At 39.6% G+C, this 144,179-nt stretch overlaps 1 protein-coding gene across 8 annotated transcripts; it reads left to right on the forward strand.

Moving 5' to 3' along the window:
- The first annotated feature begins 5,170 nt into the window (after positions 1 to 5,170).
- Positions 5,171 to 67,322, forward strand: CYLD (CYLD lysine 63 deubiquitinase). 8 transcript variants are annotated; one of them, XM_037001452.2, is made up of 18 exons: positions 5,245 to 5,307; positions 5,940 to 6,013; positions 12,106 to 12,757; positions 13,928 to 14,230; positions 16,435 to 16,540; positions 40,499 to 40,597; positions 42,169 to 42,285; positions 46,904 to 47,283; positions 48,195 to 48,360; positions 49,252 to 49,393; positions 52,098 to 52,220; positions 54,351 to 54,442; positions 55,274 to 55,340; positions 57,877 to 58,009; positions 58,939 to 59,047; positions 59,928 to 60,046; positions 60,322 to 60,538; positions 62,145 to 67,322. In XM_037001452.2, exons 3-18 carry the CDS (start codon positions 12,254 to 12,256, stop codon positions 62,327 to 62,329), a joined length of 2,862 nt encoding a protein of 953 aa, XP_036857347.2. In that variant the 5' UTR covers positions 5,245 to 5,307; positions 5,940 to 6,013; positions 12,106 to 12,253; the 3' UTR covers positions 62,330 to 67,322. The 8 variants fall into 8 exon arrangements, with proteins under 8 accessions (XP_073082723.1, XP_073082724.1, XP_073082726.1 ...); XM_073226621.1 differs by lacking the exon at positions 5,245 to 5,307 and adding an exon at positions 5,360 to 5,399; XM_073226622.1 differs by lacking the exon at positions 5,940 to 6,013 and having other exon boundaries at positions 5,171 to 5,307.
- The last annotated feature ends 76,857 nt before the right edge of the window (positions 67,323 to 144,179 follow it).

Consider the following 144,179-nt stretch of genomic DNA (forward strand, 5'->3'; position numbering starts at 1 on the left):
ATAGGTGAATACTCCCAGAGCTCAGAGCAGAAGCTTCCTAACTTTCCAAAGTCCAGCAGATCCACCAAAAACATTTTAGGCCTGTGCAGGTAACTTGTGAGCTAGGACTCTTAAACGTTCTCCAACAGGTCAGAGGTTACCTGAAAGGTGTGTGCTTGTTGTGGCCAGTGGCTTATCCAAGTGCAGACAGATTCTGGATTTGTGGCTAAGAATACATAATTCTTACGTGCAGGAGAAAAAGGTATCAGAGCAGGAGAATTCTGTAACAAGGCTCAGACTTTACTTCTTTCACCATCATTCTAGAAGAAAAAAAAAGTCCACCTGTTTTTCACCCTCTAGAGCCAAAACCGGATACTGAAATGAACACACCCCACAGAAACGTGGGAGGTGGAATCACATTCCAAGCAGGCTGAGTTGAGACTACATACAGCATCATCTCATTATTGCACCAACACATCTTCACGCCTCCTTCCGCACTCCAGAGACTGGTGCAGCCCAGTGGGTGGAACACACAGTACCTGGCACACACCCTAGCAATGCCTGTGCACAGGAAGGCATAGCCTCCAGCCCTGCATGGCTGGTTACAGGTCAACAGCAAGGTCATGAATGACATTAGGGACCAGCCCAGGTCATTTCCCTTGGAGAATTACACAGAGAGAGACCGCAGTTGTGCAGTCTGGCAATCCAAGATCTTTGGATTCTCCAAGGTTCCCCTTTTTGCTCTAAATTTAATCTTACTTATTATCATTTCCTGAACAATCTACCAATCCAAGACCTTAAATATCACTCCTCCTATTATTAATCACCCTAAAGGTATTTCCTCTCAGGAGCACTCTGTCCCTTTTTTACTTGGAATAATTTCTTTCTTGACATCAGTTCCACATTCCCCTCATTTCCATCTACTCTCCACCTTTAGGAAACAAGGGTCTCCTTTGGGGCCCACCCTCACCTGGATTACTGACTGTGTCAGTCTCCTCACTGGGCTTCCTGCTTCTGCCTTTGACCCAGAGAGTGAGCCCATTAAAACACAAGACAGATCAGTCACTGTGCTCCAGCCTACTCTCCAGGATTTCATCTGTTTCAGGGTGAAAGTCAAGGTCTCATACAGGCCTGGTCCACCCCTGTATTTTCACTGGCCTCCCCTTTCCCACTCATGCCCCTATTCTCTACCTGCCAGTCCCACCACTTCTTGGCTGTTCCTGGACCATGCCAAGCACACTGCTGCTTCCAGACCCTTGTACATGGCTATTTCTTTTTAAGGGAATGCTCTTCCTGAGAGAGTGGTGTGGTTGGTTTCCTCATTTAGTTTAGGTCTTTGTTCAAATGTCAGCGTATCAAGGATATCCTTCCCTGAACTATCTACCTAAAATAGCAGTCCCCAACCATTCTCTTCTCCCTGCCCTGCTTAATATTGCCTTCTCGGCAAGTACTGCTTCGTGTGCATTTGTTTCTTCCTGGCCCTAGAGTGTCAGCTCCATGAGAACAGGAGCCATACTCACTGCAGTGTCCTCAGAGTCTGGAACTGAGCCTAGCACATAGGAGGTTGCCCAAATATTTGTTGAATGAATTGAGAATCCACCTACTTAAAGGGGGCAGAAGTTGGGCAGATTATAATAATGAATCACCTTTTTCCTCACACCATTAGTGTCCCCTTCCTAAGGAAGGAAGGTTTCCTGGGACATGGGATCATTCCTAATGTACCTACTGCTCAAAATGGGTTTCCAGATACAGCCCACAGGTCCCAGTGAGGAGCATTAGACTCCATTTCTCTGTATGTGTCTTTCAAATCACACAGAAATCATTTGTCATTGATAACAGCAAGTAGCTCAAACAGGAGAGCATGGATTACTAGTTCAGTTGGATTAGTTTAAAGATGATTAAAGTAATCTCTTCTATCTTTTCAAAAAGAGCTTTTAGCTGACCAGAGTAAAAGCCCTCAACAGAACATTCGGTTGCACCTGGAGCTTTCTCTCACTAAGAGAGAAGCACATCCCTGAGAAGGAGGACTCTCAGCTCATGCACTCACTGAAACCTGCCCTGGACTATTATGGAGAAAGTGCCCATCATTATCCTTGCCTGTGGGGACACCTGGTCCAGCTAGCTGCGTGGTTTGGAGCTTATTCAGAATGCACCTAGTCACAGGAGTGAGGGACAATAGCTGGAACCTTGGGAGGCTAGATGAACAACTGCAAGTTGCCATTTCCTGAAACAGGGAGGACTACAGTGGGAGTAGGGAAAATCAGGAGTTTGCTTTGGTCTGTGTGGAGTGAAGAAGCCAAGTAGACAGTGGGATATGAAATGAATAGTGCATTTGGTGAGGTTAGAAGTAGGAGGTAGCCAGTGGTAGCCATTTGGGAAGCTTGCCGCAAGGTCTGATGAATAACCATGACCAGTGCTACTGAGAAGGTTTTGCGGAGTCCTGCCAGGTGTCACAGTGAACCACAGGCCACTACCAGGCTACCAGGAGGATCCCAGCTCCTGGGAAGAGAACTCATTCAATTCAGTGGCTTTGTGTTAGGTTCCCACTGTGTGCAATAAGAGAATTATGCAAGACAGTTTAGAAGCTCAGTTAATCTCATGGTGCTTAAGCCCTTCAGAGGGCTCCCACTTCCCCCGAAATAAAGACCAAAAATTGGCCCTGGCTCACTAGGCCTTGCCCTTGTGTGCCCACATTTGTGCTCTACCTCTTTCAGTTCCCCCAATCTGTCACACACATTCTTGTTCCTTTTGCCTGGAGTGCTCCCCCTCACCCCTGACTGACTTCCAGTCACCTTTTCCACTTGATCTTAAAGGTGATTTCCTCCTCCAGGCCTTCCCTGAACACTCAACCACTTTTTATGCGTGCTTAGAGCAGTTCCCCTTCTGAGGCTTATTCTAACCTCAGTAATGAAGTAAGTGATGGTGTAATTAGTCATTTAAGGTCTGCCTTCCTTGCTAGAGGGCAAGGATGGCATCTCGTACACTGCTCTGTTCCCTGGTACTTGCTCAGCAGCCCAACCACTGTTTGCATGAACCCAGGCTAGGCTGAGTGGAAGAGCTGTGGGTGGTGGATAGACAGAGTGATCAGCGGGGCCTGGGGCCATCTGCAGTGACCCTTGGAAGAAAGGGGACTTTGGCCCTTAAATGAAGGGATGATTTGGAAGGCAGGACAGAAGGAGCCCTGGCTTAACATCAGGAGGACAGGATCTCAGTTCATCTCCTGGGTGATTGGGGGCAAGTTACTTTCCCTCTCTGGACCTTGATCTTCCATCTGTAAAATGAGAGGCTAGCTTATGAAGGATTGCCAATAATAGCACCATGACACTATTACCCTAACACTCCTTGGCAGACATCTCTCTTCCCCGTGAGCCTGAATACAGCTTTAGAATTGTTTTCAACATAACGTTCTAGGCAGTCATTACCAATTGATAAAAGATGGTAATTGAAATAAGCCCTGTTTATCAGGACTGGCTTGGAAGAATATCTCTTGGACACTGATTCAGGGAAGGTGTGACATGAGGACTGAGAGAGGTATGTGAGCACTGCTGGTAGGGAAGCAAACCTTGCTGAGGCAGAGGGCTTGGTAGCATCAAATGCCATCATCAGAGAGGACAGGAAGATGTTCTTGTCCAGGGGTAGCAAATTCAAATGCTGTCAGGGGCCAACAGATATGTAAATGAGACAAGTGTGCCTCAGGATAAAATAGGAACTATTGTGTGGCAAACTGGAAAATAGGGAGAGGGCTTGCCCAGCCTAAAGGGTTTCAAAATCAATCTTTCCCACTCTATGTCCTCTTCACTATATGGGTCAAGCAAAAACAGTCTTCAGGCTGAAATTTTTTCTTCCAGACAGTCAGACTGTGACGTCTGAGTCCTACCGACCTTATTGGAGAACCTGGATCTAGAGGGAAACAGTGTTGCCTAAGGCCACACTGTGAACCAGGGCTGGTGGTTCTCATTTTATTCCTTTCCACTGCAGTGTGGTCATAAAGCATGGTAACAGGATAAGGGGGGACAAGAGTGGACCGAGGCTCAGGTGTTCAAAAGATGTCCTTCATTCTGGGTGCTTGTGGCAAGGAAGATGGATGGCCTGTTTACTAATACTGTTAATCACTCATGTGACTTCCTTCATGTACTCACTGGCTTAAATTCCCCAGATCTTCAGAAATGTTATCTTCCACTGGGGAAATTTTTCCTTTCATGATTAAAACACACACACACACACACACACACACACCCTCTTCCTTCTTCAGTATTAATCACCTTCTTCTATAATTGGTACTTAAAATGTCAAAGGAGAAGGATTTAATTAACAAGAGTATCCAGTGCAGTAAGGCATGCTGTAGGGCTCTGGGACTGATTATAAAAAGCACTTTCTTAAATATTTTGAGCACTTTTGGGAATCAGAAACCTCCCTTCTAATTGAAAGATCCTTAACTACGTCCCAAGTCCTGGCTGGTGGCCAAGGGTGCAGATCTGAGTGAGGCGGCGGGTGGAAATTCCTTCTTCACTACCCTAGGGACACCTCCCTCCAAATGGGGATAGGTGGCAATAGAAGGTCGGAAACAGCAGAGGTCTTCGGCCAAATCTTAGGGAGAAGAAGAGGGAGAAGGAATCTGAGGGAGACAGAAGACTGAGCTTCTTGCTGTGTGTCATATATTATTTCACCACAATCCTGAGAAACAGGTGATAGGATTATCTCCATTTTACAGAGGAGGAAATTGAGACTCAGCATAGTTTTTGAGTTACCTATGTTATTAAACTACTAACTGAAAGCGCAAAGGATTCAAATTTAGGTCTGATTCTAAGGCTTTGCATTTTCATGAAATTCTGAAACCCCATTCCCTGCTAGCGTCTGAACCGCTCCCCACCCCAGCCACAAACTGTCTAGTGGAGTTTTGACAGGTAAGCCAAAGCAGGGACCCGGCATGGGAGGTGGAGCCGGGAGCAGCACAGCGCCCTGCCCCGGCTCCGATGTCAGCCAATGGTGATGCAGCAGCAACAGTTTTTCGTCCAATCAACCAGAGCTCCCCGCACTCCATACTCGCATCTCCTCTCCTCCCCTCTGCTTTCCCTTTGGCTCGACCGAGCTTGACAGAGCGGAAAGTCCCTTCAGCTCGCTCCAGGCCGGCAGCCATTGGAGGAAGATCTGTCACAGGGATGCCCAATCAGAGCGCACTCAGGAACGCAGAGCAGGCTGCGATTGGTTAGCGCAGCGGTTGTCCGCTCGCCCCCGCTCCTCCCTCAGCGCACTGGGCGTTTCGGAGGCGGGGCAGGTGGGGGCGGGCCCAGGTAGCAGGTTCGGCTGCGCCGGGGCAGCGCGTCGGAGGTAAATATTAGGGCGGTGGGTGTGGGGCGCTGGGGCTGGTCCAGGACGCCTGCTAGAGAGGCTGGGGAGAGGGTGACGCCCCGCCGCCGGAGGTGAGTGCGGAGCTGGCGGCCGAGTTGGAGAGCGGCGGGCGGCCCGGTCCCCTCGGGGCCCCCTCCCTGGCCTCAGGGCGCCTCCAGTCACCGCGGCCATCGGGCCCTCTGCGCCGGCCCGTTAGATACCCCGGCCCGGAGCCGGCCAGGCCGGCGGGGTGCTGAGCCTGCTGACGTCAGCCCGGGCTTCCCCATCCCCGGGACTTCCCCACCCCCCGGGCTTCCTGAGAGAGCTCCCGAGTCGTGCAACCGTGGTGGCCGCCGCCGGGACCTCTGGAGAAGAAAGGACCTGGGGTGGGAGCAGCGCAGGAAACCCTCTTTCCCTGTTACCCGCCAATTACAGATGGGGAAACCGAGGCAAGGGCTCTTGGCCGGCTCCCGACGGCCCCTGTTGGAATGGAGAGCTCCGGGCTGTGACATTTCACTTCTGTACTGTGGGGGCATATTGATTGATGGGTTTTGGGGGACTTGTGGCTCCCATCCAGGAAAAGCAGTCAAGGTTCTGGCCTCGTTAATTGCGTGTTCTGCTTTTTCTTTCAGTTTCCCCCTTTCCAGGGGATGGTTTTACACAACCGGGAGTTCTTTAGTTGAAAGGCGCGTTCTGTTGAAGCAAGGTATTCTTTCTGTTTTTCTTTATTCTCACATTAACGTCAGTAGGGAAATCACGAAGTCTTGACGAAGGTCGTGTTCTTGAATTTGGTTCTCAGCTGGGTCAGCTGCCCATTATTCATGTATTTGGCATCTTTTCTGTTCTAGCCCATGACATTTGCATGTTGTCATCTTTCAGTCACCAAGTCTTTTGATCTTTCAGCCCCCATAACCCTGCCTCCTTCCTCTCCCCATTCTGCCTGGAAGTTTTATCCTTAGCTCAGCTAAAGAGCATTCGCTGCCTTGCTTTTGAATTCACTGGTAATAGGGACCTTAATAAGATTGTTCCTTTTGCAGTCTTTGGTTCCTGGAGAAAAACCCAGGCCCTGAGGGAGGATGTTCATTCAAGTGTTGGTTTTCTGCACACCCCCGCATGCCCCAAGTAGACTGAAAGGACCTAAGAATTTAGCTTGTCAGTTCCCCAGTGGGTAGTAGGTGGAAATGAACTAGAACAGTATTAGGAGAAAATTATTTGTTGGAAATTCTTGTGGAAGTTCATGTACTGTGAATGTTGCTAACATGCAGAACATTCTCTAATAAAATTCTGCATAATTTTATAGTATTTGATGAAAGCTTCCCTTGGATGGTTAACTTTTGCAAAAAGCTGGTAACACCCGGGCATTTGTTACATAAAACAATAAACATTCAGCAGCAATGATTATTATGGTCTGGCATGCCTAAGTTGTGATTTTGTTTGATTTACAGAAAAGAAGAGAGGAGTAATTATATTAGTAGTTGATTTATTAGTCTTTTGTTCCTGATTTTCACACTATAATCTTAAATTTGTTGAGGTATTTCATTGGTTATACAGAATGTATAGGCATCAGACATGTTGGGAAGATCTAGGAAGCGGGTTTGAAATGAACCTCAAAGCAACTTGTTTTTGTAACTGAAAATTTTCTTGTTTCTTGTTACATGTATAACAGTGAAGTGTGAAAATTGCCCTTGACTTCATTTACTAAGAGAATTAGTATAGTTTTAAATAAAAATCACTATACATTCCCAACTCCTGAGTCTTTTTCTTTTCTTTTTTCCTTCTTTTAATCTGGAAGACTATTTTAATCATACAAACAATTAGGAGGAGGAAATGGAATTTTGACTTTCACCGTCACCACCTGAGTTAACTGTCATTCATTAAATTGTCTTGTACTGAATGCCTACCATACATTGGCACTGGTTTGGCACTGAAAATAAAAAGATGAAGGACTTGGGGAATTCACAGTTTGGAAGTGTAGTGGCCAGGCTTAACTGGTGAAACTACGGTGATCTTGTTCTTCTGACATGAATACGCACATGGGGGAGCCAGACTTTTTTTTGACCTTACAAATCCTTCAGGTTTTAGGATCTAAATACTTGTGTACTTGGGTAACAAATTAATCTATGAGGAAAATTAAAACTGTCTTTTTTTCTAGTCATTGAATCTCTGCATTTCTATTCTTTAGCTGTTTAGGAATATAGCAACTTGTTTTTTTAGTGAGAGAGAGTCTTTCTTAAAATGGTAATTATTCTAGTTTTCTAGAAGCGACTAGAAAAAGTCCAGTGTGTTTTCTTTCTTTGGTATTAACTTTCACCTCCTACCTGTTTGCTGTTTGTAATTAGGGGCAGTATTTTAGCATTGTAACTTTTTTTTCTGATTTAGATAGCCTCCTTTGGTTTTGGGAACATCTCAGGGGATGCAAAACGTTTGTGAATTAGAAGTCTGTTTTCTTTAGTGAGGTTCCGTAACTAGTATAACCTGATATCTTGAGAATCAAAATGACTTTGTATCTTCTAGAGAGGTTAACCATTGTCAATTTTATGTAGCTAATGCTGTTCATTTTTACTCCGTATTATCTTTCAGAACATGGTAATTCTGATTTTTAATGTTTTCATACAAAACTTATTTTTTGATCATTTTTTCATTGCATTGATAGGGAAACCAATAGATCTTTGTGTCTTCCAACTCTCCTCTTGGTTACATGACTTTAATACAATTAAATTATCTTTTACTCAGAATCCAGATCATCAAAAAGCTCAATAGCTAGCTATATTTTCATATCTTTGTGACCCTGAACAGTTCCCTTATCTCGAGTGTTGTTAAAAGAGAAGCCTTTTGTTCAGTATAGTTTTAGGGTTAAATATATTATTATATCCAACACTTTGGTAATCTTTATTTAGTATTTACAGTAATTATTAGGATATTCATAGTCATTCAGTTTTCCAGCCTGAAATAAGTACCGTGGTGTTTAGATGAATCATTTGTGATATATTCACACAAAGTGAAGTACACTTATTAGAGGCAATTTTTAACAATTAGACCTGAAGTTGTTAAGAGAACACAAATGAGGGCAGTCATCATATCTTAAATCTTCTATATTTTTTGGTGTCTAACACTGCTGACTTCATAAATCTACGAAACAGTAAAAAACTTTGATTGATGAAGTGTTGTGCCCCATTTCCTTGAGTCCCCCATGTGGAGTCGCAGTCACCAGGCTCAGTCGCGAGATGCAAGAGCAAAACAGGTCTTTACTGCTAGTTCGAACTAGGGTCTCAGTGGCCCGTCAGAACACAGGACTGGGTCTGAGACCCTGAATAAAGTTCCCTTTTTGCTTTTATACTGTAGCAAGAAACAGGTAGGGGCTTTCCAAGGGGGGTGGTTTATTGTGACCTTTGCTGATTGGCTGAGGAGGGTCAGGGTCTTGTTGCACAGGTTGCTGGGCATGGTTTTTGCGGGAATGGGCGTGGCTTGAGTGGGAAACTTCTTACTCAAGATGGAGGACACAGAACAAAATGGAGGCGGTCCCGTTGGCTAGGGGTCATGTAGGGGACATAGTTATTCAAGATGAAAGACACAAAATGGAGGCAGGGTTCATGTAGGGGTCATAGTTATTCAAGATGGAGGACACAAAATGGAGGCAGAGTTCATGTGGAGGACATAGTTATTCAAGATGGAGGACACAAAATGGAGGCAGTTAGGCTTACAAAATGGAGTAAGTTAGGTCAAGCTAACCTTCCAGGGGTCCCACAGAAGAACTCATTGACAATGTGATTAAAATTTTTCCCATGTAGTCTGCAGTTAGTTTTTATTGCTTGAGGTTCTTAACACTTAATCTAACTGTTGTGCATCTCTGAGTGAAAGAGGAATGTTGGTATTATATTCACTTCTACAGTGGAAGGAAAGTCTTTTTTAACATATTTCTGCTCTAATGCCAGTATATTGGGGTGTTAATGATCATTACATTTGTTGTCTTGTATACTTCTAGACTAGAGCCATGAAATTCCCCATTCAACTTTCTCTAAGTATCAGTTGCAATGAAGAGAATCAATTTTTAATGTGATAGTTCCAAGCCTTTCTTTCTTAATGTGTTCTTTCTAAAAGAGGACAGACCATATCCTTTTTATTTTTGGATAATGCTTTTTACATATTTTATAACTTTTGCTTTGTCCATTCTGGTTGTCTGACATGACCCATCCTGTTGTTGAGTTCAGCTCATGCCCACTTGGGCTAATACAAATTAGAGAAAGGTTACTGTTCCTTGTGAAGTTCACTGTAAAGTGTGGTTCTTGATACCACTGTTGTTAAATTGCCCTCAACCTTTTCATAAACTGAAGTAGTTACATTGAATTTGTCTGTAGACTATGTCTTCAATGATGCTCAAAGAACACTTTTGTAATCAAATTCATTTAAAATATAGTGTCCTAATACATTATATATAGTAACTTAGTTTTGTTCTGGTAATATTTCATTAGTACTGGTAGTTTTTATTTTAAAGTGTGACATTAATTGTCAAGCTACAAAACCAATATAATAGAAGTCATTAGCATATAATATCATTAAGATTCAAGAAGTTCTTAATTTTAATATTTGAAGGTATAACTTTAGGAATAAAAACAATTTCTTTTCAAAATAGAATTGCTACACTTTAAAATAACTTTTGGCCAAAGGTATTTAAATACACTTTAAAGAGAAGAAAACTCACCTTTTTAAAAGTTGTTTCTTCACCTTTTTTCACAAAAAGTTGTCTCAACCTCCTGGGAGTAACCAAATAATGCAGTAAAGGTGTGCACTTTACTCCTAAAAGCCTCATTCAGAATTTATGTATTCTTCTTTTTGTTATTGTGTTTTTGTTTGTTTCTTTAAACACACAAATATATTTCATCACCTGGCTTCTCAGAACCGATTAGAAGCAGTAAGTTGGAAAGTAACAGGCCGTAAAAGGAGTTAAATGCATGCTGTAGGAAACCATAGAAAATGGCTGATGTGCAAAGGAGAACTATAGACTGTAAATCTATAGAAAGCAGATACAATGTAAAGCCTTTTAACAAGGCAACAAACACCTTTGCATATTGGGAGTCAGATAATTTATATTCATATTGATAGCTCAATGATCAAGAAAAAGAATAAGGCTATTTCCTTGTTGACATTAAAAAAAGAATTTTAGTCAGAAATAACAGATACTTCTTTTTGGTACTTAAAAGGAATACAGCCAAATGTTTGGGTTGCTGTTTAGGGAGCCCCCATAAGGGGTTTTGTATATCGTGCCAAGATAGGGGTTTCCACAGATATCTTATATAAGTGGCAAATACTAATTGATCCTATTGCTGCTGAAGTAGATAGTGCCCTCAAGTGGAATTAAGACAAACACATTATAAAAAAAAGAAAAAAGAGAGGGAACCACTTTATGCTAGCTCTGCCCCTGCTTTCAGTAGATGTTGCACAGATATTTCAATAATGTTTATTTAAAGGGATGCCAAACTCTTTACCCTTTTTTGGGTAGTTTATGTGTGTCATTCAGGCTTTGTAGAAGGACAAACACTTTATCATTAGAGTGTATCTCATTATCTAACAATGCATTTTAAAGGAAATGTTATTCTATATGTGATTTGCCAGATTATTTAATCATTAGGTGATTAAACTTAAAAATTGGGTTTTTTAGTTTTAGGAGTATTTATGTTTTAATTCCAAGAATAAAATAAGTATGATAGTGCTATCAACTGCTGCATTTACCCAGAATAATGCAAATAGATACCTCTACTGCACAGAAAGATGGAAGAAATACTGTATTTTGAAACTGACTAACCACAGTCATATGACAGAGCATACATAGGAACTATTATCAGCAAGATAATTAATTAAAACAATGAATTAAAGTCTTAATTTGAATTAATGAATTTATATAGTTTTTAGCCATCAGTTAAAGTAGGATTGATAAGGCTATTTAAACGGTGAAAGATTAGTATTCTTGTAAATATTTTAAATGAAAATTTGAAACCGAGAAAGAAACCTTTGTGTATTCCTTTCTAGTATACATAGTTAAAATTGGGGTATAAAAACATTATATATTTGATACTATCCTGCAATTATATTTCCTTGTAACGTAGTCTTGTGTTTTAAAAATATCTTTAATCATATTTAAATGTCTGATATTTGAGATTGTGAGAAATTAAATGACAGCTATGATGAATATGATTAATATTTCCCTATCTAAGGACATAATGTAGAAGATTAGGGAGATGAAACTGAGTCAGGTAAAATTTCCATCATCAAAATATGGCACACTGATAAATGAATTGTGGTTAAAGTTTCAGAATGTGATTTTATATTTTTATTGACAAAAGATGTTTAATATAATTATAATGGATAATTTTTTAAACTGTGTGTACAGAAATAATAGCCTTTTTGATTTATGTGTGTTTGCCTAAGTATAGCATCTTACCCATTTAAGTTAGGCAGGATTTATTAAAAGTGATACTTTTTAAAGTTTAAAAATGTCAGAATGTATATATAAAGTTATCTGTTACAGAATTTGATTTTATAAATTTTCAGTGCATCTAAGGCAGGAACATACATCATTGTATTGTCTTTTAGGATACATTAGAGTTGTTTCTCCTTAATTAAATATGCAAAGTTACAGTAGGTATAAGTATTATATATCTTTTAACCTTTCTAGATATTTGTGGAAATACTTCATTTGTGTGCATGTTTTTACTAATTGAATGAGATTTTGAAAAATCTTTATAACCTTAATTTTAGCTCTTGTAGAATAAAGTGTAAAGTTTCTTTCTGCTTGTCCTCCAGGCATTTTGACTTGCTGTCTTTTTACAGCATGGACAGCAAATTGCTAAGAACATGCTTGGGGACTTCCAGTGTATTTGTCTTCCGCAGTTTTTCTACAAATTTAGTAGTTCCCATTTCTTTGAGTTAATATTTTGGAGTTAATATCACAATGAGTTCAGGCTTATGGAGCCAAGAAAAAGCTACTTCACCTTACTGGGAAGAGCGGATTTTTTATTTGCTTCTTCAAGAATGCAGCGTCACAGACAAACAAACACAAAAACTCCTTAAAGTACCAAAGGGAAGTATAGGACAGTATATCCAAGATCGTGCTGTGGGGCATTCGAGGATTCCTTCGGCAAAAGGCAAGAAAAATCAGATTGGATTAAAGATCCTAGAGCAACCACATGCAGTGCTCTTTGTTGATGACAAGGATGTTGTAGAAATAAATGAAAAATTCACGGAGTTACTTTTGGCAATTACCAATTGTGAAGAGAGGTTCAGCCTTTTTAAAAACAGAAACAGACTAAGTAAAGGCCTCCAAATAGACGTGGGCTGCCCTGTGAAAGTGCAGCTGAGATCTGGGGAAGAAAAGTTTCCTGGAGTTGTACGCTTCAGAGGGCCCTTATTAGCAGAGAGGACAGTGTCGGGAATATTCTTTGGAGTAGAATTACTGGTAAGTTTGGTAAACCGTTCTAGTTGGCTGTGTGTGTGTGTGTGTGTGTGTGTGTGTATGTATATTTATTTCTCTATGTGTATTTGTAAGCACATGTGTTTTTCCCCTTTAAAATGCAAAATAAGTTTTTCCAGAAGTCTTCCATAATTTTTAATATTCATAATCCTTAGGATTTAGTTTATAATGATAAGCTGAGATGATGCATCAAAAACTTTTTAAATACTACCTGCTAGGAAATACAAACAGATTATGTAATTATTGAAGGCTTCTATATCTTAGCAATTTTAACATTGCCTAGGTTAAAAAAGAACTCTACTAACTGTAAACTAGTCACTTCACAAAATTATTAATTATCTTGTGACATCATTTGTAGGTGCCTCAGTTTTTCTTAATGTGTGCTATTAAGTAATGAAATTAAGCTGTAAGATTTTAAAAATAAGTTGCAGCAATTTAAACTTGCTTATAGTCTTCCCTGACAATATGTGAAAATCATCTTGAAATTTGAAAAGAGAGCCAAGAACTCTGTGATACATTTCCAAAATTAATATAAATTCTCAAGAATTGAAATGTCAGTTACATTTTGACATTCTTGCAAGTAGAATTTCATGCCTCATTTGCTTCCTGATTTAATTTTTTAGAGCAGTGATTGTGAAACAAGTGGAGATTTGAATCTCAGCTATGCCATTTGCTAGCTGGGTTACCAGGTTACTTAAGCTACTTCTCTAAGTCTGCTTCTTCATCTGTAAAATAGTGATACTAGTACACACCTTGCAGTGTGTTTGTGATATATTGATTCAGGATTTAGCTCCTTGTCTGGCACATAGTAAGTGCTGAATAAATGAAGCTAATGTTACTGTTATTTCAGGTAAATTTTTCTCTGTGATAAAACTGTTGCTAAAATCACAATATAAAATCTAGCCCAGGTCTCTTACAGGGGAATTACAATTTGAAATTATCAAGTAATTCTATTTCTGGATCCAGTACAGTTTCTTCCTTATTTTTTTTAAAACATCCTAAATCCAATAGCAACTATTCATAATTATATTTCTTATATGTGTTATTTAGAATTTTTCCAGTGATTTCCCCAAAATCCCCAGAGTGGATCTTTTTTCTTATGGATCATCTTTCTCTGTCAATCAATAATTTTCTTTTCTCTTGTTTAAAAACTAGGAAGAAGGTCGTGGCCAAGGTTTCACTGATGGAATATATCAAGGGAAACAACTTTTCCAGTGTGATGAAGATTGTGGAGTATTTGTTGCGTTGGACAAGCTAGAAATCATAGAAGATGATGACAATGGACTGGAAAGTGATTATGCAGGTCCAGGGGACACAATGCAGGCTGAACTTCCACCTCTGGAAATAAACTCCAGAGTTTCTTTGAAGCTTGGAGAAACTATAGAATCTGGAACAGTCATATTCTGTGATGTTTTGCCAGGAAAAGAAAGCTTAGGATATTTTGTTGGTGTGGACATGGTAAGAAACTTTTGGAATATATTATTTTTGTGAATGTAGACCAATTTAGGTACAAATTAAATACTTTGAATATTTAAAATGGACTAGTTGGGAGTAATTTAAGACCATGTTTTAATTTATCTCTGGTAAAGGAGCATTGATACGGGACAGGAGTCTAGATACAGAATTACATTTACTTGTTTTTCTAGTTTGAGTAAAATGGAATAGTGTTTTCAATCTTTAAATTTGCCATATGATAGCAGACCAACAGAAAATAAAAATACTCAAATATATTACATGATGTCTTATTTTTCTTTATTTTGAAAAGGTTTTTGTTTTCTTGTAATCTGTTTCTCTTTTTGTAGTATTTTGCTATTTGATTTTAATGAGTAGTATAAAAATCACTTATGAGAAATACCTGAATAGAGGAAAAGCCATTGCTTTAGAGGAAAAGAGAATATTTTTGTAGGATGTAACTCACTCAAAATTTTATTTTATTTTTATTTATATTACATATAAAATATATGTAATAAAATTTACCACCTTAACCACTTTTAAGTTTACAGTTCTGTGGCATTAAGTACATTCAGTGTGTACAATCTTTACCCCTTACCCAGAACTTCTTCATCATCCCAAACTGAAACTCTGTACCTATTAAACACTAACTCCCTGTTCCTCACGCCCCTCAGCCAGTGTTCTACTGGTAATCTGTATTCTACTTGCTGTCTCTGTGAATTTGTATTTTCTAGGTACCTCATATAAGTGGAATATTTGTTCTTATTTATTCTTTTGTTTGTGTCACTCATTTTTATGTTACCTTACAATCATATTTATTAATAATGGGTATATCCCAATATGGAAAGTTGAATGATACCTGTGGTTTTAAAAGGAGGAGAAGAAAAAGGCTGGTAACATTTTTTATTGTAGAGCGAAAATATGGACAAGAATTTGTTGGATATAAAGAAGCTATTAATACAGAACTATTAAACACTAAAATGAATTAGGAGAGTGTGTGAGTAATAGACTCCTGTACTCACAATGTTTTTAGTGATTATTTTTATCTATTTGGGTATACTTTTCAGTAGGATGTTGAATGTTCTAGCATAAATTTCTCTTATCTTTGCTTGGAAATTCTATTTGATACGCATTAGTTAGACAAACACTACTATGTTAAGACATTTACTGAATATTTGCCATGTGAATAGTTAGAGCTGGATTAAAACATACGGGTTCTTCAGGATAGCTAATATTAAAGCTTACCTTTAAAACATTATTCTTTAAATATTCAGTATTTACATAGAGGAGAGATTATGCGCTGAGTGGAGGAAGGTTGGAGAACAAGGGTCACTGATTATTAGGTTAGTTTCCCTTTGCTTAAGATTATTGGTTTAAGCCATTAGGCCTTCCCCTCCAACTTGGCAGTCTGGAGATCATCTTGTTTACTGGGACAGACTTCCTAGAGGTTTGCACCCCCAGTTTCTCTCCCTGACCTTGTCTATCTCCAGCTGGCTGTGCACGCATTCATTCAAAACCCCTTCAGTGCATTCTATGAAGGGAAAGTTCTGGCAAATGCAGTATTCTTCATCTTCTATTTCCAGTGACATTCGGCACTTTGTATGCATGGTGCTCAGGGCAGTCATCTGACTGCCTATTTCTTATCCAGCTTCATGAACAGCATTGTATTCGTTGGTGCTATATGGAAATATATGATAATTAAATATAAAAATCTCCATTTTGGAGAGAATTCTTGCATACTTGTAAAATGACAAAGAACAAGCAAGGGAAAAGAATTTATGTGGACCGAAAGTTCAAGTTGAGGATTTAACTGCTTAGGGAGTGCAGAAGTGAGGAGAACAAGCTAGGGTTAGGGGCAGATTTCTGGGTGAAACATATTGTGTATCAGGTGGTTATTTATATATAGACTAGTGTTTATTGTCCAGTAAAGTACAACAAATACTTTTGATTCCTTGCTCATTTATGGGTTTACTATGGCTTGATTATTCTTAGACCTCATTTTTCCAAAAACAAAACAAAACAAAAATAGACAAAAACAAAAAGGCTTATTACTGTGGTAATTATTCCTGATATGTTCTCTCTTTTTTTAGGAAAAATAGTTAAAATTTACCAACGTAAAATGTTTTGGAAGACCCTTTTATGGTACAGACTTTCATATTTATGTTTTATTGAGGAGGGTTTTAAAGTTTATTTTATTACTTAATTTCTAGGATAATGCTATTGGCAACTGGGATGGAAGATTTGATGGGGTACAGCTTTGTAGTTTTGCAAGTGTTGAAAGTACAATTCTCTTGCATATCAATGATATCATCCCAGGTATGTTTTCCTTGTGTTTCATATATTAATAAGGCAGAGTTTCTTGGATGTATTTTGTTATGAGAATTAAATATAAGCCTCAAGATGCATTTTTGGAATTTTTATATTATGGGATGTTAAAGATATTATGGAACATGCTTTCTTACCCCCAAATGAAAACCATTTTTATTTCCCGAAGTGTGTGAGCATGGAGTGGCATTTATAAATTAGCATTCACTTTTTTCATCACCTGTTTATTCTAAGTGGGGGGAAAAATCCTTTCTTCTAATTAGAAGGTCAGAAAATGTAATAAAATACCATCTGTTTGAGTGAGAGCCTGGTTTAAATTAGAAGCCTTTACATAGAAGTTAGACATTTAATGTAACCTACTATGTTACCGAGAGGATTCTTGCTGGATGCCCTGCATAATTTTTGAGACGGCCTAATTGATTAGGTTTCATGACCCTGCAGTCAGAAGCAGATCACTCAACTTTCCATCTTCAAAAAAACCTTAAGCAACCTTTTATTTTACCTCAGACAAGCAGCACCTAATGTCTCTTGTCAACTAATTGATAGCCTCCTATTGATAGCGATACCAACAGCACCTTTTCCTGCTCTTACTAGAATTCCAGTTGGAGGCTAGTCAATTGATAACATGTTAATCATGAAACTGACAGAAGCAATCAGAGGTGGTGATTTTTATTGAGCACTAATTACACAGCTATGAATGAAGTGTTGGAAAGCCTGTATTCGATAGTCAAAAATGCACACATCCCTGAATTAGATGACTTGTCCTTTTTTAGTTTCTTGAAAAACCTATAAGGTAGGTCTTAATTATCCCCATTTTGCTGATAAAAGAAATCTGGGGCTTAGATAAGGCTAAGATTGACTAGGATCAAGTAAGTGATAGAGCCAGATTTCAAATCCAGACCTAATGTACAAAGCCCTGCTCATTTCAGTGCCTCCTTACCCCAGATCTTGTGTGTATACTTAGAATGCGAAGACCTGCATAGAAAAATATAATTCTCAGCCTCACATGTATGCTTGGGAATATTGTTTCCATGGAGATGTGCTTTGTCTTGAATTCTATAAAAGCTGAATTTTGCTGTAGCAAGGATCACAACTAAACAAATGTATTATTAATTATTTATTAAATTTTTTGCTTCTAGTGTTTTCCTTTATTGCTAATTCTGACACACACCAGTTTTGAGTTCTCTGCAGGTCATTTTGAGTCCTCAGTTTCTTCTTTTGTTAAACTGAAGGGCCTAATACTGGATGATTCTTAAGATTCCTTTTAGCCTGCAGTGTTTGCCCTTCATGTTTCCCTGTTGACTTGGCAAGTAATTAAAGGCTTGTTTTGCTGAGTTAGGAAATGTTTTCTACTTTAGCTTTTAGCTTTACTGAAGAGTACATTAATTTAGTTGGAGGTATGGGATTCAAATAATAGCTTTATTTCAGTTTTGTTTGTAAAAGTCTGACATACTTTGCTTTTCTTGACTTCTTTAAAATTAACTTTTAATTTTTTGCAAATCAGATTCCTAGCTATTTCTTTGCTTCCTTTTAGAAACAAACAGTTCACATTCAGGGAAAAGCAGACATGCTTGATATTTTATCTAGTAATATTTAATTTACCTTTTTATCCCAGTTTATGGAAATAACACCATTTATGAATTTAAAAATCAAAATACTTTTAATATTTTAATAAATGCATATTAAAAAAGTAATTTTGTGAAAATTCATTCCTTCATTCAAATATTATTAAGCCCTTACTTAGGCTTCTTTTTGGTAGTGAGGATACAGTAGGAAGCAAAACATAAAAAAACTCTTCCCACATGGGCCTTTTATTCTAGTGAATGGACACAGACAGTAAATAAGTAGAATATATGGTCAATTAGATGGTCATTAGATGGAGAATGATAAGGTAAGGGGGAAAGGGGGCTCTAGGTTGAGGGTTGGGATTTTTAATTTTATATAGAGTAGTCCTAGTGAGCCTTTCTAATGCAGTGACATATGAGCTCTTGACAGGAAGGAGCCATGTGGATTCTGAGGGAGAGCCTGAGGCTGCAGCTAATTTGGCCAGTTTGAGAAATAGGAACATTCACTGTGGCTGGAGCAGGTTGAGTGAGAGTGATAGGACAGAAAGTAGGAGCTGGAATAGGCAGGGCCAAGTGGGCTGGTGTGTGGATTCTTGGCTTTATTCTGGGGGTGAAGGGAGCTAAGGACAACTTACCCTAACTTATGTTTTCACTGATCACTCTGACCGCATGTTAGGGGCAGAAACAAGGAAACCAGGAATAAGACTGTTGAAATTATCCATGTGAGAGGTGATAGTGGCTTGGATTGGGGTAGTGTATAACACACTGTTTAATTTAGTCGGTTTTAAAACTTAATATAATTATAATCCTACTGACTGTGCTCTATAATTACTTGCATCTTTTACTTAAAATATATTTTGAGATTCTGCCCTGTGGATAAGGGTATTAATAATTTATTTACCCCCACTACTTCTTAGTATATTTCACTATATAAATGCCCCATGATTTAATAACCCATGCTAATGTTAATGGACATTTGGGGTTGAGGTTATCCCCATATCCTCTTTAACATTGGTAGTGATTAACATTTTTGCCACTCTGATGCCTGTGAAATGAATGGTATATCAAGGTAGTTTTAATTTGTAGTTTCCTAACAGGCTTGAACAACTTTTCATATGTTTCTGGAACATTGTATCTAATATTGAACACCTGTTTGTGTCTTTGCCCATTTATCTGTTGAGTTGCTTATTTATTGATTCATGAGTTCTCCATTTTTAAATTTTAAGTAAAATAGTTTTGATATTTCTTAATAAAATTTTCAAACACAGAAAAGTCTAAAAAACTTTATACTTGAACATCCCCATACCTACCACCTAGATTCTACAGTGAACGTGGTATGGTACTTGTTTTATTGTAGGTTTGGCCCTCTGTTCACATACTAATCCATCTTATTTTTGTGTGCATTTCAAAGTAAGTTATAGTCATTGGTACATTTCCTCATAAATACTTCTGCATGCATACAATTAATGAGAGATAAAGATAGCTGACCCTTGAATAGCATGGGTTTGAACTGCATGGGTCCACTTATACACAGATTTTTTTTCAATAAATATAGTACAGTATTGTAAATGTATTTTCCTTATGATTTTCTTAACATTTTCTTTTCTCTAGCTTAATTTATAGTAAGAATACAGAATATAATACATATATAAAATATGTGTTAATTGTTTATGCTATTAGAAGGTATCTGGTCAAAAGTAGGCTATTAGTAGTTAAGTTTTGGGGAGTTAAAACTTATACATGGATTTTTGACTGTACTGGAGGTTGGTATCCCTTACCCCAGTGTTGTTCAAGGGTCAGATGCATTTAGGATTTTTTTCCTTTTGAAATAAAAAGCATACATATGCAATTTAGTGTAATGTCTTTTGATTTTGCTTTAGGTATTTTTGGCCACATAGGATTTTAAAATTTTTATGTAGTTGAATTTATCAGATTTGTTTAATGGCATCTGAATTTTGAGTTACTCCAAGGTTATAAAAGAATTTTCCCATGTTTATCATTTGAGTTTCGACTAATACATGTACCATTGAATTAGAAACTGCTATCAAGATACTAAAATAATTAATAAGAAATACACTTGCATATCTAAATAAATAGTAATTTAAAAATATACAGTAAAATACCTTGTTTCCATACCATTTCAACCATTTTTTAGTGCACAATTCAGTGACATTAAGTACATTTACAGTGATTGCAACCATTACTACTACCTATTTCTAGACTTTTTAAAATCACTTCAAACAGAAATTCTATACCCATTAAGAAATAACTCTCTATTCCTCTCTCCCCTTAGTCCTTGGTAACTTCTATTCTCTACTTTCTGTCTTTGTGAAGTTGCCTCTTCTAGGTACCTCATGTTAGTGGAATCATGCAATATTTGTCCTTTGTATATGGCTTATTTCATTTAGTGTAATGTCTTTTGATTTTGCTTTAGGTATTTTTGGCCATGTAGGATTTAAAAATTTTTATATAGTTGAATTTATCAGATTTGTTTAATGGCATCTGAATTTTGAGTCACTCCAAGGTTATAAAGGAATTTTCCCATGTTTTATTACTCTCATGGTTTTAGTTTTTAGGTATGTATCTTTGACCTATTTTTATTTTATGCAATATTTGATGTGAAATGTGGATCCAATTTTGATTCTATCCTTGCCTCCCCAGATAGCTGCCCAGTTGTCCCAACATCGCTTATTAAAAAGTCCATCTTTTTCCTACTCCTTTGAGATGCCACTTTCATCGTATTAAATACCCGTATGTTCTTCAGTGTATTTCTGGACTTTCTATTCTGTCTACTCATGCTTCAGTACCACATTGGTTTTAACGATTCTTTGTTTTAATATGAGCACCAGTCCCATCATGTTGCTCTTCTGAACCTCCTTGCTGTTCTGCATGGTCTGCTAAAGTTGCCTTGTTTTTGCCTTTCATGTGTAAGTCTATAATCCACCTCAGTTTGATTTTGTGTAGGATGTGAAGTATCCATGCCCATTTAATGCACCGTGCCTGCTTTATATAAGTTGAGTTTCAACATAGGTTTGTAGTGTTTCTGGGCTCTGTTCTTTCCCTGCACTAAGACCCTAGGCCTTCATTTCATAGTTTTAGAAGAAGTCTTCTAGCTGTAAGAGTACATTTCCCTTGTTCTTTTTCGTAATGTTCTTTTTTTGTAATGATTGTTGCGTGTCTTGGCCATTGGCCCTTGATTTCTTCACTGTAAATTTTATAATCAGCTTCTCAAATATTACAAGAGTTCTAATTGAGATTTTGAATGGATTGCAGTTAATCTTTAGAACCATTTGTGGAGAATCGACATTTCTATAATATTGAAACTTCTAATACATGAACATTCTGTAGCCTTTCATTTATTTAATCTCTTTAATAAAATTTTGTAATTGTCTCTGTTTCTTTCATGCATTCTGATACATTATAAAGTAAAACATTTTCTAAGCTTTTTGGGGATATATAGAAATACAATTGACTTGAAGAATTCTGTTGAGATCTAGTTCACATTTTGTATAATTCACTCATCTAAGCTGTACAATTCAGTGTATTTTAGTATCTTTACAGATACGTGCAGTCATCAATACAGTCAATTGTAGAACATTTCATCACCTCAAAAAGAAACTGTACCTTTTAGCTATCCTTCCTCCTCCTTAGTCTTAAGCAGCTACCGATCTACTTTTGTCTCTGTATGCTTGTCTATTCTGGACATTTCATATGAATAGAATCATATAATATATAGTCTTTGTGATTGGCTTCTTTCACTTAGCATAATGTTTTCAAGGTTCATCCATTTTGTAGCATGGCTTAGTACTTCTTTCCTTTATTATGCCTGAATTTTATTGTGTAGCTATACCACATTTTGTTTATTCATTCATCTGTTGATAGACATTTGAATTCTTTCCATCTTTTTTATAACTTCAAACATTAGCATAAAAGGTTTGTGTAAATGTATGCTATCAGTTTTCCCTGGCATATATCTAGGAGTGGAATTGCTGGGTCATATGGTAACTTTGTTTAATCATTTGTGGAACTACCAGACTGTTTTCCAAAGTGGCTACATCATTTTACGTTCCTACCAGCTGTGTATAAATGTCCAGATTTCTTCACATCCTTGTCAACATTTGTTATTGTCTGAATTTTTGATTCTAGTTATCCTAGTGGGTGTGAAGTGGTATCTCGGTTGACTTTTATATGCTGTTTTGTTGTAAACTACTTTATTAAAATATTTTATTCTCAATCTATCTGTAGATCACTTTTTTAGTAAACAATTATCATCTGCAAATACTGATAGTTTTCCATCTTTCTTCTAATCCTTATATCTTTTATTATTAAGATTTGGTTTATTATCTTATTTTCTAGCTAGAACATTGAATAAATATAACATTAAATAAAAGCAGTGATAGCAGGCATCTTGGTCTTGCTCCTGATCTTAATGGAAATGCTTTCAGCATTTCATTGTTGAGTAGGATGTTCATGAATTTTATTGTTGAAGCTGTTATTTTTCCCATTAGAGAAGTTACCTACGTTCCGTGTTTTCTAAGAGTTTATCATGAATGGATATTGAATTTTACTAACCTCTTTTTCCTAATATGTTGAGATAATCCTCTGTTTCTTTTAATCTGTTAATTTTCTAATATTAAATCAGCCTTACATTCCTGATATAAATCCAGCATCATCATGATTCAACATTGCTTGGTCCAGTTTGCTAATTTCTTTATGCTTTAAAAATTTATTTGAAAGTTTTTCACTCCATGTTTAAAATTAAAAAAATTAAAAATTGCCTGTATTTCAATTTAAATGTTTTATAGTAAAATACACATAACATAAAATTTACTATCTTAACCATTTTTAAGTGTACAGTTCAGTGGTATTAAGTGCATCCATAATGTGCAACTATCACCGCCATCCACCTCTATAACTATTTTAATCTTGTAAAACTGAAACTGTTTCAGTTAAACAGTAGCCCCTGTTTCTCCAACCCCTTCCACCCCCAGCCTCTGGCAACCCCTCATCTATTTCTGTCTCTGTAATTTTGACTATTCTGAGTACCTCATGTAAGTGGAATCATACAGTATTTGTTGTTTTTCGACTGGCTTATTTCACTTAGCATAATGTCCTTAAGGTTCATCCATATTGTAGCATATATCAGGATTTCCTTCCTATATAAGACTGTATAACATTCCATTGTATGCATATACCACATTTTGTTTATTTATCTCTTAATGAACACTTGGGTTGCTTCCATGGTTTAGTTATTGTGAATAATGCTGCTATGGACATGGGAAAAATATCTTAGACCCTGCATTCAGTTTCTTTTGGGTGTGTATCTAGAAGTGAAATTGCTGGATCATATGGTAATTTTATTTTTAATTTTTTTAGGAATCACCCTAGTGTTTTCCACAATGGCTTTACCATTTTACATTCTCACCAATAATGTACAAGGTTCCAATTTTTCCACATCCTCGCCAACATTTATTTTCCATTTTTTTGGTTGTAGCCATCTTAATAGATGTGAGGATGTATCTCATTGTAGTTTGATTTACATTTCTCTAATGACTAGTGATGTTGAGCATCTTTTATGTGTTTATTGGCTGTTTGTATATCTTTGGAGATGTGTCTGTTCAAGTCTTTGCTAGCTTTTAAATTTTTCTGTGATTGTTGTTATTGTTGAGTTTTAGGATTTCTTTATATATTTGGATATTAATCCCTTATCGGACCTATACAATTTTCAAATATTTTCTCCTGTTTTGTTCACAGTACTCTCTTATAATCTTTTTTATTTTTGTGGAATCAGTAGTAATATCTCCACTTTCATTTCTGATTTTAGTAATTTGATTCTTTTTTCTTAGTACATCTAGCTAAAATTTTCTCAATTTTGTTGATCATTTAAAAGATCCAACTTTTGGTTTCTTTGATTTTCTCTATTGTTAATCTGTTCTGTATTTCATTTATCTCTGCTGTAATCTTGATTATTTCCTTCCTTTTGCTAACTTTAGATTTAGTTTGTTCTCCTTTTTCCAGTTCCTAAAGTTGTAAAGTTGGGCTGTTGATTTGAGATCTTTCTTGTTTTTTAACATAAACATTGTAGATTTAATTTCCCTCTTAATCATGTTTTTGCTGCATCCCCTAAGTTTTGGCATGATGTTTTCATTTTCATTCATCTTGTATTGTCTAATTTCCCCTGTGATTCTTTCTTGATCCATTGGTAGTTGAAGAGTGTGTTGTCTAATTCCCATAAATTTGTAAATTTTCCAGTTTTACTTTTGTTGTTGATTTATAATTTCATCCCATTGTGGTTTGAGAAGATACTTATATAATATTTGTCTTTAAAATTTTTGGGGACATAATTTGTGGCCTAAAATATGGGCTATGCTAGAAAATGTCTCATGTGAACTTGAGAAGAATATGTATACTGTTGTCAGGTTGAGTTTTTATATATGTCTTTTATATCTAGCTGGTTTACTGTGTTAAGTCCTCTATTTCTTATCTTTTCATTGGTTCTATTTATTATTGAGAGTGGAGTATTAAAGTTTCCAATTATTATTGTAGGTTATTTCTTTCTCCCTTCATTTCTTTCAGTTTTTGCTTCATGTATTTTAATCTGTTATTAGGTATTAAATGTTTATAATTGTTTTATCTTCCTGTTACATTGAACCTTTTATTAAAATAGAGTGTCCTTCTTTGTCTCTTGTAAACTTTTTGATTTTTTAAAGTCTGTTTTGCCTGATTTTAGTATAGGTACCCCATTCTTTTTTGCTTATTATTGCATAGAATATCTATTTCCATCCTTTCACTTTGAATCTCTTCATGGTTTTGGATCTAAAGTGAGTCTCTTAAAGACCTCACATAGTTGGATCATATATTTTTATCCATTCTGCCAATTTCTGTCTTTTGATTGGGTAGTTTAATCCATTTACATTTAAATTATTACTGATAAGGAGGAGCTTATTTCCATCATTTTGCTATTTATTTTCTATCTGCCTTATAGTTTTTTATATATAGTCTATATCCTTTATTCCCTGCATTACTGTCTTCTATTGTTTAGTTGATTTTTTGTAGTGAAATGTTTACTTTTTCATTTTCTCTTGTGTATATTCTATAGCTATTTTCTTTGTGTTTATCATGAGGATTACATTTAGCATCATAAATTATTATACTCTAATTTGAATTTATACAAGTTTAATTTCAACAACATGTATAAACCCTGCTCCTTTAACAGCTCCATCCCAAATCCTTAGTTTTTGTCACACAATTACATCTTTATACATTGTATGTCCCAAAACATAAACTAGAAAGTATTATAAATGCATTAGTCTCTTAAATCATGTAAAAAAACAAAAACTAGAGATACACACTACTTTAGAGTTACAGTAATACTAACTTTATAATTGCCAGAGTATTTACCTTTACTGAGATCTTTATTTCTTCATATGCCTTCATGTTCCTGTCTTAGTGTCCTTTCATTTCACTCTGCAGGGCAGATCTAGTGGGAGCAAACTCCCTCAGTTTTTATCTAGGAATATTTTAATAGCTCCCTCACTTTTGATGAATAGTTTGTCAGATGTAGGATTTTTGGTTAACAGTTTTTTTTTTTAAAGCACTTTGACTATTTGGCCCTTCTGGCTTCCAAAGTTTCTGATGAGGAATCTGGTTGTGGTCCTTCTTGAAGATCCCTCGTGTGTGACAAGTTGCTTCTCTCTTGCTGCTTTCAAGATTCTCTCTTTGTCTTTTGGAAGTTTGATTATAATGTTTGTGGGTGGGAGTCTCTTTAATCCATCTTACTTGGAGTTTGTTGAAATTAATAGATGTTTATAGTTCATGTATTTCTATCAAATTTGGGAAGTTCTCAGCCATTATTCAAATATTCTCTCTCCTCCTTTTCTCTTGCCTCCTCTGGTACACCAACAGTGTGTATATTCGTCCAGTTCATGGTGTCTCACAAGTCTCTTAGGCTCTGTTCACTTCACTTCATTCTGTTTTTTTCTTTTCGTCAGACTTGGTAATTTCCATTGTTCTATCTTCAGGTTCACTGATTTCTTTCTTCTGCCTGTTCAGATCTATCTTTGAATCCCTCTTGAATTTTTTTCATTTCAGTTATTGTACTTTTTAGCTGCAGAGTTTTTTTTTTCAGTTTCTTTGTAGGTTTTTCTCTCTTTATTATAATTCCATTTATCAATAATTTTTTTAACTTTCTTCATATAATCTTGTAGTTCTTTGAGCATCTTTATTAAGTTGTTTTAAAGTCTTTGTTTAGTAGATCTGCCATCAGGTTGTTCTCATGACAATTTCTGATGATTTATTTATTTATCTTGCATGGGCCATACTTTCCTGTTTCTTTGTATGTCTTCTGATTTTTTTGTTATTGTTGTTCAAAACTGGAATTATTGTAGTCTGTCTCTGTGTGAAAGAAGAATTTAAGGTCTTCTCAGGTCTTTTCTGAGCCTGTATCTCCCCCAGAGCATGTGCAGTCATACTCTAATTATCCCCATATATACTCTTATTTTTGGATGTCTTAGTCTTTAATTTTTTGTTTTTGGATGTCTACCTTCCACAAAGAGAAAAAGAAAAATGAAAATCGGGACTAAAAGGGCATCAGCCCTTTAAGTCCCCTAAAAGTCAATTCAGCCAGAGAGGCTTGCAGCAATGGAGGGAGTTACAATATCAGCTGCTGCCTCTATGTCAGCACCTCTGTGATCAGAAGCAACAGTCAGTGATTAGAACACCCTGATAGTTGGAGGGCAGGGTCCACCCTGGTTTCTATAAGCTGCACATAAACTGCTGCAGGAACATGTGTATGGCTACCTGCATTGGGGCTGAGGGTGGGGGACAGGTAGCTGCTACTGTGCTAAGACCTGAAATTGATAAAAATTAACCACAATTTACCATTCACCCCTTCCCTTGGAAGTGGCAAGTCTTCAAAGACTCCAGAGTTGCAAAGTAATTATACCAAACAGATTCTGCCACTGCCATTGTTGTCTAGACAGGAAGATAGATTCCTGGTGCTTCCTACTCTGCCATCTCAGAATCCTCTCTTTATCTCTTTTTCAGTGCATTCTAAAAATTTTATTAATTTCTTTTATTTTTTCCAGCTTTATTGAGGTATGATTGGTACATAACATATTTAAAGTGTGCAACATGTTGATTTGATACATTTATAAATTGCAAGTTAACTACCACCATAGAATTAGCTACGACTTGCATTCTGTTATATAGTTACCATTTGTGTTTTTGTGGTGAGAACATTTAAAGTCTTCTCTCTTAGAAACATTCAAATACCAGATACAGTGTTATTAGCTGCAGTTATCATGGTGTACATGAGATCCCCAGACTTGCTAATTTTATAACTGTCAGTTTGTACCCTTTGAGCAAATATCTCGCCACTTCTCCCACTGCCTCAAATTGGTGACCACCACTCTACTCTCTGACTCTCTGAGTTTGTCCTTTTTAGATTGCACATGTAAGTTATACCATATAGTATTTTTCTTCTTTTTACAACATTTCTTTTAGCATAATGCCTTCAAGGTTCATCCATGTTGTAGAAATGGCAGGCTTTCCTTCCTTCTCATGGCTAACTAATATTCCATTGTGTGTGTGTGTGTGTGTGTGTGTGCGTGTACACACACATATCTTTACTTATCTGTTGATGGACACCTAGGTTGTTTCTGTATCTTGGCTATTGTGGATAATGGTGCAATAAACATGGGAATGCAGATATCTTTCAATATCTGGTTTTCATATCCTTTAGATGTAGACCCAGAAGTGGGTAGTGACCATCTCCATCACCAGTAATTCTTTCTGCCTTAAATTCTGTCTTATATGATATAGATAAATTTTCTTTTGGTTAGTATTTTCCAGGTATTTCTCTTTTTTCATTATTTATGTTTCAGGTATGTCTCATAACAGCATATAGTTGGCAATCTTTTTTCCTTAATTTGACAATTTTTGAATTTTAACTGAAGATTTTAATCTCTTAATAATTATAATTACTGAAAATAAGATTTATTTCTACCATTTCATGTATTTTCTATGTCCTGCTTTTTCTGCCCTACCCGCAATGTGTTTTTTGGATTGAAGTGTTTTCCCTCCCTTTCTTCATTCCATTTTTCCACTCTATCCTACTTGGTATTTTTTAGACAGCATATATAGTCTGTCTTTTCATGTGGTATCTGTTTTTTCATTGTTGTGTTTAATCTATTAGCATAATTAATACAGTATAAATATATAATTATAAATATTAGTATATTGGGCTTAGAACTATTATTTTATCTATTTTCTATTTATCCCTATTTTTCCTTCCTCTTATATTCCATTTCCTCCTTTTTTGTAGATTACTTGAAAAATCTTAAGAATTATATGGTAATTAACGTATTTGCTTTTTAGCTATATTTCATTGTAGTTTGCTTTTATTGGTTTCTCCAAGGATTACATTTTTCAGTCGATTACCACTTATCATTTTATGTAAAATGTAGATGGTTTGCTACCATGTAAGTCTAATTACCTCTTCTTCATTCTTTGATATTATCATGTATATTACATCTATATGTATTAAAAATCCACAAGAAAATGTTATAATTTTTGCTTAATGGTCATATATATTGTAGAGAAGTTAAAAGATCTGAGTATCCGCTTAACATTTCCCTTTATCCTGAATAACTTCTTTTGTTGTTTATAGAATGTAGGTCTTTTAGAAATCTATTTCTCCTCCTGTCTTTTATCTGAGAATGTATTTTGCCTTCATATTTGAAGGATATTTTGGGTGTATATAGAATTCTGAATTGGTGTTTTTTCTTTCCTTTCTGCTTGAAAGTTGGCTTTCTGCTATTTTCAGATGAAGGTCAGCAATCATTTGAATCACTGTTCCCCTGTGTGTAATTCTGTTCCCTTTATGTTTTTCTCTGGATATGTTGACAGTTTCCCCTTGTATTTGATTACAACAGTTTAACTGTGATGTCCCTGAAATGGTTTTCTTCATATTTATCTTGCTTGGAGTTTGCTAAGCTTCTTGGGTTTGCAAATTTTATCTTTCAACAAAGAAACGTTCTAGCCATTATTTCATCCAGTGCATTTTCTGTCCCCTTCAGTCTTCTCTTTCTCTCTCTGTCTTCAGTTAGGTATCTGTCTGAATTTTTGATATTGTCCCTTAAGTCTTTGAGGCTATGTTAACTTTTTCAAACTTTTATATCTCTGTTTTTTAGATACTTTCTATTGTTCTATCTTGAGATTAACTTATTTCTCCCTCTTTTATACCCACTTCGTTTAGTCTATCCAATGAATCATTTTTTTCAGATACTGTCTTTTTAAGTTTTTGAAAGTGTTTCCATCTGTTTCTTTTTGCTGTTTCTTTAAATAGCTTTTATTTCTCTGGTGAGATGTTGCTGTTTTCTCTTTTACTATGAACATGTTTTCTTTTACCTCATTAAGCATAGTTATAATAATCGCTTTAAAATTCCCCTCTGCCAATTCCAACACCAGAATCATGTGTGGATTGGTATCTATTGTGATTTTTTTCTTTTGGAGATGGGTCGCAGTTTCTGTTTTTTTGTATGTTGAGTAATTTTGCATTATATTATTGTATTGACATCTTCCTCCAAATTATGAGTCTCCTCTATTAATTGCTTGCTTTTTTCACTCTCCAGCATTTCTAGGTAGTTGGTTTTCATATTTTGTTAAAATTAAATCTATATTTAATGAGAAATAGTTTTGTATGAGTTTACTTCATCGTAACAGCAATACCTTTAAGTATGTATTTTGAAATATGGAGAACATTTATTCAAGAAAAAGGATTTTTCTGGTGGGTATAATGGCTTTCATGATTAGATCTTCTTTTTATAGTTTTTGATTGTTTGAAATATGGTATTGTTTCACACAGTAGTTATTGAATTAAAAAAATGTTTTTAAGCATTACTGAAAACCTTTATAAGAAGGTCATCTCAGTTCTAAGCCAGTGTAGCTCCCCACCTGGGGTAATTTTGCCTCCAGGGAACATGTGGCAACGTGCAGAGACATTCTTGATCATCACACCAAGGGTGGGAGTACTGCTTGAACTGAGTGGGTAGAGGAGGGGCTCCTGCTAAGAACCCTACAAGGCGCAGTGGCTCCTCATGACAGAAAGTGATTTGGCCAGAAATATCATTGTTGTTGAGGTTGAGAAACCTTGTCCTGTGTAAATTCTATGAATTATGCTAATTTTATAATGTCAATTTATTGGATGACTATGCAGGATCACTTGTAAAATTAAATTTCTTTCATTATTTATGTATTCTTATGGGGCATAACTGTTCTGTGCTAATATCGTTTCTCCAAAATCGCATGGATAAATGTAATTTAACTTGTCTTATCAAAAAAAATGTGTTTACCAATGTCCTTTTTCTTTTTTTTTTTAATTTCCAAAGGGTACTTTTGAAAATTCAAAACCGTATTAGTGTAAATTTTTTTTTTACCTACCTTAATTGAATTTCTTTGAATTTTACACCTCACTACTGAATATAATTCATTATGCTGAGTAAGTTGGGAGACTAAGGAAATCATTAGCTCACTGTTATAATTTAAGAAAAAGATATACCTGAAATATGAAATTGGTTTGTGTATAATTCATTGTGTTCTTTTCAGTCTCCTGAAGAATAAAGGTTTGAAATGCCTTCCCCTCCTCCCCCCAAACTCTGGAACTGTATTTCTTTCTGTATATTTTTTCTACATTTCAGTTTGGTTTGAAATATAAATGATCTTAGGTTCTATAGTAGCACTTAAAAAGAAAAGAAAAGAAAAAGCTACCCTTTCTATTTTTTCTGTGATGGAATTATATATGACCTGACAAGGAATTCTTTATGGGTATTGATCTTCAAAAACATTTACATTGTATTTTATTTAAATAGTGATGTGTGATTATGATAATAAAAATTAGTTACATGAATCTCTTGAGCATCACTTGTCAGGCATACTTTGATCTTACAGTTCAGTGGCTCTCATTGTCATTATTGGCTCTCAGAGCAGTGACAAGAAAGGAAAAGAATGCTTTTTTTCTTTTTCTTTTAAAGTTTAATTTTCAGAAACCTGGAAGAGAATAAATGCCAGCTTTTGTAACATAATATACAAATCATACCTTTTTGCCAATAGGGTAAAGCTTGCAAATAGACTTTTAAAAGTAAAGTTGTCTAAATTAACTTAACTTATTTGAATGGGTATTCATTTATATTTCATGTCATCATTAACCCCCTTTCTTGAGAGAGAAAGAGAGTCATAGTATCTCCTTAGTTCCTTAGGTTCTTTTTCTTTCCCAATTGCCTTCATTTGTAGGACAAAATTAGTATTTCCAGCATAGAAATCATCTTTTGAAGCAGTTGAACAGCTGGATCAACTTAGTAAAGAATTCATCCTGGTTAATTGCATGTTACAGTGGGTTTCTGAAGGATATCTTTGACTGCAAGATGCAGGAATCTCAACCTGTTATAAACATTTTCCTCTTTTCATTTCTGTTTCAAATGTTAAAACTCTAACATACCTAATTTGACATTATGTTCAGTTCTCAAAGCTAAATCGTACGTTTCAGCCTAAATTACACATTTCCACTTTTTCTAGTCCAGTCTGTGACTTCTTTTTTCATTTTGGGTTGGGAATGTAATGATAATTTTATTTTTTAGATTATGCAGTGTATTTACATTTTCACAGAATTTTAAAAGGGTATATGAGAACTTGCCATCCTAACACTGATCCCTACCTACTTTCCTCTTTTATCTTTCTTGATATAATGTTTTTGGTATTATTCAATGCTTGCATATTTTATATACATTTTGCACATTCTTTAAAAAATTTTAGCACTTTTAGTGAGATATAACTGGCACACAATAAATTGCACATACTTAAATTATGTAATTGGATATGTTTTAACACTCAGGAAACCATCCCCACAATCAAGATAGCGAACATATCCATTACCAAACTGTGGTCTTTGAGATACTCTCTCCCACTTCTGCCTGCTCCCCAAATCCAGGCAACCAGTGATGATCTTTGTGTCAGTATACATTTGTTCACATTTGCTGGAATCTTATATATATATATATGGAGTAACTCAGGATGTATTCTTTTTTTGTCTGACTTATTTCACTCAACATAACTATTTTTTGAGTCATCCATATGTCTTTTTTATTGCTGAGAAGAATTCCCTTCTGTGGTATGGAATTATATTTATATGTCTCTGTTCCTGATTCTTACTAATATTTGGTCTTTGGCCAAGATTCCTGTCACAGAGCTCCTAAATCCCTTGGAATTTTCTGGTTAGTAGGAGTGGCCTTTTGTTCTAATGAGGTGACTCTTGGTGGGCTTGTGGATGGGGGCTGGTCAATAGAAAGATCAAGCCATGATTAGAAGCTTGTACTTTCAGCCCCAAACCCCATCCTCTGGAGAGGGGAGGGGGACTGGAAATGGAGTTAATAATCTGTCATGACTGTGTGGTGGTCTCTGTAAAGGTCTCCAATGTATGGAGCTTGGAGAACTTCCAGGTTGCTGAACACATGGAGATACATCCCCCTAAATATTTCTTCGTCTGGGTGTTCATCTGTGTCATTTATTATATCCTTTAATAAACTAGTACATGTGTTTCCCTGAATTCTGTGAGCCATTTTAACGAATTATTGAACTCAAGGAGGGGGTTGTGGGAACCCTGATACATAGCTGGTCAGTCAGAAATACTGGGACAACCTGGGATTTGTGACGGGAGTCTGAAGTCGGGGCAGTCCTGTTGGACTGAGCCCTTAACTTGTGGGAATTACTGCTAACTCCAAATAGATGGTGTCAGATTGAATTGAACTGTGGGACACCCAGCTGGTGTCACAGCTTGGTGTGGAAAAACTCCCCACACATTTGGTGACCAGAAATGTCAGAGTGTTGTGAGTGTGAGTAAAGGAAAACACAGTGTGTTTTCCCTATAAACATATGGATATATCAGTTTGTTAGTTTGTTTATCATTCACTTGTTGATGGACATCTGGGTTGTTTCTAGTTTTTAGCTGTTTTGAGTAATGCTGCTATGAAAATGCATGTAGAAGTCTTTGTATGAACATCGACTTTCATTTCTCTTGGGTAAATACCTAGATGTGAAATGACTGATACTATTGTAGGTGATTTTTTAACTTAAAAAACAAACAAACTGCCCTCTCCCCACAAACAAAAACAAGCCTGTCAAGCTGTCTTTACAAAGTAGCTGTAGTATTTTATATTTTACATTCCCAGCAGCAATGCATGAGAATTCCAGTTTTTTCATGTAATTGCCAATACTTGGGATGGCCAGTCTTAGAAGTGTTAGCTATTCTGATAAGTATATAGTGGTATGTGATGTGGTTTTAATATGCCTTTCCCTGATGACCACTGATGTTGAATATGTTGTTATGTGCATATTTGTCATTTTATGTATCTGCCTTGGTGGAGTATCTGTGCAAACTTTTTGCCACTTAAAAACTTTTAAAAAAATTGAGTTGTGAGATTTCTTTATAAATTCTAACTATAAGTTCTTTATTTATGATTTGAGAATATTTAAGATTATAGATTTGCATGCAGATGTAAGAAATAATACAGAGAGATCCTCTGTACCCTTTATATAGTGTTAACCAATGGTAACTTCTTGTAAAACTAGAGTACAATATCACAACCAGGATATCATCATTGATTCAGTCAAGATACAGAACATTCCCTTTACCACAAGAATCCTTCATGTTGCCCTTTCATCACCATACTCCTTCCCTCTTACCCCTACCCCGTCCTTAATCTCTGGCAATTACTAATATGTTCTTCTTTTCTAAATTCTGTTATTTCAAGAATGTTATGTAAATGGAATTGTATATAAATGTACAATATATAACCTTTTGAGATTGACTTTCTTTTTACTCAGCATATTTCTCTGATAATTGACCCATATTGTGTGTATCACTGGTTTATTCATTTCTTTTCCTGAGTAATATTCCATGCTATGAATGTACCATGTTTGTTTAGCCATTTACCCATAGAAGGACATCTGGTTTGTTTCCAGTCTTTGGCTATTATAAATAATGCTCTTCTAAACATCTGTGTGCAGTGAAGAAAAGTGAATATAAGCCTTCATTTCTCTGGCATAAACATTCAGGGGTGCATTTGCTGGTTTTATGGTATTTGCATGTTTAGTTTTTTAAGAAACTGCCAAACTGTTTTCCCAAGTGGCTGTACCATTTTACATTACCACCAGCAATATTTAAGTGATCCAGTTTTTCTGCATTCTTACCATTATTTGGTGTTGTCACTATTTTTTATTTTAGCCATTCTGAGAAGTGTGCAATGATAGCTCATTGTGGCTTTAATTTGAATTTCCCTGATGGCTCATAATGTTGAACATCTTTTCATGTTCCCATTGCCATCTGTATATCTTCTTTAGTGAAATGTCTTTTCATCTCCTTTGCCCATGTTTTAATTAGAGTGTTGCTTTTTTACTGTGAAGTTTTTAGAATTCTTTACATATTCTAGATTCTGGTTCATTTTACATTACCATATGTGGTTTGCAAATATTTTCTTCCAGTCTGTAGCTTGTCTTCTTGTCCTCTTAACAGGGTCTTTTCACAAAGCAAAATATTTTGAGTTTTATTAAGCCCAATGTACAAATTTTTCTTTCATGGGGCATGCTTTTGGTGTAGGTCTAACAACTTTTGCCTAGCTCTAGATATTGAAGATTTTCTAGCTTTAAAAAAAAATTAGATATAAGTCACATACCAGAATATTCAACCCTTTAATAAGTGCAATTAAGTGACGTTAAGAACATTCATAATGTTAAGCAGTCATCACCACTAATTCCAGAACTATAGGCTGAGCCATTAAACAAATATAAAATATTTGAAATCATACAGAGTATATTCTCTGATCACAAAGAAAATAAACTAGAAATCAGTAACAAAAATAATAGGAAAGTTTTCCAACACTGGGAAACCAAACAACACACTTCTAAATAATCCATGGGTTAAAAAGGAAGCCTCCAGGTTAATCAAAAAACATATCAAACAAGTTGAAAATGAAAATGCAGCTTATCAAAATGTTTGGTACACAGCCACAGAAGTGCTGAGAGAGAAATTTATAGTACTAAATGTTTATATTAAAAAAGAGGAAGAGTTTCAAATCACTAAGTGCCCATCTGAAGAGCCTAGACAAAGAAGTGCAAAATAAACCTGAAGCAAGCAGAAGGAAGGTCATAATAAGGGGCATATATCAATATAATTATTAAAAACAGAGAAACAATAGAGAAAATCAGTGAAACAAAAGCTCACTTTTTGAAAAGATCAATAAAACTGTAAAACCTTTACTAAGACTGACAAAAAAGAGAAGAGAGAGATTACCAGTATCGGGAATGAAATAAGGTATCACTACAGACCATGCAGACATCAAAAGAGTAATAAGGGAACACAATAAAAAAACTAACATACTTAAATTTGATGGCTTAGATGATGTAGACCAATTCCTTGAAATACAAGCTACCACAACTCACTCAAAATGAAATATATGATTTAAATATATAATTAAGAAAACTGATTCTAATTTTAAAATATATACACACAGTAAATAAATCTTCAAACCCAGAGGGTTTAATTGAATAATTCTATCAAAGTTTAAAGAATTAACACCATTTTTACACAATCTCTTCCAGAAAAGAGAGAACACCTTCCAATTCATTTCAATTCAGAATAGTATCCAAATTCATTCATACAAAGCTATTATTATCTTGATGCCAAACCAAAGACAGTACAAAAAAAGAACACCACAGTCCAATGTTTCCCATGAAATAAACACAAAAATTCTTGACAAAATGTTGGTGGATTGGAGTTAGCAATATATAAAAAGAATTACACACCATGACCAAGAAGAGATTATGCCACGGATGCAACGCTGGTTCAATGTTCTAAAATCAACCAATGTAATACACCATATTAATAGGTTAAAGAAGAAAACAAATTACATGATCATATCAGTGGATGCAGAAAGAGCATTTGAAAATTCAATTCCCATTTGACACCTCTCCAGCCTAAACAGTTTGAGTTGTTTTAGCCATTTTTCTATGGTATGACTTCTAGATATTCTGAGTAAGACTGATTTGTTAAAGACATCTTTATGCTTGGGCACCAAGAGGGGAACAGAATATTGTAGGCCATGTGTGATCTAAGGATTGCTATAGAACAGAACATTGACAGAAAAAATTTGAGGACAGAACTGTCACAATCTGAATTATTTTCCTAGGGACCACTGTAGGGCATTTTGCATGGAGTAGGTAGTATTTCTTGTCTGAGTGAATGTACTTACAAATCAATGAATTAATGAATACTGGGATTATTACTCTTAACTTAAATCCCCAATTTTGTTCACATGTACTTCTGCTTCTGATTCTATACTTGTGTGGTTGATTTGGGGGACATGTGGCAGGACTTTGCATTTGTCCCTCTTAAACTTTATGTCATTAGAGCTATCTGGTCTTCCAACATTCAGATCATTTTGGATACTAATTCTGTCCTTTCGTGTGTTGTCTGTTCTTCTCAACATTATGTCATCTGAACATGTTTCCTGTGTGCCATCAATATGCTTGTCTGAGTATTTAAGTGGGATATATTTTGCTCATAATCATATAAAGTATTCACAAGAACTTTAAAAAAGGAGGTAACTTCTTATAAGTAGAGTTGTTGGGTTAATGGGTCTGTGTATTTTACAGTTTGATGAATAATGCTAAATGGTCTTCTCTTGAGATTGATTGTCACTCTGAATGTTGTCTGTGAAGGCAGGACTCCTGCTCATATGAGACAATTAGAGCCCCAAGAAGGTTATCTTGAAGCACTAGATCTCAGTATGCAACTCTGATGTTATTTCATGGACCTTCCAGCATTTCTTTAACAGTTTTTCATATAAGCTTATCTAAAATATAAGGGAATTATTTGTCAGTATATTGAGCAATATTCTGGCCTTGTAGAGATTTTTGGATAGTTGCTATATGTAGTATGTTTGCTGTTGGGTTTTATAATACTCATTCTACCCAAGTAAACTTATATTTTCTTTAGTAGGTTTCTTTGTGGATACATAATTCTCCTTTGGTTCTGAATTATGCTCTTGTGGCTGATGATGTTAAACAGTACATCAAAAAAAATAAGCAATTTTCCCCACTTTAATGGGTCATTCAAATTCATAGATATTTCTTGTGGTTTGATTTTTATTGTTCACTAGTTTATTATTATGCTTTCCAACTCAGGAGTCTCCAATGGGTTTTTCTTTTTCTGATTACCTCAGCAAGAGTGATGGGTGAGATTCTTTTAAATTGAATTATAATTGATATGCAATATATTAGTTTCAGGTGCACAAGACAGTGATTTGATAGTTTTGTACATTATGAAATAACCATGATAGGTCTAGTTACTATTTGTTACCATATATGTTTTTTATTAAGGTGTCATTGATATACACTCTTATGAAGGTTTCACAAGAAAAACAGTTTAGTTACTACTTTCACCCTTATTATCGAGTCCCCCCATGCCCCATTGCAGTCACTGTCCATCAGTGTAGTAAGATGCCACAGAGTCCCTACTTGTCTTCTCTGTGCTACACTGTCTTCCCCATGACCCCACACACACCATGTGCACTAATCATCACTATACATTCTTATTGACTGTATTCCTATGTTGTACATTATATTTATGTGACCTATTTTATAACTGGAAGTCTGTATCTCTCAATCTCCTTCATTTGTTTTGGTGTGCTCTTACCACCTTCCTCTCTGGCAACTGCCAGTTTGTTCTCTGTATCTGAGTCAGTTCCTGTTTAGATTTCACTTATAAATGAAATCATATGGTATTTTTCTTTCTCTGACTTGTTTCATTTAGCATAATACCCTCTAGGTCCATCCATGTTGTTACAAAGGGCAAGATTTCCTTCTTTTTTATGGCTGAGTAGTATTCTATGATGTATATGTACCACCTCTTCTTTATCCATTCATTTGTTGATGGGCACTTAGATTGTTTCCTTATCTTGGCTATTATAAATAATGCTGTAATGAATACAGGGGTGCATATATAATTTTATAATTTTGATTGCAGTCCTGCTGTGTGTATATAATGGATGCTTGTCATTTGGTTCCTTTTACTCAACACAGTGTACATGTTGTGTATGTCAGTAGTTTATTCTTTTTTGTTACTATGTAGTATTCCAGTGTATGAACAGATCACAGTTTGTTTATCCATTCTCCTGTAGAATGGATTGTTTCAGCTTTTGGTTATTATGAATGAGACTGCTGTGTCTATTTTTGTACCTGCCATTTGGTGGACATACCATGCTATGTCTTTTAATATCTCTTAAGCAGGTTTGTTTTACTATCACAAAATTATCTGCTGACTTTATTCTTATCTTATTTACTTTCCCATACTTACTTTTTCCTGAGATGATAGTCTCTTAAAATTCATTTATGGCACAAAGCTTTGGTTTTGGATTATGAACATAGTTGTGACAAAGAAACAAAAAATATTTGGTAAGTAATTGATGAAGAACAAGTTAGGTGTGGTATAGAATTTTGTAGGCATAACCTGTTGCTCACAATTGTTATTTGATCCCCTCAAAGACAAAGTCTTTGATAGAAAACTACCATGTCCAACTCCAGTCCTCCATATTCTCAATCTTTGGGGCCCTCTCCAGCATCTTCAGTAGAGCCATCACCACAGGCTCACCCCTCTGCTACTGCTCGGTTGCCTTAATTAAGAGCATTTTCTGCCTTTGTTATAATCACCATGAACTCTATCAGGTATATAGATTACTGTTTACGTGTGAATATCTTTTAAATGGACTTACACGCAGTTAAGTACAATTACTAGTGGGAATTAGTTTTCTTTAGTCATTTTGTGTGCTGTAATTGGGGAACTTTTGCCAGTGACCAAGAAGTTTCATCCACCTCCAGGGTAGCTCTTGTATGTGATACTTGGAGATATTTGAATGGCAGTATCGTAAATATGTTAGTAAATAGCTTTTCTTTAACCATACCACTTGGTTAAAATCATGGTTATTTAGTGTAATTTTTGAGTTAAAATGGTGCTCCATCTGATCCTATTCTGAGACATTTACAATAGTTTAATAATGCAATCTCCTCCCCTTCCAACCGTGGAAAAAAGTTACCAAGCATCATTTACATATAATTACTTCAGTGTTACTTCCTTTTTCTTAAAAAAAAAAAAGGCCTTTTTCTTTGTGTTTTGAAATGTGAAAACTTTCCCATTTTTTTCACTTCTGTTCTCAAAAATCCACTGTGGGTGATACCATTTTTGCTGGTACACAGCTTTTTCGGGTTTGACTCCTAAGTGTCAGGTTGGACTCTACAGATGTATTGATGAACTTCCCAGGGGGAAAACATTCCAGACTGACTTTTCTACATTTGCTTGATCTGTATTTGTGAATATCTTATGAAAACTACTGGCCTTTGTGGTTTATAATATCAAAAACGGGTTTGCTAAATTTATTACACCTTTATTTCAAGAAGTTGTTCTGAGTGTCTTAAAAAATAATGATATTTGCCTTTGGCTTTCTGCATCAATCTGTGTATAATTGTCTGTGTTTTTCCTATTTATATGTGTATACATTTGTATACACATCAGTGTTATTCTTAACATGTATGGGTTTTATTTATTTTTTAAGGTATCATTGATATACAACCTTATGAAAGTTTCACATGAGCAACATTGTAGTTACTACATTCACCCATGTTATCAAGTCCCCCCCACACCCCATCACAGTCACTATCCATTAGAACATGTATGTTTTTTGAAATATATTCCTGATACATATTCCTAAACAGACTTTTTTAAACTGTGTTTCATGAAATACATTACTCTGAAATGCTAAGTAGACAGCCACAAAAAATATTTCAAATAATTACTGTATCCCTCTTTGAGAGATTCACAATGCACATTAGCATATTAAAGGTTCTGGTATTACATAGTAAAGAAGTATGTCTATCTGTGTTTATCTTAGCATCTCCTAGAAATATTTGTGGAGCACAGGGGTAGACTTAGGATACTGATTTGGGAAAACCTGTGAAAAATTGAGTTTTTTTTGTAGTGTTTTAACACATCAAATAAAATTAACTATAAGTGATCAAATTTTAAAGAAGATAAAGCATTTGGCTGAATTGCATTTGGGGTGTATTTTCTTGTGGAAATTACATTTTGAAGTACAGCATTTATTTATTTATTTTGGTATTGTTGCTTTCAATACTTTTGACAGCCTTTAAGAATTTGTAAAACTACTGTGAAAATACTGCTTTTTGTAAGAAAGCTTTTTTTGTTGTTATCATTGTTTGCCCAATTGTTTCTCTTCTGTAAGAATTTGCATTTATCTTTAAAAAAACATGTTTACTGTTTCAGAGAGTGTGACACAGGAAAGGAGGCCTCCCAAACTTGCCTTTTCATCAAGAGGTGTTGGAGACAAAGGTTCATCCAGTCATAATAAACCAAAGGCTACAGGTATGGATTAATAGAATATAATTCTTCATTATTTATATGATATCTGATTTGCCATAGCATTGAAAAAGGTTAAGAGGTGTTACTCCTTGATGTACATGTAGACTCTACTGTTTCAAACATTTCAAGTAGTTCACTAAAAATTTGTCGGAGATGCTCTTGCTTAAGTCAAGAGTTCCCAACTGTTTTTAGTTGATGAAGAGTTTCCCATAAGGACTTGTGTCTTTTGCTAGTCTATATAAGCTGGTTTTGGGAACCCCCTACTTGTATCATTTCTGTATATATTTTGGAGTTGCAGGGGTGCAAAAGAATCATATATGGACCATGTTATATAGGATAAAGTATAGAGAGAATAATTATGTGGATTTGGCTAACTAAATGTGGCACTAATTAAATTTCAAACTGCTAAGCAAAAATTTTTGTCTCTCTTCCAGAAACCCCTTCACAGTATATGTGGAGTTCTTGTTTTTTTCCTTAGCTTTCACGTATTTCATAGATATATAGGGAGGTAGTTATATAAGCTAAACAGCTCATTTAACAGGCCTTAAAACTTTTTGTTAACTCAAATGTTGGTTAGGAGAAGAATATTTTTCCCTCAGTGATCTACTGACAAAGCTATTTAGGCTTGCGTAAAAATAAATTGTATTTTAAGAAGCATTTTATATGACACTGGACCCTGGGAGACTTAGAATTAAATAGCATATGTAGGTAATAGTATTTTTTATGTTAACCTATAAATCTAGATAGGATTATAGCTCAAACTTGCTATTCTCACTTAAATATAAATAGCCTAAGGGTTTTCTTAAAATGTGTGTTACTTGTGTTGTAGCAGATATTAGTTATAGGTATGAAGTATAGAGCCACCTGTTTTTAATTGAAAAGGAAATCAGATTTTGTATGGGTTCTAGAGATCCCTGTGCTCTCAACTGTATCATGTTTTCTTAGTACTAAGGCAGAATAATCTCTTGTGAGAGAGCTATGCTATCTCCTTCTTGGATTTTCCATATGTAACATGGAAAAAAACAATACTGCTTCATGTTTTCAAAGACATTAAGAAATTAAGCAAAGAATTGATGGCCAACATTCCAAAATGTTTAAACCTTAAATATTTTAAACTTAATGTGTACATTGATTTATGTGTATATAACACTTGAAGATTACCTTCTTCTGAAAGGAACTGTTCTAAATAATAGGTTAAATTTGTGAACCAATGGTTCATCAAATGAAATTGGGGAATGGTGATTTTTGATATTTGGAAATAACCCATAATATGTGAAATGATTTTTCAAAGCGGTTCACTTAAAAAATAGAAATTAAAAGACGAGCAGGCTTTTCTTTTAACTTACTCCTGTTCCCCTTCTATATTGACTTTTGGATGGAAGAATCTTTTTGACATTGCCAAAATTGTTACCAAACTTCTAAAAGCTGAAGACAGTAGTAAAATACATTGTGTTTGTATACATCTACTGGTTGTATAAATATTTGTTAACACCATACGCATATTAATTTCTCTTATGGAAAAACTTTCCCACCACACTGATTTTATTTTTAAAGGAAATTTTTTTGTTCCATAGGATCTACCTCAGACCCTGGAAATAGAAACAGATCTGAATTATTTTATACCTTAAATGGGTCTTCTGTTGACTCACAACCACAAACCAAATCAAAAAATACATGGTACATTGATGAAGGTAATCTACAACTTTAGTGTTCATTATAATAATCCTCTCCTTTTAACTCATCAGAGAACAATGGGTTTTTTCACTATATATGTAGTTTTTAGAAACAGAATGGGTAGACCAATTATTTTAATATTGCTGAACTAAAATATCATATATACAATTTGTACTGTACTACTGTTAAGATTAATAAAACATTTAGAAAATGGATTACAAAACCTCTTCTCTTACCTTAATTGATCTGTTTAGGGTGGAATCATTTGAAACATCTAAAGAGTTCTCTGTCTGGGTTTTTTTTTCTCTTTAAAATACTCCTTTTTAAAAACTGTATTCCCTTGGTTGTGGGACATCATTTTCTTCTGCTTTATTCTTTTCTTTGTTCATGTGTTCAACAAGTATTTATTGAGTACTTATTATGTGCTAGACATTCTTCAAGGCACTGAGGTTACAATGGTGATAAAAAACAGACATGTTCCTTGCCCTTTCTGAGTTTATGATCAAGTTGTTAAAGTAGACAATCACAGAAACAGGCGTAGAATTGTAACCTTGAAGAATGCAATGAAGGCACATGGTGGTGTGAGAGTATATTAAAGGATGAATTTATTTAGGGGTTCAGGGATGTTTCTCTGAGGAAGGGACATGAGCTTAGATTTATCAGAGGAGTGGTAGAGAACAGAGTGAAAGGGTGGGTACAGAAGAACTTTTAGGCAGAGAGAATAACATATGTTAAAAGCCTCACAGAAGAATGGAACCTGGTGTTTGCCAAGTGCTAAAAAGAGCCGAAGTAGCTAGAACAGAGACGCATAACATTTTATGAGAAAGGCCAACAAGGCCAGGTGTGTGGGGCCTGGTGTGCTTATTTAAAGGAAATGAGAAGCCGCTGAAGGATTTCCAGCCAGAGGTGACACGACCAGGTTTGCTGCAGGGTGGACAGTGGATGGAATGCAGTGACGCCACTGAAGGTTGTTGCAAGGCTTGGAGATAGCTTATAGTAGCTGGTACTAGACTTTTTGGGGAAGAGATGGGGAGAAGTGGATGGCTATTGGAGACATTTAGGAAATGAATAAAAAAGGTTCACAGATAGATAGATTGAAAGTGCGAGCTGAGGAGGGAGATGTCAGTGATGACAAATGTACCAATACAGGTCTGCTGTTACATCAATCAGGGTTAGATACTCATGTGGGAAATGATGAGTGAGCTTCCTTGATTTTATCTTCTGCATGCCTTCATTTCTAATCAGATAGGGTATTGTGAAGATAAACAATCAAGGCCTTTGATCCCCAACAGTTCTTCCTAGCCACAAAGCAGGTGGCTTATTTGAATGACAGTTCTCCAGGAGGTTCTGTCTCCTGATAGAGTGCTTTCCTTAGGATTTGCCTCATGTGTTAGCAGTTATCAGTGCTCAAAAAATTCCTGAGAGTGCTGAAACATCAAGGGCCTGAAAGGGTCCTTAGGTGAATCACAGCCCTGCGGGCCTGAGCTGGCACAGGGACTGGGTGCAGCTCCACCCAGTTACCATGTTGTTACTGGCAGATTTGCTAATACTTTAACTGTGTACTGGTTTCTTTCTAAGGAAAGGAAACTAGTAAAACCATAGTTTTCCCATCATCTAGGTAACATGAATTATTTATGTTTTTGCTGTTTTTTCTCATTCTTATACAGTTCCTATATTGTGGTAGAATATTCGTAAGTTACTGATTCTGATCTAATATTGTTTTATAATTTCACATAAGAATATTGATTCAAAAAGCCTAAGTGGGACATATAAAGTAATAAAATTTGTATGGTGTAGCCTTTATACTTAAATAAGAAAACAGAAGTAACTTAGGTATAAAAGAACATTTCTGTAATTAATTTCACTTACACATTCAAAAAACTTTTCGCTACAACATTTGATTCATGTATTCACTTTTTTTTTCTTCACTTTTTTATAAAGCAAATATTGAGTATTTTCTTGTGTTAGTGGCTATACTGACCAAGTGCTGTGGATTCAACCATGGAAAAGACTGACAAAATTCCAGTTCTTATGGAGCTTATATTCTAGTTGGTATGACAGACATAAATGTATAGACAGACAAGATAATGATTGTGACATGTACAGTGAAGGAAATGAGCAACTGGTGGGAAGTGGTCTACCATAGAGTGTTTTGGAAAAATCTGTTTGAGGAAAGGATGTTTGGGTTGAGATCTGGTTGACGTGAACAAACTTGTCAGAGAGCGAGCTTGAGAAGACCATTCTAGACAGAGGACATGGTACAGGCAAAGGTCCTGAGGTGAGAAAGTGTCTCTGAGGAGCAGGAAGTAGCCCAGAGGGCTACTGCATAGTAAGCAAGGCAAGGAGGGTGGACAGTGAGTTTGGAGAGGTAAGTAGGAGCTAGATCATCAAGGACTTTGTAGGTCTTGGTGATAAATTTAGTTTTTGTTGTAAGAATACTGGAAAATCATTGAGAGTTTTTAAATAGGAGGATGATACAAGATATATAAGATCTTTGCATTTTGAAAAGATGTCACTTAGTTGTGGTGTGGTAAATAGATTGGAGAGGGGCAGAAAGAAGGAGGAGAGAACAGGTCAGAGACTGGTTACAGGTCGAAGATGACAGTGGCCTGGATTAGGGGGATGATAGTACAGGTTAAGAGAGGTGCACAAATTTGAGATACTTTTTGGAGATTAAACCAAATGCTTTATGGATTTGGGTGTTGGACTTGGTGGGTTGAAGGCTTGGGAAAGAAAAAGATAACTTCTAAAAATCTTATATTAAATATCATTACTAAAGAATCTTAGATAAGGTATGAAGAACAGTAAGATGAAAAGTACAGTGAACACCCAAATAGTCAATACTCCCTTAAGAAAAAGGACATTATTACTAGCCTTAAAGTCCCCTTGGTGCCTCTTCCTAGTGCCATTCTCTTCATCGCTCCTCTGAGCTACCATCATTTTTAATTTAGTGTTTATCATTCTCTTGGTTTTCATTATAGCTTTATAAGTTTGTGTATATAAACAGTATGCTGTTTGTTCTGCATGCTTTTAAGCTTTATATGCAAGGAATTAGACTGTATGTATGCTGTGTAATTTTTGCCCTAAACATTATGTTATGTTACACAGATTCACCCAAACATGATGATAATTTGTTTTCATTACTGTACAGTATTCCATTACATTGCTGTGAAATATATGAATGCACCACAGTGTACTTATCTATTTGATCCGTTGATGGACATTTAAATTGTTTTTATTTTCCTGCTATTATTAACAGCTCTGCCATTAACATTCTTACACATGTCTAAGGTGCATGGCTAGGAGTGGAATTACTGGGTCATGGGATATCACATTTTTCCTTTACTAAAATGCCAGACTGTTTCCTATAGTAGTTACATCATTTTGCACTCCCATCACCATGTGTAAGTGCACCATTGGCTTCTCATCCTTACCAGCAGTTTATGTTCTAAGACTTAACATTTGAAATAGTATCTCATGTTGGTTTGACTTACTAGTGAGGACAAGACTTGTTAGTGGTTTGGTATCTTGTTCTGAGTTGCCTTTTCAAGTCTTTTGTCCACTTTTTTCTGTTTTTTATTTATTTTTTTGGTCTTGTTCTTACTGATTTATAAACCTTTGTTAAATTTTAATCCCTTGTCATATGTATGTATTGCAAGTATTTTCTCCTTGCTTGTGGCTCAGATTTTCAGATTTTGCTATGATGCCTTTTAATGAACAAGTTGCTCTTAACTTTAATATGGCCATATTTGCCAGTCTTTTCTTTTCTGGTTTATATACTTATGTTTAAGAAATTTCTCTCTGCCCTAAAATCATAACGAATATCCTTCTATATTATCTTCTACAATTTTATAGTTTTGCCTTTTACTTTGTCTTTAAGCCACCAGGAAATGCTTTTATTGTAGAGTTTGAGGTAAGAGTCCAATTTAATTAAAAAAATATACAGTAACTGATATCTCAACATTATTTAATAAGCAGTTTATTCTTTCCCCATTGATGCAGTACCTGCCTAGCAACTGTGTTAGTCATTTTAAGGAAACAGTTTCTGTCTTTAGTTCTCTTTGTTGTATGTTGGTTTTGTCTTTCATTAATTTCTGTTTTTGTGTCTTTATCTTCCCTCTTGACTACTTGCTTGGAAGTTGTGTTCTTCTAACTCACAAAGTTGTATGTTGAGTTCATTAATATTACCTTTTTCTTTTCTAAAATAAACTGGTAAGTCTAAAAATTTCCTTCATAAGTGTTATTTTAGCTGTGTTCCACAAATATTCTTATTTCTTTATTTTTAAAATTTACATGATTTCTTCTTTGATTCAATAGTTTTATAAAAGCATCTTTCTTAAAATTTTTGCACTGGTTTCTAACTCATTTGTATTACCAACAAAGTAGACAATCTATTTAATATCTATCAATAATAGATTTTTTTGGCTTGAAAAATTGGGTGCCATTTCCTGAGAAATGGAAGGTGTGGAGGAGAACCAAGAACAGTGCTTTGGAGATAATTAAGTTTGCAAAACTTAGGAGAATCCTATTAGTCAAATGGGCAGTTGGGCTAGATATAGATATGAAGTTTTAGACATGTAGGGCATATTTAATATTCTTGAATGAATGTCTCTAAACAAGAATACTTTTTTATAGCTGCTGAAGACCCGGCAAAATCACTTACAGAGATATCTCCAGACTTTGGACATGCCTCACCACCACTGCAACCGCCTTCCATCAACTCATTATCCAGCGAGAACAGATTTCACTCTTTACCATTCAATCTGACAAAGATGCCCAATACCAATGGAAGTATTGGCCACAGTCCGCTTTCTCTGTCAGTTCAGTCTGTGATGGGTGAGCTAAACAACACACCTGTCCAGGAGAGTCCACCCTTGGCCATATCTTCTGGTAACTCACATGGTCTGGAAGTGGGCTCGCTGGCTGAAGTTAAAGAGAACCCTCCTTTCTATGGGGTAATCCGTTGGATTGGTCAGCCACCGGGACTCAATGAAGTACTAGCTGGACTGGAACTGGTAATTTAATTTGACCTAAAAGCTGGAATTTTTCCCTATCTAGGGTTTTGTGCAGGTTTTTCCCTATTACGTTTTTTGGTGAATATAATATTTTTCAAAAAAGCCATCACTGGAGAAAATTTTTATTACCATGTTCCTGACTTCCTTTGCCACTCGTTAAGCATCTGATGCACTTGTTCCTAATATGAGTTGATTTGTATTCAAGTAATGAAAGTAGATTTTGGGGCCAGTATGTTTAGGCTCATATTGAACAATAATACAGAAGGATACAGAAGAATACAGAAAGGAAAAGGAAGTCTGTTATCAGCTTTCCTTTTTTTTTCTGTTTCCCTCCCTACAACCAGCTCTAATATTTATGTCATTGGCTTTAAGATTAATTGCCAGTTTTAGAGATCTTTTGAGATCTTTGTGGAGGGGCAAATTTTCCCTTTGGAGATTAGCAAAATATACTGTTTGGCACTTCATAATCAGGAGAGGAGAATTTGAGTACATTTAGCTTTTATTTAAGTATATTTCTTTTTTTAATTTGTCAGCATGCTAGTGAATGCTACTTTTTGGGGGGAGGGGTGGTTGTTAAAATAGCCTCCTCCCCTCTGCTTCTTCCCTACGTAGTTTTAATACTTGTGGCAATGGTCCAGGACAGTGGGTTTACTAGGGAAGGTTTAAGCATGTTCTGAAAGGAACTACATTGAGAGTTTCATGCTGGATTAAGGAATTAATTTCTTAAATCTTTAGCTGTGGGCTGAAGCACTGATTAGCCAACCCCTTTTTCCTGATGGGGTTCTCAGTACAGGCGTGATGAAGGAGTTATGAGAAAGAGTAAACTGGGAGCAAATCCTAGAAACCTTAGTTCTTTGTAAAATATCTTTGCAAGATGCAGAATAATGCATGTCGAAGGATTTCCTTTTCAGGAAGATGAATGTGCCGGCTGTACAGACGGAACCTTCAGGGGCACTCGGTATTTCACCTGTGCCCTGAAGAAGGCACTGTTTGTTAAACTGAAGAGCTGCAGGCCCGACTCGAGGTTCGCATCACTGCAGCCAGTTTCCAATCAGATTGAACGCTGTAACTCTCTAGGTATTTGGATGCCTTTCATTTATTTACCAACCTAGAATGACTCTAGTTCTAATCTCATATGTCATTTCGCAATAAGTGACAGGGTTTCAATATATTTCTTGCCAGTGCTCATCAAGCTTTAAATCAGTAAAGATTGCTACTTGGAGTATAAGAAAGTTACTGTTATCTTAAGAGGGGTGTTTAAAAAAGTATTAGGAACAGTGAGGCTTAAAATTAGAAAATAGTGGGATTTATTTTTCTTTTCCTCTTGGTTACAATTTTCAAAAAGACGGAGGTAGAAATTGAAATTTGTCCTTCTTTTTGGCCCTGACTACCCTCTCAATGTATTGTTTAACTACATCAATGAGCTTATCTTCTCAAGAGGTCAGCACTACTCTGAGACATAGTTTTTGATTGATTGGTGAGGGACAGATCTTACTACCTGTGACAGGTGGCAGTTTCCTCATGCCATCCCTTTCCTCTTTTGGCTAATTGTGGTGAAGCCTCTTGATTGTCAAGCAGGCGTAAATAATGAAGCCATCTTTATGAAAAACATTTTTCATTACAATTGAAAGATTACTTCAGAATTCTTTGTTTTCTTTTCCATCATGAAACTGAAACATCTTTAGACAAATAAAATTTGGGCAAACAAAATATTTTACTTGACAAGTGCTTTTATATATTACTTAGTTTAAATTTTGGAGGAAGTAAGATTGAATATGAACAGTATCAGTTTTCATAAGCCAAATTGAAGAAAAATTAACCAAAACCTACCTTTTAACTTAGTTTTAGGTTGAAAAACAAATTTTGCATCAAAATACAAAAGCACATTTTAAAATAAGAAAGATATTTGGGGATACATATTGTCATAGTTTAAAAAGAATTCCTTTCATCTTCATTTTTACTTTTCAGCATTTGGAGGCTACTTAAGTGAAGTGGTAGAAGAAAATACTCCACCAAAAATGGAAAAAGAAGGTTTAGAGATAATGATTGGAAAGAAGAAAGGTATCCAGGGTCATTACAATTCTTGTTACTTAGACTCAACCTTATTCTGGTAGGTCTAAAATTAATGCAATAGGAATATAGTGCCATGGAGGCAGGTGTGTGTGTGTGTATGTGTGTGTGTGAAAGAAGCTGCTAACTGCCTCTGAGGAAAGTAATGGGGTGGCTGGGGGTCAGGAAACAAAGGGAGATTTGCATTTCATCATATACTCCTTGGAAGCCTGTATCCAAAAACTTAGTCATTTGCCTATGTCCAAAAAACTCATATAAAAGTGATGTTGTGAATAATGAATAAGGGGTGAATGATAGTGGTACAAATGCAGTGATATTCTAATCTCTGGAAAATAATTAGGTGAAGAGAACAAGTACATGTCTTAGTGAGCATATCAAATAACATGACTGCAGTCTGTATTTGTTTAACAATCATGAAGTTATTTTACAGAATTATTTTCAGTGCAAGCACAGTTCCCTTGTATATGTAGTTTATTCCAAAGTAGAACAACTTAATATGGAAAGAAATTTTACACTCTAAAGAGGGAGCCAAACCTGCTGCCTGTTAAACTGAGTGTAACCTGTCAGCTCTGTGCTGCTGTGTCATAAGAATTAGGGAGTTTAGGGGATATTAAAAACTTTTTAAAGTCTAGAGGAGAATAAAAGTGGTGGGCCTTTCTTTTTGGCAGGATGCTTTGAATTTTTCAGATGTGCTAACAAAAACAGCCTTATGAAATTGACATAATAGTCTTTGGATTTCCTGATAAAATTCCGTATTAGCCAAATTTTATTTTTCTTTGATTACCAGCAAGTTACCAGTGTCACAAGTGATTTTGGCATTTAAAGGGATTTAGATTTCTGCAAAGAGGTGTGGGGAGAGAGAAGCATGATATCTAGAGTGGGTTATGTCCATCCTGCCCAAAGCAATCAATAGATTTAATGCAATCCTTAGCAAAATACCAACAGCATTTTTCAATGAACTAGAGCAAACAGTCCTAAAATTCATATGGAACCATAAAAGACCCTGAATAGCCAAAGCAATCTTAAGAAAGAAGAACAAAGCTGGTGGTATTACACTCCCTGATTTCAAGCTATACTACAAATCTACATGATTAAAGCAGTATGGTATGGGCATAGGAACAGACCCATAGCTCAATGAAACAGAATAGAGAGCCCAGAAATAAACCCATGCATATATGGTCAATTAATATATGACAAATGAACTGTGAATACACAATGGGGAAAAGACAGTGTCTTCAATAAATGGTGTTGGGAAAACTGGGCAACTACATGTAAGAGAATGAAACTAGATCACTGTCTCACACCATACACAAAAGCAAACTCTAAATGGATTAAAGACCTAAATGTAAGACATGAAACAATAAAACTCCTAGAAGAAAACATAGGCAAGAATTGCAAACATCAGCATAAGAAACTTCTTTCTGGATATATCTCCCTGGCAAGGGAAACCAAAGGAAAAATAAGTGGGACTATTTAAAACTAAAAAGCTTCTGCATAGTAAAGGAAACAGTCAACCAAAAAAAATAAGGCAGTCAGTCTACCATATGGGAGAATATATTTGCAAGTGATATATCTGATAAGGGGCTAATATCCAAAATATATAAAGAACCTATACAACTCAACACAAAAACCAAATAATCCAATTAAAAAATCAGCAGAGGACCAGAACAGACATTTTTTTGAAGAAGACATACAGGTGGTCAACAGACACAAGAAAAGATGCTCAACATCACTAATCAAGGAAGTGCATATCAAAACCACAATGAGGTATCACCTCACAGCACTTAGAATGGCCTCTATCCAAAAGACAAGAAATAACAAATGTTGGCAAGGATGTGAAGAAACAGGAACCCCCCTCCTACATTGTTGGTGGGAATGTAAATTGGTCCAGCCACTGTGGAAAACAATATGGAGGTTCCTCAAAAAACTAAAAATAGAAATACTATTTGACCCAGCAATTCCACTTCTGGCAATTTTCAGGAAGAAAATAAAATCACTAATTTGAAAAGATATCTGCACACCTATACCACAGGAAGGTAGTGGGGGAACAGGTGAAATAAGTGAAGGGGATAAAGGTGCAAATTGCAAATGATATAATGTTAGTCATAGGGATGGAAGTATAGCATAGAGATTGTAACCAGTAATAGTGTAGTATCTTGGTATGGGAATGGGGTAACTACACCTACTATGGCAAATATCTAGTAATGTATGTAATTATTGAGTCACATTGTACATCTGAAACCAATATAATATTGTATATCAACTATATTCAAATTTTAGAAAATATAAAATTTGGAAATAAGAAGATAGAATAAAAGAATAACAGTGAAAAAAAATAGAGTGAGTTATATATTGGGTATGTGTTTACCTTGGGAAGTAGTTTCTAAACTTCCTCCTCTCTTGTCTCTTATAATTCAACTCATATTTGCAGGCCCTCTTTCAACTTTTGTAAGGTTTTATTAATATACTGTAGGCATATTTTTATCTTATAACACTCAGTCTATAGTTTGCCTTTGTTGGTATCAGTATTCTCCTTAACTTGGAAGGATCTCTAGGCCCTGATGACTGAATCATGGGAACCTTATTGGGGATCCCGGGTACCTGTGTTAATGAAAAAAACACTAATTTGTATGTTACTTGTTCTCCAGACTTTGCATTTATTTTCATCACATTCTTTTTAGTATCTGTCTCTCAAAAAGTAGTATGTATGCAACATGAAGAAAAATATTCCTTTTATTTTGCAGCTTGTTTGCTTTTAGTTCTGTTCTGGACACTGTGTTACTTAGACCTAAGGAAAAGAATGATGTAGAATATTATAGTGAAACTCAAGAGCTGCTGAGGACAGAAATTGTTAATCCTCTGAGAATGTAAGTAGAAGATATATAGTTATTTTGCTTTTAGATGGTGTCCTCTTTGCTGTTTTTTGGTATAGTAATTAATTTATACCTTGCTTTCATTTAATAAGAAATGGGTGAAAACAGTTCTCTTGATGAAGTATTAACAACTAAAAAAAAATCTTTGTTCCCTATACTGCCTTTAGTTATCTAATTTTTTAAATCTGGTCAAGGTGTAGCACATAGTATTTGCCCTGACATGATTATACCATTTTGGTAGCACATACTACAAATTACTAACTGCCATAGTTTTATGAAAGTTGATGGAAAGTACTTAGTACTCTTTGTCTGAAGTAGTTCCAGCCCTACCTCTCTCAGTAATCATGTTTGCTAGTCCAGTTGGTACAGTCTGGCTTCTCAAATTAAATTTTATCTGAAAGAAAATCAAGGGAAAATTTAAATTTGTAGAATAGCTAGTATTTAATATGTTTGTATTAGAATCAGATTAGATGTATTTTATTAACACATTTCTTGGTTGGAGGAATATATTTAGGCCTCAGTCCACCTCCTTTAAAAAGGTGATGTTTTTGGTCATTTCCTAGTTTCCAAATTATAAACATGTCTTTCTTTGGCCACAGGAAGCAGTTCGTAATGGGACAAGCACAAGTGATGAGACACCTAGTAAAGACTTTTGATAAGTGGTATAATGTGATAATGTCACATTGTAAAATTTAGATTATAAAGAGGGCCACAGGTCATAAAACAAATCTGCTAACTGAGGAATATAGAGAGCAAAGAATGTAATTTAAAATCTATACTAAGATAAATTTAAGTTTTGTGACATACTTTTCTTAGAAATTAAAATTTTTAAATAGTTTGGTATAGGAATTTGAAAAAAAAATGCAGAACACTGAAATATAATGAGCATTCAGAATGACTTACTCTATCACATGTACAACATAAGGGGGAAAGTAAATTGTAAGGGAGAAATTTAGAAAGTATAAATTTCCCTACTTATATCTTTAGTTTTCCTTAAATTCTGTAATGATGAACATGACTGTAGGTTTTACCTTTTAAGTAATTATGAGTCTTACGTTTAACATAAATTATTTTGTCTTCTGCAAATTTTCAAACATACTGTGTACTCTCCCAAGAAATTGATAATAAAACAAGACAGATCAAATCCAAAACTCTAAGGCATGTTACCACTTCCTTTCCAAATACCTTAAGTCTCTTACTAAACATTATTTGGATACTGTTGTCCACCCAGTTAAGAATTATGGTTAATCAGACTTTGTCACCCTGTCCACAGCAAGAAATTTGTCAGATGCCTTGTTTGGATCAAGATTCCCTGTGTCTGCAGCATTCATGTCTGTCTTTAACTGGCTGGTTTTATTTGGTACTGAGACTTCTGCTTTCTCCATTTCAAGCTTCTCAAAGGCAGAGACCATGTTTTTTACCTTACTCCACTTCTTTTGTATTCCCAGTGGCCGACAGGTCAGATTACTCTGTAAATGATACATGCTCAGTATATGTTGGTTGCCAAAAGTTCATGAGTGAATGGATGGATGGTCAGTATAAAAAATGGGTATGAGATTAGCTGGTTCTGACTCATCCTTATTAAGCCTGTATTGGCCTCTAAGATTTCCTCTGAAGCCAGTTTTAGAATTAGAATTTTATCAAAGGTTGACTTTTAATGTGTTGAATGTGTCCTGTATATGAAGATGAAAGAAAATCTCATACATGTGATTTTTGGTTTGACTGAAGATTTCACATTTGCAGTGCCTTTTTCCCTTGATGTCTCTTTCACCCTTGAGTATTAAAAGGTCTTTCTCTCTCTTAAAATTATATTTTCTGTTTTGTAAGGTAAGTACTTTAATTTTTTAAGCAAATTGTATTAGAAGACCAATTATCATAAATTAAAAATATTTTTTCTCATATTAGTATATGACAGTTATTTTTAAAGTATGATAGTATCTGGGATAATTCTGATTCTAGACTTCAAATTTTTCAAACCTCAAGAAGAAGCCTGTAATTGTGTTCTTGAAAATAATTGTCTAACCTATTGATTTATGACACGCTCGAGTTATATAATGTGTAACTATCAAAATGTTATACTAACTTAATATGTATGCCAGAATTAATTGTTTTTTACTAACATAGATATGGATATGTGTGTGCAACAAAGATTATGAAACTGAGGAAAATACTTGAAAAAGTTGAGGCTGCATCAGGATTTACCTCTGAAGAAAAAGGTGACTGTCCTAATTTATACGATATGTGTTAAAAATAACTTGAAAATAGATGCCAAATTATTGGCTGAAATATATTCCCCTATATTTTGGGGATTTTATTTTAACTTGGAAATTTCTTCCTATGTGATGCACAATTTCTTCCCCTTTTTGTAAGTGCTTTCTGTCTTCTAGAAGTAGTGATAGGTAGAATAGTGAACCCCTCTAAGAAGCTAGCTGGTTCTAGTGCCTTAAATGAATAAATAAAGGGTCCTTTCCTTCCATCCAGCAATGGTGTGCAGAGTTGTTTCCCTTTCTGTAAATGAAGGGTGGCATAGAATCCATGTGTGTTTTCCCAGGCAGCTTTCCTTGTTTTGGAGGGCATTACAAAATAGCCAACTAGGATTAAGTTCATGGTCAGAGAGTGTTTTAATCTTTTTTTAGCTCGTGGGTTTACTCAGAGATTCACCTCCTGATATTGAATGAGTTGGCAGCATACTTAACTAGCTATGTTTAGAAACTTATTAAAATTTAGAATAGTAGGAAAAAATGAGGTCATACTTCTGCCTTTATGCTACTTAAATCCCCCAAAATAAATTAAAATCATTTCACCATGTGTGAAGTATTACACCCTTTCAAATGCAATAAAGTTATAACAAAATTGGACCGTAACAGTTTATCATAGCCATTAAATATCCTTTGTATTTTTTGTTAGGAAAACTTGAGAACTATATACTTTTAATTGAAATAATGTGTTATGAAATTAAATTCAGTATAGAAATACAATTATAAATAAATAATAGAATTATTTTAAAATTTTGTCTGTGACTTATTTGATTTTTGATTTTCTCTTAGATCCTGAAGAATTCTTGAATATCCTATTTCATCATATTTTAAGGGTAGAACCATTGTTAAAAATAAGGTAACTTTTAAATTGTTATAGAAGCAGAGATGGTCTATAATTCCAGATAGTTAAATGTTCACAGTCTAAATACTGGAACTTTTTACATTTTAGCCTGGGTTTCTCTGTTGAAAATCTTGCTAATATACTATTTACATCCCTTAAAAGTTATTACAGACAAATACTCTTACTCATTTCTGTGTCTTAAGTGATGTTGTTTGATGCCATTATTGAATGGACAGATAAGAAGAAGGAAGGAAGGGTGGACAATGCCACAGTTATAGTTTGATACTGTTTTAGAAGTTCTAATTTACTGAAATAAGACAATAAGATCAAGAATATATATTCATTGTCTAGTTGAAGATGGCAATAGCTATATGTACAACCAGAAAATCCTTGAGAATTATATAGAAACTACTAGAGCTGGAAAACAAGAGGACAAGAGACATGGAAGATAGATTGTAATTGTGGTTCTAGAATGAGACACTAGAGACAATAGGGAAGAAATAGTATTTTGAGAGATAATAGTTGAAGATATTCCAGAATTTTTGACAGACTTAAATTCTAATAATAAAGACGCGAAGAATTCCTGATCAGGAAGAACCAGGACTAAAATACCAGTCAGAGACTTATTACAGGATATACTAACACAAAACTAAATTTAGTATAAGGAAGTGCTGTGAAGGAAACAAGGAAGAATCAAGAAATTGGTAAATGTGAGTAAATTAAGCCTTCATATTTGAAAACAATAACAGTGATGGTAGTAGTAATGATAATGAGTAATTGTGTGTGGAGTGTAAAGAAAAATGAAACTAGTCATAGCCCCAAACAAGAGAGGATAGTGACTCCAGCATTCTAAGAAAAATAAGGGAATAAAATCAGCAGTCAAACAGCAAAGATAATATGGCAATTTCAGATGGTATTACTGAGTACCTCTTGTTACAGGACCCAGTCTGGGTATTCTCATTACACGAATGTATTATACTCCACTGTGCTACGGTAACCCAGAATATGTGAAGAAATTTAGTTACTACTCATGATAGTCTGTGTTATGCAGATAGACAGGCCAAAATTATACAAATCTGTGAATGTTTTTATCTTCTTTGTAAATGTTTGTTTTTTGTTGGAGACATCTGCACCCTTCTGCTCTGAGATTTTGTTGCTGGAAAATGGCAATCTCAGTTGTTCAGTTTTGTACAGTAGCACCAGTTTTGTTGTGATTCTTGGATACATGTGTTGTAATGATCAGCTAATATTACTCCAGGGTGTTAGCTTTCTAAAACCTTAGTACGAAGGTTTGAGTGGGTGTTATTTTCTTCCCTGCCAATATCACAAAGCTCTTTGCTTTACACCCTCATTTCTGGTTCTCCTATCTCAACGTGTGCAACTCTGTTCTCTCTTCAGCCACAATCCCACCCCTGTCAGCATTATTATTTCTCATTGTTAAAACTACTGATCTCTACTACTTGAGGCTTTCTTAGTTTCCTTTCTTATTTTTTTCTGTTACCTATTAATTTTTTAAATGTTTTTGGGTTTTACAGAAAAATGCTGGCTTTTTTTAGTAGTCAATGACCCATTAAAATACTGATACAGCATAACCTTCAGGTTTTTTGGTTATCATTTGTTTTTATTTGCTGTGGGTTCTTAAGCTCCTGCTTTGTTACCAAGTAAGTTTTGTTAATTTCAGGGTATAGGTCACTTTGGGAAGCTGAGGGTTTCTAAAGGTTGATAAAAACTTCTGAATAACAGGTTTATTATGAAAACTGCTACTATTTTTCCCTAAAAATCTCTACATCTAGCTATAAGGAGTCTGAGTCTATACCCAGAAATTCTGCTAAAATGTAAATGGTAAACTTAAAGATTATTGATCCTTTTGATAGAGTTAGTTTTAAAGATTAACAGTGTTCAATAGTAAAACAGAAGGGAAATTTTACAAAGTAAGGGTAGCACCATGCTTAGCATATAATAGTTGCTTACTTGGTGTTTGTTGAATGAATGAGTGAACATGTAAAGAGCATGCTTTCATGGAAAGAACAGTAAGCAGTTGTTAGGACACCTACTAGCTCTGCCTTGGAGCTGCAGGGACGTAGTTATCCATCTCCAGATCTCAGGGCCTTCATTTTAGAAATGAAAAGTTTGGTTTAGAAGGTCTCTGAGGCTCTGTCCCTTTCAGGCAAATAAGAATTTATTTTCCTGTTTCAAGCATTTATGCAGTTTTGTTGCTTTCCAGATTTGGACAGTTAAATTGAAGCAAGTAATCTTAGCTTCTGGCTGTTATTGATCATGCAGTGTTTCTTGATTGTAGATTATTCCATTATTTTCCTGCTGATCACTAAGAGAATTTTGCAATATGAAAACTAAAATAAATCATTTTTAGGTCTTATGCATGAAGTATATTTTATTATTGAATTACTGTTTTCCCCCTGTTGTACAACTGTCCAAAGTTGTACCATCAATTTCATAGTTTTTATGTTCTTAAATACTGCTGACATAGCTCCAGTTTTTGATTTAAGCATTTTGTAAATAAATTATATGTTTTCTTTTGCTATATTTTCAGATCAGCAGGTCAAAAAGTACAAGATTGTTACTTCTATCAGATTTTTATGGAAAAAAATGAGAAAGTTGGTGTTCCTACAATTCAGCAATTGTTAGAATGGTCTTTTATCAACAGTAACCTGAAATTTGCAGAGGTTAGTGATAATTACTTGTCGTATTTTATATGACAGTCCTTAATATTCTTAGGACTAATAATAGACACAGTAACTATTAACTGAGAGCAGTTAGAAACACAGACTGTTAACAAAACACAACTTAAAAAAAATGTCCAGTGTTTCAATGTGTCTGAAAATGCCTTACAATTAAGATTAACTTATTTGATTTTTGGTGCCAAAAAACATATAAAGGTAATTTTGTAACTTGAGAACTTTTAAGCAGTTTTTAAAGCAAAAGGAAGGTTTTTTTTATAACTTATCACTTTACCTAGTATAAAATCTTGCCCAATTTAACATTTTACTTAAGCATATTGTCCAAATATATCAAAAAAGAATGTTTACTTTTCCTCCTTTAACAAGAGACAAATCCATTTATATTGGTCTGTTAATGAACAAAATGATACATTTTTTTTCTTTTACTCTTTACTGAGTGTCTTCATGAGCTTAGTGTAGGACATTTTGTAGTTTATTTTTATTGTATTCATTTCTGAAGGAATGTTCTGGAAAACCTTAACAGTGGCAGTTATTTAATTGTTGAAATATAAGAAACAGCGTCCTTTAGTGACGACAGTTTCTTTATTATACTTGAGAAAACAATTTTTCCAAAATCTGTATTAAGTATAAATCCAAAGGGGAATGTCACTTTAGCTGGTGGTCATATTGTTAGAGACCAAGGTTGCTGAGCCTTGCCTGACCTCTGGGTATCCTGGGTGGGTCTTGGACACTTGAAGACTTGTGGCTCTTTGGTGCTCTGCCTCCACACTCCACATTTACGCACGGATCCTGTTTTACAGGCCACTGGTGTTATGGTGGAACCACTGCTTGGTGCTACTACTATGACTATTTCAGTTTTGTAGGGAAAATTTCTTTTAGCATTTTGATTCTAAAAATATGTATCTTGTTTTTAGGCACCATCATGTTTGATTATTCAGATGCCTCGATTTGGGAAAGACTTTAAACTATTTAAAAAGATTTTTCCTTCTCTGGAATTAAATATCACAGATTTACTTGAAGACAGTAAGTATGAGATTTTTTAGTTCGTTTTGTTGTTTTTCAGAAAGAGTGAGGTCATTCTTATTATGAGTCAGAGTCTAACAAGGTACAATTCTTCTAAAAGGCAATTTGGTATTTAAAGAGCCTGGAAATATTAAGCTAGTACTTCCAGTTCTAGGAATTTATTCTAAGAAAATAATCAGAGATACAAATACATATTTTATATGCAAATGTGTTTATTGTCACATAATTAAGAAGTTAGAAACAACCTATATGATAACAAGAGGAAAGTAGGTAAATCAATTAAGGTGTATCTGTATGATGAAACTGCTGCCATTAAAATTCATGTTTTTGAAGAATATAGTGTATGCGAGTGGCTATGATACAATGTTAAGTGAAAAGGTAAATACACTGATACCTTCCACAAGAGGAGCTGCGCGTGCACACACACACACACACGCACACACACACACGCCTGAATATACATGCCTGCATGCATGCACACACAGAGTTATGTAAATATGCAGATATAAAATTATTGGAGAAAATTCATAATAGTATTGATAGTGGTTACCTCTTGTTAATAGGAATTGTAGATGATTTCAATTTTCTTCTTTATGCTTTTTTGTATCTTTGAATTTTCATCAATAGACATTTTATAATCATGGGAAAACACCATAGAATATATTAGTTTAAAAAAATTGTCAGATGATTTGAGAAAATGTCTTTAAAGAAGATATCCTGAGTCTAAGGAAATATAACATCAAATTTATGGGGATATGGAGGAATAGACTTTTTTGAGTCCAAGTCCTTTGTAAACTTTAACTTTTCTGTTTCATATTTTTAATGAAATAATGAATTTTTAAAAGGCTCCCTAACTCTCCTTCTACTCCCACCATGTTAGCCCCAAGGCAGTGCCGGATATGTGGCGGGCTTGCAATGTATGAGTGTAGAGAATGCTATGATGATCCTGACATCTCAGCTGGAAAAATAAAGCAGTTTTGTAAAACCTGCAACACTCAAGTAAGTTTGATTTCACTTAATGGATGTTTTCCTATCAAACAGTAAATGATTTGTTTGAAAATAGGTTTCAGGATTTGAAATTTTCAAAATCATAATTAACTTCTAGAAATTTATAATTAAGTGGTAGTGTTTATGTCTCTTCTGTTAGTTGATAGACTTATGTGAGTATGTGGTTGCTGTTTATAGAAATGTATTCATTTGGAATAAGTGGAATCCACTCACTTGAAACATTGAGTGTGGCTCATTAGTGATGTTCTCTTCATGTTCCATTTTAGGTCCACCTTCATCCCAAGCGACTGAATCATAAATATAACCCCGTGTCCCTTCCCAAAGATTTACCTGACTGGGACTGGAGACATGGCTGCATCCCCTGTCAGAAAATGGAATTATTTGCTGTTCTGTGTATAGAAACAAGCCACTATGTTGCTTTTGTGAAGTATGGGAAAGACGACTCTGCCTGGCTCTTCTTTGACAGCATGGCTGATCGAGATGGTATTTTAAAAACCTTCCTTCTGCTTGTAGCACTTTTAGTTTGTGGTGGGATAATTCATGGTGGGATGTGTTTTGCATAATAAAATAGTTTGTGTAAATAGCTTTCAGGAATATCTTGGAGACACAATAATCTTAAATCTTGAAATGTGTTAACAGCCCTGATACTCAACTATGGGATAATATTGCTGTGATGTGTTGACATGCATATTGTCTTTGTTAAAAAATAGAGTGTTAAAATTCTTTTTGTAGGACTGAGAGGTCTTCTTTCTGGCTTTGTTTTCTTCTATGTTCAGGTTCCTCTCACCTTCTGTATAAGCCATAGTCGCCATTTAAGTGCCTATGTGCCAAGCTGTACTTGGAAGTACATTATGGGGGTAATATTAAGTCATTATACCTAAACCCTTGCAAGATGGGGATTATCCTTGTTTTTCTGTTAAACCATGTTGTCTTCTAAATGACAAAGCTAAGAATAGAAATACATATTGTGTTTGGAAAAATAAGCCTATTCTGTATGTAATGTGTTTCTTTCTGAAATAGGGAAAATGCTGTATTTTCTAGGCCATTTTTCTAGGATGCTTAGTCATTATTTAACAAATGCTTAATAAGACCATGTGAAATGCCAGCAGCTCTGGTAGGTCTCAGGCATGAAAGGTTGTCAAAGGAGCTACACCCCTGTACAGTGTTCACAGATTAGAACTAGTCCCAGGCAAGGTTGTGAGGCCACTTCCACATCCCACATTCTTCTTCTATAGCCCATTTGCCCTTTGGCCACTCTCTCAAACTCCAGTCCCCCTGTGGCAGCTTCTTGATCAGAGGCCCCACGTCTAGACCAAGTGTTCTCAACATTTTCTCAGCTGTCAGACATTTGACAGATACAGCACAACCCCATCTGTAAATGTACCCTTATCCCAGTTAAAATTGTATTTAACAGTGTAATTCAAAAGCATAGCAGTTTCAGACATTTGGAAAAGTCATTGGGATGCTGAACCAGAAGAGCCTTTTGGATTCCCTAACAGCATCTCTGTTCAATCTAATGATATGTAAATCAAAACCTTCCCAGAGTTGAACAAGTAGAGCAAATTTAGGGAAATAAAATTTTAAATTTTAGGGAAATTAAAAAAAATTTTTTTAATTTAGGGGAAAAAATAGTATTTATTTTATTAGATCTGCTCTACCCTTGGATAATCTCATGGTGAAGTATACAGGGGTGCTTGTATCTTGGAAAGGGCTATGGAAACACGAGGAGCTGAACATTGTGTGCTATGTACATGTGCCATCAGTCCCTAATTGAATACAGAGGCTTAAAAAGTAGGCTTTGGATTTTGCTCAGGATATGTGTCCTTTCACCAGTTTTATTCACTATTGGCCCTAGAATTCTTTCAGAAACCAAGAAATGAGAAAACTGTCCAGTTACAAAGAGGCTTCAACTTCTAGAAATCAGAAGTAAAATAAGGTGTTTCAGATTCTGGAAATCAGCCTTAACTAAATCATAGAAACTAAATGTAGAAAGCATTACAAAGCAATTATAAAATTGCTTCCGGGGCCAGGGCAGCAAAAGAATTTAGAACTTTACTGCCCTAAATAGAGCTCTTCCTCTTTTCCATAGGTGGTCAGAATGGCTTCAATATTCCTCAGGTTACCCCATGCCCAGAAGTCGGAGAGTATTTAAAAATGTCTCTAGAAGACCTGCATTCCTTGGACTCCAGAAGAATTCAAGGCTGTGCACGAAGACTTCTTTGTGATGCATACATGTGCATGTACCAGAGTCCAACGATGAGTCTGTACAAATAAATGGGGTCATTTGGACAGGTGCAAGAACTGAACGCAAAATTGTAATCTTGCATTTTACTGGAGCTGGCAGTTCTGTTCAGCATCCATTGCCGGCAATGGATGTCTTCACGGTGATGAGCCTTCAGAAAAGGATTCCTGTGTTTAAAAGCTGATTGCTTTTGTGTTACTGAAGTATTTAATAAGAAGCATTTTGCACTCTAGAAAGTATGTTTGTGTTGGTTTTTTAAGAAGTCTAAATGAAGTTATTAATACCAGAAGCTTTAAGTTAAGTGCATTGATCATACAATATTTTTGGAAGCATAAAATTTTAATTGTGACAGTTTAAAACCTCTTTTAGTCCACTGAGAGTGTAAATAAATGTGTCTTCTTTATAGACCAAGGATACGAAATCATTTTTCCTTTGTAGCTAATGGTTGCCTTGAGGAGGAAATATTTTGGTTTTATTAAGAGTCTACTTTCATGAAATCCAGTTATTAAAGTTGTACTGAGTTTTTTGTTAATTCTTTTCTATATACTGCTGACTCCTGCATGTCTGCATTCTGCTGAGTTTCTGTGTTTCTGCAATAGTGGTCAGGAAAGTACTTAAATTCCTTTAATGGTGTTGTTTTCTACTTGTTCTGGTTTTGAGATAAATGAGTGATTTTTGTCATAAAGCGTCCATTTTTGATGTAATTTTCTTGGGGGATTAGAGTGTACAGCAATTGAAGCTCTTCATTCATAGTAATAACTGTCAGCTAACATTTTTTCTTAAGGCTCTCTAACTATTTTATGGAACAGGGCAAAGTGAACTTTACTAAAGGATTGGGGTAATATATTCCAACACAAATATATTGTCCATAAGACAATACATTTGGCATATAGAATTGCTCATCAAAATTTCCCTGAAGAGATGTGTTGGACACCTCACCCTCTGCTATTTTAAGGAGACTGTCCAGAACTTCAGTTTGATCAGGCAGTCCCCTGAGTAAATCCAGTTTGATTTCACTTGAGAGAATGACAGTTATAAATCAGATATTTTATTGAAACGTTATCAGCAGCTTTATCCTCCTGATTAAATAAGAAAATGGATGTTTTCTTAGCTAATACCCATAGTGTGTGTCCAGACCACAGTGGATGCTGTAGACTAGAATATAGATTTTAAGTGTTAGTGCTCTGAGATGTGCTGTGCAATATGTTTTATCCAGGTATTGTTCTGTGGTATTGTCTTTCTGGAATGACTTCCTAACCATGCAGGAAGACAGAGAAGTTGTCATATGTGTTCAGCATATGACTTCATAAAACACTTAATGTTAAAAAAAAATGGAACGAATCTTTATAAGCCCTGCAATTATTTTTTTTAAGGGCATGTTTACCCTTTGGTTGATCATTCCATTTTGCTAATATTTATTAGCATTGTAAGTCATAAGGTACAAAAATTCATCTTGTAAGTTTTTCATTTTTGAAATGAAGAAGTACAGAAATTTTTCATGGGGTTATGCTAAATGCCTGGGTGGGCTGGTGGGATGGATACTACATCAGGCTGGGAAGGAATCCTGGGCTGAGGGCTGGCCTGCCTCCACCCGTTAGTAAATGAGAGACTTGGGCTGCAGAGGGTCTGGGTCTCTTCTGGCCCTGACCATCCACAAGTCCAATCCCCCCTTCTTAAATATGAGTTGAATGAATACATAGATGAATGAGGTCATCAGTATGATTTTAGAAGATTTATCTGGAGGAATAATTAGGAACCTGTAACTAGGTAAGACTGGATTTAACAGTTAAAAAGAAAAGAGATGAAAAGACAGTTTGTTTTCTGTAAAAATTAAGACAAAATACAACTCAGGAAGGTCTGTCCTGCCTGGCCTGTCATAGCAGAAGACTTGAGGAAGACTTGTCTGGATGAAGGCATGGGGTCCCATGGGGTGTGGGGCTCTTTTGGGTGGAAGGGGCCTCATCCAGAAATGATTTCTAGGGACAGTTTCCTCAAGTAGACCTTTAGGTCATCTTTATATTCCCCAGGGGAGGGAGCACCCAATGGAGGGATGCCATGCGGTGGTGCCTGCGGGGGTTGGGCCCTTCCCTTGGCCTGGGTGGTCTGTGGCCGGGCCCCCTTTTCCTCACCCCAGCAAGCCCAGTGTGTCAGTGGGTGCGAGCAAGGCTGTGCTGCTGTGCCACCGGTGACCCATGTACCTGTTTAACTGACGTTAGCCTTAAATTTTCTTTAGTATTTTCTGATTGGCTTTTTAAATGCTTTCATTATCCCTTTTTTCATATTTACATTTTTACAGTAGAGATGGCAACATAGTCGAATCATCTATTTGTAATGTGGCTCATGATTCATAGCTACAAATAGAAAATAGAATAAGCAATGTTCTCCCACCTCCAAATAAATACGTGTGTGTATGTGTGTGTATACATGTGAAAGGAGAGAAAAAGACAGGGAGGGGGGAGGGACAAGGAGAGAAGAGCAACCATGTTATAATAGAGAAGCTAAATGTGTTCAGTCCCTCACTCTCAGCTTTATAAAGGAGTTTGACTCCATCCACAAAAGAATGTTTTGTAAGAGTGGGAAAACATTGAAAACCAAGAGAAAAAGTAATAAAACTCAATAAAATAGAGTTGTTACAGTCACTAAAGAGTACCTCCTTAGAATAGTTTAGTATTGTAGAATTCACATTTGCCAAATGTTATAGACAAATGGCTTCTTTCTATCCCTTGGATTAATTAGCTTTTTCCACAGAATTCAGGAACAAGGGAAGACATGGTAATCTTGTGCAACTTGTATTGTCATTCAAATTACTGTTGCTTTGAACGTGGCAGCTTCATAAATTCAGGCGACGTGACCTTTCTTGGGTGGATCTCGATATCCAGCTAGATAATTTTGCATCTGCTTGAGTGGTCATAACCTGAGGTACGAGCAGAGAATATGGCATTATGCCTTAGCTGGGTGACAGCCAACAAATACTTATTGGACATTAATTACTAGGATTGTGTCAGAAGGAATATGAGGCTTGGTCCCTGTTCTCAAACAACTTATCACCTACTTCTAACAACAGCATGTCTACTAATGGTTGCTTAGCTTAGCTGTAAGGGTGCCAGGGCTCAGGGAAAGCTGTGAGCAAGTGTGGTGTAACAGAAGCTCGTAGAGGTCTAGGAGATGAGAGCCGTGGCTCTCAGGCCTTTTCTGCTGCTTGCTCTGTCAACCTTAGATGACATCTCGACTTCTTTGGACGTCAGTGTCCTCCTCTGTATAACAAGAGGGTTGGAATATCAAATTTTATAGGAAACCCCCCCAAAATTCTGGGTCCTAGGCCATACCTGCTGTCTCTAATTCTTCATGAATGGGGCCTAGGAAATTTGTTAGTGAAAAGCAGGTGAAACTGGTGATCAGCCGATTTGAAAAACATTGAAATAATAAAAAATATCCTTTTTTATGTGATTGTGTGATCATATAATAATAATTGTATTAATTGTTCTATGTAATTGTGAGTAATTGGATGTTTATCATATTGTTTATCTGTGTTTACATATGAATTTATGTAAGAAAATGGATTTTAGTATATGCCTCAACCCACTGTTTCCTAGAGGTTTTAGCAGTCTTTAGAATGCACGTAAGTCTTAAGAGGATGTTCGATGTTACTTACCTGGACATTTGCCTTCCACTTTATTTCTTTAGGGGAAATTGAGGCTTTGGGAACCAAAGAAATGGAAAAACAAAATTATTATGCAAAATTAAAGAAAAAAATTATTTCTTACTACCTGCTACTTTATGATGAACATTTTAACATTATATGAGAAAATACTTTTCTGGGGTAATAGGTCTTCTTATTATAAGGAAAATGTCCTTGTTTAAATGATGGACTGTATGGCTTATGATGAAAAACAAGACCACCTTCTCCAGGGGTTGGTGATGTTAACACACCTACCATTCTCCTTCCATGAAAATAGTACTTGCATTCTCCAGGGCAGGTGGGGGGTGGCAGAGAACAGCACATTAAAATGGAAACTAGCACGCAGAAGGGAGGGTGGAGGAGGAGAGCAGGCAGACCTCCTACAGCTTCTGTGGGGACCTGGGCCCCTGAAAGTCAGGCTTTCTGTGTTCCTCAGGGGTAGGGGGTGGGGTTGGCGGGGGGCACTTGCCGGAGAGGAGCGTTTTAGAGTGAGGCTTCCTGCAGGGAGTTACTTTGGACTTGTCTATTCTCCTTTAGGAAGTCTTATTGGAGGGAAAGAAAGAAAAAGAGACTCTTCATCTTATTCCAAATCCTAAGGCAACTGAAGGGTCTCTGTTGAGTCAGAAAGCCGGGGTGAAAAGCTACCCAGCACATATGGCCAATGATTGTAAAAAAGTGGAAATAAGGAGATTCCCACTTTCTGATCATAGTAAATATCAGTACTTACATCCGTCACTCAACATTTGATTTTCTGCCCCTCTGTTTCGGCATTTTGTTTGACCCTATTCTGAAGTCTTTCATTCCATTACAGGTCAGAGGAAAGGCCAGTTGTGAGGATTGTCCCTTCAAGCACCACAGCTTCAGATACAATTCTCTTGCACTTTTAAACAATCCACTTTGATTTTCAGTTTTTTCTAGAGAGATTATGTTGGAGACTCAACTGTTCTTGGTTTCATTTTATAAAATGCCCTCTAGGACTGTGGAATTTTACCTCCAGAAAGTCTTAATAGCCTGTAAACATTCATTATAAAACAAATAAAAAACCCACTAGAAACTTCCCAGGGAAGTTGTGGTCATTTCTTTTGAACTGGCATAAAGGAGAACATTTTGTACTGCATTTCCCATACCTAGTATCTTGTTTAATGTTTTTTTTTTCTCTGAAGAACATTATATATTTATGAAGACATTCTTTAAAAATAGCACCACACAAAATATCCCTTTACTATCAGATCGCTCTGATTTAGCCTTAATTTTGTTAAATTTTCTAGAGATGAATGAAGTGCTGCTGTGGAAAGAAATGTACTATATACTATTTCTGTATCATTAAAATTAAATTTTTATGGTTCCTTTTCCTTGATTTCTTTGGGGAAGGGTTTTGGGTTATGGGAAAACTGGAATTGAGGATGACTTCTTCCATTGTTGCAGTGGTACCAGGAAAGAAGGTTCCTTTGGGAAAATGTGCTACCTGAAAATGAATACCTTCGTCAGGCCTCTGCCATCATTGTGATTGTTTCAGCAAACCTCACAGACTGTTCCTGTTCTGATCTCTAGGTTGCCTTCTGGTGAGATAGGGCAGAGATGGGAGACAGGCATCATGATTAATTTTCAAAAAAGCCAAGAAGCCAAGATATAAACAGCATAGTAAGAACAGGAGGGACTCCATCTTAAGGGGAAGATTCCATTTTAAAAACCAGGAAGTTAGGAGGTAATATTCCTAACATATTCTTTGGTAAACAGACAATAACAATCCACCATGGGGGCAGGGTGGGTGGTCTTAACTAATATGTTCCCAGAGGGAAGCCGCTATCCTGGCGAGGAACTGACCAGTGTCTTGTGTTGATTTTGCAGAATTACCTGGAGGACTGATAATGGAGGAGAGGAGACATACTGTCTCTCACCAGAGATAAGAATCTTCAGAGTGCTTTAGAAATCTATACCCCCTGGCCCTTTGTCACATTCCTGAGAATCCTTAAAATACAGAATCCCCAGCCTTTTCAAACACCTCCTCTCTCAGGCTGCCTGCACTCCCCTTTCTTTAAGTGCGTACTTCTAACAGCTTTGTCTCTGCACTCTTCCAGTGGTAAGCATCTTTGTCTCTTTGCTATTTCATTCTATTTTCAAGGCTTCACTCTGTCTCTGTTTTACTCCAGATGAGTAGGGAGGGGCTGCTGAGAGCTCTGATTAGGGCTTGCACGTTCCCATCACCTGGGTGACGCGGATGGAACTGCAGCTGCGTGATCTGCTCTTTAGTAGCCTGCCTGAAAATCTTTTTTCTTTGGGAAGTTCTCAGAACATAATCTCACTCCATCCCATGGTCTGCAGCTCCCTCAAATTCTGGGGTTGTAGGGGCTAGACCCCACACTATGCAGATCCAAGTGGACATGGGATGCCAGGTGACCCTGGCTTTAGGAGTTGGCAAGGGGATCTGCCCTGTGCTGAGCAGCTCACCAAGCTTTTCCCCACTCTGCACTTTCCCGCTCTCAGCTACCTGCAAGTCAGCTGCCATTCAATACCACTCTTGCTTTAATGAATTCCTGCCTTACTTACACTCTTCTGACCTGATGGAGAATTCTTTCTTGTTCAGTCAAGAACCATCCCCTGTCATCCAGGTCATGGTTTCACCCGGTGTGCAGGGAGAGATCTCCTCAGATGTAGCTGCCCAGCAACACTGGCATCATGATTCTGTGTCATTTGTTGAAATACTGGCATGTCCAAGCCCTGAGTTGCCAGTCTCTAACCACTCCTACGAGAAGTTGCTCCTGCTCCGCAGGGTAGGAAGGCTAAGTGCAGTTCCAAGTTCCTGTTCAAAGTCTGCCTCCTCAGAGGCCCTCACAGACCGCACAAGCTGGTGGTGTTCTGGTAAGTGCTTAACAAGCAGCTCTCCGGGGAGAAGCAAAGCCCTGATGGCAGCGTTGGCTGGTTTTGTGTAAATACTCTCACATGGCTGACTGCAAGCCACCAGTGTGACACCACCGAGGGTGCAGTTCACAGAGATACAAGTAGGATTAGCACGTCAGTATGGAGCATTTCCAGCACACAGTTATGATAGACATAAATACCTGAACAAGAGCAGGGGTTGGCCAACTGTGGCCAGTGGATCAAACCCAGCTGGCTGCCTGTTTTACTAAAGAACATTTTATTGGAACACAGTCATGCCCATTCATATTACATAACCGGCTGCTTTCATGCTACAACGGCAGAGTGGAGGTGTTATGACAGAAATCACATGCCCTACAAAGCCTAAAATACTATCTGGTCCTTTATAGAAAAAGTTTGCTTACCCCTGGCACAGACAGTTGTAAAATATGAAATAATTAGGAAGTGATGAGTTTTAAATTAAATTATATTTAATTATAACTTTTAACTTACTTAATTGCAAGTTTATATAATTTAATTTCAATAATGGATGTATTTAAGAACTGGTTCAAAATTCCTGAAAATTTAACAATTGGCTCTTGTGAGCCAGTGGGAGCCAGGTCCAGTTTACTACTGACATCATGTGAAATGCACCTGCAGGCACTTTGCAGCGCCTGCACTCTGCGTTTTCCCTATAGGCCCCGGGCCTGGACCTAATGATTTACGGTGGTCTATCTGCAGTAGAAGCAGGGACTTTGTCTCATTCCTCCAGTTCTTATTCTTTAACACACAGTGCCTGGCACAAAGAAGGTACTCCAATATTTGCTGAGTGAAAGAAGGAACTTTTATGCATAGAAGCCACCCCATTCAGTACTTTTGATGTAAACAGAATTAGATCACTGTCCCCATTTCTTTTGTGATAATATAAGAGGTCCCAGCCTTGTTTCCCACACAGTTTCCTTTCTGAAGTGGAGACCTGGTAGAAGTTCCCTCTTAGGCTTTATGAACTGGAAATGAAACAGTGTATGTAAAGGGCTAATCAACACCACATCGCTTTCCTCCTGTCTTCCACTTCCATGATCTCTTCTTTTTTTGTCAAAGTACAAACTGACTTTATTAGAACTTGTTTTGATATATTCAAAGGAAAATATTAAGTTATATGTTTTCTGTTGGAATCTTCTGTGATACACTTATTTATTCATTTATTTCATAATTTATTGACAGGAACTTACACCGTGCAAAACAGAAACACTGAGGGTGAGGGTAGGGAGCCTTTGCTGAGAATTTCCCAACCAATTGCACACAAGAGATTGTTAAAAATATTAAGCACATTATATAATATTAAACATCTGAAGGAAAATTATAGCATCCAACTTAAGTATACAAGACAAATTTTTACTCTTAATATCCTCTCCATTGGCTTACTTTGGTATACCAGTCCTGATACTGCCAGTTTGTGGAGAGTTTCACCTCAGGAATTTTGGGGTCCCTTCTCACTCTTGGAGTTAGGTGGAGGTGTTGGGGACTGTTACAGATTGAACTGTTTCCTCCAAAATGATATGCTGGAGTCCTAACCTGCAGTACTTTGGAATGTGACCCTACTTGGAAATGGGGTCATTGCAGATATAATTAGTGAAGATGAGATTGTACTGGAGTTGGATGGGCCCCTTGTCCAGTATGAGTGGTGTCCTTATAAGAATAGGAGAGAGACACACAGCCAGAAGACAGCTAAGTGACAATGGGGGCAGAAATCGAAAGGATGCATGTACAGACTGAGGAACACCAAGATTTGCTGATTCTACAGAAGCTAGAAGAGGCAAGGAATGATTCTCCCCTATAGATGTCAGACAGAGGGTGGCACTGATGTTACCTTGATTTTGGACTTCTAGCCTCCAGAACTGAGACAATAACTACTTGTTGTTCTAAGTCATCGGGTATGTGGTCCTTTGTTAGGAAACGAATACAGGGCCTTATACCATGCAAAGTATGAAGGTGGAGTGGTGGGGCATCTGGTTTTCGGTCTTCGAGATACATACATAAATGCTGAGCAGGCCACTGTTCCTGTTCACATGACCCCCACAGGCCTGGTGGTCCATCGTGTTTGTATACTATGTTTGGGACTCACCACTTCCAAAATCTTATTCTCAAGTTTGACCAATCAAAAACTCTGGAGACTGAAAGATCTCTGAAATAGGTTTTGTTGGGTCTTTACAAATGCTAACCACATAATGACTGAGTCCTGGGACAGGAAACTTCTGCTTCACCAGCAGCAAGGCCAGTTAACAGAAATAACTTGTCCACCAACATCAAGAAACAGGGCACATTTATGGAGGGGATGGGTCTCAAGGAAAGAAAAGTTCTCTAAATTCACATTGGCTGCAGATAAGGAAGGTGGGCTAAATATGAAGCAGGGTAAGTCCGGGATGGGTGGTTAGTCCATAAAGAAGGCTCGTGGATTGGTTGTTGATGGTGGTCAGACACTGGTCACACCCAAGGGGGATGTAGTGGTTCTGGGGATCTAGACAGATGCTTGTTGAAATGACTTCATCCCGAAACATGGATTTTCTGGTTAGCCATGGCCCATGGCTATTGACTGATAACCTTCCCCTGCCTCTCTTCCTCATTCTTCGGACCTGTTGTCACTTAATTTATTTCAGAATTTTTGCCATGTCTGGTCATATTCTCAAGTCTGGAGTTTTTAAAGATTTACTTTCTTAGTCAACTTGTCCTTCTGGCGCAGCACCGCCATCTTGTGGTCATAATGGGTTATGGCAATGTCCAAGATCTTAACTCCCAGTGAGTTTACCAGACGCCAGATCCCAGGTTTGGGAAGCCGCAGGTGATTTTTTTTAAAGCAAATGTGGCATTTGGGCAGGGCTACACATCGGTTACATCTAGGACGGCTTATGCTTTCTCTGTGTTATTTCAGGACAGCTGGTTAGTGTTGTACATTTCTGCTTGTGACCGTCTTCTCACCATCTCTGTCTTGCCCTTTCCCTGTCTCTCCATCTACAGCTTTCCTTCGCGTACAAATGGCACCTCAAATGAGGTACTGCCATCTACTGGGCAAATGCTGTAAGGTCGGACAGGAGGTCTCGGATCTGCTGAGGAATGAATTACAAATCAGTGAGAAAGTAGGCAAACAATAGGATCCTTTGTCAAGGTCCTTAATTGGTGTAGATTTCTCTTTTCATTAGTGACATTTTTCTATGGGGAAATGGGGTGTAGGAAAAGGCTGTCAGGGTGAACCTAGTATCTATTGTAGTAACTTTAATCTGGCTAACATTGTCGGGCGACATGTGAAAATCAACCACGCTCTCATCAAAGTTCCCTGGGCCTTAAGATTGCAGAATCACCACACAAAATGGACAGAATCAAGCTCTCAGAGTGAAGCCTTGGAATCTGCATTTGAGCACCTCTTTCTAACCCCACCAAGTGAATTTTATATACACTGAAGTTTGAGAACCACTGCCTGAGACCTGCCATTTTTTTCAGCAAAATCCAGAGTTTGCATAAACTGCTTCTTGTGTGCCTGAAAGCCAGAATCTCTTACAAAGCTATCATTCCCATCTTCCCTAATTTATGCTATAGATTAAGTGATAACAGACCCAAAGCCCTTAAATGATGGCTGCCTCTGCTGTAAACTGGGTCTCACGCCCTTTTCTCGTTCCTGATCAGTTTAGGAGGTGGATAAGGCTAGTTCACACTCTCATACCCAGGCTCAGCCTGACACTTGCCTTGTTCTTCCTGAGCAAGGCTCACTTTAAAGAAAGTACAGGGCTGTGTGTTGGAAAGATCCAGAACTGGAGGTCACCATCTTTCTGAGCCTCAGTTTCTCCATCCCTAATACAATGGGATTGGACTATATATGTCCTAGCCAGCTGTGACATTCAGGGGCTCAGCTGCTTAATAAGCCCCCTCTCCATGTCACACATCTGATGGTGTTTGGGTCTATATGCACACAGTCCCATTTCGCAGACTGATTTCTCTTTGGTTTTTTCTCAGCCCCTGACCCTGAACAATTGCACTCAATTATGAGTCTTGTGGGTGTTTGATACATCGGTGCTTATTTTTCAAAAGCCTGAATGTGTATACTTTATGCCTGGCAATTCTACTGCTAGGGAAGTTTTCTAAGGATGTGATGATCACAGGGGTGCCTAAGATTAGCTCTAAGGCTCCATGCAACATTTTTTTATAATGGGGCTAAAGTTGACAAACTTTAATGTACAAGACCTTTATCAGTTTGGGGTATACCTGGACTCCGGAGTACTCTGCAGCCACTGAAGGTTCTTCTACAGCATGATTTTTTAATGACATGAGCAAAGGTCCACAGTATACTAGGTGAAAAATGTGGGTTATAAAAAAGTTATATATCATAGCATAATTTTGTTTATAAAGAGATTTGTATGAATGTACTGAATATCTGTTAGCAGTAGACACACTACTCCATAGATTAGAGTGTATGCCAGTGAGTTGCGCGTTTTTGTTTTTGCTCTTGTCAGTATCATCCAAATTGAAACCCTAGGTTGACTGAATGACAGGATATGGAGTGAGGTGCCTGGCAGGAGCCATTAATCAGAAGGAGATAATGGATGTGGGAAAGTTTGTGAGCTGTAAATCAAGGACTATTGGGATGTTTGGGAGTTTGGAGTGGTAATTCTGGAGGTCATTTAGCAAGATAAAGCCCCAGGTGCACATCCACCAAGTTTGAAAGAAGATGATACCCACTTCCTGGCAGGCCTGGGAAGGAAAAAGACTGTCTGGGAAAATCAAGGAAGTGTGGAGGGGCCACAGAGATCAGAGCACTTTTACGACTCCAGGGAGGGAATGACCAGCAGCTGGCACCCGAGGGGGAGGCCGCTAAGACCTCACCACATCAAAGGTGTGGGTCGGGCGGCTGCTGTAGGCTGGACCCAAACAGAAGCCATTACCAATACAGCAGGATTATTCTGTGTGCGAGGGGGTGGGGGTGTGGGGTGTGGGGAGGGGTGTGTGTGTGTGTGTGTGTGTGTGTGTGTGTGTGTGTGTGTGTGTGTGTGTGTGTGTGTGAGGGGTCTCAAGGGACAGCCTGAACTGTCAGATCGCTCTTGGGAGGAGGCAGCTGAACAGTCGTTAGGCTTTATGTGAAGGAGAAGAACTGGTTCTGCGGGATTGGACCTAAGGAAGGAACTCGGGCGTAAACGCTCCATTCTCTGCTCCTTACTCTGAGTGGAGAGGAGAGGCTCATTTTACAGATGGAGAAACTGGGGCCAAGGGAGCTAGAGGATGTGCCCAAAGTTACATGCTAACTAGACTTGGGTGGTGGGTGCTTGGAGGCTGCGCGGGCTCTGGAAACTAAGCAGCCTCTCCAGGCACCGCAGGACCCAGAGCAGCAGGCTCGGGTCCCCGCTCCCCAGAGACCCTGAGCTCAGAGCCTGGGGCCTGCTCTCTGCAGAATGGAAAGAGGGGCGCTGGGGACCCGGGATCCCGCCCCCGATGTCACTGCACTCTCCCAGCCTCACGTGCTGAGGTTTCTCGTCCAGCTCTCTTGGCGCAGCGGGGCACTCACTGCTCTGCCCTGCCCACGAATTTTGCGTGGCTATGCACCTTTCCGGTCGACTTCAGGGACTTTACCAGCACCTGGGCTTGCCCCCTCTGCTCCGCGCAGTTCCTCCTGCTGCCTCCAGTGACAACTACTGTTTTGGTTTCTGTCACCATGGGTTCCTTTAGCCCGGTTTCAGACTCCTGTGGGCGTAATGGTTTGTCCGTGATTTTCATTCACTCATGTATATCAGGAGTTCTGTTTCATTGCGATGTATGCTCTATTATGTAAGCATACCATAATTCGTTTCTTGATTCTCCTGTTGATGGACATTTGGGTTGTTTCCTGTTTGGGACTATTATGAATAACGCTGTTAGGGACCTTCTTAAGTGGGTGTTTTGACCACTCATGTAAGCCTTCCTCCTGGAAGCGCCAGGAGTGGTCCGCGGGGTCACAGTAGAGGTAACATGCTTAACTTCAGAAGATATTGCTGCACCATTTTTCCAAAGCTGTTTTTCCAATTTACTTTCCCTCCTTTCCTTATTATTATTATTAGTTTTAGCCAACATCAAAGTAATTAAACAAGGAGGCCATTAGACTGGGTGGCTCTAATGTGTTGGTAGCCTAAGTAAGCAACTCAGAACCGATGCCCACATCTGGGTTCTGGAACACGAGAAAATGAGACTTGAGACCAACCTATCACAAGCAGCCAATGAAGCATCCCCACGTCAGGCACCTGGTAAGTGGTAGCCAATCACAAGCTTTCGTGCTTTGCTTCCACAATTGCTCTCTAAATCGCCTCTCTGAGGTTGGAGTGCTCTTAACCACCTTTGGTCTGGAGCTGCCTGTTTGGAATCCACATGTGCTTAAACTCTTGAAAATTTTAGTGTGCTTCAGGTTACCACTTAACACCAGTTTCACTTAGCTATAATTTACACAGTATTTTAAACAAATAGATGAGTTTCGATGAACTTTGTTCTTGCATTCAAGTTTAGGAACTTTGATTAGTTACCTCCAGCTTAAGGTGTGTGTGTCCCTTCTGATTCTTATTTATTTATTTATTTTGGTATCGTTAATGTACAATTACTTGAACAACATTATGGTTACTAGACTCCCCCTACTATCAAGTCCCCCCCACATACCCTATTACAGTCACTGTCCATCAGCGTAGTAAGATGCTATAGAATCACTACTTGTCTTCTCTGTATATACTGCCTTTCCCGTGTGTGCCCCCACACCCCTGCTACATTATGTGCGCTAATTGTGATGCCCTTTTTCCCTCTTATCCCTCCCTTCCCACCCATCCTCCCGAGTACCTTTCCCTTTGGCAACTGTTGGTCCATTCTTGGGTTCTGTGAGTCTGCTGCTCTTTTGTTCCTTCAGTTTTTGCTTTGTTCTTATACTCCACAGATGAGTGAAATCATCTGATACTTGTCTTTCTCTGCTTGGCTTATTTCACTGAGTGTATTACCCTCTAGCTCCATCCATGTTGTTGCAAATGGTAGGATTTGTTTTCTTCTTATGGTTGAATAATATTCCATTGTGTATATGTACCACCTCTTCTTTACCCATTCATCTACTGATGGACACTTAGGTTGCTTCCATTTCTTGGCTATTGTAAATAGTGCTGCCATAAACATAGGGGTGCATATGTCTTTCTCAAACGGGGCTCCTGCATTCTCAGGGTAAATTCCTAGGAGTGGAATTCCTGGGTCAAATAGTATTTCTATTTTTAATTTTTTGAGGAACCGCCATACTGCTTTCCGCAATGGTTGCCTTCTGTTTCTTTTTAAAACCCAGGGCTAGTGAAGGATGAGAAAACTCTCTGGGAGGTCAAGTTGGCCAGCAGGCCTTGTCTTACAGTGTACCATTACAGTCAGGAGTCTTTGGAGGGGTTGAGATCAGGTCCAACTTTCCATTTTAAAGTTGGAGAATCTATGGCCTAACTGCAGGGCATAGGGTTGCACCCAGAAACATGTAATCCATGTGTGGAATTAGAAGCAGAGCTGGATAGGAAGGGAGGTATGGCTAGGCCCTTTGCCCATGGGGTGCACTGTTTGCACAGGGAACAGCTGAGTGGGGCTGGTGCTTGGTCTGGAGCCCCAGGCTCTCCTGGGTGGTGATGGACCTGCATCTGGATGCATGCAGGGCCTTGCCTAAAAACTGAGTTTTTTTGTTTGTTTCCAAACACTATATTGGCCACCGATTTGTGAGGTCTGGCCTAGACAGCCTGTCCCAGCCCCTGTGCTCTGCCGCTCTGTCCACATCCCTTCTGCAAGGGGTACTGGCTGGGGGTGGCGGTGTGGGAGACCCAGTAAGGCTTAGGGCCTGAATCCTGGCTGCCTCGTCCCCTCCCCAGCATGCCAGCTGTCACATCACAGGCATTCTATGGTAGGATCGCCTTTCTTTCTGGGGTGCCTGTGCTAGCATATGAATTTTTGATCAGATTGCCTTTTGAATGAGTTGACTGTCATGAATAATAGGGCAAAGGGCGCCAGCACTGTGTCTTAACTATAACTGCTCCAATTAATTATGGGTTTAATTAGCATATGTCGAGAGCAGCTCTGGAAAATAATACTTCATTGGTTACACATGCCCTGGCAGCTGTTACATGAAGTGTGATACCGGGCTGGGGTAGAGATAGTTATTAATAAATTACTCCTATTGTCAGAGACCCTTATTTATACAAATTAGCAGGGGATACATAATCAACTTTAACTGTATAATTTATAATAATTGATTTCATTTTGACTGACCACTAGTCGGTTACCAAATACCCTCAGAAGAAAAATTGCCCTATTAGGGTAAGTTTAATCCTAAACATAGCTAATGAATCCTATTACTTTAAGGTCATATTTGAAGCTTTTGTTAATTGTCAGAACCATTTTAAATTGATTAGAGTTAAATTAAATCAATGTAATGTTTAGAAAAACAATATTTCTAATGGATGAGGCGAGGCTGACCTCGAATAAACATATTTATCAACCGATTCCTGGTGATGAGAAGGGGAACAGCTGGGCCCATAATTCACATTTGTCTATAATATGGGAAATGTCACCAGGCAATTAGTTATGTCAGGTAATGAATAGGGAGCACAGGGACTCCCCTCTGGCAGCTGGGGTGGATGGGGGTAGAAGTTCTGGACACAAGTGGCTGCTCACCTCCGGATGGCTTCCTGGCTCCCTCATTCGCTCATTCCCCAGAGCTTTCGGGGCCCCGGGCCACTCTGTTCCCCTCACCCTCCTCTCTCAGACATCTTCCTCCGGGAGCTGGGATGCTGCCCCGTGGCCTGGCTGGCATCCACTCACCCCTCAGGTTTTGCTTGTGCTTCCTGGCCATGAAGAAGCCTCATCTGACCCCCATCAAGGCCCCACGTGTGGGCTCTCAGGGCCACACGGGTCCCCACCCCAGCAGTCACTTTACACCTGTGTGCCTGTCTGCCGGTGGGCCGGCTCCCGTACCAGGACGCAGGCTTGGGGGAGCCACCCTGTTGCTCTGCTCGGCACTCGGTTCCCCGACTCTGCTGCTCACAGGACCTCCACGGAGCCTGGCTGAAGGAAGGCAGGAAGGAAGGATGCAGGCCGCTGTGCAAGTCCTGCTGGAACAAGAGGAGTGCCATCTACCACCTCCTGAACATTTACCAAGGCCAAGGGCTTTACACATTCAGCTGTTTTTGTGACATTCCCATTAAGGGGGTGTGGGTATCTCATTTTGCAAAGTTGGTAATTCTCCCAGATATCTCAGCTCAGCAATGATGGAGCCAGAGTTCAAACGCGGGTCCAAAAGGACCCAGAGCGCTCCTGGGGCCTTCTTCCGGTCAGTGGGGCTTGCAGCAGGAGGGGGTGCGGCTACCCTGAAGCAAGGTTTGGCTCCCCAGGGGCTGGGGGGATGCTCTGGGCCACCTCCCGGGGCACAGGATCAGGGCAGGAGGTGCAGACGTGGAGAGGAGAGAGTTGCTCATCCCACTGGCCTCCTGCTGCTTCCCCAGCCCAGAGGGGTGATGACTGCCCAGGGTGGGATGGCGGGCAGGGTAATCCCGGGGGGTCTAGACCTCGGGTCAGTCCTTGATTGGAAACTTGTTCACCATGTTGATGTGAGCAGTGTGCTCTGGCCTCAGTTTCCAGGGCTGTGAAATGGGCACCGGGACACTCATTGCTCTGAGGAAGGACAGGGAGTGCAGCCCTGCCCTGTCACCAAGGCCAGGTGGAGGCCCAGTGGAGTAGTTGTGGGGGATGGGGGTCTTCCACATTACTCAGCTTCCGCATGGGGCCGTGGGGGCAACTAGAGGAGGCAGGCAGGCTGGGGTCGTCCGAGCCTGCTGAAGCTTGAAAGAGGACCCCTTGAACAGACCAGGGTGTCCAGGGCAGGAAAGGCATCCGGACTCTCTGCCGGGGACAACAGCTTTGAGAATCAACCGCATGCAACTTTGTCAAGTGCCCTGAACTTGGGAGTTTCCAAAGGTTTTACATATTCACTGAGAAAGGCAGGGTAGCAGCATTGTGAGCCCCTCCTCACAGATGACAAAACTCAGGCCTAGAGGGCATGACACCCTTGCCCCAGGAGGCAGAGCCAGAGGCGGGCTGCACCCCAAGTCAGGCCTCCCGCCCTTCCCTTCCTTAGGGAGTGCTGCTGATGACCAGAACTGCTTGCAGGGGGGCGGTGAGTGTGCAGGAACCCCAACCCGCCCAGCCCCCAGCAAGCCAACAGGTGCGCCCCACACCATGCGGATTATATTAGTTTATATTTGTCTTTTAAAATGGTTTTTAATGATATAGACCTACAGCTATTTTAAGGAAGCTGGGCAAGGATAAAAATGTTGCTTGAACCCATCAGAAAGTATTCCCAGGCCTCAGCCTTCCATACCAGACAGGGAAGTCTTGGGGAGTGACAGTGGGCTCAGGCCTCGGAGCTGACACAGCTGATGGTGACCTGAATGCTGTCCAGATCCTGTCATAATCGATTCTCACAAAAAATTGAGGAGTAGGAGGCATTGTTATTTTTCACAGTCATCCCATTTTTTTTTTTTTTTTGATATTTCAACTGAGGCAGCAGGAGTTAACACCCTGCACAAAGTTGCCCAGCACAGAAGTGGCAGAGCTGGGATTTGAACTATGGTCTCACTCTGAAGCCTGAACCCATTGTCACTCCCCAGGACTGTCCCCTCTGATATGGAAGACTGAGGCCTGGAGATAGTTTCTGATGATCTCAAGCAACCTTTTATCCTAGGTCACAGTTTCCCTAAATGGCTGTAAGTTTTTATCATAAAAAAACATTTTAAAAAGCAAATATCACGAAAGGCAACAAATTAAGGCAACAAAATAAATAGGTGCAGAACTGCATGATAACACCAAGAATAAGATAAATGCCCACAAGCCCATACTGATACAAATGATTGAATACATTAGAGAATGGGGCAGAGGGGACAAGTCTCCCTTTCAGAAAATCACAAATAGCTGAAGTGGACGAGCCCACCCCAGGCGGTGGGACTTCCTTTCTTCTTGAGTGTGGGCTGGACGCAGGGACTCCCTTCTGGAGACCAAAGTGTCGAGAGAAGGACAGCAGTGCTTACGGGGGAACGGGCAGATGCTAATAACCAGGTGACCAGGGCGAACACCGCTGGTGGTGGGTCGTGTGGCTCTCCGGGACCCGGTACAATCTGGTAACAAGGGTGCCGCCTCTCCGCTGTTCTCCCCCAGTGATTGTATTGGAGCTGCAATCCCAGTCCAGTCATGGGGAAAAGTTAGAAACCCAAACTGAGGGACGTTCAACAAAGTATCTGACCACTCCTCTCCCCAAGGGTTAAAGTCGTGAAAAAGAGGGAAAGTCTGCAAGACTATTGCACACTTAGGAGACTAAGGACACTGAAGGACTCAGAGCAATGGGGGATCCTGGATGGGAACCCTGAACAGAACGAAGGGCATTTGTACCAAAACTCCTGAGATGGGGACAAAGTCTCATCTACTTAATAGGACTGCACCAATGTTAATTTTTTAGCTTTGACAAATGTACCATAGTTATGCTAACATTAAAGGAAACTGGATGAAGATATGCAGGAACTATAGTATCTTTGCATATCTGTAAATCTAAAAACAATCCCAAACAAAAAATTTTATTAAAAAACCACTGATAAAATCATATGGTTAAAAAGATGTCAAACATGTAAAAGCGGAAAGCACACTTCCCTCCCACTATGCCTCCTAGTTCCCAGTTCCTGTCCCTGGAGTTAAGCCTTTTTACCAGTTTCTAATTTCATTCTAGAAATATTCCTTTCATGATAGATGCAGGCAAATAGGTGCCACTGTTTTAGGGACACAGATGGGGACGCATGCGCCCTGGGTTCTGTGCTTCACTTTGTCCATTTTACCAGGAAGGGAGCACTTTGCTTTTGTACACAGCTACGCAGTGTCCTGCTGCTTGGTCCTGCTGTTGGCCTAGCCATGGAGCCAGTTCTGATTCCAGACTGTAGCTTCTTCTTTTTCCTTTTTTTTTTTTTTTAAAGGATTGGCATATGGTAAGAGAGAAACTGCTTTCCTAGGTGCTTTTATAAGGTAATTAGTTTTCTTCCAGGCTGTCTTGAACGTCTGCCCAGATGCCAAGGAGGCATCCGGGGGAAGAGCTTTTATCAACTACAAGTCCTTCCATACCTCACACACCTGTCACTGGAGCGGCAGGCATGTCCCTTTGAGCAGAGATGGCTGTGTGGGCAGGAGGTGGCCAGTAGAGGGGCAGGTGGGCCGTGGGTGGCTGGTAGGGCAGTGGGGCCTCCAGGAGGGCCCTTGTATGTGTCAGGCCCCTAGTAGCCCATATTGATCTATATTTCCAGCAAAGAAAGGTCACTTTGATCACATACACCAGAGGCAGAAAAAGTTGGGTTCTTTATCTGAAGAGGGCACGGCAGTGGTGGTAGATATAATAGGCATGCATTTGAGAACCTAAGAGCCTCGGATGGGGACGGACTGTGGGCTAGGCTGCTGTCATGATAGATGCACTGGCCTTTCAGGGTGGGGCTGGTATGCGTCCCAAAAGTTCTGTCTCTTCCTGGGGAAGCGCTGGAAGCTGTAAACCACAGCCCTTTCTCTGCTTTGTGGAGGTTTCAAATGCAAAGTCTGCGTGGTGTTTGGAAATAAAAGTGAAAAGTTGTCGGAGTTTAAGAAATGGAATTTCTCACATAAAATTTGGATCTCCAGCTTTTCTTGAAAAACTGGAAGAGTTGGCATGTTGGGACCTGTTTTCTGGAAGACCAGCCAGGGGCTGGAGCGGACAGGGGAGGACCCTGGGGACAAGCGCGGTGCTTTACCATTCTCCACAAGTGAATGAATGAGAGCGTGGACTGTATGATAGCTGACCATGTCTCTTTACGCTTCTAATGTGTCTCTGTGTGTCACATCATTCTGGTGGCAGCCTAGGTCAGGATGACTTGTATATCACTGTCCTCCTTCCCTACTTCCATAGCAGACATCATTAATTGATCACAGAACTTTTGTTTTATTGAATTTGGCTGTGGCTTCAGAATCCTTCTAAATACAGTTTTCCTGGTGCCTACTTCTAATCTGTTCATCAAGTCTGACCTAGTCCTTCATTCTGCATGGTTCAGTTCTGTTCCCCCTGTGTGGAAAGCCCTCACAGCCCAGTTCAGGTGTTGATCTGAACTATCGGTGGGTCTGGTTAATGCAGGTTCTAACTCAGTGGGCATAAGCTGGGTAAGAAATTCTTCACTTCTAGCAATCCCCTTCCCCCCAGGTGATGCTGACCCTACTGGTCTGGGTACCACACTTTGAGGAACCAGGCAGTGAGGGCAGCATCTGAGCTGTGGCTGACAGTTGCTGTGTTCTACGGTACAGAGGGAGAGCTGCAGTAATTCAGACGAGTCGGATGGTCAAGGTGGCTGAGAGGACTGCTGCACTGAGGTGGTGTCTGTGTTCCTACACTTTCCCACCCACTGAGTCCGCTTCTGGTCTTGGAACCATGCATCATAAATAAATCACTACATGACTGTTACCTTCATGAGGCCAGTGTCAGCTTAATGCTTAGCATGTAGTTGAAGCTCCCTAAATTTTTAATTTTTATCAGGTTTATTGAAGTATAATTGATAAAGAGTAAAAATCACTTTAAAAAGTGAGCAATTCAGTGAGTTTTGATAATATATACATTCCTGTATGTGGCACAACTAAGATATAGGGCACTTGTTGCATCGGAAAATCTCGACGTCCCTTTGCAGTCAATACCCTCCCTACTCCTGACCTTGGTGACCACTGATATGATTTCTGTCCTAGTATTATCTTTTCTTAAATATCATGTAAATGAAACCATACAAATTGGGTCTCACTTCTTTCATTTGTCACAGTGCTTTGAGATTCCATAGTTCATTCTTCTAATTGCTAAGCAGTATTCCATCACATTCATCATTGGTTTGTAGTTTTTGGGGTTGTTTCTACTTTAAGCTAATATAAATAGTGCTGCCACAAACATTTGAATATAGGACTTTGTGTGGACATATGTCCACCTAGCATTATATTTTGTGGCATCATAAGGTAAGTGTGTGTACTATGACTTTATCAAAGACTGGCAAAATATTTTCTGAGTTCTGGTTGCTCCACATTCTTACCACCACTTGGATTGCCAGTCTTTTTCATTTTGGCCATTCTAGTAGCTTATTGTGGTTTTAGTTTGTATTTATTTAATGACTAATAATGTTGAGCATCTTTTCATGTGCTTATTTGCCATCCACATATTTTTCCCGACGTAGGATCTGGTCTGACTTTTGCCCAATTTTTTTTTAAATTGGATTCTTTGTCTTATTATTGAGATATAAGAAAGTTCTTTCTGTATTCTGGATTGCCAACATTTTATCCAGTGTTTCTAAATACATTATTCTGATATTACTCCCCCAACCCAAGGAACCATTTTAGACCTTTCTACCTAATGCCACACATCATGAAATATGGATAGACCACACATACACTGTGTATCTATTTATGCACTATTGCTTTTGGAGAAGCCACACACCATTGTGATATTTAAACAATTTTCCCCGAGGAGCCATTTTTTTCCCCCTTGAGTGCAATATCATCTCTACAGAGATTGCATATCTTAATCAGATATGTGTTTTGCAAGTATTTGCTCTTAATTTGTGGCTTGTGTTTTCATTTTGCTAACACTGTCTTTTGAAGAGCAGAGGTTTTAATTTTGACAAAATCTAATTATTTCTTTTATGGTCTGAGCTTTTTGTTTACTATCTAAAAGTTATTTGTCTAAGCCCAGATCACAAACATTTCTTTTATGTTTTCTTCTAGAAATTTCATATTTTTAGCTCTGACATCTGGGTCCATGAGTCATTTCAAAAAGGCATTTCATAGTCAATGTTCTTTTTATTCTGAAATGAATGCTGGATTTTCTAGCATCATTTGTTGAAAATATTATTTTTTTCCCCATTCCATGATCTTTGGCATTTTGTCAAAAATAAATTGCTCATTATGGTGGGTCTATGTCTGGACTCTTATTTCTGCTCCATTGATTTATCTGGCTAGCATTTTGCAAATATCATACCATCTTGGTTATAGTAGACACTGCTGTAGTAAGTCTGAATTTAGTAAGATTCCCACAGCTTTGCTCTTCTTTTTCAAAAATTGCTTTGGCGATTCTAGGTCCTTTATTTTCCATGTAAATATAAAATCGTCTTAATAATTTCGACAAATAGCCTGCTATGATTTCGATTGGGATAGAATAGAATCTATAGAAATATTTGGGGGAGAATTGACATTTTAACAGTATGGCATTTACTTTGTTTGAACTTATTTTTTTCAGCAATGTTTTATAGTTTTCAGCACACAAATCCTACACATATATTGTTAGACTTATCCATAACTATTTCATATTTTTTGAAGCTATTGCAAATGTTTTTTTAAAATTTCCATTTCTATTTGTTCATTTCCAGCACATAAAGATCTATATAATTGATCTTCTGCATTCTGATCTCATGTCCTATGACCATGCTAACCTCATATACTAGCTAGTAGATTTTATGGTAAAAAGAAACTATGGTAAATTTTCTTTTTTAATGCAGATGATCATATTGAATGTGAACAAAGATGTTTTGTACTCCTTTTGTTTTCCTTACCGCCCTGCTGGGAAGCCTCAGTACAATTCTGAATGTAAGCGGTGCAAGTGGGCATTCTTTGAACCTCTGCATTAGATATACTGAGATGACAACTTTATTTTTCTTTTTTCATTCTGTTGATGTGGTAAGTTTATACCTTTTTTAGTGCTGATCCAATTTTGCATTTCTGGGGCAAAGAAACCCCACTTAGTAATGATGTAGTAGTCTTTTTATATACTGTTGACTTTTTTTTTTTTGTTTGTATTTAAAAGAATTTTTGAGTATACATTCATGAAGGGTATTGATCTATAATTTTCTTGTCTTGTAATATTATTATCTGGTTTTGGCATCAGTGTAATGCTAGCTTCATAAAACGCATTGGGAAGTATTATCCCTTCTGAGGCTCTGGCCTCTCTACTTGATTTAATGTGAGCAATGACTTTTTCTAAGTTTTTGAGAGCCATCCCAGCTGTGTATTAGACACATTTCCTAGGTGTAAAATCCTGGGTCAAAGGAGATGTCTCACTCATTAACAAATGTTCTCCTACCCAGAACATTATGTTCTGTCCACTTTGACCCAGCATCCCCATAACCCACTCCTGGGCTTATACATGTTCTGCCTGTACATGTTCACCAGGTCCTGCAACTTCAGCTTATTAGTGTTCTGGTCCCTTAGTAGTCCTAGCATAGTTGACTCATGCTCAGATCTAACCCTAGAAATTCATCTGGTGGCCAGAGGAGGAGGTGGCTCCAGATCCTGAGGCGAGCCAACAGTGTCTTCTCACAAACTTCTGTAGACCCAGAGGATTCAAAGCTCTCACATGTGTGTATTCAGATGATTCTACCCTAAGTTTCAGAGTCCTACAACCTTTCTTCTTAGGGTCCTGATTCTGGTGTAGGAAACTTGCCTAGGTTGAGAAATTAGCTTTCCCTGAATTTCTGTCCCTGGTGGTCAGCTCTGTCTGCCTCCAGTTACAGGGGATGTGGGGCTCTATAATTCAGCCCCATGGCTTTTGATCTCTCATGGTTTGCTTTATCTTGTGATTGATTATCTGAGCCTATTTTCTCTTCTTTTGAAGGTATTACTGGTGTTCATCAATAGGCATGGAGTTCCATGTCTTTCTAAGCCCTTTTTCTCCCATGCCTCTCAAATGTCAGAACTCTCCCATAAGGCGGTGCGTCCCTTCCATCTGTATCCCATACCTTAGTGTACCCCAGATGGATGTCTTAGCAACTACACTGGTCCTGCATGTCACAGACATTTCTTCTCTACCACCAGTGATGGGTCGTTGATGCTAGCCAGCTAACAACTTCAGAATCCCATCCCTTGAATGAGGAAACATTCCTAGGTTCACTCCTGGTACCAGCTATATTGACTCAGGTTTCCTAGAAGCAGAACCTGAGAGAAGGATTCAGGATCACATAGTCAACTGAGAGCATTCTCTTTAGGAAAAGCCTGTGTGAGGAAAATGGAAGTTGCTATGGCCAGAATCCTCACCAGATCCTAAACTACTTGATGATGTAATTGGCCTACTGCTAAGCCCATGCTTCCACACCCAGAGGCAATGAGCTATTATCGACTGAGTCACTATATAAAGAGCTCTTCCCAGTGCTCTGGGCGGAGGCAGAGATAGAGGTGGATTATGGACCTGCAGACTGCTGGATGCAGATGTGATTCTAGTGTTTGACCTACTGCTGGGAGAATAAAGTCAGGTATAAACCCTTTTACCCCAAGGATGTTCCATTGTCATTTCTCAGTCTCACTGAATCCATTGTGAACCAGCCCAGGGCTGAAACCCTCAGGCAAGGCAGCCTGTAAGGGAAAGAATCCAGCCCAATAAGTGGCAGAAGAGTAGGCCATAGACGTAACCTCAGTAAAGTTCAGTCTTGTCTGAACCATGACAATGGTAGGGAACTCTGAAACTTAATAAAGCACATAGCAGGTGTACCTCCTTGAGGCCAGAGTCTTCTGTACCCCCCGATCAGCTAGTCATTGGCTGTGGGTTGCCCTTATTATGTGCTGGGGCTTAACTTCCAGGGCAAAGTACCTCCCATCAGCTGAGGGCAATTCTCCAGAGAAGGGGCAGTTTACCTCTAGCAGCCAGGGTCCAGAAAGAGGCTCTGGGAGGGTACAACAGCATCCTAAACATCCCATCTAATTCAAAGCTAACATAAAGCAAGACTAATTGTTCCATGAGGTAGTGTGTATAGTATTGGAATGCACAACTCTATGATGATAGTGAATTCTTTTCAGTGATGTTTCTGATATTTTACAGGGCACGCACTCCTAAAGTGACAGCACATCATAGTGGGTGTTTGGTCTTCAAAGTAACTTTATCCTCTCCATTCTTTAGCTCAGAGTTACTGATGTTTAGGGGTGTGTGCCCACATGGGTGTGTATCTGTGTATGTGTGTTTTAGCAGAAAATCGAGCATTACTACCACATTTTACTACATGCTTGGATGATGTTAAAAGACTAAAATATATTTTTAATCATAAGATCAGTTTATGTTTGTGATCATGCACATTAGTTACCAAAATTACTGTCATCAGTTGTGATGGGGAAAAACTGCATGGGTGTCATGGAAATGACAAAAGACAGCAGGTCCCTTCCACCAGCTAAAGAGGCATCACCATGTTGCAATGATGTAAACATAGTTTCAGCTCACTTGGTCCACTGACTTTGAGGTTACACAGTTCTTGATGAGTTGTTTTACTTTGGGGAGATTTCTAATTTTGCATGTAACAGGAAGATATCATTATTTTTATGTTACATGATTTCAGATTCACATCAGATAAAACCTGTGGTTATCTTCTAACACTTTCCCAGATTTGTCTTTTATATCCGACTTCTAAATCAGGTAGGAATTTATTTTTATACATGATGTGAGGTAGGGATCAGACTTTTTTTTTTTCAAATTAAGTGCCAGATGTTACAATCTCATGTATTGAAACTCCAGAATTTCCCTGAATATTTCCTTGACATGCATGTCTATTTCTGGACTTTTTATTCGCTTGTTTGGTTTCTTTTCCTAATCCCACTGTTTCATACTCTTTTACATACTTTATGGGCTGTTTTAATATTTGGTAGAAGAAATGCCCAATTGCTTTTCTTTTTCAAATTTTTCTTGGCTATTCTCTTGCATTTTTCCTTTTTAAATGACATTTGGTTTGTCCAGTTCCATAAAAAATCCTGTCGGGATAGTCATTGGGATGGAAGTGAATTTATAGTTTAATTTGAGGAGATTTGACATCTTTACAATATTGAGTGTTTCCATCCAGGTCTATGGTTGTGTCTTTCCATTTATTCAGGTTTTCTTTTATGTCCCATAGTAAATTTTTATTAGTTTTCTTCTCATAGGTCTTGAACATTTCTTGGTAGGTTTATTCCGAGGTATTTTTGTATTTTTTGTTTCACTATGAATGAGCCTGGAGGGTTTCTGGGATTGTACTTACATCATGACAGGATTTTTAGGCTTGGCTGGAAATAAATATTTCTAACCCCTGAATGAAGGTGGCTTAACCTCCACTTGGCAAATCAGAAAGTAAAACTGACCACAGAAGTAGTTTGCTTTCCTGGGTTTTACCCTGGGCTTAAATGCCATTGCAGCCTTCTGTCTGGAAGATGGGGCAGGTGGGCCTCTCGAGCTCCAAGGAAGGCTGACTGAACATAGTTATTTTGCTAATCACTCTGCTGATTGCCCCACCCTGACTCTCTGTATTTGTTTCCTCTGAATCCAAGGGTGCTTTGGGTCTTCTCTTCCTTTCTCAGCAACTCTGGCTTTGCTGGTTTTCACTGATTTCCTCTGCTCCTGCCAACCCCTTTTCATCTGCTTCCCATCTCCCAGGAATTGTGGACAAGTGCTTGCTTCTCTAGGGTGGCTATAGAGTCACTCTTTCTTTTTCAAATGTGGTGGCTTTTCTTTTCAGGGAGTTGGGGCAGGAGGACAGGGAAATGGGATGCCTAGGTTGCCTTTCAGATCCTTTTGTTTTGTGTGTTTGTTTTTCTCAAGTCAGGAGACTCTTAGATATGTGTTCATGGCATCAGGGGGGCCAGAGGAGCAGGGGAAGCCAAAGATACAAGGGAGAGGTGATGGCGGCAGCAGAGAGGCCCCTTGATGAGCATGCGGGCTGGGCTCAGGGGAGGGAGGTGGGCCTGGCCTTAGACGGGCAGCATGGCCACAGCCGGCTCTGGGTGGGTCTGTTCACAGGTTTGGCAGTAAACATGAACAGCGTTCTTCTCATTTGTCCTTCTATATTCTTTGTGAGAAAAGATGTAAGGTTTCATGGGGAGAGGGAGAGGATGGAAGAGAGGGGCCAGGAGGTTCTGGAGAGGGTGGGTGTTGGCAACCATCACTGTGGGGAGTGTGAGTAGGAGCTGGCCGGGGAAATGCACTCCCTGGGGGTGTTGGGGGGCCAGCCCTTGGGTCAGATGTCCTGCCCTCAGGGGCTGCCCCTGGCCAGTCCCCAGTCACTCTGAGGAGGGTGCTGGTTTGGAAGCTGGGGAACTTGGGCAGGCCCAGGTTAAACTTCTCTGCCTGGATTCTCTTCCCAGACCCAGGTGGACCGGGACTCAGATGGTCTGGGTTCAAGCTATCATGTTACCTAGAAACTGTGGGGTCCTGGGAAATTCATGCCCCTTTCTGAGCCCCTTGTTCTCTCACAAGTTCAGGGGACACTGTAATGAATTGGGTTTAATGATACAGCTGTCAGATTTCTTTCTAGTGCAGAAAAGCATTGCTGAGGTCAAACTGGGGAAGAGATTGAAATGGGTGAAAATGTCAAAATTTAAATTTGACAATAACTCTTATTTCACTCTACTTTTAGGTCCTTTCCCCTAATTCCTTGGTGTTTCTTTATGGGAAAAATGGAAGTTCCTATGGCCAGAATCCTCACCGGACCCTAAACTACTTGGTGATGTAATTGGCCTACTGCTAGGCTACTGCTTTCACACCTGTAGGCAGTGGGCTGTTACTGGCTGAGTCGCTGTGTGAAGAGCTCCGCCCAGCGCTCTGGGAGTAGGCAGAGACGGAGCTGGATTATGGACCTGCACACTGCTGGATGCAGACGTGATCCTAGTGCTCGACCTAGTGCTGGGAGACTAAAGCTGGGTATAAATGCTTTTACTCCAAGCATGTTCTGTTCTCATTTCTCAGTCTCACTGAATCCATAGTGAACCAGCCCGGGACTGAAACTTCTCAGGTGAGACACCCCTCAACTCCTGGATGTACAGTTTTTCTCCTTTCTACCCCACACATAAGCTCTGCTATCAGTCATCTCCATCTTAGGGGCAGTTTCTTAGACACCTGAGTCTGGAAGGGACACAAGGGTCTTCCTACTGATACTGATGCTCTAATTGCTCTCCGACCCCTAGGAACCAGCTTCATGTGAAGCCTACTGGGGCCAGGTCCCTTTGGAGGTAAGCTAAGTGCATTTCCCCCTAGCAGAAGACCATGCTGCCTTGTAAATGGCATTTCTGTGGGAAAGGGTGGGCTCTCCCTACAGGTTGACCAGGCAGCCTTGCCCCAGCTAGGTGGGGGGTGCCTGTGCGGGGTGCCCAGGCATGCTCCTGTGTGCCCACCTGACAGGCTCTGGCTGAGACATAATGTGATGAGCCTTGTCTGCTTCGGGCATGTCCAACCTTATCCAAAGGAACTTTTTCTCACTGTAGTTTCAAATCTGGAGAGGGTTCCAGAGGAAACTTCCCCAGATATGTCCCGAGTGTGGCTGTGTCTGTGCTTCACTCCTAGAAAGCAGGAGCTGTTCACACAGAAGGTGGCATAATCGGCCAGGAAGGCAGGGTTTGGGACAGCACAGTCACATTTTGCTGCTGCCTCTGAGCTGTGCTGTTTGTCTGCACCACGCTTGACCACAAGGTGGGACTCTCCAGGAGCAACCCCACAGAATGCTGAGACTTCAGGAAAGAGGGGAGAAGAAGTCTGGGCCCAGCGTGGGCAAGTTGGAAAACTTGAGTATGTGACTCGTTCTTTTCCAAAATTCCTCTTTTCCTATATTTATTTTTTTCTAGAAAACGTGTGATTTTATATGCTTTTCTCTGCATGTATTAAACAAATTGCACAGCTGAATAGCTTTTCTTAAAACCTGGACATTCACCAAAAAGAAGTTTGCCAGCATAGACAATTAAGCTTTCTTCTTGGAACAATGGAGTGACTGACTGGCACATTTGAAATGCAAGCGTGTTTTTTATTCCACTGTTCATCCTTCAAGCTGATAAACAGCAACAATGGGAAACAGCTGGGACAGGAAAACATTTGAGTTTGTATTTTCAAAGCAAGCAAGAAAGAAACCCGTCAGTGTGGGCCAGATCCCGTCTTCCGCCTGAGGGTGAGCCGGCATTTGAGGAGGGAAAAATACTATACATATTTCTAATCAAACATTACATATTTATTAATGTGCAGCTGGTGCATTGTATTCCGAGGGTTGGTGGTGGGAGTGTCTTCCCCCACCCCCACACCACCCGCCTTGTTCTTCTAATGTGTCTTGTCTGGCAGGCTCGTATTGTTCTATAACTGACATTACTTTATAAGAATCCAGAGCTGCGGACATTTAATAGGAGTCATGGAGGCAATTGCTCCAAGCAGTTTGGGTCCCTGTGAAGTAGGTGCCATCTGAGCCCTGGTTTCTGTTCTAGGAGCAGGATGGGTGAGCAGTGGAGGTATTTTTAGGAAGGTACATCGAGGATACTATATATGGGGAGGCCGACACCACACGCTGGGGTCCTCCTATGAAGGCCACACCTCCTATTCATGTGTCTGTGCCCTTGCTAAACATGGGAGCAAATTTATTTTGATGCTTATTGAGATTAAACTTGCCGTGCATTTCATTGGGAGCAAGGGTTGCATCTGTTCATTAGGTGGGGAGGCTCACCTTGTCAATTTCCATCCCGCGATGGCACAAGCCATCACTTTATCATCATTTGTCAGCAGCCTTGACAGGTTTTACTCAGCTTTGATTCCTCCCGGGTCCTGCTGTCATAACTTCATTGGCTTTATGGTAGCTGCTGAGCTCCCTTGTGTAATTGTCTAATAGATCTACTTTGCCTTAATATTGGTAATACGTTAAATGTAAAAGAACATGGAAGACAGGCTAAAACAAATTCCAGACAAGCTAAGCTCTCCTGCAGTACCCCTAACCCCACCCTATACTTGTGTCCCCATCCATCTTTGGGAATCCCATTATACTGAGTAAGGGAGGGAATTGGTCTCTTAGAGCTTGGACAAATTAGAGCTGAGGGTTCAGCCTCTCTCTGGTCTTGTGGCCCAAAAGAATTTAGTATGAGAGGGTGGAAAGGGTTCTGGGCTAGGGCTTGGGGCCGCTTAGCTGCTAGGGCCCAGCTATGGCAGCTTCCTTTCCCTCTTTGGGCCTTAGTCCTCCCACTTGTTTACCAAGGCGAGTGAGCAGGACATCAAGATTCGTTACTGGGGCCAAGCAGCAATAGAGATGAGTAAGTGGGCCAGGTGGGATATGTGGCAAACTGGTGGGCACTACCTCAACTCACCTGCAGTCAAATGTCACAGGTGAATGCAGGCCTGGCAGACCCAGAGGTTTGGGTTTTTTAAGAGAAACTGGAATTCTGAACGTTTTTATATTAACTTCTAGTTTTTAGTGTTGGTACTGAATTAAGTTTAAAAACCTCAACATACCTATTGACTTGATGAATTGTGATGACAATGATGATGGACAGCTGATTGCTAATGTTATTGAGTGGGTGTCACTTGGCAGGGACTGTTTTGCTTTTATCCTCTTGGCAATGCTATAAGCCCGGTACTGATGTTGTCCCGGTTTTACAGGTGAAGAAGTAGAATCACAGTGAATAACGTCCCAAGGTCATTATCCTTGCTGTTCAGCTAATCAGGCAATTTGCTTCCAGAAACTTGGAGATCTATTGACAAGGGACTCTGGGACTGTTTGGTAAATAGAGTTTGTGTCTGAAGACAGATTTCTTGGCAAAGCTAGTTTATTTCATCATTTTATTTAGAAAAGTAACATATGCTATCCCTTTTTAAAAAAAATCCTGTTTTCTGGATTTTTCTACCTCTTTTGTTATCACTGACCTTCCAAATCCTGGGGTTTCTTTAAATATTGGAGAATACTCATGTTGATTTCTAAGATGTAGGGCAGACAAAAAGGACTTGGCTTGGGACTTCCTGACTTTTTCACAGCCTACCTTCATTCACAGCCTAGGGTAGTTTGAATGAACTGTATGAAAACTTAGAACTGCCTGCTCCACATCCCATAACTGAGTCTTTGGGCCACTTGGCTGGACATTTTATCTGAGACTTACTAGATCTTTAATAAACATCTGTGGGATGAATGTTTGGTGAATTGAAAATTTGACTATATGGTGTTGTGAACAATGATTTCTTTTCTTTTTCTCTCCCTCCTTCTCTCTCTCCCATCCTTTTTTTGTTTCTGGCCACTTACCGTGTTTATTTTTTTCCTGTCATTACCTCTGATTGTCATTCTTTGCACGTTACTCTTATAGAAAAGTGTGCATACACTTACCTGTAATTTTTACATGTGGCTCAACATACGCAGGTGCACACACTTATATAGTGCAAAACAGATGGGCAGACACATGTGACCGAGCACACACCTGTATGAATGCCCATACTTACATATGGACCAACACACATGTGCCACTGCACATGTTTACATGTGGTTTGACATATACATGTATATATGCTTGGTGTGGTTCAGGTACACCTGTGGGGTGGGGGTTTCATTGTATCCCTGAGTGATCCCAAAGCCTTCCCTAAGCTTAGAAGTGATGAAATAAGTTTCTCTTGCCCTAATATGGAGGAGAAGGATAGGGAGCTCTTCCTGTTTGTCAAGTGAGCCAGGATCTGCAGCTGCCCCAGTGAATGTTTGACACTGACTGACACCCAACGTTCCCAGGAGATGGTGGACAATGTTCGCTAGTCAGCATAACATTCCCAGGAAAACCCTTAGGCTGTGCACAGTTCCACCCAGTAAGTCCATCAGGGAAGGCCTGTCCCAGCCTTGCAGGTGGGCTGAAGAAGGGAAGTGGAGTTTTCTGGGATGTGTTGTGGAGGTTGATCACACAGTGAGTGCTCTTTGTGCATGAGCGTGTGTGCACATGCAGATGATGCAGTGGGTGCCCACAAATGTGTGCAGGTCACTAAAGGGCACCTCACGCACCTGTCCGGGTGCAATGTGTCTTCTGCTGGCTTTATCAGAGGACAGTGGCAGCCTTGTGCTGAACCGGGTCCACAGGACTCCTATAAGCCTGGCTCAGGAGAATGACTAGAGGAACAGGGTTATCAGAGTCTAGTGGACTGGGATGATTAACCTTTCACCTGTACTCATTTCATCCTAGGGACTTTGTAGAGGCTCTGGCGTTTTGTAAAGCAGTGGTGGATATTTAGGCAGGTGACAGGAGATTCTGTTAGACTTGGATATTAGAAGCTGGCAGGGTGGACATGGAGGGGGTTTTGTCCTTCTAAACGCACTTCAAATGCAAGGATGGAGAACCAGAGGGAAGAGTCCCCTAGAGATTGGTTAGTATGGAGAAGAATTGAGGATAGTAATAAGTGTTGATAATGCAATCTGAGCACTTACTGTAACCCATTTCTGTGCCAGGTGCTTTTCATTGATAATTTCTAATCCTGACAATGACTCTGTGAGTTGATGTATTTACTATCTAGGTCCATTTCTCAGAAGATGTAATTGAGGCTCAGAGACACTAAAACAATCCAGGCAAACTTACACAGCATGTTTATGCAGAGTCTACTTGTGAACCTGGGGCTAAATGATGCACAGCCATTTTCTGTCCCCAGAAGACCACGATCCCCAAAGCTCCTGGCCCTGAGGCTGGAGCCCTCTTTCCAAGGTTGCCACTCCGGGTCCTGGTCTTAAGGCTGCTGCAAAAGAAAACTTAGCACAGTCACCAGCCTGTCCTGCTCAGCACTCCCCAGGCCAGAGCTGTGTCTCCACTGTTTTGGGAGGGTGAATCCAACCTTTTCTAATACTTTTTTATTTCTGGGAGAGAAGGTGGGAACCGGCCTCGGCCTATAGTCCCAGCCTTCAAGGTTATCCGAATAGCTGGCGGGCCTCATTTGCATGGCGCTGTGGCAGGAATGCCAAGCAGCATGGGCCAGCGGGGTGCGCAGATAAGGTCTGGAGGCCCAAGTTTTGGGGTTGTACTTGCATTATCAAGGGCTTCCTTAAGCTCGGATGAATATGTAAATCTCTTGCCGCTGCTGCCTTGTTGCACGGTAATGGGGGCCGCCTCCGCAGTAGCAATTCCGAGGGTAAAATTGATTAATATTTGTTTTCAAAATGACACGCGGTGATGTATGGGCCCTTTTACAACTTAAATTAATACTTTAAAGAGATGAATGGTCTCTACAGAGGATGTTAAAGTTCAAGCCCAGGGAATTTGCATATTTATATTATAGCCGTCCGACGGTAATTGTGGGAAGGGATTGTAATGCTGTTCCGTTTGTCACTTTCAGCCCAGTTTGCTTCAGCTGAGACCTCATTAACTCGGGGAGCCTGGGCGCCTCCGCCTGCAGGCCACGGGCTGGCCGCTGGGCACCAAGGGCTGCGTGCAGGCCACAGTCCGCCTCTCAGTGTCTAGGAGGCTGAACGCCTCTCAGGCCTGGGGACCTATTTTTGGGGGGCAAAGACACTTGAGCAGGTGAAGACAGGTGCCTGAGCTTGTCGACCCCACCTTCTGTTTGTCCTGAATCCCTCCCCAGGGCAGCCCGAAGCTGACCCCTCCTTACCATCTGTAATGCCTCACCCCACCCACCGGGTCCTGCCAGCCTTCTTAGTGATGCTTACCCAGAAGCAAAACTGAGACAGGGGTGTGAGGGTGTGTGGTTTCACTGGGAGGTGACCCCACGAGACCATGTGGAGAAGGGAAGGAAGTCCATAGAGGTATGTTATCAAGCAGGTGACCTTTATGGGCAACTGGGGCACAGTCTTGCTGGGGACCAGGCAGTGCTGTAGGGTGCAGTTTGGGGTTGTCATATATGGTGGCGAGGAAGCGGGAGGACTTTGTCTTCTACTTCACTTGTCAGTGGCCGAGGGCTGCACCTCGGGCATTAATCCCAGCATCTCCTGCTGTCTGAATGCTGGCTGCAGAAGCCCACAAGCGGAGAGCCACAGGTGTGGCTGTGGGACCTGATGGCCTGGACTAGAATGGTGTGTGGTGGGGAAGGCCAGCATTGCCTGACCAGCCTCTCTGCTTCTGCTCTTGCCTCCCCATTTACCCTTCACTCGGCCAGGCCCATCTTTTTGAAATATAAGTCAGGCCAGGTCAGTCCTCTGCCCAAATCCTTGTGCTGGTTCCTCCTTCCTCTTTGGAATGAAAACCAAACATCTCACCCTGACCAGTAAGGCCGTGTACATCTGACCGCCTCTGCTCTGCCCTCACCCCCTGCTTTCTCCCCCAGACCCTTTCTCTGCAGTCCTACCTTCCTCCTGGTGTTCCTCAAATACTCCATGTTCCTGCCTCAGGACCTTTGCACTGACTGTTCTCGTTCCCTGGAATGTTCTTCCTAGCCTTTTCTTAGTGAAGCTTGCTCTGACCACTCTAGTTATAATTTGTCCACCTCCTTCCCATTCTGGGGCCGGGCCCCTGCCCCACACTTCTTGAGTCTCTTTCCATTTTGTTTCTTCCTCATAGCCCCTATCACTCTCTGACACATGACATATGTATTTATCTTGCTTTCTGGAACATATGCTCCCTGAGAGCAGAAGCTTGTCTGTTTACTGCTACATCCTCAGTATTTAGAACAGCCCCTGGGGTGCAGTTGACACCCAATAAATCTGTACTGAATGGATGAATGAATGAAGCAGGCCCAGCAGTAGCTGTGTGGGGCTCCTATTGCAAAGGGGGGATGGTTAGGGTCAGTGCAGGTGAGGAGGCCTGGCAGGCAGGGCCCCCTTCATGAGTCTGTGATCTCTTCAGGGCCTCATGCTTAGCAGGACTCAATGCTTGGTTTAATGCTCTGCTGTTACTGTCTTGACATTTTTAGTAAATCTGGAATAAGGGATTCTACATTTTCATTTTGCACTCGGTCCCAGAAATTATGGGGCCAGCCTCACTGACAGGGCTACCAGACATTAATTTGTTTTACACTGGGTCTGGGAAGAGACTGGCAAGGACTCCCAGGTAGTATCACCACCACTGATGGAGGTCTGCCTCTAAGAGGTGTTTTGGGGAGGACAGAAGAGTCTGGCATTAACAATCCCTGTGTGTGAGAAGCCTGCTATGGTGAAAATACAATTTCTTTATTTCTCATGTGTATGCACCTCCCACAAGCCCATGTATTCAGGCATGCACATATGGACAGACCCAAGGGTACACACATTTTTTGGTAGATTACTTGCAAAATTGGCTCTGGTTCTCCACCTGTCCCTGTATCCAGGGATATGTGACTGCAGCACCTCCTATCACAAAGTGGAGTCTGTTTATTTCCCCACCCCTTGAACTTGTTAGTAGCTTTGGCCAATAGAATACAGTGGAAAGGACCTGTGTCAGTTCTGAGCTCTCTATTTCTTGGATTTTATTTCCACATGAGAGCAAGCTTGGGCTAGTGGGCTGGAGGGTGAGAGACTGCATGGAGCACAGAAGAGTCAGCCAAGCAATTCTACTCTAGGTTTTTGGAGGTGGATTGAGCAAAGCTGTCAGTCTTACTGCAGGGGATCAGAGACACATCAGTGAGTCCCTCTGTGCCCAGCTTAAACAGAACTGCCATTTGACCTGTAGAATCATGAAAATAATTAATTGTTGTTAGATAAATCACTGAATTTTGGGGTGGTTTAATATAAATCATTATTTAGATGATGATAATAATAATAGATAATTGATAAAAGACTCATACGTGACTAGAGAGTTGCTTGCACAGGAGCAAATGGTCACATATGTGCGTGTCTACACTGAACCACCTCAGACCCACTGGGCGTGGTGTGGGCAGAGTAAGGGGCCGGAGGAGGAGAGGGAAGCTGATTCCACTGCTGTGCTTGCTTTTCTAAGGGGAAGGAACATGGAGTATGTGTGCTGTGACTTTGTCCCCCTGCTTGCCCTGGGTTCTCTGGGCAGAGGGGGATGAGCTGCTTCCTGCCTGAGGGATGGGCATTAGTTCCCCTGGAGGCAGGGAGGGGGACAGTGTCTCTCTATGGGTCACACAGTGGAGGCCCCAAACCTCTCCCTTTCCAATTCAAGGAGGGGGAGGACAGGTTTGAAAACACTGGTGGGAAGGGGGCAGGAGGAGGCGAGGTAGAGCAGGACTGTGACCCAGAGCAGTTTTGTGGAGGGAGGGGAGGCTGTGACAAGTGACAAGGTCGGAGCTGGGCAGCCACAGCCCTGAGCACCTGCTCAGGCCAATTTGGACAGGATGAGCCAGTCCTCCAAGTGGCAGCCAGTGGGTGAGGACTGCTCGTGTCACCAGCTGGAAGGTAGACACAACACACATGCATGCACAGTATGACCAGGACGGAGGTAGGTGGCACTTTTTATTTAATAATACTTCTTTTGCGGAAAAATTTCCAACCTATATAAAGTTGCAGACATGGTACAATGATTGCCTGTGTACTGTCATGTATATTCACCAATTGCTAGCATTTGCCACATTTGCTTTATCTCTCTTTCTAAATACATATAGTGGTATGATTATTGCTGGCATATCAAAGTATAATCATCAAGTTTAGGAAAGTTAACATTGATACATACTATCATCCAATATCCAATCCACAGTCAAAGTTCACCAGTTGTCTCAGTAAAGACCTTTAAAGCATCCTCCCACCCCTTCCCCAAGTTGGCATCCAGCTGAAGAATCAAGGGTGGTACTGACATGTCCATCTCCTTTAATCAGGGACTGTGCTGCGCCCCCTGCCCAGCCTCCCCACTTGTCTTTCAAACACTGATGCTGAGTTGTTCAGGGTAGTTGCTTTATAGAATGTCCCTCCATTTTTGTTTGATTGTTTCCTTCTGATTATATTTAGGTTACATATTTTTGGCAAAAATGATGGATACGTGATATTGTGTGAGAGCATTCTTTAAGACTGGATGGGTATGATGGTAATAGTAATGCTTTTGGACCACCAGCTCAAACTTCTCCAGGGTACCTTTCTGTCCCCAAGCCCCAGGAGATTGTCTTCCTTCTAGTACAATAGATTGATGTGGTTAAGAGGCCAGATTCCAGAGCTAGAGTCCTGCGCTCAAATTCCACTTCCAACACTTATTCTGTGACCTTAGGTACACTAACCTCTCTAGGCTGCCTTTTCCTCAATTACATAATGGAGATAATAGTCTCTCCCTCTTATGGTTGTTGTCTGAATTAAATACGCTAATATATGTAATATATTTGGATAGTACCTGAACTAGCCTTTATAGTAGTTATTAATACTTTTTAGTAAATATTTCTGTCTCCCTGACTTGGGAAAGCATGGGAGAATTGCACTTCCTGCCCCCCGATCCTATCCCCAGAAGGTAGGTGGGAGCTAGCTCTGGCCAATGAATTATTTGAAGGATTACGGGTGTCACTGCCTGGGCAAGAGTATTTAACTGTGGGTGTAAGACTCCCCTGAATTCTCACTCTTGCACAATGACTGTCAACTTGTGAGATGGTGGCTGCTTTACTTGCTGGGTTCTTTTAGTAATTCTAATAGGCAGTCTTCTCCCTGCCCTGGGACCCTGCCTATCTGCAATGAACAGTATCATGGTCAACCAATAAACCTTGGCTGCTTTAAGCCACTGAGAACATGGGTTTGCTTGTTACTGCAGCATAACCAGGTTTATTCTGACTAATTCTGTGAATGTGGACATCCTGACCATCATTACTACTCTTAATATTGTCATTACGGTTCCCATGCCCATCTCACTCAAAGCCTTTCTGCTATGTTGTGATGATCTGTTCAGATTCTAGCTTCCTCTTCTCATCCCTGATGGTGAGTTTCTCAAGCATGGTCTCCATATCCTTCCATGTCTAGGATCCTAAAATCCCAGCTCAGGGCCATCACAGACCTGGTGTTCTGTGTTCACTGGGTGACTATTTAAACGTCATGGGAGAAACCTGTGTTATAAGCAGTCTTAAACAGATTGGCTTTGATTTCAGCATTTTTAATCGCACCAACAGTATTGTAGCAACAACCATAAAATTAAAAGGCAAAAAAAGTCAGGTACAATCCCTCTAAATTTAGTGTTCTGTCTATGCTTTCTCTTGTCTGTCCTCATGAATGCATGGGTTTACAGTTGCACTTTCCATGGGATAGGATTTTGTATGTGCTTTTTTCTCCACTTAGAATACTACCCAGAGAATGCATTTCCACAGAAGCTGAGACCTTTATTCTCCAGGTTGCATATATTCCATGAGGTGAATGAGTCCCTGTGGTTTAGAGGGGTTTTGAGTTTTTGGACATTTAAACATTTTCCAGTTCTTTGCTACTTCACCCAACACTGCTATGAATGTCTTGTCCAGACGGCTGGTCCCTCTCACCCCTGTATCTCCAGGAAAAATGCATTTCAAGATGCTCTCAGATCCCCCAATTTGAATAAAACATTCTGCTCCCTCCACCACAGTAAGAGAAATATAATGGGGTCATTTAAGTGATTGCTTCAGTCACTAAATGATTGAATCATGGTATTATAATAAGTTCTGCCACTTTCAAACTTTGCCTAAAGTTTTCTTTCTCATTTGATGAGCCATTTCCCCATCTTCTGAGCCTTTCATGGATTTGTTTTTCCTTGTTTCTGTTTGGAGCAATGATGGGCATGACACTGCCTCATGCTCAGATAATGCGACATGGTATTTTGTAACTTACTCTACTCTTCTCTTTCTTAAACTGCTTCTCATTCTTTCCATTTCCCCTGCCAGCATTAGCAGTTGGCTCTTTTTCTTGGGGCTCTATCATGGAGAAACAAGCTTTTATCTTTTCAGGAGCATTATCTGGATAAGTGAGTAGTGAGCACCCAAGACTAATGAGCAACCAAGATGCATGTCATCGGGGCACCCGGCCACCCTCTCTGCTCCTCCGCTCTGTCTGCTGGGTAATGCAAGAGGCCTCTCTATATCCTGGCCAAATGGCAAACAGCCACTCGATGGCCCCCGCTGCTTATCCAAGTAGAAGGTGTGTGTGGTGCTGCCCTGCAAGTACAGAGCAGAGAACACATCATCTTGGGGGAGGGTGCGAGGCTCGCACTTCTGGGAGCTCTCTGCGCCTGGGGCCCGTGTCTGTCTGTCCTCCTGCTGTGTCCCCAGCACCTGGCTCAGGGCCTGGCCTTAAGCAGATGCTCGATGATTGATTGTTGAGTGAATCACTGAATAACAGGAGAAAGAAAGAGAGGCATTCATACTGGGTTTTGTCATGTGGAGTCTGTGGAACAGAGGGGGAAGGAGGATGAAGAGAAAAAGGGATTTTCAACAGGAGTTTTGTGCAGCCCACAGTGGAGATAGATATGTGTGTGTCTTAGTTTAATTTCCACTTGGGTTTGGATAGTGAGGTTGATCATTCATTCATTCATTCAAGAATACCAATGAAATGGCTACTATGTCCCCAGCTTTACCTTAGGCGGAATTCCAGCTCCCACGAGACTACTGTTCTCACAGAGGACAGACAATAACTAAGGCAATACAAAATTCAGCACAGAGTGTGTGAGGTGATGGACAGTGCCAGGACAAATGGGGCAGGCACTGGCCTTGCTCCCACACTCCTCATTATATTTTCTTTTTGCATTTCAGTTTATTTACAGACATTATACAGGAAAAAAAGGATGCACTGTAAGAAAATTCATACAGTTAAGGAATAGTGTAGATGCCACTGAAGGAAAGGATGCTTCACCCTCTCTGCCCCAACCTACTGCCTGCCCCAGAGGTTAGGTGTCTATCTCTTCAGACCTTTCTCTGTGCATTTATATCAATATGAATATATGTATTAATATATAGAAATGTTTCTTCCAAATCAACTGTGATTATGTTAACTGCATTGCTCTTGTGTTTTAAAAACTCAACAATGTCTTGGGGACCTCCTTTCCATGTCAGGACACACAAACCGACCCCTTTGTTGTGAAGTGCTGCAGAGGATTTCAGAGTAGGGGTGTTCTGTTCTGTAACTGATTTAAACACTTCCCCACTGAGGTACCTTTAGTGTGTTCCCAAATTGTTGAGATTACAGATGATGGATGCTGTAATGAGCACCTTAGATGTGCCTTGGTGGGCATGTGAGAGAATTTTGATAGGATGAAGACCTACAAGGAGAATCACTGGGTTCAAGTGTAGGTGGGTCTTACACTTTGACACATACTGCAGCTTATACTCCAGACTGCCCTAATTTTCACCTCCACCCAGTAGACCTGTTTGGCCAAACCTTCACCCAGGCTGCACCTCTTCATTCTACTGTGAGCCATCCTGCCAACTAAGCTTTGTTTCTCTCAGGTTAGCATCAAGATGGGACAGTGCTGCTAACAGGGGTCATTGTGTCCTTGAAGGCTCACATGGGCTCATATATACCTCATAAAAGTTCAGAGCTGGACAGACCTTCTGAGAACATCCAGTCCAACCTGCTCACTGTTGGGATGGGGAGACTGAGTCCCATTACAGAGATGAGTTCCTCTGAAAGCCTAGCATATTAAGCCCTGGGACTACAACCCAGATTTCTACTCTTTGCTTGAAGGATCTTTGATTCCTACTAGAACCAGCGTCTAGACAGGTTGTCCAGATTAATGTTTTTGAGAAATGCAGTAGAGTATGGTTGGGAGCATGGGCTCCAGAGTCAGATGGCTTGGAGTCAAATTCCAGCAGTCATTTAGAGCTGTGTGACTTGCAGCAAGTTGCTGAACTCCTCTGAACTGCAGTATCTTCATCCTTAAATGAGTTTAACAGTAGCATGTATCTTAGGGCCTGTTGTAAAGACTAAGTTCATGCATGTGGATCACATGCAAAGACAAGGCCTGTACTCTGTGTGTTCTAATCATTAATCTTGCTACTGGAGGAAGACCCTGATCATTTAACATTAACCATCTTGGTCCTTACCCTGTGTCATGCACTGTGCTGGGGCGTGGCCATGAGATACGGAGAAAGGTCAGGAATTGCCAAATCCAGGGTCATGAATTTTTCCCTTCGTTTTCTTCTAAAAGTTTTATAATTTTAGCTCTTACATTGAGGTCTTTGATCCACACATAGTGTGAGCTAAGGGACTAACTTCTTTCTTTTGCATGTGACTACCCAACTGTTTCAGCACCATTTGTTGAAAAGACTTTTCTTTTCCCATTAGATGTTCTTGGGACCTGTGCTAAAAATCAGTTGGCCATAGATGTGTGGGTTTATTTCTGGGCTCTCAATTCTACTTCATTGATTTATATGTCTATCTTTGTGCCAGTATCACACTGTTTTGGTTACTCCTTTGTAGTAAGTTTTGAAATCAGGAAGTGTGAGTCCTCCTACTTTGACTTCTACTGCAAGACTGTTCTGGCTATCCACCATGGTCCATTGAAATTCTGTATGGATTTTAAATCAGCTTGTCAATTTCTATAAAGAAGTCATCTGGGTCTGATGGGGTTGCATCAAATCTGTAGATCAGATTGGGGAGTATTGCCATTTTAACAATGTTAAGTTTTCCAATCCATGAATATGGAATGTTTTTCCAATTATTTAGATCTTCTTTAATTTCTTTCAACTATATTTTATAATTTTCAGCACATAAATCTTACACCTCTTCTGTTAAGTTTATTCTTAACTATTCTTTTTAATACTGTTGTTAATGCAATTGTTTTTAAAATTTCATTGATTGTTCATATAGCAATACAATTGATATTTATATATTAATCTTGTCTCCTGCAACCTTGTTGAATTTATTAGTTCTAAAAGCTTTTTAGTGGATTCCTTAAGATTTTCTATATAGAAGAGCATGTTATCTGTGAAGAGAGATATTTTTACTTCTTCCTTTCTAGTCTGGATGCCGTTTGTTTCTTTCTCGTGCCTAATTGCCTTGACTAGAACCTTCAGTACAATGTTGATAGAAGTGGTGAGAACAGACTTCCTTGTTTCGTTCTTGATCTTAGAGGGACACATCCAATCTTTTACCTTATGTGTGATGTTAGAGGTTGAAGAAGTTCCCTTCTATTCCTAGTTTGTTGAGTGTCTTTATCACAAAGGGTGTTTTGGATTTTTGTCAAATGTTTATTTTGTGTCAGTTGAAATGATTATGTAATTTTTGTTTTTTATTCTATTGATATGATACATTACATTAACTGATTTTCAAATGCTGAACCAACCTTGCATTCCTGGGGTTAATCTTACCTGGTCATGGTGTATAAAATTGTTTTTCTATGTTTCTATGTTCAGTTTGCTAATATTTTTGTTGAGGATTTTTGATATCCATATTCATAAGATATTGGTGTGTTTTCTTGTGATATTCTCTCTACTTCTAGCCTTCTGAGAATCTCCCAGAGTTCAGAAACAGTCATCTAGGTCCCCATACTTGGGTTAAATTATCAGCTGCCCCCTGGAAGAAGCAGTATAGCGCCTTCACAGACATCTGCACAAGTGCCTGGGGAGATAGGACCCACTGACATTGGCTGAACGATGGGCTCTTTTATGTCTGTATTCTCTCATTTGACTCTCTCAACAACCTGTTGAGTGTTAACATTTATGCTTTTTGTACAGATGGGGAAAACTGTATATGGTAGATCTACCCCCAAGACAGGTGCTTTTGATGACATCTTATTATACATTGAATGTGCGGTGGAACTGAATGTTTACCCCCAATCTGCAAATCCATATGTTGAAATTCTGACTCTCAAGTGATAATATTAAAAGGTCGGAACTTTCAGATGTAATTAGGTCATGAAGGTGGAGCCTTCATGAATGCATTTAGTGCCATTATAAAAGAGGCTCTAGAGAACTCCCTCTCCCCTTCTGCCATGTGAGGTTACAGCAAGAAGACAGCCTTCAATGAAACAGGAAGCAGGCTCTCAACAGACACGGACTTCACTGGTGTCTTGATCTTGGACTTCCAGCCTTCAGACTGTGAGGAATAAATTTCTGTTGTTTATAAGCCACTAAGTCTATGGTATTCTGTTATAGCAGCCCAAATGGACTAAGACAGGATGTATAGACAGATTTATTTCACTTTCTTGTTTTTATTTCAAAGAATAATGTAACAAACAGCCTTGCTCTCACTGCTCAGCTGTTACTGAAGAAAATTTCTCACATTTGCTTCCAGCTTGTTTTTCCTCAAAGAAATAAGGCATTACACATAAAGCTAAAGACCATTTAACCATTCCCAACTCTCCAGAGATCATGATTCACACTATTTTGGTGGTAAATCTTCTAGATAGGCAGGCCATTTTATTTATTTTATTTTTTATTTTGGTATCATTAATATACAATTACATGAGCAACATTGTGGTTACTAGATTTCCCCATTATCAAGTCCCCACCACACACCCAATTGCAATCACTGTCCATCAGCTTGGTAAGATGCTATAAATCATTATTTGTCTTCTCTGTGCTATACTGCCTTCCCTGGGCCTCCCTGCTAAATTATGTGTGCTAATCATAATACCCCTTCTTTCCCTTCTCTTCCCCACTCCCCCAGTCCCTTTCCTTTTGGCAACTGTTAGTCCATTCTTGGGTTCTGTGAGTCTGCTGCTGTTTTGTTCCTTCAGTTTTTGCTTTATTCTTATGCTCCACAGATGAGTGAAATCATTTGGTTCTTGTCTTTCTCTGCCTATCTTACACTGAGCATAATACCCTCTAGCTCCATCCATGTTGTTACAACTGGTAGGATTTGTTTTCTTCTTATGGCTGAATAATATTCCATTGTGTATATGTACCACATCTTTATCCATTCATCTACTGATGGACACTTAGGTTGCTTCCATTTCTTGGCTATTGTAAATAGTGCTGCGATAAACATAGGGGTGCATATGGCTTTTTCAAACTGGGCTCCTGCATCCTCAGGGTAAATTCCTAGGGGTGGAATTCCTGGGTCAAATGGTATTTCTATTTTTAGTTTTTTGAGGAGCCTCCATACTGCTTTCCACAATGGTTGAAATAATTTACATTCCCAACAGCAGTGTAGTAGGGTTCCCCTTTCTCTGCATCCTCACCAGCATTTGTTGTTCCTATTCTTTTCTATGTTGGCCATCCTAACTGGCATAAGGTGATATGTCTTTGTGGTTCTAATCTGCATTTCCCTGATAATTAGTGATGTGTAGCATCTTTTCATGTGCCTGTTGGCCATCTGAATTTCTTCTTTGGAGAATTGTCTGTTCATACCCTCTTCCCATTTTTTAATAGGGTCATTTGCTTTTTGGGTCTTGAGGCATATGAGTTCTTTATATATTTTGGATGTTAACCCCTTGTCAGATATGTCATTTACAAATATATTCTCCCATACTGTTGGATGCCTTTTTGTTCTACAGATAGTGTCTTTTGCTGTACAGAGGCTTTTTAACATGATGTAGTCCCATTTTCTCATTTTTGCTTTTGTTTCCCTTGCCCAAGGAGATGCATTTAGGTAAAAGTTGCTCATGTTTATATTCAAGAGATTTTTGCTTATGTTGTCTCCTAAGAGTTTTATGGTTTCATGACTTACCTTCAGGTCTTTGATCCATTTTGAGTTTACTTTTGAGTATGGGGTTAGACAATAATCCAGTTTCATTCTCTTACATGTAGCTGTCCAGTTTTGCCAACACCAGCTGTTGAAGAGGCTGTCATTTCCCCATTGTATATCCATAGCTCCTTTATAGTATACTAATTAACCATATATGCTTGGGTTTATATCTGGGTTCTCTAGTCTATTCCATTGGTCTATTGTTCTGTTCTTGTGCCAGTATCAAATTATCTTGATTACTTTGGCTTTGTAGTAGAGCTTGATGTCAGGGAGTGTAATTCCCCCCATTTTATTCTCCCTTCTCAGGATTGCTTTGGCTATTTGGGATCTTTTGTGGTTGCATATGAATTTTAGAACTATTTGCTCTAGTTTGTTGAAGAATGCTGTTGGTATTTTGTTAGGGATTGCATTGAATCTGTAGATTGCTTTAGGCAGAGTGGCTATTTTGACAATATTAATTCTTCCTTTCCATGAGCATGGGATGTGTTTCCATTTATTGATATCTTCTTTAATTTCTCTCATGAGTGTCTTGTAGTTTTCAGAGTATAGGTCTTTCACTTCCTTGGTTAGTTTTATTCCTAGATGTTTCATTCTTTTTGATACAATTGTGAATAGAATTGTTTTTCTGATTACTCTTTCAGCTAGTTCTTCATTATTGCATAGGAATGTGACATATTTCTATGTATTAATTTAGTATTCTGAAACTCTGCTGAATTCATATATTAGTTCTAGTAGTTTTGGAGTGGATTCTGTAGGGGTTTTTTATGTACCATATAATGTCATTGGCAGACAGGGACAATTTAACTTCTTTGCCAATATGAATGCCTTTTATTTCTTTGTTGTCTGATTGCTGTGGCTAGGAACTCCAGAACTATGTTGAATAAAAGCTGGGAGAGTGGGCATCCTTGTTTTGTTCCCAATCTTAAAGGAAAAGCTTTCAGCTTTTCACTATTAAGTATAATGTTGGCTGTGGGTTTTTGTCATATATGGCCTTTATTATGTTGAGGTACTTGCCCTCTATACCCATTTTGTTGAGAGTTTTTATCATGAATGGATGTTGAATTTTGTCTAATGCTTTTTCAGCATCTATGGAGATGATCATGTAGTTTTTGTCCTTCTTTTTCTTTATGTGGTGGATGATGTTGATGGATTTTCAAATGTTGTACCATCCTTGTATCCCTGGGATGAATCCCACCCACTTGGTCATGGTGTATGATCCTCTTGATGTATTTTTGAATTTGGTTTGCTAATATTTTGTTAAGTATTTCTGCATCTATGTTCATCAGGGATATTGGTTTGTAATTTTCTTTTATTGTGGTGTCTTTACCTGGTTTTGGTATTAGAGTGATGTTGGCCTCGTAGAATGAGTTTGGGAGTATTCCTTCCTCTTCTACTTTTTGTAAAACTTTAAGGAGGATGGGTATTAGGTCTTCACTAAATGTTTGATAAAATTCAGCAGTGAAGCCATCTGGTCCAGGAGTTTTGTTCGTAGGTAGGTTTTTGATTACCAGTTCAATTTCGTTGCTGGTAATTGGTCTATTCAGATTTTCTGTTTCTTTCTGGGTCAGCCTTGGAAGGGTGTATTTTTCTAGAAAGTTGTCCATTTCTTCTGGGTTATCCAGTTTGTTAGCATGTACTTTTTCATAGTATTCTCTCATAATTCTTTGTATTTCTGTGGTGTCCATAGTGATTTTTCCTTTTTCATTTCTGATTCTGTTTATGTGTGTAGACTCTCTTTTTTTCTTGATAAGTCTGGCTAGGGATTTATCTATTTTGTTTATTTTCTTGAAGAACCAACTCCTGCTTTCATTGATTCTTTCTATTGTTTTATTCTCGATTTTATTGATTCCTGCTCTAATCTTTATTATGTCCCTCTTTCTACTGACTTTGGGCCTCGTTTGTTCTTCCTTTTCTAGTTTTATTGTGAGTTTAGACTGTTGATTTGGGATTGCTTTTCTTTCCTGACATAGGCCTGTATTGCAATATACTTCCCTGTTAGCACAACCTTTGCTGCATCCCACAGATTTTTGCGGAGCTGAATTATTGTTGTCGTTTGTCTCCATATATTGCTTGATCTCTGTTTTTATTTGGTTATTGAGCCATTGGTTATTTAGGAGCATATTATGAAGCCTCCATGTACTTGTGGGCTTTTTTGTTTTCTTTGTGTAATTTATTTCTAGTTTCATACCTTTGTGATCTGAGAAGCTGGTTGGTATAATTTCAATCTTTTTGACTTTACTGAGGCTCTTTTTGTGGCCTAGTATATGATCTATTCTTGAAAATGTTCCATGTGCACATGAGAAGAATGTGTAGCCTGTTGCTTTTGGTTGGAGTGTTCTGTAGATGTCCGTTAGGTCCATCTTTTCTAATAAGTTGTTCAGTGCCTCTGTCTCTTTACTTATTTTCTGCCTGGTTGATCTGTCATTTGGAGTGAGTGGTGTGTTGAAGTCTCCTAAAGTGAATGCATTGCTTTCTATTTCCCTTTTAATTCTGTTAGTATTAGTTTCACATATGTAGGTGCTCCTGTGTTGGGTGCATAGATATTTATAAATAGTTATATCCTCTTGTTGGACTAACCCTTTATCACTATGTAATGTCCTTCTTTGTCTCTTGTTACTTTCTTTGTTTTGAAGTCATTTGTCTGAAACAAGTACTGCTACTCCTGCTTTTTTCTCCCTATGAGTTACATGAAATATCTTTTTCCATCCCTTTACTTTCAGTCTGTGTATGTCTTTGGGTTTGAAGTGAGTCTCTTGTAGGCAGCATATAGATGGGTCTTGTTTTTTTATCCATTTAGTGACTCTATGTCTTTTGATTGGTGCATTCAGTCCATTTACATTTAGGGTGATTATTGATAGGTATGTACTTATTGCCATTGCAGGCTTTAGATTCATGGTTACCAAAGGTTCAAGGGTAATTCACTTACTATCTAACAGTCTAATTTGACTCACTTAGTATGCTATTACAAACACAACCTAAAGGTTCTTTTTTCCCCCTCCTTTTTCTTCCTCCTCCATTCTTTATATGTTAGGTATCATGTTCTGTTCTCTTTGTCTATCTCTTGATTGACTTTGGAGGTAGTTGATTTGATTTTGCATCTGCTTAGTAATTAATTGTTCTACTTTGCTGTGGCTGTTGATTTGGGATTTTTTCCAAATTGATGTGGGGTTTTATTTCCCCTGGTGACAGCTATTTAGCTTTAGGAATATTTCCTCTATAGCAGTCCCTCCGAAATGCACTGTAGAGGTGGTTTGTGGGAGTTAATTTCTCTCATCTTTTGCTTATCTGAAAATCATTTAATCCCTCCTTCATATTTAAATGATAACCTTGCTGGGTAGAGCATTCTTGGTTTGAGACCCTTCTTTTTCATTGCATTAAATATATCATGCCACTCCCTTCTGGCCTGTAAGGTTTCTGTTGAGAAATCTGATGATAGCCTGATGGGTTTTCCTTTGTATGTGATCTTTTTTCTCTCTCTAGCTGATGTTAAAAGTCCATCTTTATCCTCGATCTTTGTCATTTTAATTATTATATGTCTTGATGTTGTCTTCTTTGGGTCCCTTGTGTTGGGAGATCTTTGCACCTCCATGGCCTGAGAGACTATCTCCTTCCCCAGATTGGGGAAGTTTTCAGCAATTACCTCCTCAAAGATACTTTCTATCCCTTTTTCTCTCTCTTCCTCTTCTGGTACCCCTGTTTTGGAATGGTTACATAGTTCTCTCAATATTCTTTCATTCTTAGAGATCCTTTTTTCTTTCTGTGCCTCAGCTTCTTTGTATTATTCTTGTCTAATTTCTATTCCATTTACCATCTCTTCTATTACACCTAATCTACTTTTAAATTCCTCCATTGTATGTTTCATTTCATATGCGGAATTTCTTAATGATTGAATCTCCATCTTAAATTTGTTCCTGAGTTCTTGAATAGTTTTCTGTACATCCATGAGCATGTTTATGATTTTTATTTTGAACTATCTTTCAGGAAGGATGGTGAGTTCAGTTTCATTTGACCCTTTTTCTGGGGTTTGTGAGATTTTGGTCTGAACCATGCTCCTTTGACATTTCATATTTCTATGTGGTACCCTCTAGTGCCCAGAAGCTGTAGTCTCTGGAACTGCTCAGCCCCTGAAGTGAGTTTGGGGGTCTCAGGGGAGTGGTGCTGGTGCCTTGTGGGAGGAAAGAGCTGTTTTCTGCTTCCTGGCTGCAGTGCCTGTCTCCAGTGTCAGAGCCAGTGGGCCAAGCACACAGGTGTAAGCCTCTGTGCTTTGCGTTTCTAGCTGTTGTAAGTGGGGCCTCCCTCCGGCTGGCCCGATGCCAGTACAGTGACTGCCGGTTTGTGTTCTGGTGCCAGCAGGCAAGGAGGAAGGTGCAGCAGGCTGCATGTCACAGTGGGGGGCCTTGGAGCTGAGTAGCCAGCCAGGGAGATGGAGAGCCTGAAGCTCCTCAAAGTTCCCAACCTGCTGGGCAGAGCACACCCAGACAACCCTGTCCACCTATCCCTTCTCCTGCACAGCAAGCTCTGTGCAAATCCCACCCCTTCAGCAGCCCTCTCACTGCTGGGCAGCCTCTTAGGCTGCCCGCCTTTCCTTTGTCCCAGAATGGCTGAATGTGGATCCCTGTCTTCCACAAATGGCCGGAATCTCTGTCTCTCAAGCACTCTGCCTGTCCCAGCTCCCCAACCCCACCACCCTCCAGATCACCACACAATGTAGGTCTCCAGGGCTGGGTGTTCAGCAGTTTTGGGTTTCCAACCTTCTTTCCTCTTCCTCCTGCTGGTGAGCTGGGGTGGGGGAAGGGCTTGGTACATTACCCTGTTTCGTGAGGTCTGCTCTGTTATCCAGGTGTATTTAGTCTGGTGCAGACTTCTTTCCTGTTGCTGTTTTAGGATTAGTTGTATTAACTATATTTTCTTACTATATGTGGTTTTGGGAGGAGTTCTCTGTCTCACCTCTCATGCCTCCATCTTGAACTGATCTCCAGGCAGGCCATTTAAATACTTTTCTGACATTTAAATATGAATAAAAAAATTGCACATACTGTTTTGAATTTGTTTTTAATAATTTTAATTTCACACAAATATTTATATAACGCATGAATTTGGAGGTTGTACGTTATTTTTATTTTACAAAATGGGATAATTTTATACATACTTTCCTGCTTTTTGCCTTTTCTGTTCATCAACATCTTGAAGAAATCTCTTCAGTTCTGGCATAGCTCTAATTCATTATTTTTAGAGGCTGCAAAGCACAGGTCTTATCCATCTATTTGCTTCTTGATGGCATCTAGTGTCTTGTCACAGTGAACATTTGTATGACAACCATAGATATATTTTTGGTGAGTTGCATTTCCAGGGGAGAGAGTGAGTTGCATTTCCAGGGGAGAGAGTGCCACGTCAAATAATTTATGTAATTTTACATTATCATGGCTGTTTCTGGAATGTACTCCAAAAAACCTTAAACAATTCATATTTCCTTTAGATTTGAACAGATGAACCCATTTCCCCACATCTTTCCTAGCAGAAGATACTGACACAATAAATTTTTGCCAGTCTGATTGCTGAAAAATATCTCATTGTTATTTCAATTTGCCCCACTCTGAATTTGAACATTTTTTCATAAATTAATTGACTTTTGGGTTTGCTCTTCTTGGATTTGTTTATTCATGTCCTTATTCCAATTTAAAATTAAAAAATAATACCCTCTATTTTTAACAGCTCATTAGTATATTATAAACAGTAACCTTCTAGTCTCCATTTTGGAAATATTTTTCCAAATCAATTACTGTCTAGGTTGGTTTTGTTATCTGATGATGAAATACTTTAATTTTTATGTCATTAAGCAATTTTTTATGATACAAATTAATTTTTCTTTTATGACTTTGGGGTTTTTAGACTTAAGAAAATACCTGTATTTATTTTTGGAGTTGTTAAAAAGACCAATGGCATAGTATAATGCTGGGTTTTTATGTAAAACTATCAGTAGTTGCCAATCCATTTCAATGTATTAAGGCCAAATCAAAAATAATAATGACAATAATACTAACAATTCACTCAGTAAATGTTTACTCAGGACTTGTTATTTATCAGGTTCCATAGAACCATGCAAGTATTATTTCACTGACCCTTTGAAACACTCTGTGAGGTGGATACCATTATCATTTCCAATTTATAGATGAGGAAACCGAGGTACAGAGAGGTTAAATACCTTTTTCAAGAATTCAAGGCAGGTAAGTGGCAGAGGTAGCTTTGGAATCCTTGCCCTCCTGTTCTGGAGCCTAGGCTTGCAACCGCTGGGCATGTGGCTCCAGAGGGAAGTTGGGGTTTGCCCAGCCCAGAAACAGATTCTACCAGAAAATAGGCCTTTTGGTGGGGACAGGTACTCAGAGGATGGCCAGTGTGGGCTTATCGGAAAGGACTGCCCTTATTGGGGATGCAGGCTCTATCTAGGATGGGTACAGTTACCCTGGGATTGGCACTTATCCCATGACATGAGACAGCTCTCGGGTTTATGGGCCCAGAGGCACATGTGATGGCTGGGGGCACTCCATTTGAGGCTGAGATCTGGTTGTATTTCTATATTCAGTATCACTGCTGGGTGGGGATAGCTGGCAGCCTATACCCCTATCTGCTTATGATAGTGAATTTTATGTGTTAACTTGACTGGGCCATGGTGTGGTCCAATATTCAGTGAAACATTAGTCTGGGTATTTCTGTGAAGGTGTTGTTAGATGAGATTAACATTTTAATAGGTAGAGTGGAGAAGATTGCCCTCTATAATGTGAGTGGGCCACGTCTTATCAGCTGGAGGCCTGAATAGAACAGAAAGACAGATCCTTCCCCAGATAAGGGGATTTCTCCAGCAGACTGCCCAAGGACCTCATCTGCTTCTTGGCTCTCCCAGGTCCCCAGCTGCTGGCCCACACAGCAATCTGGACTTGCAGTCATCATAACTGCATTCCCTATAATCTAACTCTTTCTGTACATGTACACCAATCCCATTGGTTCTGTTTCTCTGGAGAACCCGAATACAAAACTGAACTGAAGATATTTGCTGTGTTGCTTACATGGTGTGCAGGGAAATAGGCTTGGCTTTTAGAGGAAGAGTATCTGTAAAGTTTTTTCTGTGCTGGGCGGAAGCTACTGATGTATAGAGGCAAAGCCTCTTCACTGGCACGGACTAGATGTGTGAAGGACTTTCAGGAGGTGAAAAATGCTGTGACACATTCAAGGGGAAGGGTAAATGGAATTTTGTTTCCTCGAGGACATGGGCATTAGGGCAAGAGGGCAATGAAATGGCATTCCCAGAGCTTTTTGGGGTTTTTGAGAATAATCCAGGAGGCAATGATTGTTGCTCCTAATTATGTGGCCACCTAGAAAGGATCGTGTTTTCCTCCTGATGCTCAAGATTTAAAACACCCTGTGAAATTCCAGAGATGAGGAGGGGCTTCCAGGGCCAGATGGGATCATCAGGCTTGGAGTGGGTCTCCTGCATAGACCCTGACTCGGTCTTTGGCTGCTGGGGACAGTGAAGCGGACATGGACCTGCATCAACTCCAGTGCCAGCCTTTGCTGAGCTATTCCCTACAGCCCGAAGAGTCTCAGGATGGGGAAAGGAAGGCAAGGGACTTCAGGGTCCCAGGCCCAGGATCGGTTCTTTTCCTACATGGAGGCTGTGCCTCCTCACACCACCTCTTTGAGGTGGCTGTTGCTGTCACCGCTTAAGCATACACATTTGATTATATTATTACTGCAAACTTAATGCTTACTCCTTGTAAGATGATCAAACAGCACATAGGTGTATGACAGAAGAGGTGAAATTCCCGCCTCCCATCGCACACCCCCACCCTTTATTCCGGGTCTTGACAATGTAGAATGCATCCTTTCCAAGCCTCACTGTATGGGTGCAAGCATAAACACATAGGGGTTAAATTTTTTTCCTTTGGTAGACTATGCTAACATAAAATGTACAATTTAAACCATTTTAAAGTGGCATTAAGTTCAGTGGCATTAAGTACATTCACACTGCTGTGCAATTATCACCGCTGTCCATCTCCAGAACTTTTTCATCATCACATACAGAAACTCTGTCCCCGTTAAACAGTAGCTCCTCATGTTCCCGTCTCTCTCCCCGGCAACCACCAGTCTACTGCCTTTGATAGAGATTTGACTATTCTAGGAACCTCATGGAAGTGGAATCATACAGTATTTGTCTCTTTTGTAAGTGGCTTATTTCACTTAGTACAATGGCTTTGAGGTCCATCAGTGTTGTAGCATGTGTCAAAATTTCCTTCCATTTTAAAGATGAATAATATTCCATTGTATATATTTACCACATTTTGTTTATCCAGTCACCCATGATTGGACATGTAGGCTGTTCCCCATTTTAGTTACTATGAATAATGTTGCCATGAATATGGGTCTACGATGTGTGTTTGCCTCCCTCCTTTCAGTTCTTGGGGTACATACCCAGAAGTGGAATTGGTGAATCATATGGTAATTCTGTGTTTAGTTTTTCCAGGAACTGCCATACCATTTACCACAGTGGCTGCACCATTTAAAACTGAACAGTGCACAGGGTTCCAGTGTCTCCACATCCTTGCCAAAACTTCTTTGTTTTTTGGTTTTATAATAGCCATTCTAACAGGTGTCAAGTGGTATCTCATTGTGATACATATAGGATTTTAATTTCACAAAAATGGTATCATGCAATACAAACCGGTCATCAAATTTTCACTTAAAAACAGCATGGTGTCTTTGTACACAACACATACAGGTTGCCTCTTTTATTATCACTATTCTCATGTTACAGATGAAGAAAATGCAGCTTGGTGAGTTCAGAGAAGAGAGCAGGTCCCTCTGGGAAAGGGTTGGGGAAGCTCCCTGTTGCTGCTGCTAGGGCTGCATAATAACAAACTGCCCCAAATATGGTGATGCACAACAGCCATTGCTCATTGCTTCTGCTCCATGATGTCTGGGGTTTCAGAAGGAAAACTTGAAGGCTGCTATATTTCCCACTGCTGCTGTAATAAATTACCCCATACTTAGAGGCCTAAAGCCACAAAAATTTATTATCTTACAGTTCTTACAGGTCAGAAGTTGCTGGTTTGGCTTGGTCCCTGCCTAGGGTGTCACAAGGCTGAAGTCAAGGGGACAGCGAGGCTGTGTTCTTTTTGGAGAGATGCTGGGGAAGAATCCATTTTCTTGCTCATTCAGGTTGTTGGCAGAATTCAGTTCCTTGCGATTGTAGGACTGAGGTCCCTGTTTCCTTGCTGGAGTTCTCAACTTCTAGAGAGATCCTGCATTCCTTGGTTTGTAGCTCTGTTCTTCAATTTCCAAAGCTACCTGCAGTCGGCCGGCCCCTGTCATGCTTTCAATCTCGTTGGCTTCTTCCCCTGTTGCACCTCTCTGCTGGTCCCTCTGCTGAGCTCTCCAGCCTGCAGGGAAAGCTTCTTTGCTTGCATGGGTGCATGTGACTAGACTGGGCCCACCTGGGTCATCCAGTCTGTTCTTCCCATCTAGGCGCACACCCTTAATTCCATCTGCAGTCCTTTTGCCGTGCAGTGGATAACATTCACAGGCTCCTGGGGTTAGTGCACAGAGACCTTTGGGTGGGGGCGTTACTCTGCTGGGGACCGGACTCAGGTGTGAAGGCTTAGTCACACATGCATCTGCTGGTTGATGATGGCTGTTGGCTGAGACCTTAGTAAGGCAGTCAGCTGGGACACCCCACATGGTCTCTCCATGTGACCTGGGCATCCTCACCACCTAGTGCCTGGGTTGCAAAGGTGATCAGAGAGAGAGGGGAGAGGAGCCATATTACTTTTCAGTCCTAGCTTAAGCAGTCATATAGCATCATTCTCTCTTTTCCAACCCTTGATGGGAAGTGACAAGGTTCTTCAAGAGCACATGGGACTGAAAATATGTTAGAAAATATTGTCTGCCATACCCTCCCAGGTATTAGTAGTAGCAATAGTAGTAATAATAATAGTATTAGTATTTATTGAGCTCTTACAAAGTGCTGGGCTCTGTTCTAAGCAGGTTACCTGTGTTATCTCATTTTAATGCTCATAGCCACCCCATGATATGGATATTTCCATTATTCACATTTGCAGATGGAAACTAAGGCACAGAAAGGGACTTGAGAGAGCTTGGGTGGTAGCCAGGTTCAGGTGAATGGATCTTTGAAGGAGTAGAATTGGTGATGGAAGGTAGGCTTGGGGAAGTAGAGGAAAGAAAACATTCTAGGAGGGGTCTGGGATAAGAGTCAGGGGTAAGCCCTTGGCAGTCCTACACTTGGGCCAGGTTTCAAAGGACAGTTCAGATTTGGGGCAGCAGTGGCGGTGGGAAGGGTGCTCTATGCTTAGGGCACAGCTGAACCAGAGGCCCAGAGATCAGACATCCTGGGGTGAGAGGGAAGGTGTGGGTAGTTTGGCCAAGGGTAGAAGATGTGGTGGGATGTCAGAGAGAAGCAGCAGAGGGCCACGAAGTCAGCTGGGACATGTGGGTTCCTGCTGGGGACTGGGGAGCTGTGGCAGGTGCGAGAGCAGGGAAGATGGCAAGGAGGGCATTTCTGCTCTGGATGTGCAGTCTTGGGGGAAGGGCAGGTGGCCGAGGACGTACCCTTGCCGGCCTGAAGTCTCCTCCTCATCTCCAAGCAACTCCATCCCACTCTCCCATCTCTGCTGTGCTGGAGGGAGGAGAATGCTGTGGATCCCCAAAGGTCCCCACAGTGATCTGCTGAAGGCCAGCTGGGTGGTGGGCCAGCAGGAAAGGCCCTGAGAGCTGGGCTGCTGAGACCCAGCCTCAGGATTCCTCCCACTGCAGCTCAGCTGGGGGATTCCTGCCTCACCCAGGATCTGCATGCATTAATGTGTCTCTTCCCCAGGTCTAAGCCCTGCTCACAGATGAAGAAACTGAGGTACAGAGACAGGCCTCTTCAGAGAAGCTGACTTCAGAGCTTTGGGGTGGCTAGTGTGCTGAATTCTCTGTAGAGCCTTTTGCTGCCAAAATGAATGTCATTCAGCAAAAACCCATAGTACCTTCCTGGGCTAGTGCTGGGCCTGGAGGGGAATCAGATGTTTCCCCCAAGGAGACTGGCTGGGCACTGGCCTAAGTTCAGGCCGTACAGCATATGCTTGGGGGCCAAAGACCTGCCATTCATAGCTGTATGACCAAGGCAAGCTGCTTAATTTCTCTGTGCCTCCATTTCCTTATCCGTAAAATGGGAGTAACAAAAGTATCTACCTCTTGGGATTATGCAAGGATTAAATGGGATGGTACATGTGGAGTGAGTGCTGTAGAGAGTTTCTGGCCCTTAGTAAGAGCAAATAAGGATTTGTAAATAAATATGAGTTTTTTATGTATACAGAACCTGTTTGTTAGAGCATAGGATCTAGAGTTCATTGCATTCTCACTGCTTCCTACCTGTGTGACCCCAGGCCAATTATTTAACCTCTCTGAGCCTCAATTTCCTTATCTGCAAAATGGGGATACATCAGAGTTGGAATAAAGATCAGATGAGATCATGAAGCTAAAGTGTCCAGCAGTGATTGATAAACAGGCCTGTTGGGACCCTCTTTCACCCTGGGTCAAGGGCAGGAAGAGCTGCAGCCCCTTGGTTATTGGGATGGGGTGGTGGTGGGAAGAATTCTGTGGGAGCATTGGGGGTGGACCTTGCCATCCAGCCACAAACCTCACTCCCAGGTTGAGAACCTTGGCATTGGAAGTGGCCTTCAGGTATTTTCTTCTCTGCCTCCTTCCTTTTCCTCTTGTAGGGTTTGCTTCCTCCCTCCTCCATGTGATTCTGGTGAGACTTCCAATTAGCCTCTCTGTCCCAGGGAAGATCATGTGATTCCAGTCAGCTAATCAGGAGAACTTACCTGTCTGGAAACAGTGATTGGTCCAGAACTAGGCATGTGATTCAATCAGACTGCTTATGTTGCTGGGAGAGAATCTTCTGAAATCAGAAGCTGTTAAGACCAGGAAGACCATCCTCCCTGCCCATTGGATACAAGCCTGCTTGATATTTTGATTGACCAGAGGACAGCAGAACTGAGGCCTGGAGAGAGAGAGAGGTTCCTGAGGACACGTAACCTCTGGATCCAGCGATGCCTGAAGATGGTGTTGGGCTCCCCATTACTGAGCCAATCAATACTCTTTTTTGCTTTAGCTATTCTGAATTGGGTTCTGTGACTCAGCGCAAGGAGTCCTGGCTAACTCAGAGTCCCCCTCAGTGCCCCTTCCTGCACCGTTCATCTGCCTATCATCTCCTGGGCATCTCCCACCTACCTAGCTCCTCTCTATCTCCTGGGCCTTCACAGTGGTTCAAGCTTTTTGTCTTCTTCTTTCCAGTGGTCACCAAAAGTAGGGGAGGAGATGAGGGAAATGAAGACACAGTGGAAGGAGGCAATGGAATGGGGAAGCAGAGATGCACCATTTGAGGCGAGGACACCGAGAACTGAGGGTCCCACGCTTTACACAGCCTGTGGGGCTGACAGGCTCCACTTGTGCCCATTATCCTCCACGGGGTCCCAGTGGTAATCCTGCAGTTAGCCTGATTATTTTAGAGAGAGAAAACTGACATAAGGAAAGTGAGTGACTTGTTCAAGATCACACAGGCAGTAAGTGGCAGAACTGGGACTAGAATCTGGGTCTTTTGGCTTTAAACTTCATCCTTGCAAAACCTCAGACTGGCAAAAGGGAAAGAAAGGCTTTAGTCCAAGCTTGCAAAAATGCGGATAAGGAAACCTGAGGCCCAGATGATAAGAGGCTGTGTGGTTGTCTTTCCAGTTGGGTGGTGGTTTATGAGATGCACAGCACAGGTGTGAGACACACGCACGCACGCACGCACGCACGCACGCACACACACACACACACACACCCTCATTTGTGTGCTCAGGAAGTGACTTAAACCTCTCCGGGTGATGTGGAATGGGTGAAGCAGAGGCACAGTTAGGAGTAGAAACAACAGCTCCATAAGAAAAAGTCTAAAACAATAAAAAATGCCACGTGGCTTCCCATGCAAAGAACAGTCTCCTTCCCTCCCTGCTGGCCCAGGCCTACTCCCCAGAGCCTCCACATTCTCTCCTGATCTGGTCTCCTGACCATTGCCCATATTTCTAAATAATGCACGCCTGTCACTATTTCCTGATTCATCAGTTTTAGACATTATCTATTGACTCTCTGCTATGATAGATGAGGATTGTGCTCACACCCCCTCTGCACTCACCACAGCTTCCCATTAATAATTTTCAGCCCTTTCCCTGTTACCTCTTTAACTTTGAGGACTCACCTCCCCCTCTGTTTCTTGGTCCCTCAATGCTGGGACCCTCCGGCAGCTCCCAACACCCTTCTGGCTGAGATGAGGCTCTCCACGACCTGGCCTTCCCTGCAGCTCTGCAAGCCCCCTCCTGGCCTCCAGGCACATGCCTGCAGCAGCAGGCTGGCAACAACTGACACAGGGCCCTGAGTCTTGGGCTCCTCTTCTCCTCACTCTGTTCTGCCTCTATGTTCTGTCCCCTACCCCAGGCTCTGCCATGGTTCCCTGCAAGGGCCAGGGGCGTCAGCCTGGCCAGAAGCCCTGCAGCCTTACTGTGGACATTCAGCTTCGCGGACTCCTACTGTCTCTGATGTCGCCTCCCCACCTTCCCCATCAGCACGTTGGAATGGAGATGGAGTTCTCCATGGGGCTTTCTCTTATTATGAAATTATCTGGCTTCATTGTGTCATTAGGAAAAGAGAGAACCAGAACACACCAAGGACTGATGGGCACTGGACAAGCGCGAGCAGCCAAGGCCCCGGAGCTCTCAGTGTTGTGATTGCTGAGGCCTCCGCCCCCACCTTTACCTTCAAAATATGAACAGCGGGGCCTTTTGTGGGGGTTGTCGCTTCTGCTGGGCCCTTCTGAGTCACTGCATATTTTTATGTGTTCAGTAATATACAGTGTGAGTCATTCTCCAGCTTGGGGGTATTTTGGGACTTGTGCTGTTTTACTTACAGTTGCAGAAAAAAATCAAATATTACAGAGGTGATAAAAAATACAGCAAATTCATATGACTCAACTCAGTGTATGTGTAATCCAGAAGGGAGCAGGGCCATGAAGTCATTGCAAAGAGTTCTTTGGGGAAGTGGGTAAGACTGAATGCCGAGCATGACCCCTTTGTGCTCAAGTCAGAAAAGGGGGTGAGTATGATACCCCTAGGAAATCTTCTGCCAAAGGTGGTATGTGCTGGCTTTTTGATCCAACTCCTGAGGGCCCAGGAAGGAAAGGAAGGTTCCACCCTCAAGGAGCTGTGCCTTTGAGACTCTAGTCTTTACGCTGGGGGTGTTGGGGAGGCCAGGGGTTGGATGAAAGTGGGGCCAGAGGGAACAGTGCTGATATTCTGTCTCCTCCAATGGCCGAGGCTTCAGCCTGCTGTGCCCCAACAGAGCCTTTCTCTCGAGGACCTGGGGGCTGAAGTGGCAGGATCCAGGCGAGGAAGACTGAAGCTTGTGTGTTTGCTTTGATAAGGTTTACGGGGACATGAAGGGATTCTGAGTGGACCCAGGGGCTTCACAATCAGGGAGAAACTGAGTCACAGTGTGAGAGGCTCCCGAGAGGTTGTCACAGGGCCAGCCCTTAAAACAAGGATGAACACCACCTCCACCCACCTGAATGTCCCTTTTGCTGCCATGCTGCCTCTTTGGTGCCACTGATGTTGGGTAAACCAATGCTCTTCCCTGGGCCTCAGTCTACCCACCTGTAACCTTGGACTAGATGATTAGAAAAGGCTGCTCCAGCCCGGATGTTTTACTTTGCTAATGGGGGTCTGTTTATCAGGCTGTGGGTCACCACGGTCAGGTCCCCTGTCCCTCTGGGAGCCCAAGTCTGCAGGGCCTGGGGGCAGGTCCTAGGGAGCAAGGTGTGGCCCAGGTACTAGGGGTTCCAGCATTAATTGCATTCTGAGCACATGTCTACCTCTCGGAGCTGCGGGGCCTGTCTCTTTCTATTAGTTTAACAAGCCCTGGTATTAATGAGATTGCTCTATAATTGAACCTTTTCACGGGTCCCTCGGTAATGAAATTATGCTAATTTGCATTCAGCACCACCAGGCATCCATCACGCGGGATCAGCCGGGAGCGGCCGGTGAGGCGGCGTGAATGCACCGCTAATTATCACTGAAATGAACAAACCCAGCAGTATTATTATTTCATCTTCTGCCCCTTCCGTTCCTCGCTACCCACGTCCCCCGCCCCAGCCATATTTTTGTCTTTTCTTCCACGTGACTGCATGGGCTGGGCTGGGCTGGGGTGGGGTGGGGTGGACTGGGCAGGGGCGCTGGGGAGGATGCTGCGTCTCCACTGTGTGGCAGCATGGGCCAGGGAACAGTGCGGGCTCAGGGATTGCCGCCTGTGCGCTGGGGACACACAGGCAAGTCTGTGTGCGTGCACATGCTGGCAGAGTGCTCTGTTTCTCAGCATATATGCAACATATGCTGGTGTCTGGGTGTGCAAACACATCTGCCTTTGTGCGGGAGGCCGGGTGTGAGGCTGTGGGTGTGTGTTTGTGCTGCCTAGATGCAAGGGTGTGCCTGTCTGCACGTCTGTCTGCTTGAGTGGGAGTGTGTATGCCTGTGTGATTGTGGTGCCTGTGTCTGCGTGTGGCCCATGGTGACAGTGTGTGTCTCTGATGTCTGGCTGAGAATGTGTGTACATGTCTTTGTTAGTGAATGCGCAGGTCAGTTTGAATGGGAACCTCAGCAAATATCTGTGCCTGGGTCATTGTGTGTGAGTGTGCGGTGTACACGTAAGGACATTGTGCATGGTTCGGTTGTATCAGTATGTGCCATGTGTCTGGGATTTCCGGTGTGGCATGTATCTAGTGGGCTGGTCTGTGGGGTGCCTGTGTTGGTGTGTGAATTTCTAGGACTGTGTAGATGTCTGTGAACATGTGCTTATGTGTCTGGCCACATGTGGGAGCATCCAACTTTCCTAGGAAACCCAGTGGCCTGGGAAAGGTGGCTCCCTGAAGGGTGCCACACAGAGTGTTTCACAATGAAGCTACAGAGACCATGAGGAGGGAAGACAGCAGGCCCCCTCCCCATTTGCCCCAAGGAATCTTTGTAGGCTCTTGGGTGAACCAAGAGTAGATGAGACTGATTTTTCTAGCCAGGCTTGCTCGATGAAGTCTGGGAGGAGTTTTATTTGATTTAGACAAAGAATTTGGAGTTCCTTGCTAACCCGAGTATGTACAGGAAGACTTCCTGTGGCTTCACTGGGAAATACTGGCTGGTTATCCCCCTGGTCTCTGCTTGGCCTGGGCTAGCGGGCTGGGAGGGAGGGTGGCCACCGAGCCCTCCCTGCCTGTCTGTCAGGGCAGACCCTGTCCGAGCTGTGCTGCCGGTCAGTCATCCTCTGGCCGAGGATCCCTCTTCTCTGAGACTCAGTTTTTGCAGCAAGGCATTGGCTAGCGTGGTATCTGGGATACTTTCTAGCAATGGAACGTCAGGGCTCTGAGAACTGTGGTTTTGGTAGAGCTGCTCTGACTGTGTGATGAATAAAATCTGGGTTTTGGAGACAGTCAGCTCTGACCGTGAGTAAGTTACTTAACTTTTTTTGTCTCTTTTTCCTTGAAAAACATGTGATACATGTAATGAAAGGAAATACGTCTAATAATATTTATACTTTAAATGTTTGTGTCAAGTCTAAGTGAGATCAGTAATGTGCTGGTAAATGTTTAACAACTAGCTTGAAGGAAAAATGTGTGTGTTTATATATATATTTTAAAAACTTACAAATAATAAAGTATATGGTACTTTTTATTGTAAATTTCATACAGTCATTCAATTCTCCCAGAATGCTTTTGTTTTTGCCAAACTCCCCTATTCACAAATAACCTGTAATTACAATTAATGAAGGAGGGTAGTTCCAAAAGGTTGAAATAGCTAAACTGTATATCAAAACTTCACTCATTTGTCAATGTTATGAGTGACTTGCTGAACTGAGTAACAGTTTTTGAATATTTGAAGAATATTTCCTCAATATTTTGTGCTACTAGTGATGTAGTGGCTATAGACATGACATTGCATTATTAACATGTATTATTAACATTTTCTTCATCAGTTTCTTGACACCCAATGTAACAATAGATCAGCCATGCTTTGTAGTGTTTTCCATTTCCTACGGGATGGATTCTCCCCCCATGGCCAGTTTCAGGCTACCAATGAGATGTCACTGAACCTGGAGTTGGGAAGAGAGGCACAATAGCATACACATATCTAGCATTTTCATCATAAACATACAATAGATGTAAATAACCTCAGGAAAAGTAAAATATTAGGAAGTGGTAAGTTTTGAGTAATCCTATCTTTGTTTTTAATACGATGTATTTAATTGCAAATTATGCAATTTCATTTTTAATAATGGCTGTGTTTAACAATCTGCTCCCATTATTCTGGAAAATTTAAAAATTGATTCTTGCAAGCTAGTAGATGAAACATCTCCATCATGGGTAATGAATGAACTAAAATAATGCACAGCCAGCTATCTTTTAATCACTCAATATAAAGTTGCTATTAGTATCAGTACTACTATTACTGCTACAATTGTTATTGCTGCTTCTTTCCCAGCCTCAGATACCTGTCCTGTAGCATTTGGTTCAGTCACAGGTGCTTGGCCACAGAGAGGGCAGCAAGCATGTGCAGCAAGCATGAGCAGCTTACAATCCTGATTTCTGTGTGTTTAAGAAATGCTTTTAAAACATTAAGATAAAATTTCAAACACTGGAATGCATAGATCTTAAATTTACAAATTGATGAGTTTTGACAAGTGTGTAACTAATGCCCTGATCAAGGCATAGAACATCCCTCAGAGACCTTCCAGTTGCCCTTACCAGTTCAATCCCCTTTCCTCCCACCATAGTCAATCAGAGTTCTCATGTCTATCAACATAGATTTATTTTACCTTTTTTTTGGACTTCATATACATCCAATCATACACATATAGTCTTTTGTGTCTGGCTTCCTTTGCCCAACATTATGTTTTTGAGATCCATCCATGTTTAGTAAGGTTGCTTATTAGTTTCATTTGCTGAGAACCCACAGTATATGTATAATTCACCTGCTAATGGACATTTGGTGGTTTCCAGTTTGATGCTATTATGTCTAAAACTTCCATGAATATTCTTGTACGTGTATTTTGGGACACATTTCTTTTCATCTATCTTTGGTAAATACTGCCTTGGAGTGGAATTTATTGGTCATTGGGCAAGTGTATATTTACTTCAGACATTTATCTAGAATGGTTGTACCAGTTTACACTCCTGCCAACAATGTGTGAGACATCTGGTTGCCCCAGATTTTTACCAACATGTGGTGTTATCAGTCTTTAATTTTAGACATTATGATAGGTGTGTAGTGGTATCTCTTTGTAGTTTTAATTTACATTGCCCTGAAGAGCAGTGATGTTGAGCACTTTTTTGTATGCTTATTGGCTATGCATATATGCATGGTTGTGAAGTATTTATTCAAATCTTGTGCCTATTATTTATTGGATTATTTTATTTATATTATTGAGTTGCAAGAGTTCTTTATATATTATGGTTACCAGTCTTACATCAGGTATGTTTTCCAAACACTATCTCCCAATCCATGGTTTACCTATTAACACTCTTAATGATGACTTTTGATGATCAGTTTTTTATTTGATGGAGTCTAAGTGATTATTCCTTTCTTTTATTGTTATTCCTTTCTGGGTCTTGTCTGATAAGACTTTGCCTACCCCTAGGTAGTGAAGATATTCTTCTATACTTTCATGTACATTTTTATAGTTTTAGGTCTATGCTCTGACTCATTTGTCTATGTGATATGAGTTAGGGGTTGAAGTTTCTTTGATCGGAAGTGTTCACCCAATTGTCTTAGCACTATTTTTTGAAAACACTTTACTTTCTTTATTGAACTGCCTTGATGACTTTACTGAGAATCAAGTGATTGTATATATGTGAATCAATTTCTGGGCTCTCCAGTCTGTTTGGCTATACTTTTCATTACCATACCATCTTGATTACTAGAGGTTTACACTACATCTTGAAATGAAGTAATATGACTCCTTCAACTTTAGTCTTTTTCCCTCAAGATTATTTTGGTTATTTAAGGTCCCTTGAATTACCATATAAATTTCAGAATCAACCTGTATATTTGTACAAAAAAAACTGCCTACAATTTTGATTGATACTGTGGTGAATCTCTATATTAAATTCAGAGAATGGATATCTTCACAATATTGATTTACCAACCCATGAGTATGATATATCTCTTCATTTATTTAGGGCTTCCTTCATTTTTCTCAGCAGTTTTGTAATTTTCAGTGTAGAGTTCTTGTTCATATTGTTACATTTATGTTTAATTATATTATTGCAAATGGTACAATTTTTAATATATAATTGCTGTATTTTATTTACTACTATATAAAAACAGAATTAATTTTATATATTGATCTTATATCCTGCAGGCTTACTAAATTCAATTAGTTCTAGTTGTGTTTTTGGTAGATTCCTTAGGATTTTTCTATATAAAGAATCACGTGATCTGAAAATAAATGCAATTTTTCCATTCTAATATATATGCTTCCAATTCTTTTTCTTGCTCTATTGCCCTGACTAGTATCTACAATACAACCTTGAATAGAAATGCAAAGAGCAGACATACTTGCCTTATTCTTGATCTCAGGGAGGAAGAATTCAGTACTTCACCATTAAGTATGATGCTTATTGTAGAGGTTTTTTAAAAAAATTTCTCTTTATTAGAGGACATTACTTTTTATTTGTAGTTTTTGGCAAGCTTTTGAATAGGTGTTAAACTTTGTCAAGTACTTTTTATGAATCTACTAAGGTGTGTATAAGTACTTCATTCATTTTTATGGCTGAATAATACCCATTGTATGGATAGACTATATTTTCATTCATTAGTTGATAGACTTTGGCTGTTTTTACCTTTTGGCTGTCATGAATAGTGTTGCTATGAACATCCATGTACAAACTTTGGTTTGATTGCCTGTTTTCAGTTCTCTAAGGTATATACTTAGGAATAAAATTTCTGCATCCTATGGTAATTCTATGTTTAACCTAATTGAGAAACTGACAAATGACTTTCCAAAGTGGCTGTACCATATTACATTTCTACCAGCAATGTATGAAGGCTCCAAATTCTCTACACTGCTATCATTTGTTATTTTCTAGCTTTTCAAAAAAAATTATAGCCAAGCTAGTGGGTGTGAAATGCTATCTATTGTGGCTTTGATTTGCATTTCCTTTATGACTAATGACTTTGAGCTTCACTTCATTTGCTTGTTAGCTACTTGCATATCTTTTTTGGAAAAGTATCTTTTCAAGTCTTTTGCTCACATTTTAATTGGGCTATCTTTTAGTTGTGGAGTCGTAAGATAATAGATAGTGGATACCAGACCCTTATTAGATATATGATTTGTAAATATTTTCTTTCATTTTATAGGTTGCCTTTTTCACTGTCTTGATTGTGTTCTTTGATGCATAAAAGTTTCTTATGTTTTTTGTGAATTCTTTAGAGTTTTCTGTATATAAGATCATTTCATCTACAAATAGAGACAGTTTTACTTCTTCCCAATTTTGAATGATTTATTTCTTTTTTTATGCCTGATTGCTCTGGTTAGAACTATTTCAATGTTGAAAAGAAGTGGTGAAAATACAATCCTTGTCTTGCTCATTAGGGGGAAGGTTTCTACTTTCTTAAAGTGTCAGGTTAAATTTTTGATTTAGGATCTTTCTTCTTTTTAAATATGGGCATTTGAAGCTATAAATTTCCCTTGAAACTGCTTCTTTTGCTGCATTCCATAACTTTCTGTATGCTCTGTTTTCTTTTTTCATTTGTTTAAAAATATTTCCTAATTCCCCTTGTGATTTTTTTTTGATTCATTAGTTTTTAAGACTGTGTTGTTTAATTGCAAGATGATTGTGGCTTTTAGAGTTTTCCTTTGTTATTGATTTGTAGTTTCACTGCATTTGGTCAAAGAAGATACTTTGTATGGTTGCAATCTTTTAAAATTGACTGAGACTTGTTTTGTGATTGCCTATATGGTCTATCCTGGAAAATGTTCTGTGTGCAATTCAGGAGAACATATATTTTGATGTTGTGTGAAATGTTCTGTATATATCTGTTAGGTCTAGTTGGTTTATGGTCAGTTTACTTTCTTATTGATTTTATGCCTAGTTTTTCTATTATTGAAAGTTTGGTATTGAAATTTCCAACTATTATTGAGTATTTAACTGTCTATTTCTCCCTTCAATTATGTTAGTTTTTCTTCACTTATTTTGGGGTTCTATTGTTCAGTGCATATATGTATATAATTGTTATGTCTTCTTGATGCATGGACCCATTTACCAATATATAATGTCCTTCTTTGTTTCTTGTAAAAATTTTTTACTTAAAGTCTAATTTGTCTGGTATGGATTTAGCCACCTCAGCTCCCTTTTGTTATTATTTGCATATATAGTCTTTTTCCATCCTTTCATTTTTTAAACAAACTTGTGCCTTGGATCTAAAGTGAGTCTGTTGTACCCAGCATATATTTGGATCATGTTTTCTCAATTGATTATACCAATCTCTTCCTTTCAATTGGAAGATTTAATCCATTTACATTTATAATAGTGGTTACTGATAAGGAAGGACTTCTGCCAACTTACTGTTTGATTTCTGTATATTTCTTTTTTGTTCCTTGATTCTTCCTTATTGCCTTCTTTTGTGTTTGTTTTTTTCCTAGTGCACTATTTTGATTCTCTTCTCATTTCTTTTCCTGTATTTTTAAGTTATTTTCTTAGTGGTTATCCTGGGAACTGAAACTAACATCATAATCTTATAGCAATCTATCTTGAATAAATATTGACTTAGCTTCAATGTTATACACAACTCTGTTCCTATACAGCCACATCTCTTCCCTCTGTGTGTTGTTATTGCCAGAAATTATATCTTTATAAATAATGTGCCCATTAACATAGATTTATAATTATTGTTTCACACATTTATCTTTTAAATCATACAGGAAAGAAAAAAGAAAGAATTACAAGCCAAAGATACAAGAATACTGGCTTTTATATATTCCTACATAGTTACCTTTACTACTGTACTTTATTTTTCCATTGACTTCAAGTTATTGTCTACTGTCCTTTAATTTCAACATGAAGGACTCCCTTTAGGATTTCTTGTAGTGCAGGTTTACAAGTGACAAATTCCATTAGCTTTTGTTTACCTGAGAATGTCTTAATTTCCACTTCATTTTTGAAAAGTAGTTTTGCCAGATATAGAATTCTTGGTTGACAGGTTTTTTTTTCTTTCAATACTTTAACTGTGTTGTTCTATTTCCTTCTGGCCTTCATGGTTTCTGAGAGAAATCTGCTGTTAATCTTATTAGTATCTTTTGTGTGTGACAAGTCACTTCTCTCTTGCTGCTTTCAAGATTCTCTTTTTTTGTTTTTTAGTAGTTTTATTATAATGTGTTTAGTGAATCTTTTGGAGTTTATCCTACTTTGGGTTTGTTAAGAGTGTTGGATATGTAGATTGATTATTTCATCAAAATTTGGAAGCTTTGGGGCATTATTTTTTCAGATGTTCTTTTTTATTTCTTTGTTTTTCTCTCCTCCTTCTCAAACTTTCATTATATGTTTGTTGGTATTCTTGGTGGTGTCCCACAAGTCCTTCAGTTACCATCATTTTTCTTCATTCTTTTTTTCTTTCTACTCCTCAGAATGGATATTCTCAACTGATGTATCTTCAAGTTCACTAAGTCTTTCCTCTTCCTGATAAGGCCTGTTATTGTGTCGCTCTAGTGAAATTTTCCTTTCAATTGCATTTTTCAGCTTCAGAATTTGTTTGGTTTCTTTTACAGTAATTGAAATCTCCTTATTGATAAGTGTTAAAACATTATTCTCTTGGTTTCCTTTAGATCTTGTCCATGGTTTCCTTTAGCTCTTTGATTTAAAGTTTTTTTCTAGTAAGTTCCTGTCTGTGTGTCCTCAGGGGGAATTTATATTAATTTCTTTTTTCACCTGTGAATCAACCAGACATTCTTGTTTCTTTGTATGCATTTTTGTTGAAACAGAATATTTAAATATTAAATGGCATACCTTTGGATATCAGATCCTCCTGCTCTTGACTTTATTATTGCTGCTTGTTTGTTGTAGTTGTTTGTTTAGTGATTTTTCTAAACATTTTTTATGAAGACTCGATTCTTTGTCTTGTGTGGCCACTGAAATCTCTGTTCTGTTAGACTAGTAGTCAGGTAGTGTTTTGACAAGATATCCTTAAATGCCTGGAATAAACAAACAAACACACAAACACACACATAAAAATCAAGCCAAACCTCTCCCTGTCTTCACAAATTGGCTCTGTTTGGAGCATTTTTACAATCCTTAGTCATGTCTTTTTTCTCTGTTCATTTCCAACTGTGTTTCAGCCTTCACTTCAGGCTTTTTTGGAGACTAAATATCAGCCATAAATAAAAGCTTAACATCTTATCAGGGTTTCTTTACTTTTCTGAGATGTATCCAGTCCTGAGCATATGTGTATCCTTCTAGTTGCCCCAGTATGCATGGGAGCTTTTCAAAGACTTTATTCCCCCACATATCTCCTTTCTCAGCTTTTCATCTCAAATATTTGATTTATCTGCCACTTTCCCTGTCTATTATCCCTAGGTGGCTGCAGGTAGTATATTTGCTTTTAAATGCTTTTGACAGTGCCACCTGACAAAGTTTTGAGCTGGGAAGAACAAAGGCAATCCCCTGAACTGATTCCTCAGGGAGTCACACACATGCAACCACAATTCTTTGAAAACAGTCTGTATATCCCTTTCTCTTACCAGAAAGTCACACCAGAAGTGTGGGCTGGTGTCTCCATGGCCACTGCTGAGTTAGTGAGTAGGGGATGGAAGATAGGGGTGTTAAACTGCCACAATTCTCTCTTACCAAAATTTAACATCTTCTTTGTTAAGCATTCCCCTACTTAAGTTTTAAGTTAGATCCAGAATTCTGAGGAAGTTGATTCTGGTATTTTTGCCAGCTTAATTGTTGCTTTAGTGGAGAGATGGAATTTTAGAATTTTCTACTCCATCATTTTCAGTGATGTCACTACTATGTCTGGTTTTGATATTAAAGTAATCTTGGCTTCATAGAACATATTTCCTCTACTGAAATATTCTGGAAGATTTTGTGTAGAATTGGGACTTTTTCCCCCTAAGTATTTAGTAGACTTTATCACTGATACCATTTGGTCCTGGAGTTTTCTTTGTGGAAATGTTTTTGGTAATGAATTTATTTAATAAGTAAAAGGCTATACCCATTGTTTATTTAATTTTGTGTCCATTTGGACAAGTTTTGTTTTTAAAAAAATGCTTTCATTTTACAGGAGTTAAGTTTGTCAGCACAAAGTTGTTTATTCCCTTATTATTATTTTAATATCAGTGGAATTTGTAGTAATGTTCCCTTTTCATTCCAGATATTATTTCTATTTTATATCTCTCTTTTAAAAATCATTCTTGCTAGGGTTTATCAATTGTATTATTAATCTTTTCAAAGTACCATCTTTTAGTTTTGCTTTTTTATCTGTTTTCTATTTCACTGATTTCTGTTCTCTTTTATGTTATTTTCTAACTTCTTACTTTGGGCTTAATTTGCTCTTCCTTGTCTAATCCTTAAGGTAGAAACTTAGAGCATTGATTTATAAATCTTTCATTTTTTCTAGCATAAATATTTGGAGTTGTAAATGTCCCTCTCAGCATTTCTTTAGCTACATTATCCAAATTTTGGATATTTTGTGTTTTTATTATTATTTTTTTTGAAATAGTTTCTAATTTCCCTTGTGATTTCTTCTTTGATGCTTGAGTTGTTTAGAAGTTATATGTTGATCCTTGAGTTATATGTCCTACAATTCCCAAATATTCTGGGATTTCCTAGATATCTTATTGTTACTGATTTCTAAATTAATTTTTGTTGTTGTCAGAGATTGTGCTCTATAACATTTACATCTTTTGGAATGTATTGGATTCATTTTCTGGTCAAGTATATGATTTATTTTTGTGACTGCTTCATGTGCCGTTGAAAAGGATGTATATTCGGCAGTTGTTTAGTGTAATGTTTTTATAAGTTCTTACTAAATCAGGTTAGTTGATATTGTTCATATATTCTTGATCTTTTTGTGTGGTGTTTTTATTAATTACTATAAATGGGCTTTAAAATAAATTGCTATTATTGTGGATTTGTCTATTTTTCTCTTAGTTATGACTGTCTTTGGCTCATGTACTTTGAAACATTATTATTAAGTTTATAGGCATTTATGATTGTTGTGTCCCCTTGATGAATTTCCCTTTTATAATTATGAAATGTACCAACTTATATCTAGATACCCTCTTTGTCTTGAAGTTCATTATTCTGATATTACTGTAACTACACCAAATTTCTTATGTTTACTGTTTGAAGGGTATGGGGTGTATCTTTTTTCTTGTGATTGATCTTAATATTTAAAATGTTTCTTTTGTAGGAATAAAGTTGGTCTTGTTCGTATGAATCAGGGCAACAATATAGGCCTTTTAAGTGCAGTGTTTAAAACTTTAACATTTACTGTAATTATTGATATGGTTGGGCTTAAATCTTTTATCATACTTCTGTGTTCTCTTTGAGTTTTTTAACTTGTTTTCCTTTCTTGCTTTAATTTGGGCATATGGAATACTTTTGTATTCAATTTTAATTCCTTTATTCTCTTTTTAGCTATACCACTTTCTATTTTTAGTTCTACTTAGAGTTAATATTCTACCATTTCACCTAAAGTTTAAGACTTTTAGAGCACTACAATCCCATTTACTCTTTCCTATTCTTTGCTGTATTATTTTCATATATCTATATCTATGTAGATACCTAAGTATCTGTATTTATAGATATCTAAGTTCTATCTAGTTGTCATCTTTCTCCATCATCTATATATGTAATAAACCTCACAAAACAAGGTTATCATTTTTGCTTTGGATAGTCATTTGTCTTGTTACAAAACCAAAGAGAAGAAAAAGTAATGTTTTTACAACCACATGCTTACCATTTACAGTTATCTTTATTTCTTCCTCAAGATCTGAGTTGCTCTCTGATTTAATCAGCCCTCAGCCTAAAGAACTTTTAAAAATATTTCTTTTTCGTGGTGGTCTGCTAATGAGTTTCTAAGCTTTTATTTTCTAAAAATGTATTTATTTCACCTGCATTTTTGAAAGATATTTTTGCTAGATATACAACTCTGGACTGATGTATTTTAATTTTCTTTTAACATCTTAAATACATTATTCCTTTTTTATTTCTCATCTCCATATTTTCTGATGAGATTATATCCTTTATATAGCTATTATATCCTTTTTTGCATGTATTTTATCTTGTTCTCTGACTGTGTTTCAGATCTTTTACTTTGTTTTTTTAGCATTTTGGCTATGAAATGCTAGGTGTGGTTTCTTTCCTATTTGTCATATTTATCTTGGGCTCTGCTGAGCTTCTTGGATCTATCAGCTGACACTTTCATCACATTTTGGAAATATTCCTTCAAATATTTCTCTGCCCCATTCTTTTTCTAATTTTTCTGAGACACTAGTAGCATGCATTTTAGACCATTTAATATTTTCCCACAATTGCTGAGGCTTTTTTAGTTTTTTGTTCTTTTTCCCCTCTGTCTTAAAATTGAGTAATTTCTACTGGTCTATCTTCAAGTTCTCTGAGTTTGTTCTGCTACCTCTGATCTGACTTTAAGGCATCTAGAGAATCTTTCATTTCACTTATGATACTTATCAGTTCTAGAATTTCCATTTGGCTCTTTTGTAGTTTGTATATGAGATAACCCATTTTTTTGTTCATCCTGCTTATGTTTTCCTTTAAGTTCTCTAACATATTTATAATAGCTGTCTTAAAGTCTTTAGTTGTTAAATTCAACTTCTGAACATCTCCAAGTCTGTTTCTACTATCTATTTTCTCCTTTTTTTGGGTCCCTTTTCCTTTCTAAAAATATATTTTTTTAAATTTAGAGGGCATAGCACTTTTTATTGTATTCTGGATTTTGCTGTCTTCTTTTAAGTTGTGTTGGTTTTTGTTCTGACAGGCAGTAAAATTACTGGTGGATTTTCTTGATTCTGTTAGGCTGGATTTTATGTTTTGTTAGGGTAGGTCTATGTAAGTTTTGTCCTTAGTCTTAGGACATGGCTCATACTCTAGTATGTGGTCTTTTTTTCCTAAAGCACAGACTTTCTTATTTATTAGTTGAATTTCTGAGGTGCTCAGTGAGGGTCTCTTCACTCTGGCTAGACCAGAACTCCCTGCATGGCAAAACCTCTGAAAGTCGGAAACAAGCCCTCAGCAGCAGCTCTCAACTAGCCTCGCACAGTCTTGCTCTGTGTATTCACGGCACATCTGTTGGGCAAAGATCTTCAGGGAATCCTAACAGAAATCGCAGCTTTTTGCCACCCCCTCTACTCCTGTACCTGCCTCGAAAACTTGGAGGAGTTCAGGCTGGTGAGGTGCCTATGAGAAGAAGTTGAGAAAAGACTCCTAAAATGTATTCCTTACCACTTTACAGCTATGTGATCAGTGCAGCTTTCTTAATTTCCCCTCAGTTTCAGTATCTGCAAAATGGGAATAATAGCAATACTTAACTGATAGGGTTATATTAAGGGTTAAGTGAGATAATACATGTAAAGTACTTAGAACAATGCCTAGCATGTACTGTGTCTATATAAAATTATCTGCTATTTTTCCTCTTGGCTATGCAAAGCTAGTCCATGGCTCATAAACACTGTGGCAGCAGTTGGAAAGAGGGGCTTCATGGTGAGAGAGGTTCATTCTGGGCCCTTTTCTGAGTTCCATAAAAGGATTTCTGTGGTACCTGCAGATAAATAAAGTAATCATACTTTGGAAGAATCCTGCTTCATGAATGGATTTCTCTAAGGAACCAGCTAGTGACTGCTTTCTGGAGAGAAATATTACCATTCACAAAGTCCCTACTCACTGCCACTTCCTCTGTGAAGCCCTCTAAGATTTTATCAATCCAGAAACAATGTGGGGTGGGTGGTGGCTCTGCAGGGTAGAGAGGTGAGGAGTCTAGGTTCTTTGGGATACTTGCCAACCACTGCTGCCTCAAGATATCCCTCCTGATGAGGTGCTACTGATGTCTAGTGCATTCTTTGATTGCATAAAGAGTCTTTTTTTTTTTTTAACACCGGAGATTTTATAAAGACAAGACAATAAAAGGGTTCACTGCAAACAACTGACCCATCAAAGAAAGGGACAGAGTAGGAGCTTCTGTCTGAGTCCCATGTGGATTGCCTCATCTTTCTGCTCACTCCGTGGTTTGCATTCCTGTGGACAGCCTTTGCTGGTGTGTGCTGTCCCCCGCTTCCTGACATGCACCCATGGTTTGTCTTCACTGCTTGCTGGACCATTTGAAAACAGTGTCTTTCCTGAAGCTAGTCAGACAAATTTGTAGCAGTTTCACCAACATTATGCCAAAAGTTGCTCAAGATTAAGCCTCCATTCCCTAGACCTCATTAACTAGATGTCCATATCTGTACCTCTGTCTGTTCTAGTCTGTGTTTCATGTACTACTAGGTCCAAAGATTCTTAGTGGAGTTCTGTGGTCAGAAAGTTTGGGAACTATAGGTTGAACAGAAAGAAACAGGATTACTTATTGCAGGACTATTATTACTCTGCTCACTTGCACCACAGAACTCTCCAGTATGCAGAAATCAGTGTTCCTCTGTGTCGGTATCTTTACTGAGTATCTTCTTGTGAGATTGGTGTTCTGTCCAACCTATGTGGGGAAATGCTGAATTTGAGCACAGCAGTAACAAGAGCTACCATTTGTTTTTGGGGAAGTTGAGTGCTGATGGCTTCTTTGTGTGTATGTGTTTCTGGTCAACTCTTTTATTTTCAGTAAATGGGTCCCTGTTGGTTCCTAATATGCTCCGAGGGCAAGGAGCATTTAGTTGTTTTCTTATGTTTTTATGCTATATGCATTGGGACCAGGCCTGCATGCATAGGAGTGGATACAAATATCTTGATGGTGAAAAACAGGACCCAAGTAGCCTCGCTTTACTTGATGCTTCAGGTACTGTTTGCACTCCAACCTCTGTAGCAATCCTACTCTGAATGGAACAGAACTGGGAGGTCCATGGAGGGCATGTGTTCAACACTTTCATTTTGAAAATTGGGGAAATTGAGGCCTAGGGAGTGGAAGCCCTTGCACCAGGCTGGGCAGAATCACAGCCCTTTTGAATGTTTGGGTATATGTCTATAGAGCAGTGCTCCCCAAATGTGCCTATACTTTAGCATCACCTGGGGAAATGTAAACAATCCTGGTGTTCAGGCTGCATCCTAGACCAATGAATTCAAAATCTCTGGAGTAGAACTTAGGCATCAGCAGTTTTTAAACCTCCCCAGTGATTCCAACATGGGGCCAAGTTTGAGAACCAGTGCTCTAGAGAGCAGTGACAGCACCAGGAAACCTAAAGGTTTGCAGAAGATATCTCAGAAGATGCTGTGGGGGTGGGACAGGGCAGGGAATTGCTAGACCCTCTTATTTCACTTCTTCAAAGCTCTGTTTGCATCTTTTATTTATTTCTCCTTAAAAATATCACTTGAAAGAAAGCTCTCACAGCACTTCTTTAAATGAACCCCTCAAAATTTGCAGATGGGGGAGGAGGTGATCTTCTCGATATTACAGCAAGACCTCAACACAACCAGGATTCAAACACTATATCCTGACCCTCAACCCAAGTTCTTCAGCCTTTCTTCCCTTCAAATTCTTTTCTTGTTAAGTGATTCAACACCGTGCAAGTTGTCCTCTTTGTGTCACATGCTTCCTCTTACTTCGGCAGGCACAGCCACTCTCTCCTGTCAACCAAATTCTTTGTTTTGGGTTCTACAGATTAATCAAGAACGGCCAGTGGTCATGGGGCATTTTGGGTATGGAGATTATGTACGGGGCAGCGATCTGTTGGGGGGAGCAACTGACATTAAATTAGCCTTCATTTTAAGTCCTGATGCAGCAATTATGACTTCTGAATAGCAGTGGTTGTTACTGAGGATGGTCGCCTAAGTAGTGCATGTAATTATTATAATTACCGTGTACCTAATGATGCCTAATAAGGAGCAGCATCACACAGAGGCACAGTGGCTGCTCAGCCTGGTGGTCTGGGCTCTTCAGGAAGAGTGGGCTGTTTCTCAGGGATGCCAGGCTGCCTGTCTTCTGGAGACCAGGGGCTGCACCATGCACAGGAAGACAGAACTCCCAGAAAGACTGTGCTGGCAGAAGCTTAGAGGCAATGAGTTTGGAAGTGGCTAAGCTGGAGCCATGATTCTTTAGCCATTGACTTCAATGTCAGGTTCATGCTAAACAAGGCCCTATAGAGAATTTGCATCAGAACACAGAAATGGACAGCATTCATGGGCTGGGTGTGTGTGTATGTGTATTTATAAAGTATAATCACTAATTTTTATAGAGGGCTAATCTGCCAAACAATTTACATTCATCATCTCATTTAGTGCTCACAACACCTCCATTTCATGTCTGGGGAAACTGAGGCCCCATGGTCATCCCAATAATAAACATAGCTGCCATTTCTTGAGCACTTTAATATCTGCCAGGCACTGCATATGTGTTAGCTCACCTGATCCCCACAACAGTCTCATCAGATGGGTATTATTATTATTGTTTTTAAAAATTTATTCCCATTTTATAGATGAGAAACTGAGACTTGAGGAGAGAAAACAACTTGTTTAAGGTAATACAGCTATTACCTGGCAGAGCCAAGATTTGAACCCAGACAGCCAAGCACCTTTTTCCTTCCCAATCAATATGTATTAAATCAGTAGTATAGGCCAGGCACAGGCCTAAGCAGATTACATTCTTACTGGAAAAGATGAAATAAAAACAAATAAGCAAATAAATTTATAATATATTATCAACAGCAAGATATACAGCAGGAGAGCAGGATAAGGAGATGGACAGGAAGGTGAGTAAGAGTAGGGACCTATTTTAAGGAGGACAGATAGTAAAAACCTCACTAATCATGTCAAGTTTGAGTAGACACTTGAATGTAGTGAGAAGAACCATGTAGATATTTCAGGGAATAAAGGTCTAAGCAAGTGCAACAGCCAGTGCTAAGGCCCAGAGGCAGGAACATGTGTGGGATGTTCAAGAGTGGGTAAGAGGTCAGGGTGATGGAGCAAAGGGAGGGAGAAGGAGAGGGCTGCAAGGAAAGATCAGAGAGGTGGTCAGGAGCCCTTTTTCTGTAAAGCTTTATGAACAAGACAAGGTTAACGACTTGGCATTTTATTTAAAATGTGATGGGAATCCCAGGAGGGTTTTGAGCAGGGGTAGAACTTGGCTGACTGGTTGTGTTTGGCTGCTTTGGGTGGAGAAAGGACTGTAGGGGCCCCAGAGATGACTGTGGCCTGGACCCAGGAGAAAGCAGTTGCAGTGGTGAAAAATGGCTGGATTCTCCATGTATTTTGAAGGAAGGGCTAATTTGCTAAGTTTGGGTATGGGGTGAGAGGTGCCATTGCGGACTGCTGCATGTCTTAGTTGAGGGGAGTGGTTCCTGGAAGCAGGACTCCAGCGCAAGTCCTGTTCCCAAGAAGCACCCCTGGTCTGCAGGAGCTCATGGGTGACAGACGTCCCATCTGTCAGCACCGTGTGCTGTCCCGCAGAGCGGCAGGGGTTTGTGGAGAGCAGCTTCAGGTCTAGAGGCCAGTGCCCAGGGGGTGTGGGGTGGGGGCACTGACAGCTCAGCTACACCAGTGGGTAAATGGCTGTGCCATCTCCTAAGACCCAAGACAAATGTTACATATTGGACCTTGGGCTTTATTTGGATAGGAGTCAGAAACTACAGCCTGCAGGCCAGATTCTGCCTTCTGTGCAGTTTGGCATTTAAAACTTCATTGGAACGCAGCCACACACCTTCATTTCTTTATTGTCTAAGGCTGCTTTTGTGCTGCAATGGACATTTTCAGGAAGTTTGCCGACTTCAGATCTAGATGCAAGGACCAAACCCACATTTAAATTCTGTGATTCCCACATTTAAACTCTGCTATTCAGGAATTCCTTTGGAATCAAAATGCAGGAAGTTTTGTGGTCAGAGGACCAGTTTGCGGAGACCACCTCTATAAGTGAAAAGCTCCCCACCTCTCCACAGGCTGAGGGCCTTTCAAAGTCTGCAAGGTTTGACCTTCCCTCAGCTCCACCTGCCCTTGGCTCTGAACACCCCAATCAGATAAGGGTGCTGCTCCCCAATGACCTTCTCTTCCTAGCTCACCACTGTCTGATTGGCACACAGTCTGTCCTCATTTCCAGTTCCTGGGGGGAAAGTGCTCACTGCTCACCTGGGGTCGGACCCTCTCCTCATCCAATCAAAGGTGGCAGGGGTGGAGCCTGGTGGTTGGCAAGTGGCAGAGGCTTGAATGAAGGGTTTCTGAAGGTTCCTGCAGGTTCTGGGATCCCCTGAGGTTACATCTCCCTACCTGGTACTTCCACTGTGCTTGGCACAGAATAGGTGCTTAGTAAATAATCTGAGTTCCCGCCTCTGCTTATCTATTGCCCAGCTGGCTCCTGGGCTGACTCCTTGACTCCTCCCAGCCTCAGGTTCCTCATGGGGAATGTGAGGACAGCTAATGGTTCCCCCAAAGTTGACAGGGGTGTGTGCAAAGCATGAGCCCTCAGGTCGTGGGCATCTGGAAGGAGAGATACTGATATTCGTATTATCTTAATTTTAATGCTTAGTACCAGGGACCCTCCCCCTCCTCCGGGTCGCCCCTGCACTCCCATCCCAGGACTGCTCTGGCCAGGCCCTGTTCCCCACTCTCTCCATCAGCAGTCCATGCTCAGTGCTGAGAGCGGGACGGGCCGCTCATTAATGGGTGTTGTCCCTGCCCTGCAGGAACAAGGCGAGCTCAGCTGGTCTTAGTCACAGGTCAGTTGCTGCATACAAACCCGCAGGGACAGCGGCAGCTCTGACAAGGGGCGGTGCAGAGGGTTCCTCCGCAGGCACAGACACAGCTCCAGGTACTGCAGGCTGCAAAGTGGGGACGCCAGCCGGCCTTGATTTGCGCTGTCCTGAGAACCGAATTACCTGGAACCTGGGAGCGCATGCCCTCTGAAGGAGAACAGGTGTTTTGAAAGCAGGGTCGGCCTCCCTCTGCACTATGCACATTTTGAGCTGGAGAAATCTTTACCGTGTGTGTGAGTGTGTGGGTGTCCTGTGCACTGCGGGGTGGTTAGTTTCCGCTCTGGTCTCTACCTGCTAGGTGACAGTAGCAACTCACCTCACCCCCCAGGTGTGATAACCAATAAATCTCCAGACATTGCCAAATGCCACCTGGGGAACAAACCACACCCAGTGAGAACTGCTGCCTTAGAGGATGACCCCTGGAGATGTTTTCTGGAACAAATTCCCCCTGACAGCCAGGAAGCACACCTGGGCAAGGCTGGGAAGGGCATGGAAAAGGGGAGGGTTTGGGCTTGGCCAATGAGCCCCCCAGGCCTGAGCAGAGGAGACGAGCCCCCTGAGAAGTGATATGGGCAGCCGCTGTGATGTGGGGCGGCTGCCGCGGGTGTGCAGGCTGGAGCTGTGCCAGGGCTCTCTGAGGAGCTGGCAGCTGGGGGCTCCGGAGCCTGCTGGATTGTGGGGTGGAGGAAGGGGGACATTCCAGGTGATGGAGAAAGCCTGAGCAAAGACCCGGGGACATGAAATGGGTGTGGGACAGGGTGAAGGCGAGCCTGGGCGCAGGCTGGGGAGCTGTGAGGGGAGGGGTGGAAACAACAGTGCCCGCTATAAACAGTTACCTTGTTTTTGAGTGCTGACCATGCGCCAGATGTTTTCTAAGCACTCTACTTGGATGGTCTCATTTAATTCTCAAGAAATCCCCAGGAGGTAGATTTAATTACTATTCTCATCCCACAGGTGAGGAAGCCCAGGCTCCAGACGTTGTGGTGTTTGACGAGGCCACCCAGCCCACAAAGACAGGTTCAAACCCCAAGACCAGGCTAGTGACCATCTGGCTTCATGCAGCGCTGCTCCTCTCTGCCCTCAGAGGCACCACCACGCTGGGTGGGACTGGGGGTAACAAGATGCTTCTGCTGATGGTTCAAAGGTGGGACCAGGGCATCCACCAGTTATGAATGAATGAATATATGAATAAACGAATGAACAGAATAAGGGTCTGGTCTGCTCAGGCAGAAATCATCTTTCCACCTGACTCCTGGTTCTGTCTGCTGCCCCCAGGGCTCTCCCAGGTACCCTTAAGGCTTTGAGACATCATGTGACACCTCTGTGTTGGCCCCAGCTTGGAGGGTGCCTGCCATGAGTGCCCCATAAGATGCTGGTCTTCTTTTCTCCCTGGCTGGGACATGTTTAAAGAAGGGAGAGAGAAACAGCTAGACACCAGGAAGAACTTCCAAGTGATACTGAAAATCAGGGGCCCCTGGTTGAGTCCCTGACTGAGTCTCGGTCCCTCAGCCCAGGACTGGCCCCATGGGACGCCCTGTCCTCATAGAAGAGGTGCAGCCACAGTGGGGCAGGGATGCAGGTTTGCCTTCTCTCTTTCCCAGGAGCATGTCTATTTTCTCCTAATTTATTCAGTGCCGCTGGTGTGCTCCACCTCTCAGGAGCAAAGTGATTTCGGTTTACATGCACCACGCTTTCCCCTACCTCTCCTGGAGATTTTAGCCTCATTTGGGTCTCCAGGGAACTTTCTGATTCAAATTCCATTCAATTCCAATTCTGAGTGTGTCTTGCTGGGGCCCTGGCCTGCAGTCCTCATTAAGCAAAGAAGCCAGGAATGGGAGGGGCACACACAGGGAACCCCAGGGGTCTCATTTGGTAACAGATGCTGCCACAGGCCTCTGCTGTATGCCAGGATTCCCATTACCAGCCACATGGGAGCTTTCACTCAGGGTCTTCACAGGCAGAGCCCTACATCTGGCAGCATCTTGGATCTGAGCCACTGGTAGGACCCATCTCTTCTCAGTTTCCCCATCTGCAAAATGGATATCACAATATTTATACTTCAGGATATAACTGAGATAATTTAATGTGTTTCCTAAATTTCAGTCCATTGTCTGTATCTTCGAGTTTTACTATAGCCACATGCTACCTATACTATATTTATTTCTCAGTATTATATATAAAATTATTTTTTATAAAAATTATTTTGTTTTAACAAAAGTTATTTACTTGATTACTTTAAACTGACTTATTCTTAAAAAAAATTTTTTTTTATTTTGGTATCATTAATCTACAATTACATGAAGAACATTATGTTTACTAGGCTCCCCCCTTCACCAAGTCCCCCCGGCATACTCCTTCACAGTCACTGTCCATCTGCATAGTAAGATGCTGTAAAATCACTACTTGTCTGCTGTGTTGCACAGCCCTCCCCTTGCCCCCCACGCACTATACATGCTAATTGTCATGCCCCCTTTCTTTTTCCCTGCCCTTATCCTTCCCTTCCCACCCATCCTCCCCAGTCCCTTTCCCTTTGGTAACTGTTAGCCCATTCTTGGGCTCTGTGATTCTGCTGCTGTTTTGTTCCTTCAGTTTTTCTTTTGTTCTTATACTCCACAGATGAGTGAAATCATTTGGTATTTGTCTTTCTCCACTTGGCTTATTTCACTGAACATAATGCCCTCTAGCTCCATCCATGTTGTTGCAAATGGTAGGATTTGTTTTCTTCTTATGGCTGAATAATATTCCATTGTATATATGTACCACATCTTCTTTATCCATTCATCTACTGATGGACACTTAGGTTGCTTCCATTTCTTGGCTATTGTAAATAGTGCTGCAATAAATATAGTGGTGCATCTGTCTTTTTCAAACTGGAGTGCTGCATCATTAGGATAAATTTCTAGAAGTAGAATTCCTGGGTCAAATGGTAAGTCTATTTTGAGCATTTTGAGGAACCTCCATATTGCTTTCCACAATGGTTGAACTAATCTACATTCCCACCAGCAGTGTAGGAGGGTTCCCCTTTCTCCACAACCTCGCCAAAATTTGTTGTTTGTCTTTTGTATGGTGCCATCCTTACTGGTGTGAGGTGATATCTCATTGTGGTTTTAATTTGCATTTCTCTGATAACTAGTGATGTGGAGCATCTTTTCATGTGTCTGTTGGCCATCTGAATTTCTTCTTTGGAGAACTGTCTGTTCAGCTCCTCTGCCTATTTTTTAATTGGATTATTTGCTTTTTGTTTGTTGAGGTGCGTGAACTCTTTATATATTTTGGATGTGAATCCTTTATTGAATCTGTCATTTATGAATATATTCTCCATACTGTAGGATACCTTTTTGTTCTATTGATGGTGTCGTTTGCTTTACAGAAGCTTTTCAGCTTGATATAGTCCTACTTGTTCATTTTTGCTTTTGTTTTCCTTGCCTGGGGAGATATATTCATGAAGAAGTCATTAATGTTTATGTCCAAGAGATTTTTGCCTATGTTTTTTTCAAAGAGGTTTATGGTTTCATGACTTACATTCAGGTCTTTGATCCATTTTGAATTTACTTTTGTGTATGGGGTTAGACAGTGATCCAGTTTCATTCTCTTACATGTAGCTGTCCAGTTTTGCCAGCACCATCTGTTGAAGAGACTGTCATTTCCCCCTTGTATGTCCATGGCTCCTTTATCAAATATTAATTGACCATATATGTTTGGGTTAATGTCTGGAGTCTCCATTCTGTTTCATTGGTCTGGGGCTCTGTTCTTGTGCCAGTACCAAATTGTCTTGATTACTGTGGCTTTGTAGTAGAGCTTGAAGTTGGGGAGTGAGATCCCCCACACTTTATTCTTCCTTCTCAGGATTGCTTTGGGTATTCGGGATCTTAGGCGGTTCCATATGAATTTTTGAACTATTTGTTCCAGTTCATTGAAGAATGCTGTTGGTAATTTGATAGGGATTGCATCAAATCTGTATATTGCTTTGGTCAGGATGGCCATTTTGACAATATTAATTCTTCCTAGCCAGGAGCTCGGGATGAGTTTCCATTTGTTAGTGTCCCCTTTAATTTCTCTTAAGAGTGTCTTGTAGTTTTCAGGGTACAGGTCTTTCACTTCCTCAGTTAGGTTTATTCCTAGTTATTTTATTCTTTTTGATGCTATTGTGAATGGAATTGTTTTCCTGATTTCTCTTTCTATTACTTCATTGTTAGTGTATAGGAAAGCTACAGATTTCTGTGTGTTAATTTTGTATCCTGCAACTTTGCTGAATTCTGATATTAGTTCTAGTAGTTTTGCAGTGGAGTCTTTAGGGTTTTTTATGTACAATATCATGTCATCTGCAAATAGTGACAGTTTGACTTCGTCTTTACCAATCTGGATTCCTTGTATTTCTTTGTTTTGTCTGATTGCCATGGCTAGGACCTCCAGTACTATGTTGAATAACAGTGGGGAGAGTGGGCATCCCTGTCTTGTTCCCGATCTCAGAGGAAAAGCTTTCAGCCTCTCACTGTTCAGTATGATGTTAGTTGTGGGTTTATCATATATGGCCTTTATTATGTTGAGGTACTTGCCCTCTATTCCCATTTTGTTGAGAGTTTTTATCATGAATGGATGTTGAATTTTGTCAAATGCTTTTTCAGCATCTATGGAGATGATCATGTGGTTTTTGTCCTTCTTTTTGTTGATGTGGTGGATGGTGTTGATGGAATTTCAAATGTTGTACCATCCTTGCATCCCTGGGATGAATCCCACTTGGTCATGGTGTATGATCCTCTTGATGTATTTTTGAATTCAGTTTGCTAATATTTTGTTGAGTATTTTTGCATCTACGTTCATCAGGGATATTGGTCTGTAGTTTTCTTTTTTGGTGGAGTCTTTGCCTGGTTTTGGTATTAGGGTGATGTTGGCTTCATAGAATGAGTTTGGGAGTATTCCCTCCTCTTCTATTTTTTTGAAAACTTTAAGGAGAATGGGTATTATGTCTTCTCTATATGTCTGATAAAATTCTGAGGTAAATCCATCTGGCCTGGGGGTTTTGTTCTTGGGTGGTTTTTTGATTACTGATTCAATTTCGTTGTTGGTAATTGGTCTGTTTAGATTTTCTGTTTCTTTCTGGGT

Source organism: Manis javanica, chromosome 17, assembly GCF_040802235.1.
Source record: "Manis javanica isolate MJ-LG chromosome 17, MJ_LKY, whole genome shotgun sequence".
Taxonomy (NCBI): domain Eukaryota; kingdom Metazoa; phylum Chordata; class Mammalia; order Pholidota; family Manidae; genus Manis; species Manis javanica.

Excerpts from the sequence above, each read along its gene's own strand:
- CYLD (XM_073226622.1), top strand. The coding sequence starts at position 12,254 with ATGAGTTCAGGCTTATGGAGCCAAGAAAAAGCTACTTCACCTTACTGG. Across the intron at positions 16,541-40,498 it reads TATCAATGATATCATCCCAG|AGAGTGTGACACAGGAAAGG; the intron begins GTATGTTTTCCT and ends TTACTGTTTCAG. Across the intron at positions 52,221-54,350 it reads ATTGTTAATCCTCTGAGAAT|ATATGGATATGTGTGTGCAA; the intron begins GTAAGTAGAAGA and ends TTACTAACATAG.